The sequence below is a fragment of the Natrix helvetica genome (assembly GCF_964273705.1).
Source record: "Natrix helvetica genome assembly, chromosome: 3".
Classification (NCBI taxonomy): domain Eukaryota; kingdom Metazoa; phylum Chordata; class Lepidosauria; order Squamata; family Natricidae; genus Natrix; species Natrix helvetica.
Window position 1 is genome coordinate 61,541,709 of NC_138549.1, and position 144,179 is coordinate 61,685,887.

General features: G+C 40.6%; 1 protein-coding gene across 1 annotated transcript; it reads right to left on the reverse strand.

Annotated features, from left to right (window-relative positions):
• Positions 1-1,198: 1,198 nt before the first annotated feature.
• On the reverse strand, positions 1,199-86,789 carry KIFAP3 (kinesin associated protein 3). Its single transcript, XM_081947352.1, has 20 exons — positions 86,631-86,789; positions 85,296-85,427; positions 78,797-78,951; positions 76,058-76,113; positions 74,520-74,661; positions 73,859-73,958; positions 73,586-73,710; positions 72,541-72,639; positions 65,996-66,174; positions 64,594-64,756; positions 54,291-54,391; positions 43,537-43,645; positions 31,185-31,297; positions 28,745-28,910; positions 23,021-23,146; positions 21,334-21,432; positions 19,218-19,303; positions 17,585-17,774; positions 13,898-13,997; positions 1,199-1,695 (listed from the first exon to the last, which is right to left on the reverse strand). The coding sequence occupies exons 1-20, from the start codon at positions 86,660-86,662 to the stop codon at positions 1,584-1,586; spliced, it is 2,385 nt and encodes a 794-aa protein (XP_081803478.1). The 5' UTR covers positions 86,663-86,789; the 3' UTR covers positions 1,199-1,583.
• Positions 86,790-144,179: the final 57,390 nt, after the last annotated feature.

The window sequence follows — 144,179 nt, forward strand, 5'->3', positions numbered from 1 at the left end:
TAAATTTACCTGAGTCTGTCTCAACTGTGACCCCGTAACAAATAAACTTAGAAAAAATTATTTTGATGCCAATTTAATTATTTTTGTTAAGACTGAATCGCTTTTGGAATGTTCGAGCCTTATCACTATTCAACCTGCCAAGGAGCTGGGGGGAGGGAAAGGTGAGAAAGAATGCAAAAGCTCCAAGGAGAGACTCTGAGAGCCAAGAACCCAACAAGGCCACTGATGCAGGTGTCCAACAAAGAAGTTAACTGTTCTCCAAAGGACAATTCATAATTGGACAGTGTGAACATCCATGGGTGGGGGAAGGGGCGAAGAAAAAGAGAGCTGGCTTTGATTCTTCGGTGCCGAAATGGTGTATTCAATAAAGTCATACTTTTGCGATTACAAAATTTCTGAGAGTGCTTACTTCTTTTGGGTTCGCTAGTCCGAACATTGACCTTCTTCTGCAACAACAAATCCAAAGTGCTGTAACAGAAATTCCGTTTTTCTTCTTGTTCATGTTTATGAGATGTTAAATTGAGACTTTGCCCTGCACAAAAGATACATGAGTTTTCCTTTCACAATACATGACTATACTCTTCTAGAGAGAATGAATGCAAAACTGAACATCCGAGACACTTCTTCCCTAACCTCAGTGCCATGAATATTTTCAGACAGTGTGCCAAAACTGGCTAGGATTGTAGGAGTTGCAATTGCAACAAATGTGGAAGGTGTCAGTTTGAAAAACTGTGATCTAGACAGTCTGAAGTGTTTTTGTTAATAGGTGCAGGGACCCTACATATGTGCTTGCACAAAGTTGTTTGCTGTTATGTGACTCCAGGGAAATTAGATAATTTAAAAAAATTATAATGGAATATTGCTGGGAAAGTTGGTGAAAAAAGGAATTCTACATATTTTAAAATTACTGTATATTATATTATTTAGTCACTATTCCTGAAAAAAAGTTAAGGTTAACTGTAACCCTAGCTTCTTTTGGCTACTGTGCAGAACATTTCTGATATAGGATAAGTACCAAAGTTATAATTCATCCTACAATTTGCAAACAGCATTATACATTATGAAATTTCAATTGATTTTCAATTTAAAATGTATATCACATCTGTGCTATGAAATGACATCAGTACAACTTATCACATCCTGGGGGAAAATCTCACAGAAAGGAAAGGTACTAAGAATATTACTCATTTTTTTCAAAGACATTATAAAGCATAAACCAGTTATATCTTTTATACATCAATTAATTTTTTATTCAAAAACAAAAAAGTCATTTATTTAACTCATGGACCCTGGGCGTACAGTCTAACAATCACCCAGTCTATTTTAAGGTAATTAAATTAATTGCTCAATATACATAACATTAACTTTCCAGTTAGTAGATTCCAACATTTGGGGGGGGGGGGGGAACCAACAGAAATAATGCAAAGATGGAGAAGGGAGGGAACTGAATTACTAACGTTTTCCTGGGACAACAACAAACATGTATCACAGTCATGTAAACAGTAGCATCATGCATTGATAATAAAAATGCCCTAATTAAGACAGAATTCAACAGTACAGGAAGTTTAATATGGTAGATTGCTTTATCGGGATCCAAAGTTGTTATAATAGTAAGGTTCATCTGGTCGATACCCATAAGCAGTAGTTGGGCGGCTTGGAATACCTATGGGCTGGCCAAATCCATCCATTGCAACACTAGAAAGAAAAGACACAGTCAACATATACAGTTACAATACATTGTCTATGCAAAAAGGTTTGGGAAAAACAATAAACAATAGTAAATTATTTAATATCAATTGTACACAAGAGACCAAATAAACTATGTTTGATTTAGCTGAGTTATTCTCATCAAAGCCATTTTTTAAAGTTGTTATGCAATACATGACAATAATAACTCACGATAAAATGCTATAACATCTCTAACTGTATTACTGCACAGAAATACAACTTTTATAATACAAAAAGTAGAAAGAGAGGCATATAACTAAGGTAGAATATCTGTGAATAGCTGAACCTGCAAAGATGAAGTCAGGAAACCTAAAGCTGAAAATGAAATAAGGCTTGTGACAAAAGTAAAAAAATAATAAAAAAAACTTCTTTCAATATGTAAAAACAAGAAAAAAGTCAAGGAAACAATTGGTCCATTAATGGGAGAAAATACAGTAGCAAGAAGGTGATGAGCAACAGAGAGAAAGCAGAACAGCTTAATTCATTTTTTCAATCTGTTTTTACAGGAAAAAAAACCAGTTTAACCAAAAAAAATTGTAAAATGCAGATTAGGAATGCAAGTCAAAACAAGCAAGAAAATAGTAACGGAACACATATCTGCTCTAGACGAGTTCAAATCACCAGAACAAAATGGTTTATGCCCCAGGGTTCTGAAGAAATTGGCAGATGTGATCTCACAACCACTGATCTATATTTTTCAAAGATCCTGCAGCACTGATGAACTACCAGATGACTGAAAAAGGGCTGATGAAATTCCTATCTTCAAAAAAGGGGGGAAATGGATCCAGGAAACTACGGATCTATCAGCCTGACATAAATACTTGGGAAAATCCTGGAAAAGATAATCAAGCAAGGAATCTGTAAACACCTAGAGACAAAGTCATAACCAGAAGCCAACAGGTGTTTATCAAGAACAAATCATGCCAGACAAATCTTATTGCATTTTTTGACAAAGTGACAAAATTAGTGAATGAGCAAAATGCTGTTGATATAATATACTTGGACACATTTGATAAAATAGATCACAACCTGCTACTTGAAAAATGTGGGTTAGACTAATGATCCCCAACCTTTCCACCTTTACAGACTGTCAGGAAGGAGAGAGGGGATGGTTCCGTATGAACGGAAGGTGAGCATCCACAGCTCCCTTTGCACATGCTCATCCATCACTTTTTAGCCCAGTTCTGAACCTAGTAGTGGGCCACGACCTGGGGTTTGGGGACCCCTGAGTTGGACAGCATCACCACCAGATGGATTTGTAACTGGCTGACCAAACACACTCAAAGTATAGTCCTCTATGGAACTGCATCTACATGGAGGGAAGTTTACAGATTCTGTCTTAGGCCCAGTAATCTTGAATATCTTCATCAAAGATTTAGATGAGGAGATAGAAGGGAAACTCATCAAATTTGCAGACAACACCAAGCTGGCAGGAATAGCCAACCTTCAGAAGAGATGCTCAAGATACAGGAGGATCTTGACAGACCTGAACACTGAGTCCTATCTAACAAAATGAAAATCAACGGTGATAAAAATTTGAAGCACATTAAGGAAGAAAAACAAAATTCACAAATATAGAATCGGTGGTACCTGGCTCAACAGTAGTAACTGTGAGAGGAATCTATGAGTCCTAGTGGACAATCACTTAAATATGAGCCAGCAGTGTGCTGCAACTGCCAAAAAAGCCAACACAGTCCTAGGCTGCATAAACAGAGGGGTAGAATCAAGATCATATGAAGTGTTAATACTATTTTATAATGCCCTGGTAAGACCTTACATGGAATACTGTATCCAGTTTAGGTCGCCACAATATAAAAAAGTGGTTGAGACTCTAGAAAAAAGGCAGAGAAGATCAATTAGGGGACTGGAGGCTAAAACATACAAAGAATGGTTGCAGAAATTGGGTATGTTTAGTTTAATGAAAAGGACTAGAGGTGACATGATAGCAGTATTCCAATATCTAAGGGCTGCCACAAAGAAAAGAGGTCAACCTATTCTCCAAAGCACCTGAAGGCAGGACAAGAAGCAATGGATGGAAACTAATCAAGGAGAGAAGCAACCTAGAACTAAGGAGAAACTTCCTGATAATTAGAACAATTAATCAATGGAACGACTTGCCTCCAGAAGTTGTGAGTGTTCCAATATTGGAGGGTTTCCTGCTTCAGCAGGGGATTGGACCAGAAGACCGCCAAGGTCCCTTCTAACTCTGTTATTCTGTTATTTTCCTCTTTTATCTTCCAAGAGATTAAAAACTAGAAGCAATTATCCTATCTGCAATTATCTTATCTGATGAAAGGGCAATCATAAAGTTCTGATGTTCCTTAATGGTAGAACTTGTGTGCCTAACTTATTGCATTTCTCTGTTAGACAAGGAAAATGCTGTTTATTTAGAAGTTGTTCTTGAACCACTAGATGGCAAGCTGTTGTTTTAGTTACCACTAGTTCTTTCCAGACAATTTCAATCAATTTCAGCTTACACAAAACTACTCTTGAACATATTTTTAATTAGGCAGGAGAGAGAATCATGGTTTTAATTAAGTCATGATCAAATCAATCCTTTTAGTTCAAGAAACATGTAAATAATTAAGTGCAGTGTCTTAATGTTCAGAGCTTGTGATGTTTTGGTGATTTCCAAATGACTTACATATGCAGTAGCTCAGATATGTCATTCTGCAATGTTAAATCATACATGTATTAAAGCATTTATAGTAGATTACAAGAAATAATTCATATCCTAAGTTACATGCTGGTAAAGATTCAAATCTATAAAAAAGCGGTGTTTAACTTCTTGTCTAAAAACATAACTTGCATTAATTACAAAACCTTATTAAATATGCAGAGCAGTTTTTAGAAACGAACAACCTGAATGAAAAGTGAGATATATAACTAGCCAGTATGCAGTCATGAAAATAAAAAATGAAACTTGAAAATTATCTAAAGTTGTTTTTTCAAACTAGATAATTTCTAGAGATCTTTTCACAGTATGTATAAAAAATGAAATGGCAGATGGTTATAGCTTAGTATTCTATTTACACGCAAGGACTAAAAATTTTCATAATACCTTTTGAAAATACGTGCCTGTATTATGTTTAGTTGGCTGACACTGGTGAGACTTTTTACTGTCCCAAGTAATTTCTATTTCTTAAACAATGTTTCTCACATTTGAAATTAGTAGCTGAAACTACTTAGAGTGGGGCGTTGGTTTTTACCTGATATGCCTCTTCTCCGGGCAGGTGGAGACAGCGGTCATGCATGGGTTAACTCAGTCAGTAACCAATAGAACTGAGTCTACCAAAGTGATGTCATCGCCTCTGTGGAGCATGCTCCTGCTTTTCTTGACGAAGGAGATAAGTAGACTGCTGTGCTGTAAACAATCGCTTTCCTTTCGGTGACTAGACAACATGCTCCCAGATCCTCCCTGCGAGGTAGGCCAGGACCCTAAGGGTGGGGATGACCGCTGTCTCCACCTGCCCGGAGAAGGGGCGTATCAGGTAAGAACCAACGCCCCATTCTCCCAAGTTGGTGGAGACAGCGGTCATGCATGGGACGTACCTAAGCTGGTGTATCCCCGGGAGGGCATGAGATTGGCCTAGGAGCTGGAAGAAGGAAGAACCTGTTGGAGGACCCGCCTTCTGAAGGCTGCATCTGCTGATACATATCTGTCCACCTTGTAATGTTGTATAAATGAATTAGGGGTAGCCCAGGTAGCTGCCTTGCAGATTTCCTCCACCTAGGCCTGCGCACCCATGCCGCTGACGTAGCCGCGCTTTGCGTGGAGTGAGCCGTAATGTTAGGTGGAGGAGTGAGATGGTGCGTGCTGTAAGCTTGAGCAATGGCCGACCTGATCCATCGTCAAATCATGGATGGAGAAGCTTTCAGCCCCTTGTTGGTACGGTGGAAGGACACAAAGAGGGCTTCGCTACGTCTGAAGACCGCTGTCTTGGCGATGTAGATCTTTAGCACCCGCCTGACATCTAGTTTGTGCCATTTGTGCTCCAGCCTGTGAGGTCTAGCGAGCGATGGAATGCTGAGTTCACTTTCGGGACAAAGGTTGGATTGATGTGAAGTACCACCCTATCTGAGTGAAACACACACAAGTCCAATCGGATAGAAATCCTCCGTGCCGATGTTATGGCAACCAGAAAGCTGTCTTAAGTGTGAGGTGATGTACGGTTGCCGACCTGAGAGGTTCAAAGGGCGGGTCAATAAGGAAGTCCAGGACTTTGGTTAGATCCCAGGAGGGAAAACGGTGAATGACTGGAGGGCAGAGGTTGGATGCCCCTTTAATGAATCTGCACACATCAGGGTGCTGAGAGATGGGTTCATCATGATGAAGAGATAGAACAGAAGAGAGAGCAGACACCTGTCGCCGTAAAGTGTTCGGTGAAAGTCCCTATCAAGACCTTGTTGCAGAAAGTCCAGAAGTTGGGACACTGAAGCCTTCCACAGACAGATTGATCAGGTCTGTGTACCATGATCGACGTGGCCAATTGGGTGTGATCAGGATGAGCTCGGCCCCTTCCTCTATCACCTTCCGAATTACCCTCTGAATCAGGGGGAAAGGAGGGAATGCCTACAGGAGACCGCGAGGCCACCTGCACCTTAGGACGTCCATCCCTTCCGCGCCTGGTGTCGTGTATCGAGACAGGTACCTGGGCAGCTGGTGGTTGGATGCAGTTGCGAAGAGATCCAGGATTGGAGTCCCGTACCTGGACGACAGTGAAGGAATATGCGTCGATTTAGGATCCACTCCACCGGGTCGATCGCTGTGCGGCTCAGCCAATCTGCTGTGGTGTTGTCTGAACCCGAGATGTGCTTGGCGTGTAGAGAAAGAAGGTTGGCTTCCGCCCAAGTCCCTAGATGAAAGGCACACTCCATGAGAGACACCGCTCTTGTCCCCCTCTGGTAGTTGACATGCGCCTTGGCCGTCATGTTGTCCATCCGGATCAGCACATGGGAGTTGTGAAGGAGGTTCTGGAAGTGGAGGAGGGCCAGGTGGATGGCCTTTAACTCCAGCCAATTCATACTGTGGGATAAGTCGGAATTGGTCCAAAGACCCTGGGCCACTTGATTTTCCAGGTGAGCTCCCCACCTGTTAGACTCACGTTGGTCATTACCACGAGACGCAGAGGTTCCCTGAAAAGGAATCCCTGAGCTATGGCCGGCGAGATCCACTAGTCCAGAGAGCGCAGAACCTTTGGAATCAGGCTGACTTTCACTAGGGAACAGCTGCTGTTGGTCTTCTGGAATGGCAGAAGAAACCATTGGAGGCAGCAGCTGTGAAGCCGTGCCCAAGGGACGATAGAGAAGCAGGAGACCATCTTCCCCAGCAGTTGAGACAGCTGAAGAAGAGGGACCCGTTGCCTCCTTCGTACCTCCCTGGCTAACTCCCTGAGACTGCTCTGGCGGTCCTGAGAAAGGACGTGGGGACGAAGTGACTTTTCTCCCGATTGATGGAGAACCCCACGTCCTGAAACACCTGAAGGGTGTCCTGGAGATCCCTGAGGGCCTGGGTGCGAGACCTGGACAACAAGAGGATGTCGTCCAGGTAACAAAATATCCGGATGGGCATAGCCCGCAGATGGGCGGCTACCAGTGAAAGAACCTTCGTGAAAACCCTCGATGCTGAGGACAGCCCGAAGGGAAGGGCCCAATATTGAAAGTGGTGGCCTGCATAAACGAAGCAGAGAAAACGTCTGTGACGCCTGTGTATGGGTACGTGGAGGTAAATCTCCGTGAGATCCACGGATGTTAGGTCGTGTCTGCGAACACTCTCTAGAATTGACAGGAGAGAGTGCATTTTGAATTTCCTGTACCTGATGAATTGATTTAGAAATTTTAGATCAAGGATGGCCCTCCAGTCCCTCGAAGACTTCGGCACGATAAAGAGACGAGAGTAAAAACCCCGCCCCTCCTGGCCTGTAGGCACAGGTTGGATGGCTCGAATGTGGAGCAGATGGAGAACGGCCTGCTCTGCCAGGAGCCTTTTTTGAGGGTTCCTGGAGAGTGGGCATTTGACAAAGTGGTTCGGAGGGGTGGAGCGCAAATCCAGGAGAAGGCCAAATCTGATCGTGGACCTGACCCACGCGTCGTTGATGATGTCGTCCCAACGATCTGCGAAGGCAGCCAGACATCCCCCTATTGGGAGATTCTCCAGGCAGTCACTTCTGCCTCTTAAAGGAACGATTAGAATTGTCCCTAAGAGGCTTTCTGGGCTGGAATCTCTGGTTGTTCCTGCCTGATCTATTGGAGAAGGAGGGGATTTGTCTGGGAGGGGCCTGTTGTTGTGGACGGGAGGTGGAAGCACTCCCGTCCCGGCCACGAAAGGGCTGCCTCTGACCTTCCTGCTTTTTAGTGGTCGGTTGAAGGACCTTCCTTTTATCCTTGGACTCTACCAGAAGGGGCTCTAATGGAGGACCAAAGAGAAGTGAAGAAGAGGAAGGAGAGGAAGCAAGCCTCCACTTGGCACGCGCTTCTGCCTGCCACTGTTTTAGCCAGAGAAGCCGGCGGGTAGAGATGGAAGAAGCAATGGCTTTGGACGCAAACTGGGCCGTGTCCAGGGAGGCATCAGCTGTGTATTCTAGGGCCGCCTTAATTTTGTTAATGTCCCTGCGAGCTCTAGAATCCCTGGCTGGGAGGCGAGCTCTGAGTTGTTTCAGCCACAGGAGGGCGGAACAGCTGAAAAAGGAAGCGGAGGTGCCCGCTCTGACAGACCAAGCCGAGGCCTTATGGCCTTTGACCAGAGTTTGTTCTATTCTCTTGTCCTCAGGTCACAGCATTTCCTCAGGAGCTGCTGAGGCCACGTTGGGGGAGGAAAGAGCAATGATAGGTAAGTCAATAGAAGGTACCTCCAAAGCCTTGGCGAGGTCAGTAGAGACATTGTACAGGCGTTTACCCGAGGCATTGGGGAGGGGGGCGGTACCTGGAGATGCCCATTGATTCTGGACCACGTCTATGAAGAACCGTGGTGATGGGATCACCTCCTTCTCCACCGTAGGCTGGGTGAAGAGCGCATTGATGGTGTCAGCCTTGTCTGCTTCCGCAGTCTGAGTCGTCTTAGGAGAAGGAATGCCTGTGATCTTTCTGGCCTTAAAAAGGAGAAAGCGAAAAACAGCAGGTTTAAACAAACCGACAAAGGAAGGTGGATTGGGGGGGAAGACCCTCATCCTCCAATAGATCTGAGTCCCTTGCCGGGCGATCCTCTCCCCCGAAAACCGACTGTTGGTTGGAGGTGCCAGGTAGGTCTTTTGACGAAGAAGCCGAGAGATCACCATCCCTGTGCCTGGAGCTAGAGGAAGAAGCAGACCTGCGAGAAGCAGAGTGATTAGAAGACCTGTGTTTAAGGCCCGCTGAAATACCACGTTCAATGGCCTCACAGATCATATCAGCCATGCCTGGTGAATAGGAGCGGCGACGGTGGGGGTGGGGAGAAATATCTTCCAGGTAGAGGGGATCCTCATCAGGGGTAATGCTCCCACCACAATCCGAATCATCCCCACTGTTGCCCAAGGCCTCTGTGCCCCTAGCATCCTCGGGCTGCAGGATTGAGGCAGCAGGGGAAAGGTCCTCCTCCGAGTCAGCTGGGCTAGAATGAACAGGCCTCTGGGCTTGAAAAAGGCGAGGCTCAGTGTGCTTGGTCTTGGACCTGGCCTTCTTAGCCGGGGCCTGAGGGGCCCTGTCATCCTCCCGGGGGATGGGTCCTCTATGCCCCCTTGGTCAGGTCTTGGGTCACTGGGAGGGGGCTCGATGGTATCCCCTGGAGCAGGCCTGCGCCTGCGGCCCTTAGAAGCTGAGGGTTCGGTGGCAGGGACAGGAGCCACAGGAACTGGAGGCAGCTGAGACCCAGGATTAGGAGAAGAGGCCATAGTCAGTACTCACAGTTGGTGTCCAAAATGGCCGTCGACCACTTTCACGCCCAAACAAAATGGCCGCTGAGGCTGCAAAGCCTATGGGCCGGTGCCACGAGGTAGCGGAGGCCGCGCGGTGAACGTGGACAGGGTAGGCCCTGCCGCAATGTTGTGGGGCCAAGGGCGAAGCCGCGAAGGATAGTTGAGGCCAGAACGACAACGGAGAGAAGCGGCCGCAGAAACAGAGCCTTCTAGCGGCAAAGTGGCTTCACGCGACTTTTCGAGGCTCCCTGCAGCGTTTGGAGGCCTCTAACGGCGGCGGCAGTCAGCGCAGCAGGTGGTAGTCAGGCTGGAAAACCCTTGCTGAAGAGCCTCCCCCGGCTCTTTGCGAATAGCGCTGCTGCTCTGGGAAGCCTTAGGAGCCCGAAGGCAAGCAAGGCAGGCCTCGTCGAAGCGAGGCAATCCTCTCCAGCCTCAGAGCCTATTGAGAGTTCTGGAAGAACTTCAGCACGAGCCCAATATAGTAAAACGAATTTAGAAGAAGTAATTTTGTTTGTAGTTTAGAGAAATCCAATTAAATACAATGAAGCCGAATTAATATGACCAATTAATCAGAATTTGTTGAGGAGAAGCGATTAGCATAGCCAGTTCCAATCGAACTGAGTCTAAAAAAGCAGGAGCATGCTCCACAGAGACGATGACATCACTTTGGTAGACTCAGTTCTATTGGTTACTGACTGAGTTAACCCATGCATGACCGCTGTCTCCACCAACTTGGGAGAACAGGGGTGTCCAAACTTTTTGCAAGGAGGGCCAGATTTGGCGAGGTGAAAATGTGTGGGGCCGACTATTCAGCCTGACATTTTTTGAACCATTAATATTAATGTGCGGTGAAGGAAAAAATGCCGTGACAGGCTGAGTCGGTGGGGAGAAGAGGCTGAAGGCCACGCGAAATTTGAAAACAGGCCGCAATTGGCCTCCGGGCCGGACTTTGGACATGCCTGGCTTAGGGATTTTTGTATAGCCCTCCCATTTTATAAGAATGAAGTCTTTTTGTTTGCAAATGTTCAGCCAAGTGAGTAGATCAGCCCGTGACTGTTGAAAGTACACAGAACAGCAATCACAACCAAAAAAGTTCAGATTATTTGTTCAGTTTGGAATTGTCATCACAAGGCTAACAGTATCCCTAACAAGCCAATCATATTTTAGAACCTTATTAACAAGTATGCAGTTAAAATAGAACTGAATCAACTGGAAAAGTGTCCAAATTTCTCCACCAGTCACATTCATACTTTTCTGTAAAAATTACATACAAATATTGAAATTTGCAGGAAAATGTTGTGTTCAACTTTATAGCCTACAGAGTTTGTATCAGCATTTATTTACTTTGGAATTTATTGAAACGTAAAATTTGAACAAATGTAAAATTTCTTTCTGGGCTACTGTCAAAGCCATGTTGCACTAATTGAACAATCATACTCTAATTTTTAAAAATTGGAGCAAGAGGTATATACCGGTAACCCTCAAGAAATAAGTTATAAGGTTACTCCTGCTCATTAATTTGGAATTATTCAAAAATGCTCTGATATGCTTATTATCAATGAAAAGCTCTTTTGTTAAGAGTCTTGCTTTACAGATGCTAGTGAATTTTCAGATATACAGTTATAGTTTCCTTAAAAAGAAAAACACAATAAAAAATTTAAAAGACAAGATGATTAAATCAAATTTCCCTCTTGTTACCATATGGAGCTTTCCAAGGATTCTTCTGGCTATAACTTGGCATTTAACAACAAGTGATCACTAAGGAAGGAATTTTATTCCATTTAACTGTTGCTGATTTACTACAGTGAACAAAAAATGGCCATGTAACCTGAGAAGTGACTGAACAGAGAGATCAAAGCCACAGTCTGGAAATTAAAATAAACCTTCAGGCTACTTCCTGCAAGAAAAATCACTTTGGCAAACTAAAACAGAGTCCACCTAAAAACTGTTCTATTTAATGAGCTGTCACATTAATTCAAGTGGTTTCGACCAGTCAACTTCAGAACATCGTATTTCCTTGTTTCTGTCTCACATACTTCTGTAAGCAGTTTTGGGAAGAGGGGGAGGATAAAAATAAAATCAGAATTCTTTCCTTTGGATTGAAACTGAGAAGGCCATAGTTAAACTCATTAAAACAAACAGGTTTTCATTTGCAGATTCCATTCCCATTTATTATACTTTTTATTTTTTCAGATTTGTACATAAGCATACATTTCTTTAATAACACTTCTATATTGTGTTAAAATTTTGTTTAAATCAGCCCAGATGACTTACAACTCAAGAACTGGTTCATTCTTACCAGAACATCTGGAGGAAGTTCAGTGAGAAGTAAGACCATAGGAATTACTGCTAAGTTTCAAAAGCTAACAGTTTTTGACAGTTTTCTCCTGGGACATGCAGAAAATTAAAACTTTAATTCCTCAATTTTTATGGAACTAGACAGCCTTACAAATTTGGCAAATAAAATTACTATATCTAGATTATAAATACTGCTATAGTTTGCATTAATATAAATTAATACAAATGGAAAGTCATGTCCACTGAGAGAAACAATTATTATTGAATAATACCTTAATCCAATCAAAGATCATATTCTTTATCATAGTGTACAACTGAAAATTATCAATCAAATCTTAGAAGATTGTACTTAATATTTATAGAGAAACTCCTCACCATTTAACCCATACAATCACGAGTTATGATTCTACGATTAAACTATGATTAAAATGTTTCAAGTTATTAACAGTGTGAATGTTGTTAACAAATATAGTGGTTTTTAGGTTTATGAACTTATTTGAATTTTCAATATTTCTGCATAAATATGACCTAAAGTATGACCTGTTTTCCACAAACATACTAAAACTAAAGAGAATCAAATAAACAAATGAGTCAAAAACATTATACTTGTTCATTTGTTTATTGAAGAAAATCATCCAGAATCACATATTTGCATGTGGCAGAATGTTTTCTAAGAACTGCAGTGATGGCAGCAGCAGCTCCCAAATAGTCTTGGAAGGAAGGAATCTTAATCTTAGCAAAATTACCATGGGCTTCTGGATAGTCAAATGACTTCCTTAGGCAGAATGGAATAAAAATTGATCAGACATGGGCAGACAAGAAGTGGACACACTTGGAATACTGTTTCTACTTCTGGTCACCATGATAAAAAAAAGATGCTCAGACCCTAGAAAGAGTGCAGAGAAGAGCAACAAACATGATAAGCGGTTTGGAGGCAAAACTTCAGGAATGGCTAAGAGAAGTAGGTATGTCTAGCCCAATGAAGAGAAGGATTATGAGCTGTTTTCCAGTATTTGAGGGGTTGTCACAAAGAAAAGAGGATCAACTTTCTCCAAAGCACCCGAAGTGATGGGTGGAAGTTTGTTAAACAGAGATCCAACTTCGAACTAAGAAGAAATTTCCTGTCAGAACAATTAACCAATGGAATAGCATGCCTTCTAGAGTTATAGGTGTTCCATCCCTGGAAGTTTTCAGGAATAAACTGGAAAACCTTTCATGCAGGACGGCATAGGTTCTGCTGCCTTGAGCAGGGAGTTGGACTAGAGGGCCTCCAAAGTCCCTTCTAGCTTTATGATTCTAGTTTGTTCTGAGTTTTGCTACTCATTTTACCTTCACAAGTCCACAATGGGTAGCTGTGACACCACAAAGATTGAGAGCTCCTGGGATACATATATTAAAATTTTAATTAAAAATAAGTAGTACAATTATTTTTTTGCTCAACTCTAAGTCCCAATAAGATCAGGTCTTTTGTTTTTATAAGGGTAGAGGTGACAGAAATTGGTTTATTACTTTAGGGAGTCACAATATCTTAATTTTTTAAAAGATCCTTAGGCCTTTTCATTTCAATTTTTTTATTTGACATATGTGTTTATAAATAAAAGATGCTTCATAATTTCATCTGTTGCATTGAACTTTATGATCAGCTTTGTTTCTCTGTTTATTTGATAAAATGATTTTATTAAAGACAAGCAAAATATCCAATGGACCATTAGTGACTAGTGGTGAGTATGAAAAAAGCCTATGATACAGTATATGTGAATTTAGCTACGAAAGCTATTTCAAATATTGTTGGTTTTGGAGTTTTCAGTCAGAATGTCTTTGGTACCCTGCTACTAACCTTCTCTAGGGCATCATATTTTATGCTACATTACCATAACAGATCTTCTGCCAAGGCCCTGCTTCACATTCTAAAGGATTTGTTTGTAAATGTACACATTCTGATTTCACTAATATATACTTAGCTTTTTCTAGAAGTAATTTACCTGCCAGAGAAAGGATGCTGGTTCACAAGATCTCCATTCTGAAGATGGTAATCACTGAAGAAATCAGGACTTATTGCTCCATCATGTGTTATTAATCCATCTATGAAACAAGAAAAAATAGGGCATGAATATGGTATTTCTAAAGTAAAATGTTAAAAGTAGAGACTTAGGTCATTTTATTTTGGAACTACTAAGTTGCATTAGTTTCATGTACTACAATGAAAAACTACATTGTCAGTGCGTAGATTTGTCATTTCTACTAGCTATATAACTGTCTCAGGGGTGGGTTGCTGCCGGTCTTACTACTGGTTCGCTTCGCATGAGTTTTGCACATGCACAGAACAATTTACAGTGAACTGGGCACGCACGGTCACTACAAAACAACATGGTGGCGACATCAGTGGCAGTAAGGGAACCAGTTCAGGGGCATGGTAAGCCTGGGTCAATGCCAGTTCTGCAACCCAGGCCAAAGTGCCACTACCGGTTCGGCCGAACCGGGCCAAACTAGGAGCAATTCACCTCTGAACTGTCTGAATATTTTCAGTCAAACCTTTAGAAGACTTTTGGAAGTGGATTCGTGGGTTTTGAAGGGCTCAAAGTGAAAAATTAATTTGACTCTTGATGCATGGACAGTTGTGAAGCCGCTGGGTGAGATCATCCGTGGTTTTGGGGTTGAGTACCACCTGTATGCTGATGACACTCAGCTGTACATTTCAACCCCAAACCACCCCAACGAGGCTATCGAAGTGATGTCCCGGTGTTTGGAAGCCGTCGGGGTCTGGATGGGGGACAACAGACTCAAACTCAACCCCTCCAAGACCGAGTGGCTGTGGGTACCGGCGCCTCGGTTCAGCCAGCTGACACCATCGCTGGCCATAGGGGGCGAGCAACTGTCCCCTGTGGAGCGGGCGCGGAATTTGGGCGTCCTCCTTGACGCTCGGCTGTCAATGGAGGACCATGTGGCAGCCGTGGCAAGGGGGGCGTTCCACCAGGTTCGCCTGGTGCGCCAATTGCGCCCCCTACTGGACCGGAGTGCCCTGCGCACAGTCACTCATGCGCTGGTGACGTCTCGCCTGGACTACTGCAATGCCCTCTACATGGGGCTTCCCTTGGGACGCATCCGAAGACTGCAGCTAGTACAGAATGCAGCCGCGCGGGTTATCATGGGGAGTACACGTTACTCCCACGTAACACCGCTCCTGCGCGAGCTGCACTGGCTACCTGTGGCCTTTCGGGTGCGTTTCAAGGTATTGATTACCATCTTTAAAGCGCTCCATGGCATAGGACCTAGTTATCTGCAGGATCGCATCCTACCACACATGTCCCTGCGACCTATCCGCTCACACAGGGAGGGACTCCTCCTGGTGCCGTCCGCTAGGCAGTGTCAGCGGGCGACACCTAGGAGTAGGTCCTTCTCTGTGATGGGCCCAACCCTCTGGAATGACCTCCCCCCCGACATTCGAACCACCACCGACCTCCGTTCCTTCCGTCAAAAGTTAAAGACTCACCTGTTTCAATCAGCTGGCCTGGCACTCTCTTAGTTTTACCTCCCGGGGATTTATTTTAATTGGGTTTGGGTTTTAATTGGGGATGTTTTTAAGGTTTTAACTGCTTTACTTTAAGATACAGTCTTCTAACCTCCTCATTTAATTTAAGATTTGTGTATTTATATTTATTCCTATGTATTTGTGTTTTAATTTGACTGTACACCGCCCCGAGTCCCTTTCGGGAGAGGGGGCGGTCTAGAAATCTAAATAAAGTAAAGTAAAGTAAAGTAAGTTAAATGATCATGGGGATGCTGCAAAGATGGTAACTGTAAAAAGCAGACATAAGTCACTTTTTTCAGTGCCATTGTAACTTTGAACTGTCACTAAATGAACTGCTGTAAGTCAAGGATTACCTGCCGCTCTATTTATACATTACAACTATTCTAGTACAGCATACTGGCTTAAGTTAAAAATTTGCACTGTTTTTCTTGGCAACTTTAATATGTGTTGAAATATGTCCTTTGAAATACATAACATACATACATATTCATATACACATACACAATAAATATTATATACACACATAGACATATATACCCTCACACATATACATACATATATAAATTGCACACACTCCAGAGTTCATTATATGTTTCTATTCAAATGGGAATTTGAAACTGAAATATTACTTGATAAATTCAAGTAGCAATTGTTTTAGCATTTGTGACAACAAGACAATCAGATAAAACAGATGCAAACAAAAATCAGAATTATTTAAAGAAGACTTCTCCAATCCAAGCAAATATATGCAAGCATATTGTAACAACACTAAAAAAATTACAAAAGAAAACATGTAAATTTCTCTTTTTTATTATCTGTTTATTTTATAACCAGATGTAAATGGCATCATAAATTGAAGAAACATGTTTATTTATTTCTAAATCCCATTGGAGAGGCACATACTGCAAGAATGTAAGTTAAGCAGACCTCAAGAGTATATGACTATAAAATTTTAGATCAGAGCTAGGAATTGCAATTGCTACAGGGCATCAATCTTCTTCTACCCATTCACTCTTAATTTAATATCATTACTCTCTAAAATTGTTCTTTTAAAGTTCTTCTTTAAAATAGACTGGAATGGAGCAGGAAAATTCAAAATATGATACAATCTCACACATCTTGATTATTGATCCATTTGATTTTTATTTGCTGAATATATTTCTATGCTGCTGCAATCAAAAGCATCTCTGTGCCTTCTATTACAGTAATTAATTGTAGCTAATAATTTTAAAAAGCAATCAGCTTGAAGGGAAAGTATGAATGTTTAGGAGAAATTACAAATACTTCAAACCTAAGGAATGTTGCTATATCCTATTCCAAAAAAGTTTTAAATTCTCTGAATTTGAAGCTGCATCAAGTGGGGCTAGAGGAAGTAAGAGACCTGGCATTACCCAGGTATATGTGCATGCACGCATGTATTCCGTTACATGTAAGTATCTGTGGGCATTATGACCACAACTGAGCCCAAAATTTCCATTGCTAAGAGCAACATTTGTTAAGTGATTTTTGAGTTTTATGACCTTTCTTGCTACAATTGTTAAATTAATAATATTTATTTAACATTTAATAAGTTGTTAAATTAATAATATTTATTTAACATTTAATAAGTTGTTAAATTAATAACATGGTTAAGTGACTCTGGCTTCCCCATTGACTTTGCTTATCAGAAAGTCGCAAAAGGGAATTACATGATCCTGGCATACTGCAACCATCAGAAATACATGCCAGTTGCCAATGCTGCAATGGTCATTAAGTGTGAAAAATTGTTACAAGTCACTTTTTTCATTGACATTGTAACTTCAAACAATCACTAAGCAAATGGTTGTAAGTCAAGGACTACCTGTATTGCGTATAATAGGTTATTAATCTATTTCAACCCCTTCAAACCAGCAAACTTTAAAAAACTTCTTCCAATAAAGTATAGCCTCTGCCACCAGATTGACAAAATAGTCCTCAAAACCTATGAGAGCCTTACTTGTCAATATATACATTAAAAATATCTTGGCTTGATAACTTCAATATTGATATCAAACATGCATGTGAGAGGAATGTACTGTATTGCATATCTGTTCTGAGAAGCGATTTCAAGAAGCCTGGGATGGGAAGGAGAGCTGTATGCTGCTTTTTGTGTCAGCCTTACCAGCACTGTAATAAAGATCAGGTCTTTCTAGAATATCTCCTTCATGAATATAGGGCTCAATACGGTCATCCCCATACAGGTATTGCTCATTTTCATCCATTTGCCGGCTTTCCACCATTTCTAGCCACTGAGAATTGTGCCATCGGAATTTCTCACTTTGTATCTTCTTAGCCCACTCTTCATCATACTCCTGTTTGGACCATTTAGAAATTTAATGTTAAGATTTCAAAGGCATTCTATGTTATCCTTGCCTTCAAAACTATATGAAAAGTATTGCAAGAAGATGAGGAAGTGGAAAAGAAGATCAAGCTCAAAGAGCAAACAAAAAGCAAGCAGTAATTAATTTCTTATTTGAACATCTGGTGCCGGAGTTTTGGCTTTAAATGTAATTTATTTTGCCTGTAACACTAACTGTCAAAATGTTAAAACGTATTTATAAAAAAGAGTGACAATACAATGAAAAACAAGACCTTAGGAGTAGCACTGTTGGGTCTGAAAAGAGCCATCTTTAATCCAGGATTCTACCTCACATAGCCAATGAGATGGAATCAAGATGCAATCAAGAAGACAAATGGTATTCTGCAACTGGTCTTTAACTAACACTAAGATGAAGCACAACGTTTACAGTATACTTTTGTTTAATTCTAAATTTGGCCCAAGTTCAAATGAGTGCTACGTTGCCTTACAGTCAATAATAAATTTTAAATTATTTTGTGATGGTCATGCAAAAAAATATATTCAAAAGTATTCAAAAGAAATTCATTTTAAAATTTTTATAACATTACATTTATTAGAGGCTGCTAATATGAAAATATTGTAATTAATCATTTGCAATATTTGACTTATTCAAGAAAATAAGGTCCAGCAGTGAAAATAAACACTTAGCAGTGTTTCTGTGCATTTAAAAAAATAAATTGATATATTGTGCTCTAGATAACATTACAATTATTTTTATAAGTAAATATTATCCACATCACATATTAGATAAGTATTCCCTGAACAATTTAAAAAAAACTCTTCCATATTCATGTTAAAGCATCCATCAGTCCTATATCCAGTTTGCCTATAAATACGGTACCAGTAAGCTTAATGAATATATTGTATTGAAATATTCTTGTTACATAATGGGTGCAATTTGTAAATACATTTTCATTTATCATTGTTCTAGTTCTCGTCTTGCTCTTGAGAATAAGTGTTCATTCAGGTAGTCCTTAGCAACTGAGACTGGGAAATCTGTTGCTAAGCAATGTGATCGTAAAGCAAATTTGGGCAATTTCAGTTGCCATTGTAAGGCGAATCCTTCATGGTTATTATTAGGTGTGACATCATTTGATCTCCACTCATGACTTCCTGCAGGTTTCCCGCTTGACTTTGCTTGTCAGAATCCTGCAGTGAAGGTTGCAAATGCTAATCATGCAACCATAGGATACTGAACCACCATAATTGAAAACTGGTTGCCAAGCACCCAAATTCTGATCTTATGATAGCTGGGACATTGCAACGGCCATAACTTCAAGGACCAGCCATAGTCTCCTTGTTCAACACCATCATAACTTTGCATCGTCACTGAATAAATGTTTGTTAACTGACAACTACCGGTATTAGTTAAAGTTTGAATAAAATAATCACTTACTGCTATTATATCCAGTGTATTATCACAGACTTTACGGATTTCAGAATTTTTATCATGCATCAAGTCTATAAGATATGCAGGAGCCTCTAAGAAGATAGAGTAAAGGATCTAAAACAATTTTGGAAGCCAGAATCTGGTGATTAGTATGTTTTTGCTGTAAAAGATACATCAAAAGAAATAAAAGAAGGAAACCTATATACTAATCCTAAAATTCATTATAATTTATATAAGAAGGGAACAATCCCTTTTGAGCAGATATACTATATTTATTTTAAAAGAAATAATTTCTCCCCCCAAACAATTACCTTTGAAAAGGAATGTCATTTTATACTCACTAAAAGTATCCTAAAAGAGGAAGGAAGGGGGTCTGCTCTGCTTCATAAAAAATATAGACAGATTAGCTCTGCACTCCTGCTGTTACCTTCTACTGGCGACAGTAAGTCTATGCAATGGAATATAGTGTCTCCTCTATCCATGTGAAGTGTACAACTGGAATATCACGTTATCATTAAAAAGACCGTATGGAGAGGATAAGGAAGGGCCAAAATACAAATGAGGCTAGTATATTTATTTTAACAAATTCACAACCAAATCTATTTGAAGATAAACAGCCCCTAATTTCAACAGAACATATGGCTGAGTAAGCACTTGTAGGTTGCCTTGTGCTAAGCTACATATTCAACAGAACAGGAACCTATGCACTATTTACACTATACTACGCTACATCATACTATACTACTGGAAACTTTGTTTTCAATAATAATGTAGTTGAAAAGGGAAAAGGCAGTAGAAATAAAATCCATCCTTCAAAATTATGTCTTATTCCTGTCCTGATACTTCAGATAAAGTAGCAAATAGAAAGCAGGCTTAGGATAAAGACTTGGAAGTTTTCCAGAGGTTTAGCTTGTGGCAAGCATTCTCTCTCTCTAGCTGAATTCATGGAAGTTATATATTCCAGTCATATAGCCAATTCTGAAGCATTTTTACAAGTAGCTAAACTATAATATGTGTCATCTTATCACACAATTCTTCCTACATACGGGCTAAAGAAAACTGCATATGCTTGAAACAATATAATTTTATAACCTGATTAGTTAGTCTGCTCACCGATTCATCCTTCTGTTTCATCTGATACCTTCATATTCCAGAATGGTATGTCACTGCGTTAAAATGTTTGCTAGACTGAACTGACACTGAATAGTTAAACTGAGAAAGAGTTATTGCGCAGGTCATAAAATGTTCTTATCTGACAGTGATGTACTGCGCATGATTCACACATTCCAGAGAGAGAGCTACTTCTGATCTTTTGTCCGGCTGCCAGGAAAACTGGTAGACTGAAATTCTTTTATCAAAATGTAACAATTAGTTAGTTTTCTGTTTTATTTCCATTTATTATTTTTGTATTAAAGTTTGTTTATTAATTAGAATATGCTTCCCCAGAATCTTTATTTTCTTTTTCTTCGCACCTTAAAGTATATGCTGTTGGAAAACAGCCCGATCCTAGACCTCATTTTGTTCAGGGTGAAATCTTCCCCTGACATGGTATTTATTTAGTTCATCTCATCTACCTATATTTTCTCATCTGTTGTAATCCAATTGTTTAACTACCTCATGAAGATCAAGAAAAGGTTAGACGAATTATAAACTGATGGCCTATTACCTTGCATGCATAAATGAAAGATACCAAATTCAGGACTCTATGGATACAGCCTATTGCTCCTTTCCATTTATAAATGAAGCAAGCCAATTTCAACCTGACAATTAATAACAGCATAATCAAGGGAACTCACTCATCTGCTAATAAAAAACTCAGGTATTGATCTGTGTGGGCAGTAAATGAGTTTTGAAAACAACACTGAAATATATAGGCTTTCTCTGTTTCACAAGTTCTGTTGTGGGACAGAAAACAAACAATCCCATAGGTCACTACATGCGTTACAGTCCTTTGATTTTTCTCAATTGGGGGAAAATACAAAAGTCAAAAACAACTCCACATGAATTGGGGGGGGGGGGAGAGAAAAAATGCTTCATTGTCACTGCATGCATTCTCAATGCCAGTTTCAGCTGTCTTTCCATTAAAAGCACTAATAGCAAAGGAACACTTGATAAAGGATACGAGTCTCTTTGATGATGACATCTCTAGTGGCTTGATGGAAGACCATCTGGTAAAACACATAAATGATTTGGCACACAAACTCATCATCTTCCTGCTGAGCTATAAAAAGAGAGAACGTTATCCTGTGTCATATTTTAAATCACTGACTACAAGCAATCTAAGACACATGAATGTATAGTACCTATCTACACATCTTACTAAAACTAGGAATAATAATTTTTGAAAGCATATTTAATGAACACTGCACCTAATTACTTATAAAAGAATGAAGTTTTAAACTATGTTAAATTTATAGCAGTGGCAACTTTCTTCAGATGCAGGTGCCCTCTCTCTTTAGTTAAGTACCTGCTCTCCCTGCTTCCTTTACTCATACAAACACAGAGATCTTATATTATATCTCAGTGCAATCCCAACATACATTTTCTTCTCCTCGGGCAAGAAAACACACCACAAATTATCTAAAGAAGGAAATATATTTCTTGTTCCAGAATTTCATATGACTTCCACTGAGAAAAACAAAAACATCATCTGTCTTGGTCAATCCAGTTTACTTCAGTTTGGAATCAGTTATGAACTGAATACAGTCCATTCACTGGTTTTCTGTAGTCCAAAAAAATACCACTACCATGTCATTATTTAAAATTTAATTTTAAATCAATTTTGAATGAGGCAACTGCTTTACAGAAAAGATGGATATTTAGGACCGTATCATGATCCTACAAAAGAATTAGTAGTCCCACTTATGATTATTATTCCAAACCTCTTCCTGAGTAAGTGGGACTGTACTGGCCCATCTTAAGACTTCTGCTCAACTCAAAAACACCAGTGGACTCCTGAACAGATTATTAATCCCAAGAAAACATTCCCTGAAGCATCTTATTTCTGTGCCTTCCAGATCTGTAGTTCTAACTCCATCATCGTTCTTGTGGCTTTTACACAGATGAGTCTCACTTGGGACATGGGTATGCAGATATCTCAATAGCTTGGGACAGGTCTTCCCCAGTTGTCCTGCTGGGTCCTAGGCACTGATCCCCATCAGTCTTTAAAGCTTCCTTGGCTCTTCATTCTCTGCATATGACTGCATCATGGGTGCAGGAATCTTAAGAGTAAAACTATATTTTATAACTTAAAATTCTAGCCAACATTTTGTTGTGCAAAATAATACACAAAATGTACAAAGGAAAGTAAAAAAATAAACTAATGTCTTCCTTTGCCAACTCTTTTCACTGTTTTTTCTCCAAGATTATGCCAGTAATATGGATTTGGAACACAAATACTTTGGTTCTATGCCAGCAAGAGAATCATAAATAGTGGCAGTTAGTCCTCATCTATAAATCACACCATATAAAAACAGGGCTGAAATTCAAATCTCAAAATTTCAGATACAATTGATGCCTTCTTAAAACAAGATGGACCAAATTAAATTGCATTTTAAATTCTAGGCTGTGAGCACTCAACCAAGCCTTAATTTCTTCTAAAAATTGTTCACTGCACAAACTATTTTACTTGCTAAAACTCAATCTCATTATTGGTGTGAGATGGGATGAAACTTCCTAACGCTGTACTAAAACCTTGATTCCAGCACAGTATTGCCAAATATTGATAATAAAAATTGGGGAACATTAAGTAATTATTAATGCATAATGAGCAAACACTCAAAAAGTAGTGTGTAACACTTGCTACAAACCATTCAGTAGTTCAATAAGTGCTGGAATAATTCCTGATTTAGCTAGCAGCGCTGCACAGGAATCATCCATTGATACAGTCCCAATCATTATCACCACTTCCAAGACAAGATCATCTTCTGCTGAACCTGGTAAATTTAATAAAGCAGTTATATTACAGCACCCTACTGAAATGCAAATCTCTTTGCTCAAAGACTTTTACAGCATCTCTCAAAATATGAGCAAACTTTGTTAAATTATAGGGACACTATTATTGCTACCCTGACATGACATGCTGGCTCAGCTTTCAAGTATCACTCAACATGAACACTGAACATAAAATTATGTCATCACAACTGTTGCACCAATTCTTAAATAACCCATTTACAAATACAGTACTCTAGATTAATATAAAATTTAAATCATCCTGCTCTGTGTTCATTGTAGCTTTTTGAATGATTAAATCCATGAACACTTCAAAAATAATTATTTTTCTCCCCCAGTCTATCCATTTCTGCACCTCCTTAATTTGATGATTCAAACTCAGTCATTTGGAAACTAAAAGAAAGAAGCAGGGCTGGTCAGACTGCTCCAAGAACAGAACATTCCAGGGAACACTGGCACATTTTGTTTTACTCCTAGATCATGCCAATCCAGCAATTCTGTGTGTACATTTTTTTGGAATAGGAACAGATTGTCATGCTCCAGCTACAATCTGGCCAACAGCCTCTTGCAGGAAGCACAAAACAAAATGATAATGCATGGCGACATCATGATGGCAGACCTGCCCTTATATTTGCCTGACATCTAAATTATATGTTGCATTATTTGAATCATGATACATGTATCATCACTTGTCTCCTTTGTCCTCCCTGAGTCTGGCCCCAATTCAAATATGAACTATTTTTACTTCCAGAAGGTTTACTTCTGGAAAGTCTCTGGACCACCCCCAAGATGACTGGAAGCATAGCTGGAAGAAAAATAGAATGTTCCAGTGTTCCCCAGAACATTCCATTCTTGGAATGACATGTTTTGCATATAGGTAGAAGGAAGCTTGAATTATTTTATCATTCACGTGGCTCAGTAAAAAGTGATTCATGATTTATTTTAGTTAAACACATGAGACAGGATTAATATAGGAATCCCTCCTAATCCATCCAAATAGCTACTCTCCAAATAGCTTCCTCTGACAGCACAGGTTGTTTAGCTATAATTGTGGCTCTTCAAGTGGTCATCACTGAATTTACATATATTTACATTTACACCTGCACATGTTATCATTTGGAATATTTTAGGCAGAAATGTCATCTTCCTCTTAGCAAGCACTCCTTCAGATTAATCTAACCTCTTCAACCAATGCAAAAAAAAGTTTCTATATGGACATTTGGATGAATTGTATGAATGCTCAGATGACCACCCAATGCTGAGTGAACATTCAAAGTCTGGAACATTTTCAACTGGGAGGTTAGGAATGAAAACATGTATATTATTAAATTATATTCATCCAAAAGTAAATCAAAAATAATATAATCCTCAAGTCTCTTTGGATAATTTTTAACTACTCAGATTGCTAATTTCAATGTTTTTCCTTGTTGCACATATAGCCGAACAAGCATTTTAGCATTCTTTGATTTAATGTGGCCTTCCTTGATTTTAAGCAGGCCTTTGATTCAATATCCAGGATCACCCTCTGGGAGAAATTAAAATGCACCACTATCAATAAACTCCTCCTCTTCCTCATACAAAAATTGTATGCCAATTCCATCTTGAAAGTGAGGTGCAATCCCCAAGGGACTTTAACCGGCCCGGTAAGGGTACAAAAAGGGGTACGGCAGGATTGCATCCTGTCCCCCTCCCTCTTTAACTTCTATATTAATCCCCTGCTCTATATCAATCCCCTTCCAGAACCCTGATCTCCATCCTCCTAACATAGCACAATGCAAAATTCTGATTCGCCTATATTTTGATGATGATGCTATTATTTCACAAACACCTGTAGGACTGAAGAGAGCAATTAGGGCAACACTTGGCTATTGCAGGCAAAACAAGTTAGGCCTTAACTTTGATAAATCAAAAATTTTAGTTTTTGCTAAACGACCTAGCTAGCCAATACTCCTGGAAAATAGAAGGACATAGTTTGGAACAGGTTAGAACATTTAGATACCTTGGGGTGGTTTTCCACTCGCAAGGGACATGGAAGGCACACCTGGATCATACATTGCAAGCAGCCAACAGGTCCTCAAATGCAATTAAATACTTCTTTTACACGGGCAGAGGACAGTTAGTACCTGCTGCCTTAAAACTTTTTGAGGCCAAACCAGTGGCGCAAATTCTATATGGGGCACAAACAGGAATCCTTGCAAAGAAAGAGTTGCTAGAAACCATACAAACCAAATTCCTGCGAGCCATCTTAGTTGCACCCAAAGAAATTCCAAATGCCCAGTTAAGAATTGAGACAGGGATGCCTCAAATTCAGGTAAGAGCCTGGAAGATGATGATTATTCATTGGCTTAAAATGCATTTCTTTCCAGAGGGACTGGTCCCCACTAGTGTTGACTGACAACTTCCCCTCCCCCTGGAAACAGGCAATTGATCACAAGCTGGGCTCTTATGGGCTCTCACTGGTATTCTTAATGTCCTTAGGCTTTGACCAAGCAAAGCAAGTAGTAATCAAAAGAATAAAGGACATGGAGTTCCAAGAAGAACTAAATAGGTTGCCTCTCCACAGTAGGGACAAAATCAAACAGGGTGTGTGCGAATTGGCAAGATATCTTAATGACCTGATCCTCCCAAAACAAAGAGTAGCTTTCTTCAGAGCCAAATTTAACATTCTTCCTTCAGCATTCCTCCAGGGAAGGTATAAGAGAATACCAATAGCAGAACGGGTTTGTATATGTGGCAAAGAAGTTGAAGATATCTCACATGTTCTATTCTACGGTGAGCTATATAGAGTTTATAGGTCTGCATACATTCTCCCCTTATTAGAGATTGCCACTGCAGGGAGGGCAGCAGTGGTGGGTTTCTGCCGGTTCACACCAGTTCGGACGATCCGGTTCGTGACCAGACCCAGAAGTAACCGGACCCAGAAGTAACTTTGGGAACTGGCACCGGCTCTGTCGCTCGATCGCCCTTGCCGTCCCGTCGCAGCTTGCTTGCTCCTCCACCCATCTGCACTAAACTAGGCTAGCCCAGCCCGCCGCTCACTGATTGGCTGGAGTCCAGCCAATCAGTGAGCAGGCTGGAGGTGACCCGTTTAAAAGTATGACGCCAACGGCCAACATTCCTCCCGAGCATCATGCTTGCTGACCGGGTCTTCCATTTCAAAACTCCCTTCGCCTTCCAGGAGCTTGTTGCTTCCCTCAGGTAAGCAACTAAGCGTGAGGGGGGGCAGTGGGAGGCTAGCTTCCATGACGCGGGCAGCGGGGGCGGTGAGGGGCAAGCTTCCGCAAGGGAAGGTCTGAAGGCCTTCCCTCGCTGAAGCCACGGGCTGGCGGGGGTGGCGCAGGTGGCAGGAGGCAAGCTTCCGCGAGGGAAGGCCGAAAGCCCCCCGCCCCCCTCTCCAGCCTCGCCTGGCTGGCTAAGCCTGCCAGGCGACCTGCTTAGTGACAGTCTTACCTGTCCTGCTGCCTCTCTGCCTGCCTGCTTCCTGTTGCATCCATCCATTGCATCGGAGTGCTGCTGATTCTGCCTGCTGGTAAGTGACCTGGTTTTTTTTTATTTTATTTTTTAAATGTATTTTAAAATAATATTTTATTTATTGTGCATAGAATTTTTTAAAATAATTTTACTTAAAAGTATTGAGTATAGAATATTTTAAAATGGTTTACTTCAATTTATTGTGTGTGGATTCTTTTTTTAAATTGTCTTAGACTATTTTTAAAAAGATTCTATCCAAAATAAATTAAACCATTTTAAAATATTCTATACTCAATACTTTAAAATGTATTGTGCATAGCATTGTTTTAAATCGTTTTATTGTAATTTATTGTGCATGGAATATTTTTAATGGTTTCATTTTAAATTATTGTGTGTGGAATAGTTTGAAATGGTTACAGTATACTCTTCTTTGTGCAGCCCATTCATTGGAGTCCGTGATACTGAAAACTTGCAAGAATAGTCATCTTCCTTCTGTAAGTAGCTCTTTTATTGTTTTTGTATTTATTTTAATCTTATTGTAGTTCATCCATTAGGGCAAAGAATTCAGTGACATCGTCTTGGCCACTCCCACCCAGTCACATGGCCGGCAAACCACTCCCAGTCACATGGCCGGCAAACCACTCCCAGTCACATGGCTGGCAAGCCACTCCCACCCGGTCACATGGCCAGCAAGCCACTCCCACCAGGTCACATGTCCGGCAAGCCACTCCCACAAAGGAGGCCACACCCACAGAGTAGGTTCCAAAATTTTTTGAAACCCACCACTGGAGGGCAGACAATTTTTACGTAGGCTTTCTCCTCCAGGACACAAACCCAGCTACCATGTATGCAGTGGCAAAATTCCGTGTTGCTGTAATGTCCACAAGAAAAAAATTGGTTACAGAATTATAGTTGTTATCTTGTACCAATTATTTGGACATATCTCTAACAATTTCTGGACCATTGTATTTACTCCCATACCTATTGGCTTTTCACGTATGTAAACCAGGGAGTGACCCGAACAATTTGAGAACATGTATGTTATTATCCACTTTTAATGTCAATACTTTTAAAATATATTTTAATGTCAGTACTTTTTTAATATATTGTAAAAAGTAATGTGTATTGCTGGTATTTGACCGTAATAAAGATTTATATTATACGATTTAATATTGTATTTTTATCAAAATTCTTTGTTTATATGTATCTTTTCTAACTGTGCTCAAATTGGCAGTTTAGTTTTGAATATCTGAATACCAATTCGTTTGTGCTGGTGGATGACTGCAATAAAAGTATTACAAAAGTAGATTATGAGCTGCCTCTAGCAAATGAAAATGACAGATAAATAATGTGTGTATAATAAATAAACCAGAGTGTAAAAATGTAATTTCTTGAATAATATAATTTCTTGAATTAGGTAGATTGGGATGTATTCACTGTTGCATTGCAGTGTGCAATGTGGGAAACAAAAGACAGCACTGTGAAGCATGAGCTGATTACACACCACCAGATGAGGAAGAATTAGCTCCAAGATAGAAAAAACACAACTTCTGACAAAGGATGAAAGCCTATGTGTTTCTGTGTGTGCACGCATGCCTTCAAGTCAGTGTTGTGAAATCATTATAGGGTGTTTAATTTATTGAGTTTGCTCAGACTAAAATTGGACAAAATCCTCCATCTTCCTTTGGCATAGTAATATATCGGGTGTAAAGTCCTATCTGTTTTTCTGAGGTTGGGTTTGTCTGTCTGGAGAAGAAAGTATTTATCTTACTGAAGTCCTCCTCCAGTAAAAACTTTTCTTTTTCTTTTTTAACATAACCAATACAAAAGGTGTCCATGGAAACAGAAGATGTTTTCTGACAAATTAATACAATTTTGGAGAATTTCAGGATGTATCCAAAGCAAATAAAAGAAAATTTTAAAAAGTTTACAAACATTGTAAGGAAAAAACAAAATATTCTTAATAAAAACAATGTAAATACAGAAATGTTCCAGAAACGACTTCGCAACTAACAACAGAAGTTTGCAATGTTCAAAAAGGAATTAAAATGATATTCAATATGTGAAGTCAATAAAGTGGTATCTTCTGATAAAAAGCTAAAGATACAGACCTGGCTTTAATTTATCTTTCAGATATGGTACCATTTTGTACTCTTTTAACACAAGTTCCCAGTCCAAATCAGATAAGGTCAAATTAGCCAATGTTCCTAAGCATTCTATCACAAATTCCTCCTCTTCATCATTAGATATCTGAGCAGCCAGATCACCAACATAATCCTAAACAAAACAAATAAAGCAAGATTTGAGAGATGGAAAAGAAGAAACATTAGAAAATCAATGACAATTACTGCATTAACTCAACCATACTTTTTTTTCAAAATCATTGCTAGGTTGATGATTACAGTGATAAGAAATATTTAATAAACTGCTGTAATAAAACTGCTGTAAACTAATTAATTCTATTGTTATAAAACTGAATTGGCCAAAAATCAGTTTATAGTTTTGTACTTTTTTCAAACTCAATTTTCTCCATTCTGGTGTGACTTGGATAAAAAAAATGAAATACTATTTACTACTTTTAACTGCTGCTTTTTCTGGATGGATGGCTCAATTCTGGTGATATATTTATTATATGTAATTCAGTTTATATGCACTATTTTAGCAATTTTGTTAAGCAGGTCAGTTCTTATACTTACAAGGAATATACAGTGTGCTAATATTGAAATGACTGCACACCTGCAATGGTATTCTCTGAGTTATCACCTGTGTGTTCATTCATATGGGATTCCATACCTGTGCAGAGTTTATATCAGGGGATTTCTTTAGATGAGAAGATTTTAGGTGGGAAGTCTACCCCCTGAATATCTTGTAGGTGGGGCTCCAGATCTCCTCTATGTTTCTTAGGACAACTTAGCAGCATCAGAAATACAGAGTGCATGCTGGTGTAAGCAAAAAAATGGCTGGGTTGTGTAAATGCACTGATGGCTGTAGGAAGAACAAAGGCTACAGATAAGTGCCTGTTATCTTTCATAATAATCTTACCTAAAAGGCGAAAAATCAGATGCCAATTTTAGGCCAAGATGGAACAGCCTATGTAAAGGATAAGTATGATCTTAAGTATTCCGTCAATAATATTTCCACAATGAATAAAACTGGAAATCTCATTCTCAACAAATAGTTGAGATTGTCTTTGAAAATCTAACAAATCTAACAAATATGCAAACCAGTTTACATGAATGGAAATAGAATTGGAATGGTTGGAATAATACCCCCTTTGAAAGAAGAGAGATTTTGAGCACAAGACCACTTTGTTGGAACAGAATTAAAGATCACCCTAAAGAGTAAATAACATTTCATTATCACATACAGAAAGATTATCATTGCAGTTAAGTGGAGATCAACCAAAGATTTAAACTAATTTTGTATGTGGCTAGCTTGATACATTCCTATCAAAAGTCAAAGGGCAGACTGGAAGATAAAGATTAGGAACTAAACTTTTGGGAAATAAAAGATGAGAGAGAGGGGGAAAAATGATATATGCTGTAGTTTAGAGATTGCTACAAAGCACATAGGCAATGATAACAAGCAAGGATAACACAGCTATATTCTTCTGAGTAAAAATTAATTGGCTAACCAGATCCAGTGGGCATATAATAGGGGTTATCTAATTGAAAGATTCAAAAACTCTAAAATCAGATAAAATTTTGTATATACTGTAGAAATATATGGTGCAAAATCAATGTAGAGCTATCACAACCTCCAAGACGTGTTGAAATCATAGGTTAAATGAACCATGCTGCCTCTTGCAGTGTTTGTAGGTTTCAACAATGCAGTTTATCTGTATTCTGGGATAACATAACTTTGCCAGGGAAGATGAAAGTATGACATTCAGAGGCACCCTGAAGTCACAAAGATCCACACTAGAAATTGATGCAGAAAGAGAAGAAATTTGGTGGATCAATGAAATGTGAAAGAAAGCCAAAAGAAATTTGGCAGAGAAAGTCTGCCAAATTATTATCTAGCCTGTGACTAACAGTATGATTAACAATATGATTAATGAGAAAGTATGAAGGGTGGTGCAGTGGCCAAAGGTGAAAATGCTTGAAATGTTGAGAGTTTAGTCCTACACAGCAACAGATGTTTCTTTATCAGGGAGGAAAGAGAAAATATCTGCAGAAGGGTAATAATAAAATCACTATTACAGATTATTAAATGATGACACCCTAATTTTTCAAAGGGCACATGTACATAAAAACCAAAAATGTTAAATTAGTTTTATAATTGCTATAGTTAATAATTTAGTATCCATGCATGTTCAGTTAAGGACATCAAAAAATGTATTTTGTAAAATTATTGACAATTATGAATTGGAGTAAAGGTGCTACAATATAACAAGCCCTTAAATTCCACACGCTTGTGCAATTCCAGTAGAATTAAGACATATGCAATCATTTGAGAGGGATCATTTGTTATGTATAAAATAAGTTTGCTTCTTCCAATATCTCATTTCACAAATTTAGAACTTGAAAAGATGAAAGCCATTATACTTACAATAAATAAAGATTTAGTTGGTCCATCATGTTGAGATATGTTTCTAATCATCTTCATTAACAATGGGTCCTTGAATTTCAGTGCTCTTTTCATCAGCATCTTCAACCCATTTCCTGAAAATGTAAGAATATAAATGAAAAATGTACAAATCAATTAATTATGCTTCCAATTTCACAACTGCGACCATAAAACTGATCTTTTTATCAAAAATGATATTAAGGTAGGCTAACATCTTCTTATGAAACTTGTTTGAAAGTATTTTTTTGAAAATTATTTTTAAACAAACAAAAACAAACTAAAATATAAAACACATACAACCTTCTTCCATTTCATATAGCATGTCATTTGGTTACAAGATTTTGTGCATCCTTTCCATGGTTACCACTTACAATTATATATCTAATCACAAATTGTTCATTAGATAAACATAAGTACATTATTGTTGTATGTCAATTTTTCAACTGTAATTATTATTCCTTAATTTTAAACAAAACATTCTAAATATTGAATCCATATATAAAACATCATATTGCATCAATAGTTCAACTCCAATTATTATTCCTACATTTTAAACAAAATATTCTATATATTGAAATCATACATACATTCCATTACATCGTTCTAATCTGTTTAACAGTGCTAAACCCTTATAGTATTGCATATATAATTCTATTATTCTTAAAATATAAAAAGTTCTCCCACTTTTTCCATTACCATGATTTTTTACCTAACCATTGATAAAACAAATCCTAAAGCTTGTAAAACTGTTCATCTTCTTGTTCTCTAATTTCAAATGTCAATTTACTCATTTCCGCACACTCCATAATTTTTGAATAATTTCCTCCTGCGTTGGTATTTTCTCATTTTTCCAATTTTTTGCAAATACAATTCTAGCTGCTGTTAAAACTTTTACAATCAAATATTTCAAGTCTCTATTATATATTTCTGGTATAATTCCCAATTAAAAAGTCTCTGGTTTAAAGTCTGTATGTTTTTGTGTCATTTTCTCCAACCACGTGTGGATCTTAGTCCAATATCTTTTAGCTTCTGCGCAAGTCCACCACATATGGTAATATGAACCCGGTGTCTTATAACATTTCCAACACTTTTCTGATTTATTCTTGAACATTCTTGCTATTCTTGTCGGGGGTAGGTGCCACCTGTAAAACATCTTATACAAATTTTCTTTATATGCTGTTGACATTGTCATTTTGTAATTTTGAGACCACAATTTCTGCCACTTCTCTAATTCGATCCCATGCCCAAAATTTCCCCCCCAAGCTATCATAGTTCCTTTAACTTGTTCTTCTTATAACTTAACCTCTAGTAAGTGTCCATAAAATTTTTAAATTACTTTTTCATCAGTACCCATCAAAATTTTATCTAACTCAGTCATTTTATCATAAAAACCTTCCTCTTTACGGTCCTTGTCATATCTAGATTGGATTTGCACATGTGAAAACCAGTTCATCTTTATACCTTCCTTTTCCAGTTCTTGCATATATTTAAGTTCACCCTCTGCATTCAATATTTCACCATATCTAACTATTTGTTCCTTTTTGTATATTATTGCGTATTAAAAGGCTTCAATAGTTGATAGCCAGACTGAAATTTTAAAATAATATTGTCTTTTAATCTTCTCCCAATTTAGTAGCAAGGCCCTCCGTAGGTAATGTCTTCTAAAATATCCCTGTGTTTTAGTTCCCTTGTACCATAAAAAGGCATGCCATCCCAACAATAGATCATGTCCTTCAAGGGTCAATAATCTGGTATTCCTTAGTGTTATCCATTTTTTAACCCACATCAGACTTGCTGCCTGATGATATAATTCCCAATTGGGCAGGCCCAATCCTCCTCTTGTTCTTGCATCTTGTAACAATTTTAGTTTTATTCTTGCTGTTTTCCCCTGCCATATGTACTTCAACACTATTTTATTTAAGTCATCAAAATATTCCTTCCCTAGTCTAAGTGGAATCGTCTGGAACAGATATACAATTCTAGGTAGAATGTTCATTTTAATTGTAGATATTCTCCCTATCATTGAAAGTCGTAGATTTTCCCATTTCTTCAGATCCATCGTGATCTGTTGTTTGAGTTTATAGTAGTTGTTGTCTTTAAGAGCGCTGCATCTTGCTGTTAAATATAGCCCCAAATATTTAACCCTGTTCGTAACTTGCATCTCCAAGGTTTCCGCCAACTCTTCTTTTTGTCTTGTTGGCCTATTCTTTGTCAAGATCTTCGTTTTGTCTTTATTTATTTTTAATCCTGCTACTTTTCCATATTCTTCTATTCTTTCTATCGATTTAGGTGCTGTTTCTAATGAATCCTCTAGAATGAAGACCAAGTCATCTGCGAATGCTTGTAGTTTGTATTCTTCCTTTTTGATTTTCATTCCTTTTATTTCTTTTCCTTCTCTGACATTTCTATTTAAAACCTCTAACGTTAAGACAAAAAGTAATAGTGATAATGGGCAGGTGTCAGCCTCTGCTTTGCTACTTGCTTTCGGCTGCCATTGAAACGTGGAGGGGGGTGACGTGGTATTTGGGAGGGGAAGCTTTCAGTACAGGAGTGAGTGGAAAAGGGAGGTTTGTTCTCACCATCTACTGTGCATGCTGCAGATAGTGGATTTGCCGCCAAGGCCAACTGTCCGGCATACCAGCCTGATGATTATGTGCACTTTTGCCTCAAATCTTGCTTTGCTTAGCTGCTATCTACTCATAACTAGTAAAAGTACTCTTAATTTTGAAAAATGGAGTTGAGTGGTTTCTTTCTTGGTTACTGAGGGAGGCTGCCTTGACAGCAGCCTTGTTTCGTCCCTTTTTTTATTTCAATAGACTCCGTCAAATCTACATTTATCATTATCTTAGCTGTTTGTTTATAATATATAGTTTGTATGGCTTGAGTAAATTTCTCACCAAAGCCCATCTGTTCCACTTGTAACAGCATAAAGCGCCAATTCACATTGTCAAATGCCTTCAAAACCCATTTTGATCAGAGTGAATGAAACTACTTAAATATTTTTAAGTCGTTCTGCCAATATTGAAGTTATTACTTATAATCTTAATTTAACAGGGAGATTGGTCTGTAATTCTTAATTTGTAGTAAATCGGCCTTCTCCTTTGGTAAAAGTGTAATATATGCTTCTGACCACGATTTGGGTATTCTCTTCTCTGACATCACCTCATTCATAACTTCTAATAATGGAAGAGACAACATTTCCTGCAGGGTCTTATAAAATTCCCGTTCTTTTGTTTTTTAAGTGCTTCGCTTAGCTCCATCATAGTAATTTTGCCTTCTAGCATTGTTACAGTTTTTTTGTGTATCTGGGGTAAGTTGGCTTCCTGTAAGTATTGTTTCACTCTTCTGTATTCTCATGATCATATAGTTTACAGTAATGATCTTGTATAATTTTTTTCTTCTCTTCATTCCCATAACAGGTTTTCCCTTGATCGTCCATTAACTGCAGTATCTTCTTTGAGTCTCTCACTTTTCTCAGTTTGTATGCCAACCATCTGCCTGGTTTATTAGCATTTTCAAAGTAATTCTGTTTAGCACCCCTAATTTTTTGGGCTAATTCCTCTTTTTCCATTAACCCAATTTTGTGTTTAATTGTATCCATTCTTATTTTAATGTCCTTCTTTTGTGGGGAGTTCTGTAGCTCTTTTTCAAGACCCTTATATTCATTATCAAGTCCTTTAAATGTTTGTCTTTTCTTTATATTTCACTTTCTTGTATAATCAATTATCAGGCTCTGGTATAGGCCTTCATTGTGTCCCAGAGGTTCTGCATTGATGTCTCCTCTTTTCTATTTTCTTTAAAGAAAAAGGCCAATTCCTTTTCAATTTTCTGTACAAAGTCTTTCTCTTTTAATATAGTGTTGTTTAATGTCCACCTAGATCTTTTTCTTTGTCCTTTCCATTTAATTATCATTGGGTTGTGGTCTGCCCAAGTACTTGTTTCAATCTCAATTTTCTGTATGGTGTAGGCCGATTCAGTCGCTACCCATATCATATCGATTCTAGAATAAGATAAATGTCTGTTTGAATAAAAAAGTATATTGTTTTTAGCAGGATTTGTCTCTTTCCAAACATCCTTTAAACCTGTCTCATCGATCATTTAAAAAAAGGATTTAGGGAGTATCTTTCTATTTGACTTTGTTGTTTTTTGTGAGTTATAGTCCATATTCTTATCTACAATTCCATTAAAATCTCCCATCATATAAATATTTAAGTAATCCAAATCCATTATTTTCCTGTGTAGTTTTCTGTAAAATTCATCTTGCTTATCATTAGGCGCATAGATTGCTATTAGGAGCATTTTCTTATTATTGTCCATAATTTCCACCATCAAAATTCTTCCTTTGTCATCTGTATAAATTTGTTCCACTGGGATTGCATCTTTGATGTAAAGGATCACTCCTCTTTTCTTACAGGTTGCCAATGAAGTAAACATTTTCCCCAGCTTTGGTTGCCTTAATAAGTATTCATTTTGCTTTTGAATATGCACTTCTTATAGACAAATTATATCCAATTTTAGTTTCCCTAGTTTGTGAAATATTTTCTTTCTTTAATTTGCTGAATTAAGTCCATTTATGTTAATTGAGATCATTTTCTTCTCTTCCATATTTATGTTTTATACATAGGATTTATTGCTCTGGTGGCTCTAGGTCCGTGATGGCGAACCTTTGTCACGCGTGCCATAGGTGGCACGCGGAGCCATTTCTGAGGGCACACAAGGCATTGCCCTGTCAGCTCCAGTGCGCATGCGCCCGCTGGCCAACTGATTTTCGATAGGTTTTTTTTAATCTCTGGAGGATTCCCTGAAGCCTCCAAAGGGCGAAAAACAGCCCAATGCAAACCAGAAATGAGGAGAGAGCTGCCAGCACAGGGGAAAGACAAGCAGCAAGGAAAGAGGCTTCTTTCTCTCGTGCTGGCTGCTCTGTTCCCCCCTCCCCCCTGCTACTAAAAAGGATCCTGCCTGATTGCTGGAATCCAAAGGGAAATGAGGAGAGAGCTGCCAGAACGGGGGAAAGAGGCTTCTTTCATGCGTGCTGGCTGCTGTTGCCCTTTTCTCCATTTCAGTGCTACGCCATCGAGGTTGCCCCACCCACCATCGCCCAGGTCCTCGCTTCTCCCAAACATTTATTTGCCTACCTGATTTCTAGCTCCATCGCATTTCTTGCCATCATGTGCAGAGAAACAAAGTTTGTGGGACTAAAAAAAATACTTCAACCAATTAATTACAACTTTGGGGGGGGGGGAAGAGATCTCACAAAGTTGGAATTGATTGATTGAAGGGAGGTTTTTTTTAGTCCCACAAACTTTGTTTTCCTGTCCAAAACGGCAAGAAACACGATGGAAAAATGCTATAGAGTGGAAATTAAATAGGCAAAGAAATGCTTGGGAGAAGCGAGGACCTGGGCAATGGTGGGGGGGGGGGGGCAGGCTCCATGGAGTGGTGCTGAAATGGAGAAAAAGGCAACAGAGCAGCCACCTTGAGGGGGGAAAGCTTCTTTTTCTTATTTCCTTGCTGCTTATTATTTATTTATTTATTTATTTATTTATTTATTTATTTATTTATTTATTTATTTATTTATTTATTTATTTATTTATTTATTTATTTATTTATTTATTTATTTATTTATTTATTTATTTATTTATTTATTTTACCGTGCTTCTAGACCGCCCCCTCTCCCAAAAGGGACTCGGGGCGGTGTACAGTCCATATAAAGAATATACAAAATACAATAAATAGAATTGAATATGTACAGTTAGAATGGAGAAGGTTAAAATGGAATTAAAAGAACTGTACAGAGCCAGTATATAAATATAATTTTAAACCCTAAAACACATACAAATTAAATTAAAAACAATACCCCTATCTCTCATGCAGATAGCTCTATAGCTTGTCTATCTCTCATGCAGATAGCTCTCTTCCTCATTTCCCTTTGGATTGCAGCGACCAGGCAGGATCCTCTGTGCTAGCACGGGGGAGGGGGGGAAACAGAGCAGCCACCTTGAGGGAAAAAAGCTGCTTTTTCTTCTTTCCTTGCCGCTTGACTTTCCCCTGTGCCAGCAGCTCCCTTCCTCATTTGTCTATTGACTGTAGTGCCCAGGATCCTCTTTAATAGAAGGGGGGAATTTAGCAACTGGACTCACACCTGCCATAGTAAAAAGGGCCCAATCTTTACACAGCGATTGGGCAGGATGCTTTTTAGTAGCAGAGGGGGAGGGGGGAACAGAGCAGCCAGCACGTGTGAAAGAAGCCTCTTTCCTTGCCGCTTGTCTTTCCCCCATGCTTTTTGAGGTTTTTGACACAGGAGCACACTTGAGCATACCCCCACCCCCACCCCAATCTCTGCCCATTTGTGGCAGAGCAACTTCTCCCCTCACTGGGTGTTAGCCAAGGGAAAGCAGCCAGAGCAGGGAGTGGCGAGGAAGCCTTGCGCAAAAATGTGCGGTCCACACAGGTGGGGGGGCATTAAGTTATGCAGGTGGGCACTCGAGTTCATGTGTTAGCGCGCACGCATGTGCTTTTGGCACCCGAGGCGAAAAATGTTCGCCATCGCTTCTCTAGGTTCTCTAGGTTTGAAAGTATTACTGAAGACAAAAAATACAGCAGTAATGGGTCTTCATATGATTTCTTACATCCCCCAAAACAGCAAAAATAGCAGATACTCTTAGATACAACTACAGCCTAGCAGATTTTCTGAGTTCAGCTCAGTTATTCTTATCCTGTAGTCTTACAACTTAGGTTCCACTTTCATTGTATTACTGCAAGACAAAAACATTTCAGGATATTAACAAAGCCCATTTTAGTAGAACATTTAAAAGTTCATTCACATTAATTTTTTAAAATTGCTTTTCTACAAGCGTGTTTCTGAGACTATTTTTAAAAAAGAACGAAAAATCCATTATTTGATAGCTTAAACATTGTAAATGAATCCAAATGTAAATTAGCAGCTCTGACATCATAAACTATTTGAGTAAACACATATTTTATTGTTTCAAAGAAAAAAGTTCATAAACTAGTCATAGTTGGGCTCTATTACTGGGAAAACCATTGTGCTAAAAGTCAAACTCAACAGTGAAACTGCAAGCAGCACTTCACCAGCCTTTCCAGCTGACTCTAATGCAAGAATTGTATGAAAATAGAGATAGTAATCTTTCAATTACCTAGATCTCATGCCATTTAAGACTTCGTAAGATAGTAACAACATCATAAATTGGCCTTGACACTTCACAGGCAACCACTGCTTAAGGGCTGCTGTTATATGATTCCATTGAGAGTTATATGACATGGTCCAAACAGCATTGCATCTAATGCAGTGGTAGTCAACCTTTTTCTACCTACCGCCCACTGTGGATCTTTCTTGATGGAAAAAATTCCTTACCGCCCACCAGTTTTTGCGCAAGTGTGGAATATTTTTTAGAAAGGAGGGTGTTTTTTTAAAAAAAGAAAGAAATGTACATACATTTATCTTTTTATTTCTAAATAACCAAGAGCATATTTCTTTTTTTCAGACATGGGTTCTAAATTTGTTTCACAATTTAACAACTACTTTTAATCTCACGTTTTGATCCTCACTCCACACAGTGCTTTTCCTTTTTATCTCCTTTTTTTATCTTCCTTAGGGCTATGTACAAAAGTAAGGCTGAGCTAGTTAGCCCACTTATTATTATTAGCCAACAACAATTCTCTCCTGCCTTTTCTTTCTCCTATTTTGCAACTGCTCTGCTCCGCTTCTGCCTGTCCCTGCTAACAGTTTCTACTCCTCCCCTTCCTCTTCCCATGTGTTTGCTTGTGCACGCGCTTGCGCTCGCCTGCACAGTCGCACAAAAGGAGGTTTTAACCTCCGAAATCCCTAACGCATGCATTCTCGCGCGCGTTAGTTCAAAAGGAGGTTTTAACCTCCGAAATCCCCACCACCCACCTGGAATCCCAAAACGCCCACTAGTGGGCGGTAGGGACCAGGTTGACGACCCATGATCTAATGCATCAGCCAAAGCATAGCAAAGCTCCTTGACAATAAAACTTTGAACAGAGAAAATTTCCCAATCTATGTACCTGTTTTTCTAGAAGGAACATTACCTTGTCTAATATTCCTTCTAATTCTCAAGTCACCTAACCACAACAACAGATTTGTACAGATTCAGCTTCAGTTTATTAGATCCCATCCAGTCCCTCACAGCCTGAGACATCTATAAAAAATATTCCAATGGAGACAGAGCCTAATGATGCACACACATTGATGAACAAGGCATACTGAAGACTCTGACTATCCCCATTGGCTTCGTATAGATACAGAGCAATAGACCATAAAGAATAAAACCTATGGAGTCCCACAATTCAAAGATAATGGAATGGAATAAAATAGACATTATTCACTGTCGCTCTCTGGATAGCCAATTTCTTATAAATAGAATCGAATTACGCAATGCCTCCAATTCACAGATTACTAAGCCATTCCAATAGTAGTCTGTAATCAATGATGTCTATTCTAAGATCCTCAAGAATAAACATGAAAATATTTCCCTGGCCTTTCTCCCTCTAAAGATCATCAAGCCGCACAATCAAGTTTTTTTCTATGCCATATCTAGGTCTTAAGCCAAAAATGAAATACCATATTTTTCGAACTATAAGACGCACCTAGGTTTAGAGGAGAAAAACAAGAAAACAAAATTCTGAACCAAATGGTAGAGTAATATATTTAATAAAATATAGCAGAAAATTTCAACCATGTAAAGTCAACAGTGGTATTAAGAACAATCATCACTGTCATTAACAAATGAGGAGGGACTTTAAGGTTCAAGCACTCTTCTAATTTTCTGGAAACCCCAAAAACTCATCATCGCTAGTGTCAGGATTTAAGCTCAGTTGCTCACAATCACTGATATCACTTTCTTTGCTATCTTCATATATGATACTATCTTCAGTTCCCTAAGGCATTGCTAATGCCACATTTTTTGAATGACATTGCAACGATTTGTCCTTCACTGAGTGCCATGATGTTTTAACCCATTCACAAACTTGATAGTGGGTCTCTTCATTCATCCACGTGGTGTCAGATCATGATTACCAGCAGCCATCCATTTGTTTCACTCTTCTCGCAGACTTTAAATGGTTTGTTGATGGAAATGTGAAGAGGTTGCAACTGGCTGATAAGACCCCCCAGGAATTACAGCCAAGATGAGTCTTCACTTCTTTAAATCTTTTTGTGGTTTCGCTAATATGTGCTCGAAACTGGTCGAGCACTAATAAAGCAGTTTTTTTCAGAAGTCCTCCAGGATGTTTGGACATTTTTTCAACCCATACTCTCATTCCATTTTTGTCCATCCATCGTTTTCATGAACATGCACAACTCCTCATAGAATCACTTCTTTTGGAAAGGTTTTCATTTTGAAAATTAACATCGGTGGCAATTTGGCGCCATCTGCACAGCAGGACAACACAACCATGTAAAGTGTTTTCTCATGTCCTGAGACTTTCAAGGTTATGGTTTTGGCACCTTTCAGATCAACAGTCCTATTAGATGGCACATCAAAGGTTAGCGGGACTTCATCCATATTCCCAATCTGGCCAATTTCAAAATTATTTTTCTTCCTAGCATCTATTACAAATGTATGAAAAGACAGAATCTTAGATTCATATTCTTTTGGCATTTTTTGAGCAATTCTAGTTTTGGTGTGCATTGCAAGGCGCATAGCATATCACCTCATAAATCTGTAGTACCACGATGGTGATCCAGTAAAATCCTGAATGTCTTTCTCTACAGCAATGCATTTGGCTTCATATATTACCATTTTTGCAGAAACTGCCAAATGTGATGTGTGATCCATTCTTTCATGTCCACCTCTAATTGTGGCCACTTTGCAGCAAGCCCACAAAAATTGTGCTTACTTTTATCTTTTACTTTTTGTAGCCGATCTACCTGTTTCCTCCACTCTCTTATCATTTTTTCAGTTGGAGGTGCCCCAAAATGTCTCTCGGCTGCTCTGTTTGCATATTCCTCAGCATATTTTACAACTTCCAGTAAAAAAGAAATGTTATATGCTAGTCTTTTCTGGTTTGACATCCGTCTATGTAGCGTGAGGAGGTACCGTAGTATTTTTCTGCAAGAAGGAACTGTCAGCAATGTGTCCTTTATTGTTATGAGAGCACTGAAGCTGAGAACATCAAGGAATGACACACTATTATAGGGGATCTGCTGCAGACATACTGCTGGGGGACATGTTTAAGGTTTTACCTTTATAGGGAACAGTTTATAAAGAAGATGTTTTATTAGATGACACTTTCTTTGGCACTACTCATAGCACCATATTTTGTTTCCGCAATGCTCCCTTACATCCCCATGTACCTGTATGTGTGTTTGTGTAAAAGTAAAAACAAAGGAATGGCTGATTGAAATGGTAGTCAGATTTCAGATTTTAACTGCGCCACATGAGCAGACAAGACCTTCCCCGATGGATGCTCGCTTAAATGGACACTTGCTCCGATGATCCAGGCAGCTAGGATTGCCTCTCCCCGTCCCCCATGTCTCTGCCTTCTATTGCTGTCAGAGGTACCGCAAAAGCATCCAGCAAGGCTCCCGCAAGCCCACCATGAGCCAGGCAGCTGGGATCACCAACTCGCCTGCCTAGCCCGTACATTTTTGCAAAAATCTTCCCCAATGCACCCTGCTTCAACTGCTTGCCCTTGGCTAACAGATCCTGGGCGCTGTGCTGCAATGGAGAGGCTGGGACAAGGGAAAGACAAGGAGCAGGGAAAGAGGAGAAAGCGGCCTCGTTCCCACAAGCTGGCCTCTCCGTTGCCAATTTCTCCATTGCAGCGCAGCTCTTCTGTCCACAGAAGCCTCGTCTTTGATGGCTGGTGCCGAAAGGCAGAGAAAGAGCTGCTGGGAAGAAGCCAGTTGGCCCAGAAGTTTGGTATCCTTCCTCCCCCACATCACCCCACCACTCCCTACCTGCCACCCCCAAATTGCATCAATGGCTAAGTGAAGGGCAGGAAGCCATGCCATTCCCAGGATTGGGTTGGGGGGGTGGGGAGGAAGGATTGCAAAAGGAGCCCCATCTCGCTATGTGTGCCCCAATGAAAGGTGGCGGCAACCTGGCAACCCGGCCACTTCCCTTACCCGCCCTCTCTGACGCTGGAAGCCATGTGTTGTCCATTCATACCTCTCTCTCTCTCCCTGCCTCTGGGCTCACCTCGTGCCAGTCTACCAACACAGGCTGGGAAGGGCGCACTTGCGGCAGAGCATTCTCGACGAACCGCTCGACGAACTTGTGCAGGGCAGGCAGATATAGAGCGCACCCAGGCCAGTCAGTGGTGGGATCAGCCGGTTCTCCGAGCTGCACAAAACGTTAACAACCAGTTCAGCTGAACTGGCTGAATCCCACCTCTGCGTTGTTGCCTCAATCGGGGAACACTGGAGAATTCACAGCCAATTGGCAGTTGGATCAGCCTCCCAGAATACTGCCAATCGTTGTTCCAGGCAGCGGGAATCATTGTCTGCCACCGCACCAGCTCCCTCCCCCCTCCCCCAGGTATGGCAAACCCCCAGCTGATGCAATATTCACTGTATAAGATGCACAGCCATTTTCACCCGCTTTGAAGGGGGAGTGCATCTTATACGGTACAGCCAGATAATCTACTTTCAAGCCCCTTTCAGTGATCTCATGTACAAGGTTAAGCTAAAATTTTCTTTAGGTGAAATACCATCACATCCCCAAAGAACAATATTAACAGATTTTCTAATGTATTAGATTATTTTAATACAAAACCAGAAGAAATACTGATAATTATTCCTCAGAGTACAAAAATTCTGAAAATAAAGTTTTAAATATATAAACACATAATACTATAAGAAATAAACTAAATAATTCAATGGTAATTTAACGATGTATAAGCCAAAATGAAGCCAGTTTTGTGGTTAAGGCATCAGGCTACAGATCAGGTGGGTGACTTTGAGTCCTACTAAGGAGACCATGGCAAACCAATTTCAAAAAACCTTGCTAAGAAAACTGCAGAGACCAGTCCAGACAGTCCCTACAAATCAAAAACAAACAGAAAGCAGAAACATTTTTTTTAGTTTTTAAAAATATTATATTTAAATACTAATACTTCACTCCATTTCTTCCCTTCCTATAAATTACTCAGCTTGAACACAATATATTTTGGAAACCATGTAAAATAATGGGTAAATTACATATTATTCCAAAGCACACAAAGATTCTATTATTTTAGAAGACAAAAATGTAAGACAATGTTTTACACAATGAAATCTCTCTAAAGCCAGCTGTTGTTTATTTTTTGCTCATAGTCAGCAACCTTGAATATACTCGTCAATACTCACCTTCACAAATTAGTTGTACATTCCTCTTGTTAGCAGCTAAATTAATGCAGAAGGAAATGAGTTCCAGATCAACACGTTCATCGGGACACTCCAGCAGCATCTTCATTAGCTGGCAACACATTAATTTCAATCCGTTAAATTTTCAGAACATCTATTTGTAGCAGCATTAATTGAAGTAATTTTACTTTTAACAGAATAGGGAAATCTACAGAACAAAAATAATGAAGTTGCAGTTAGAGGCTACTGATGGATGGGGATGTTTTATAAGGTTTGGCACTTTGTTAACATGGCTTTGCCATCTGGCCTGGGGATCATCTAGTAGTAGTGGCGCGGAGCCTTTTCTGACAATGAGAACAATCAACCAATGGAACAGCTTGCCTTAGGAAGTTGTGGGAGCTTCGTCCCTGGAAGCTTTAAAGAAGAGACTGGACTGCCATTTGTCAGGAATGGTGTAGGGTCTCCTGCTTGGGTGGGGATTGGATAGATAACCTACACGGTCCTTTCCAACTCTGTTAATCATCTTCTCTTAACCTGAAGAAGTCTGAAGAATGGCTTTAGGGTTGGTGAGATCGATTGCACTCTCCTACAGATTATCTTTTTATGTTTCGTTTTAATAATTTTATTGTTTTAATGTTTGTTAATGATTCTTATTTTTTTCTATTTTTTTCTGCTTTAACTTTGCATGCCACTTTGCACTCATTCAGTGTCATGTATGTAACATGAGTGGGTATATAAATTTACCAAATAAATCAATTTAAAAAAAAGAGCTGGCTGGTTGACGTTGGGCCAATCACCCTCTCAGCCCAACTCACCTCAAAGGGTGGTGGTGGTTATGTGGAAAAGAGGAGGAGGAAGGAATATTAAACATCTTTGCCACCTTGAGTTACTTATAAAAATAATAAAGGCGGGATTAAAAAATGTAAAAAACATATTTCTTTCTGTAATCCATCTCCTGTAAAACAATCTCTCATAAACACGAAGTAGGAAAAAGAGCAAGAAACATACTGAACACTATCGACAATAAAAAAACAAACGCCACTAGTGTTATAGATGAACCTTTGTACCAAATATTTTTCTGAATAATATGATTATTATATACAAGCAAATATATAAAACAGCAAAATAAATAACTTAAATTACGATAGGCCACTACTCAAAGTGCAAAAATGACAGCTGCCAAAAATTATTTAGATCTAGCCATTTATTATGCCTTGATGCTAACTAACTCACTCACTCACTCATGGTTGTTTGGGGATGGGATTACAAGATAAGAAGTTTTTGCCATTTTAAAAAACTGGAGGAATAATTGGTTTCATTAAATCTTTATGATATTCGTTTAATATCTTTATTATCTATAACCAGTTTCAGTATTTATACATACTCTGGAAATCAGAAGCTGAATTATTTATTCCCATAGATACTGGGTTTCTATCACAGCAGCACTACATTCACCTCTCCTTAGTATTTAAAAACCATTGGCTCTTACAATATTGCTTACTTTAAGCTACAAATCTACTTCTTCTTCTATTGGCTCTTTCTGCCCATTAACAGGAAATGCCAGCAGGTACTCTGGATCTTGTATTTCTTAGAAAAGCATGCTAAAGTGAAAGATATATTTCTATCTCTTAAACTATTTCCTGTAAAACTGCACTCTTGCTCTTTGTGAGTAGGATCTTGATTTATAACTCACTGTTCAGAAAGCTGCTTGAATATAGACAAATTTCCCATAAACTATGTAATCATTAGATTAATCTTCATTGGGAGAGGGGGCGGTTTAGAAATGTGAATAAATAAGTAAATAAATAAATTATAAATTGGATAGTTTGCTGGGGAAAATAGCTGTATCCAATTCAATGCACCTTTGATTTCTATACAAAATTCAGTACAAAGTTTCTAAAGAGGCTTGCTGAAATTCAAAGTAATTGTACATGTGGCTTTTGGTATCATATTCAAACAACTAGAAATGGTACACAAATGAGTTTATAGAATGGTAATCCTTAAAAATCTTGCTTAATCACTAATCAAGACCAAGATGTATTTCTTTCATTCTGAAAAGGAAAATGTAGAGGCAGAAAGGCTGCAAAGTTAATTAAAATAGCAGCAACAAAGAAGATATATCTCATTCTCTGTTAGCTTTTTTTGGTGATCAAATCTATCATTTACAGAATTTTCCCTATTGTTCCATAAGAGGATAGAGAACAATAAAAAAAGTTTTGATTACAAAAATGGGCCTCAGGGAAAGTTATCAAATTTTTCGCACTATAAGATGCACTCCCCACCACTACCCAAAAGTGGGTTGAAATATCTGTGTGTCTTATAGAGCGAATGTTGATGATGCCCTGCCCACCCACTGGCCCCAACCTTTGGCTGTTTTTGGCCTCCTTGTGCCCCATTTTTGGCCTCCTTGTGTCCTGTTTTCAGCCTCCACAGGCCCCATTTTTGGTCCATTCCAGGCCACAGCCAATCACTGCTGCCATTCGCTGCTAGTGACAGGTGGTGGCAGCGATTCGGAATGGGCTGAAAACAGGACGCACAGAGGCTGAAAACGGGAGCATGGAGGTAGCAATAGGCGGCAGCAGCAATGAGCAGTGCCGATCCCCGCAGCTTGGAACAGCTGATCAGTGGTATTCCGGGAGACCGATCCAACCGCCAATCAATTGCTTGTGCTAAATCAGGCTGCGATAATGTGCTGAAGCTGACCAGGCTGTTTGCTGCAAGGATGCTAGCCAGATGAATACCGATGGATGGTGGGAGGCAGATTTTTTTTCGTTTTCCTCCCCCAAAGCTAGGTGCATCTTATGGTCCGGATCGTCTTATAGTGCAAAAAAATACAATATATAGCATAGACCTTTCCAGGAAATTGGACTTCTGGTGAAGAAATGACAAACTGAAGACAACTCTGCTAAAAACATAGTCAATAATCGCAGCAGAAGAGATGGTGAGTACATCAGCTCTTCATAATTCATCACCAGACAAGGAAAGGATTTGAGATCACCCACAAGTGTTTCAGACAGTTCCCCATTGAAAGGAAATGGTATAATAGAGATCTGCAACAGATTAGAATTCTGGAAGACAATGGAATAGCCACTTTGTTCAAATTGCAGTCAATGCCTTCAAAAAGACACTGGATTTTCAAACTCCCTTCTTAATCATATTTAGAATTTATTTTTCACCTGTTAGAAACATTTAGATCAACATGTCAAAAAGCATCAGGTGAGTTCCTTAGCAAAGGATATAAGTTTAAGATGTGTGTATATGCATCCATAATGTCTGGGTACTGTACATGTCTGTGTGTGTATAAAGATTACAAATTAAAGAAGATCTATTACTTGATCTATTAGTACAGAATGAAGCAAAATATTTTAAAACCGGACACACTGAAGAATATCTCTGAAAAATAGACCTAGAAGTTAAATGTAATTGTCTGCCTCTATGGGTAGTTTGTGTTTAAAAGTTATTATGAGAGAAGAACAAGTTTTACCAGACAAATCTGAGACTGATCTGAAAGTGGGTTTAAAAATGACAGGTTACAAGAATGGTATGGAAAAAGATGCTATACTACACATAAAAATGAAATCGGCTTAATGATTATACAGATTTACAAGTAACAAAACAAGAGAATGCCCTGGATAATTTTCCTAAATTGGATTTACAAAAAAGCCTTTTGAATGCTTTGAAGAATTTTGTGAGAAGGGACAAGTAAAATGAAATAAAGTCCTACAGATTTATTGGAAGAGTTTAAGGATCAAAAATATTAGAAGTGAAAGGAAGGTATATAAAGTTTGTTTTATTTGATCAAGGTTAAAATAGGCATGTTATGAGACTTTTGCTGATCGGGATTGAAACGACATTGTTTTAAGGATTTGTTTATAGGCAAAACGAGAGGTACATAAAGGTCATTTGTTTAATTTTAAGAGAATGTGGTAGCTTACTAAAATTATTTACACAATTTTTATATACTTGTTTACAAAAGTATGAGGAGACACAATAAATGTCTGCTCTTTGAAACACAGTTTGGGTCCATAAATAAGATCTTCAGCCAATAGTCAAATATTTAAATTGCTAGGTGACTTTATATATGGGATACACCCAACTCTGCCTTTACTGCTGAAGTTGGCATAGATTTGTCCACCTCCAAGATGCATTTCAGGAAATCAGATTTATGCATAGTTCTACACTGTATGTAATAATTGAATTATTTCACCTTGATTATTAGAACTAGGAACCAAGAGACCTATGATCGGTGAGCTGCATTATGACAACAGTAAGTAGTTACCTGGAGGATAATTTAGGGTAGAATATGCTTCCCTTCAGATTTTCACTATTGGGAAAGAGGCAATTAAAGCTGGAAGACTGTAGTCCTTAAAAAACTCCTATTGAAATGTGGGAACCAGAAATTCTTTTCTATGAAAACAATTCCTAAGTACACATAGGATTTAACCTGGTCTCTATAGCCAAGTTCAGGCTCCAGTTACACTTAGTCCTTCTATTCCTGAAGACAACCAGCTTGGCCTTGGACTTATTAATGTTAAGATATTTAAAACACAGTATGAACTGAACCTGTGCAGTAATCTTATCTCTACCTAGGAGTGCAACATTAATATTATATCATTTCCATAAAATGGGATGATTACAGATTTATTTTTAACTTTGGACATCTGGGTCTGCCAGATATATAGCTTGAACTATACATTTTGCAACTGGCTTTCTTCAGATTAACAGCTTTTCTAGTATCTGTAATAAAACTTAAAAATCTTATGAACAGCAAGACTCTGACTTTGAGTTCTTTAGTTCTAATATAGGTCTGAGTAAAGGCTGACATTTGAGACACCTCTGGGAAAAGTTAAGTATAGATGTTTGTTTTACCCTGTCTGTGCCAGAACAAACATCCAGCATTGATTGCCTCTTTCACAATAGTGAAATTCTGAAAGGAAGTACATTCTGACCTAAATCATCCTTCAGGCTGCTAGTTACTATAGGTTTGTTCAGGCTGGGGCTAAATGCTGCATGTGCATGTGTAGAGTACTGTACATATGTCCTATTATTTATTAGAACCTGCTGTAAGAATAATGAAACCTGAAACTTAATTATAGCCAGAGACCAGCATACAGTAATATAATATAAAGGTATTTTTTTTAAAAAAATATCCCATGATGAAAAAGGGGGCAGCCTACAAAACCAATCAGGGTAGAGTTAAACTTGCTACAGTAGGTAACTAATACTGTAATCAAAATAGTAAAACATTATGTTGAAAGAATATTTAATACATTATCAAGAAGCCATTATACCCAGAAACTTAAAACATTTTTAAAAAGTGCCATAAACCTATTTCTGCATATTTACAACTGAAAATGAATCTTTTTATTACAAAAATACTTAGAATATGCCATCGGTACTAAACTGAGTTCCTATACAAAAAAATGGAAGATGGAGAAGTCATGTAATTTTATCTAGAGTAATTCAAAGTTTTTAGAAAGTTTTTAGAATAATCCTTTAGTATGAGTTCCATGTTTCCCATTATGTCTTCCATTTAATTTGATTGCTACTCGTGCCGCTTCAAAGGAAAGTATAATTGCTGCCAAATAGGAAATATCAAAATTAAATTTGTTCTGCTTTTACTGCAACCATTGTCATCTTTTCTTCATTTAGAAGGAGAGCAATAAAAGGGTTACAACGGGTACAACGAACAGAGAGTAGTTTTCAATCAGACAAGTCCCACATTGAGTATCAGATGCCACAGCGGAGGACTAGAATCACTGTGTCTAGACTCTCTGGCACCTGACTTCACTTATTTACCAGTGACCAGAGGCCAACCCCCAACTGCTTTCTTTTCATACACCTCAGTCCAGTTCTCTCTATCCCCAGCTCACACATCTTTGAATGATTATGCCAGACCTGCATGCCTCTGACTGGCTATTCCCTAACTCTAATGTTTGAAGTAAAGCTCTGGTTTCTTCAGCAGATAATCGAGGACAAAAGCTAAAGGAGCTGTCAACTGAGGACATTTACCAGCATTAAGCTAAAATAAAGTAGATCAAAGAGGGACCAAACAGAAAAGCACAGTGGAAAACATGTGAATAAGCCAGCTGCAGCTTGCCTACTATTCTGTGGAAAAATATTAAATATTGCTATGACATCACTGTACAACCATGCTCTTTGATTGGCAGGACTATTACCTATGTGCTATTACAAACATATGGTTTATATTTGCACTTATTTAAAAAATGCTTGTGATAGTGGGATCTAAACTACAATTTTATCCATCAATCTACATAAGGCTTGAAAAAGTTTTCTAGTGATATTGTATTCTCATCAACTATTAAAGTGATGCAACACAATCCAATGAGCCTGGAAGTTCTATAACTGAAACAAACAGAACTTTGGAAACAGAATTAAACAACAAAAGTTTATTTGATACTTCTGTACAGTCTGCAAAGCTATGATAAACTGGAAGCTTATAGTTTACATTTCTGAAATGGAAGAATCTAAGTCTCAGTCTCGCTTTTATGATAGTTATGCAAAAATATGGAAGGAAAAGGAAAAAGTAAGCACATATTTTGGACTATTTCTAAACACTATATAAGAATTATCAATAAACTGTGCCTCCAGGGAGCAATGGTACAAACAAGTGTAAGTAACAACCACAACTAGGAGGAGCAACTCATTTGTTACGCAAATGAGTAAAACCATGGGTGGCCTTATGATCTTATTTCAGCTTTCCTTTGGTTTACTGGCCTACTAAGGTCATAAATGCTAGGAATGATTGTAAAGATATTTCTTCATCATTATTATAACAGCAACTGTATAAGGAAGTCACTAAATGAGGACTATAGATGTATGTCTGTACATGTGAACAAAGTAAATGGCAAGTGATGTAAATATAGACTATACTGAACAGACAATTCTGACCAATTTAACTGCAAATCATATGCTTTTATTTCTTCATTTATTAAGGCATAGATGCCATATGGATCTCTGTTCAGACCAATTTGCTTAACAAATTAGAGATAACTTGCCATAAATTAAATAAATGAGAAGTTTAATTATAAGGGGAAAAACAGCTACAGATAGTTTGAAAAATGGGTTCAATTTACTAAATAACCATTTACTAAAAAAACTTAGATATCAAACTTTATTGTCACAACAAAGAACAAATTTGAATATTTATTATTTTAGACTAAAGTCTGTAATAAAAATCAGTTCTGTTCATATTGTGAACAGTTCAAAGGCTTGTTAGACGCTCCTTCCCTACCTACCCCCCTCAGTGAAGGCAGAAAACTATAAGACAAGATCTTCTCACATGTAGCCCTAGGCTTATGGAATAACCTTCCAAAAAAGCTCCCTGTTGTTTATCAGGTACCTAAAAGAAAACCCTCTTCTGCTAAATAGTTTAGATTTTGAGCATCACTTCCATTTATTACTTTATTGTTATATTAAACCAGATATTGTTAACATTTGAAGCGACAATCTGAACAGATACTTCACCAGATTTTAACTATCCAATTGTGAACATTTTAACAACTGATTGTAAGGATGACCATTTGAGAGATTAGATTATAATATATATATAGTATATTAAATATATATACATATATACACAAACAGACATATATTGTTAATATTATTATTATTATTATTATTATTATTATTATTATTATTATTATTATTATTATTATTTATTTATTTATTTTTATTTATTTCTTAGATTTTTAGACCGCCCCTCTCCCAAAAAGGGACTCGGGGCGGTGTACAGTCAATACAAATAAAACCAGTCATAATAATAAAATACATTTAAGATACATTTGGAGGGGGAGATAGGCTGTACTAAGAAATAAATATATTCTAATCCTAAAAACATCACTATTAAAACCCAAACCCAATTAAAATGAATTAATAATAATAATAATAATAATAATAATAATAATAATAATAATAATAATAATAATAATAATAATAATAATAATAATAATAATAATAATAATAATAATAATAATAATGTCTGTATATGTCCCTGGGGCTATGGAACGCAGGCAGTGCTCACATGGCTTGCCCAGTAGATGAGTTTCCAGTAGCTAGCCTAGAGCCATTCCTGTGCCCAACTCAACATTCTGAGCAGAAATAGCTATTATTTAATTATTTTCTATCACATGATTAATACCTACTTTTAACAATAAACTTAATTATTTATTTTTTTACTGGGATAGAGCTGCTCCATACAGGATTGCTGCACAATTTCTGGGTCTTCCAGGACTTATAACTCCTGCTCAAAGTACAGGTAACAGCTATGAAATGATTTTCCTCAGATTAATCTGGTGCACCAACTGTGCCCTTTCTTAGATTGAGGTTGTTTTCTCTTATATTTTAGTCGCTTAGCCTGTGAATTACTGCAATGCATTCTTCATGGATCTGCTTTTGAATACTACTCAGAAGCTGCAGCTGGTCCCAAATGCAGTGTCATAAGAAATTATGGACCCACTTCTGCTGTATGAACTGCACTGGTTACCAGTAACAATCAGTGAAATTCAATGTCCTAGTTGTAACCTATGCACTCCTTAATGGTATAGTGCCTAATTGCCTTTCTCTCATTGTTTATCCCTATTTGAAAAAAATCAGACAGAGTAGCCATACTCCCAGGTCCTATCTTCATAACAATATGTTCTAATGAGACCTAGATAGCACCTGTGCTTTGGAATAGTATCCCAGCAAAGATTCAAGTTGCCTCAAACTTTCTGTCCTTTAAATAGGCCTTGAAACCTAGCTGTTCCTCTAAGACAGGACAATCAAATTCCTGGCCCTTGGGCCGGATGCGTCACGCACTGGCCATACCCACCCTTGCTTTAGCAAAGGGGAAAAAAGCCACGATACATCATGTGATGCTGCTGTGACAATGTGAATTTGACTCCCCTCCTCTAGGTGTTCGGTCAGGAAGGGTATGCCTTGGTGGCAATTGTATTCTGTAAAGTATTCTGTAAAGTCCCCGTGCTTTTGCTTTCATTTTATATTTATTATACTGGTGTGTTTTTAACTTGTATGCTGCCCAAAAACATTATAAATTGGATGGGTTATAAATGAAGGGACAATTCCATCCAGTTAATACAAAATTTTATTAGATTAAGTTCAAAGCTGCACATTTGTTGACATTTGGGAAGAAATATTGAATGAACTGTGAAATACAACACTATAGTAATGTAGTTGACTCTATGAATTACTAAAATGTTCATGTCTGTAACCTTTAACTGGGTGAAACAGTGCATCATAGGGCAATATTTTCAAGCATGGTACCTCAAATGGACTAATTTACAGAATGCCAGGACACATCACTTCCATGAGAATGAAATTTTGGAAAGGTTTTGCCATTTCAACACCACAGTGCTGATACAGTGATGTGATCCTCATTTATAACAGTCCCTAATGCCTTCCCACAAGTCAATGGGGAGGCCTGTAGGAAGAAAGCCAAAGGGGAAGACATGATTGCGGCTGACAGTAGGAGCACAGCACTGAGTTTAGACTTGCAATTTCCTTCTGGGAACCTTGCAGGGAAGGTTCTAAGTTGCTGGGGTAAGTCTCCCATATCCATACAATCTTTGCTAGTCTCCTCTGCACATACAAATATATATGAAAGGATGACCCAATGGGTCACAGGGTGTCTAGTATTAATTATATTATTTTCAGGGCTGAATCAAAACAGATGCTAGGAATATGAGATTACTATTTTATGAACACTTTACAGGAAAGTATGCTTCATTAAACTCAGCAGAACTTTTTTTTCTAAATCAACATTTATGATGCTGCAATCTCTCTTTCTCTGTGTATGGATGTGTGTGAGGGAGGTAAGTGACTGAGTGTGTGTGTGTGTGTATAAAAATATATTTTATTGCTGAAATGTTGAATTATAGGTTCTTGAAAAAGCAAACATCCATTAACATCTCTTGAAAGTTTCAGAATGCCTTCACAGTGAGAAATCTGAATGCTAAGAACTTTATAACAAGCAATATAACCCAATAATAATATCATAAATTAATAACAATATTGTATTAAAGATATATTTCACAGTCAAAATTTATGGTGGGAGATTTCCACATTTATGTATCAAAATTTCATTACAGAATATGAAGTAAATACTGTGGATGTGATCCAATCTAAATAGCACTGTTTAAAATAAAGTTAAATTTCTAAATGATTGGACTCCAAAAATACTAAACAAAGGTTAATTTGTGCAATAATTAGATTCATGTTGTTCATATGTGTACTAAACATTGACATATAACTAGAACAGAAAACTATCAACTAAGCAGAATTACCAACAAAAGAAATGTTTTGAATGAATCAGATTAAGAATATTAAGTTACTGAATATATCAATACAATCTAGTGTCGTTATTGAAAAATGAATGGAAATATAAAATTACAAGAACCTGAGTGTTATTTAAAAATCTCAACAGTAAAGTAGGATAAATATATCCCCAAAAGTTGCCCTGTCTGAGATATTTATAAAATTCTTTTTTTTAAAAGATGTGTTTAAATACTATCATTATAATTTAAATAGTGTAACCATAATATTAAAAAAAATAGTTCAGCATTTGCATGTAGAATTAAAGAATATTCAACAAAACTGAAAGGACAAAACCAGCTACAGAATTAATATCATATTACCCTGCCCTTAAACTCTACTTGGAGACCCACCGGTTATTGACCCTTGCTTGAATTTAAGGACGTTTAAGATAGAAATAGTATGAAGAAGCAAAATATACCTACCTGAGGTATACAGTCAGTATAAGCAAACATTGATTTAAAACGATCATCCATGCTTATATGATAGAGAATACACATAGCAACTTGTTTATAATTTTCATTTCCTGGGGGAGAAGGAAAGAAAAACATTTAACAATGAGCATTTATATGAATTACTGAGTGGTGCAATGGCCTAGAGGTGCAGCTCTTGCCTTATAATTAGAGAGTGAGTTCAAATCTAGATAGCAGCAGATATTTCTCTCTGTGGGCACCATGAGAAAATATCAGTTGCAAATTCTTCACTGGCGACAGGAAGGGCATCCGGCCAGTAAACACTCCATCCAGTTGCCCTGATTCCACCTTGATACAAGAGATTACAGCAGGGGTGTCAAACTCAAGGCCCGGGGTCAGATGCGATTCGCAGTGGGTTTAGATCTGGCCCGAAGGGCTGTCCTGGAAACAGCAATGAACCAGCCCATGTTGCCTCTGCCAGTTCCATTTTCACTGGCAGAGTGTAGCAGGAGACCATAGCAGACAAAAATGGAGCTCGGGAACCCGTTTTCACTGGCAGAGCACTCGGGCCACCCCAGGCACCCCCCACACGAGTGACATCGAGCTGGCCACACATCCCCTGGCCATGCCCACCCCAACCCCCTGAGGTCAAACATAACCCTGATGCAGCCCTCAATGAAATCAAGTATGACACCCCTGGATTACAGGGTCATTAAAATTATACACACACACACAGACATAGACACAGACACAGACACACACATATGCAGGTCTTGGCGTATTCAGGTCTTTTCCTGTGTAAGATTGAGAGTATCTTGGCGACATTTCGACAAGGTCCTACTCGCCATCTTCAGGCTGGTGCCTTCAGCTTCATGCTTCTGCGAGCAAAGCGTGATCGGAGCTGCCGTCTTTCTATAAATATTGGTGGGGGGTGTGGAGTGCTGGCTTTGTTGCTGTAAGAGGGTTGGTTGGCTGTGTTGTTACATCTTGATTAGTTGATGGAGTTGATGTATGCAGATTAGTCGGCTGTTTCGTAACATCCTGTGTGGCTGAGGTACTAGCTGTGTGCCCATTAGTCTTTTGTGTTGTAACAACCTGGGTAATGGGCTGTGTGATGACATCCTGAGCTCTAGCATAGTGATATCCTGAGTCCTGTGCTGCAACATCCTGGGAGGTTGGCTGCATTGTAATATTTTAAGAAACCCCAAAGAAAAGATCCAGCTAGAAAATCCAGCAAGGAGTCTATGAAATATCATGCAAAATCTGCCCAGCAACATACATTGGACAAACTAATAGGAGAATAAATGCACGCATCGCAGAACACAAGAACGCAGTCAGAAAAGAAGAAAAAACTTCCTCCCTTTTTCAGCACCTTAAAGCAACAGGACATGAAATTGATTTTGAAGGAACCAAATTAATCTCCAAAACTGAACACTTCAATAAGAGAATAATTATGGAAGCCATCAAAATAGAAAAACACCTCCACAACATGAATAAACATGACGATACCTCCTGCCTACCAGACATCTGGAAACCAGCCCTACTTAACAAACAAGTCCCAGCCATGAAAACCGACACCGGACCCAAACAACTCAGGACGCCACCACCAATCACCCTCATCAGACTCAAACCCAAACCCATCCCATAGACGAAATGCAATCACCATCCAGAAGCCAAACCACGGCGGCATCACCAACTGCTACACCCCCCTCTGACTCCCACACAAACCAAACTTGACACACGCCATGAACTCATGGCCAGACTGCAAACTCGGAGCCAAACCAAAGCCCAGGATGTTACATCACAGAACTCAGGAGGTTACAACGCAAAGGCTCAGGATGTTACAACGCAGCCAACCTCCCAGGATGTTGCAGCACAGGACTCGGGATATCACTACACTAGAACTCAGGATGTCCATTATCCAGGTCGTTACAGTGTGTGTGTGTGTGTGTGTGTGTGTGTGTGTATTTGTGTGTATTTGTGTGTGTGTGTGTGTTTTCGTAGATTTTCACAGGTATAGGTATGCTGGTCTTGTTGTATTCGGGTCTTTTCCTGTGTAAGATTGAGATTGTCTTGGCAACGTTTCGGCGAGGTCTCACTCGCCATCTTCAGGCTGGTGTTTTCGGCTTAAAGCGTAGTTGGAGCTGCCGTCTTTCTATCAATCTTGGTGGGTGGGTGTGGAGTGCTGGCTTTGTTTCAGTATGTGGATTGATTGGCTGTATGGTTGTATCATGATTGGTAGATTGGTGCTGATTGGTGCTGGCTATGTGTCCATTGTTTTGTGTTGTAATGGGCTGGGTGGTGGGTGGGGCTCGTTTGTTGACTAGGGCTGGTTTCCAGATGTCTGGTAGGCGGGAGGTATTGTCACGTTTATTCATTTTGTGGGGGTGTTTCTCTATTTCGATGGTTTCCATAATTATTCTCTTGTTGAAGTGTTCTGTTTTGGAGATTAATTTGGTTCCTTCAAAATCAATTTCATGTCCTGTTGCTTTAAGGTGCTGGAAAAGGGAGGACGTTTTTTTCTTTTTTTCTGACTGCGTTCTTGTGTTCTGCGTTGTGTGCATGTATTCTCCTCCTCTTGAAAGAACCAAATTAATCTCCAAAACAGAACACTTCAACAAGAGAGTAATTATGGAAGCCATCGAAATAGAGAAACACCCCCACAAAATGAATAAACGTGATACCTCCTCCCTACCAGACATCTGGAAACCAGCCCTAGTCAACAAATGAACTCCACTGACCACCCAGGTCGTTACAACACAAAACAACAACGGACACACAGCCAGCACCAATCAGCACCAATCTACCAATCATGATACAACTACACAGCCAATCAAGCCACCTAATGAAACAAAGCCAGTACTCCACACACCCCCATCAAGATTTATAGAAAGACGGCAGTTCCGACCACACTTTAAGTCCAAAACCCAGCCTGAAGATGGGGAGTGAGACCTTGCCAAAATGTTGCCAAGACAATCTCAATCTTACATGGGAAAAGACCTGAATACAACAAGACCAGCATACCTACACCCGTGAAAATCTACGAAAACAAATATCTTACCCCTACGGGGAGGAAACCTTCCTGCTCACCAGGACCTAGAAGAAACTTGAAGTCCGAAGAGCCACCATCTTATGTGACCTCACATTCCTACGCAACTGCCGAGATAAAAGCCTGATCCCCACATGCTTCCAACTAAAATTCCATTCTAAAACCTCAGCCACTGAAAGGATCCTGAAAAAAACCAAATTAGCCCTAATCAGAACCAACTCCACAGGAAAAGATTCCTACTAGACCAAACCAACCGGGACTTACTCACTCTTCACCTCAAACTCAGCAACAAAATCCATTCAGCACTCTTGGACAAATCCACATAACTAGCCCTCTGGAGAGCCGAAACAGAAACCTCCTACAAGTCAGACATACACACCAACAAACTCCACAGACTAGAAAAACAACAGAAGCCCAACCCCCCTTCACAGCAACTCATGAAACAAACAGTACACAACATATCAGACAGAACCCTCACCACAACTGAAACCAATGTCCTTTCCAGAGGATTCAACTTTGCAGTCCTCCTAAATGCATCCCCACTGAAGACATCATATGCAGAGTTGAAGCTACACTCACCAAAATCAACCCAGATGAAGCCAATAAAGTCAGACTTGCAGTCACCAACGTCTTTTGCTCCAGCAATCCACCCAGAAGCAACTTACAGCAAGAAGAACAAAAAGCACTCACCAACCTGAGGAAAGGCAACAACATAATCATTCTCCCAGCAGACAAAGGTAATGCCACAGTGGTGATGAACACATCTGACTACCAAGCCAAATTATCCAACCTACTCTAAGATCCCACTTACAAACCTCTAAACACAGATCCTACCACCTACCTGGAAAAAACCACCAAATCTAAAATAAAAGCCTCTCCCATCAGTGAAGAGATCCAGCAAAGAATCATCCCGAGAGAGAAATCTTCCAGATGCCCCAAACTCTATGGCCTCCCCAAGATACACAAAGAAGGAACACCACTCAGACCCATAGTCAGCTCCATAGGCTCACCTGTACAGAATCTTGCCAAATTCCTCACCAAACAACTCCAACCCTACGCAGAATCCATCACCTCACACGTACAAAACTCACTCCACTTTATAGAAACAATAAAGAAACAAAACCTATAACCCAGCGACCTACTCGTGAGCTCCAATGTCATATCCCTCTTCACCCAAGTGCCTATAAAAGAAGCCTTGACAGCTATCCAGAACAAACACAACCCCCCTAAACACATCCTGGACCTGATCAACCACTGCCTAACCAACACATACTTCATTCATAATGGACAAAGAAACAAACAGATAGAAGAATCACCCCTCTCACCCGTCATCGCAAACGTATACATGGAACATTTTGAAACTAACACCTTAGATAAATCTGAACATAAACCCAAACTCTGGCTTAGATATGTTGATGACACTTTTGTGATTTGGCCACATGGGAAAGAAAAACTGGACAACTTTCTCACACATCTCAACAGCCTACACCCCAAAATACAATTCACTATGGAAATAGAAGCAAACAACCAACTTCCCTTTCTGGACGTCCTAATCTACAAAAAACCCAATGGCTCCCTAGGACACACCATCTACCGGAAAAAAACACACACCAACCGCTACTTAAGCGCATAATCCCATCACCACCCTACACAAATCAACTCTGTAGCCAAGACCCTCATCGCCAGAACCAAACGCCTAGCTGACAAAGACCACCTGAAAACTGAATTACACACTCTCACAAATGTATTAATCTCCAACGGATTCCAAAGAAAAACAATTACCAATCTAATCCAAAGGGAGACTCCCCCCAAGAACCAAGACACAGAATAGGACAACAACATCACCCTCCTCCCTTACATCAAAGGCACCACAGATAAAATCAGCAAAATTCTCCACAAACACAATATCAAGACAGCCTTCAACACTGACCAAAAAATAGCCAACATCTTAAGAAACCCCAAAGACAAAATCCAGCTAGAAAACCAAGGAGTCTATGAAATACCATGCAAAATCTGCCCTGCAACATACATAGGACAAACGAACAGGAGAATAAATGCAGGCATCGCAGAACACAAGAACGTAGTAAGAAAAAAAGAAAAAACTTCCTCCCTTTTCCAGCACCTTAAAGCTACAGGACATGAAATTAATTTTGAAGGAACCAAATTAATCTCCAAAACTGAACATTTCAACAAGAGAATAATTATGGAAGCTATCGAAATAGAGAAACACCACCACAACATGAATAAACGTGACGATACCTCCCGGCTACCAGACATCTGGAAACCAGCCCTAGTCAACAAACGAACCCCACCCACCACCCAGGCCGTTACAACACAAACAACAACGGACACACAGCCAGCACCAATCAGCACCAATCTACCAATCATAATACAAACACACAACCAATCATTCCACTTATTGAAACAAAGCCAGCACTCTGTCAGGCCTGTAATTCTGTTCCTTTTAGGATCTTTGGCCTGCCACATAATTAAAACATATATATTATGCTGTTTCATTGGTATAGTAGTTGGGAGGAGGGAATAGAAAGGAGTAGGATTGTGGAATGTATTGTTATGGATTTCTTAGAAGCTCAAGGTCGTCTTTTGTCTCCGCACCTCGACACCTGGCCGGAAGAAGAAGGGTGTACATGCCAGCGTGGAAGATGAAGATTGGACCATGTGATGAATTATGGGGTGTGGGGATAGATGATGAACTTTTAACTTGGGAAATTCACCGGATGTACCTTAGAGTTGAAATTTCAACAGCATAATGCCAACATGCCTGTCTTATTAAATTGGAGTTTTAAGGACTACTTTGCCTTGGACAATGATTTAATTCTGCATGATATTTGGAACGCTGACACACTCCACACACACACACCAAGATTTATAGAAAGACGGCAGCTCCGATCACACTTTAAGCCAAAAACCCAGCCTGAAGATGGCGAGTGAGACCTCGCTGAAACGTTGCCAAGACAATCTCAATCTTACACGGGAAAAGACCCGAATACAACAAGACCAGCATATATATCAATTATTATCAATTATTTCCCATTTGGTTAGGATTTCCTGCTTCCCCAACCCATCAATTTAAGTGTATTAGTTCTATGAATAAGATTTGAAAGGATTGATAAAGAGTTGTATACAGAGTGACGTAGAAAAATAAAATTATTTGTGCAGATCACATAGAAATACTTTAGGCACAATTCAGTTAAATATTTTGGACAATGTGAATGAAAAGTACTTTACAAAATCTTATTACATTATGGAAAAATTCTATAAAATTATACCTTTCTAAGCAAAGTATATAGAACATAAACATTCTTTCCAATAAATGTGCAATTTTGGATGAAAATAATTTTTCATATGATCCTACAATATACTGTACTTATTCAGAAACATTTGTCCTTAATCTTCAGATAATGAAAATACTTTTGAAAATCAAGCAAGGAAAGTTTCTGGAATACTCACCTTACCTTCATGAGATTCTAAATATTTTAACAAAAAATGTTTCTTGAGCTGTTATTCCTATATTGTTTAGCCTTATTGAACTACCTGATTCTCGTGTTTCATAAATGATTTTATTTCTTTTCTAGATATAAAAATGTACTTCAAAAAGGAAAAAAACCTAAAAATTTACCATATCCTATTTAACAGCTTAGCACAAAAGCTTTGGGCTTAATTGTGGTCATAAGTTGAAGACTATCTGTATAGCAATAAATCGGAATAATAATGAGCTCATTAATAAATATTGTGTGAATTTCATTCAATTGTCTTTGCATTCATAATACAATTCTGAAATATTTGTTCATTCCCAGATGAGGTCAATTAATCCTCAAAACATCAGTCATTAGCAGTCATAACTAACTATTCTATATAAGATATTGCCATTATAAAATATACTCAGTAATTTATAGAAATAATACTGTTTCAATTTGCAGCTGTGGTTCATCTGGAAGAGTTCATCTGGAGTGGAAAAATGTTGTCCCTTGGGCTATTTTCACATATTTTCAACAAATTTAAAGTTCCAGCTATACATATCTTGGATCTCAAGTTTAAAATTATTCTAAGCTTTTGAACAATAAGCCACAAAATATCAGTTGTGGTGCAGAACTATTTTATTCTGCTCATTAGAACACCATTCCCATAATTTTAAGGCTAGATTTTCTAACTTGGGACTTGCCAACCTTCAAAGGCAATTCGAAACATCTGACCTAGAGAATGCATTGCAGAGACTGAAAACTCATACATAGATGCAAGAAATGTATGCTTCTGAAGAGTCAAAATGTGTTAAGAGAGAAATTTAGGAGTTGTTTCTTGGTATATGAAATGCTTTCTCTTGCCGACTTCAACCATTCCAAATAAACTATAACTGGATTGACACATGTGCACACACATTATATTAAGCCAGAATAGTTTGGTTTTCACTTGGTGTTATGTGTGACTCCAAGTACTATGATTTCTAAACACAATGGTTTAAATCAGCCTTCCCCAAACTCAGTGTCAATTCCCTACAAATTCCTCTTAGGGAATTGGGGGTTAACTATGCTAGTTAAGCAATTCTGGAAGTTGCCCTACTTCTAAAGTACCTAAGTTGGACAATTTGGTTTAAGTCTCCTGCTGATTGGTTTAATAGTTTTTAGTGGGTTTCTTATGCTTTTAATTATTTTTATTGCTTTTGTATTTTTCATTTCATTATGTGAGTTGGGTGGCTACATGAATGGAACAAATTACTGTCATATGTGAAATGCCTACTGAATATTGTCAACTACTTTTTACTTTCACCTAAAGTTGGCATTAAAAATCCAAACGCCATGCATGGCACAGGAAAAAGCATTCACCTCTGACGGAGCCTGCTCCCAAATGACAAACTATGGTAAATGTGAAGAGGAAATCAACTACAATAAAATAAAAATAAAAATTGGAGAGTCCAAACTAATCTGTTCAGAGACTTCTGGAGATTCTTTGGATAGGTCCTTACTGGGCTAGACTGAGTTGAAAAACGAGACTCAGCAGAGAGCAGAAGGCGTGGCCAAAGAACTCAGTCTCTGGACAGATAGACAGAAGTTAACCCATGCTTGGACTCTTCAAGCACCATACAGGAGAAAAATAAAATTCGCAGATTCCACCAAAAGTTTAATGCACCTACAATTCTGCATCACTTTGGTTGCTTAAAGGAAAAGAAACCCCACACCACTGTCATTAATTAATTAAGATACTGAATTCAGAAATATAATTTCCTTAGAAACATACTGTATTTTTCGGAGTATAAGACGCATCTTTTTCCCTCAAAAAAGAGGCTGAAAATCTGGGTGCGTCTTATACACTGAATACAGCAATTTTCGCCTCCCGAAACCCCGCCACTTCACCAAAATGGCTGTGCATAGCTTTTAAGAGGCTTTCAGAGTGCACCTGGGGGCTGGGGAGGGCAGAAATTAACAAAAAACAGGCCATTTTTTGCTCAATTTTGCCCCCCAAACCTCAAGGAGCACTCTACGTATAAGCCTCCTAAAGGCTATCCATGCCCTTTTTTTGGACAAAAAAATGGGCCCGTTTTCACGAAAAACAGGCTATTTTTTGCTCATTTTTGGCCCTGGGAACACAACTGGGAAGTATATACGTTACTTCCATTAGGTTGCTCTGCAATACCAGAATACCCATTACTTACACTGTTCCTGCTACATAGAAGGGGTCTAATTGTTAATTCGTTTTGTTTAAAATTCTATTTTATTTTGCTTGGTTCTGCAGGGTGGTGGGCGAGATCAGATTTTATAGTAATAACCTGCTTATTTTCACCTCATTATTTTCTGAATTTGTAATGCTGGAAATTGGAAACTGGAAATACTTGAATTTGTAATATGGGAAATTGGGCACCAAGATTCTTTGTAAAGTTTGTGTTATTCTTCTTAGAACATCTTTCTGAAATTATGTCAAATTAGTCCAGTCTGGAGAATCCAATTTGAATGTATTAGAAACCTGCTAGATGAGATAAAGAGATCATCTTATTAGTTCAGTTATAATTTAGGTCTGGGAAAATGAAATCAGAAGTTATTGCTGGATAGATTGATTGATATAATCTATTGTTAAGTCAACCATACTGAGTCCAGCAACTTTCTAGATAAGGTGTTTATTTCCTTTAGCCTTATTAAATGAGACACAGATACTGTATAATGTCAGTGTCATTCAGAAATACTTAATACTACTTACATTCAGAGAGAAGAATTTTTTTAGCTAATACTTTTGTAATTTTGAGAATAGGTTACAAGTGCTGTAACAAAATGACTGTCATGGAAAAGACTGCTTCCTATTGGCTTCATTGGTGAAAAATCACTAATAACTTTGATGTGTATATAAAATTATACAATAATTATTCTGAAAGATAAAGCAATTTCCAGCACCCTTCTAGCTCTCAGGATGCTCTACCACTCTAACATCTTTCCTTTCCATTCTCTAAGCAGGCATGAATGCTCCCAAACAAAACAATGGATTGTAATGACCTAATTTTATTTCCAACATCTTTGATACTTGTAGGGGCCAGATGCATTTCGGCAAAGAAAGGGGGTGGTAAAGGCTGTTGCTTTATGGCATGCCAGTTTCTCACTCAGTTGGTTCAAAAAATTCAACTGAGATGCAAAGCAGACTGGGATCAATCACAGCATCTGTATTTATATTGATGCCTAATAAATAAATGTAGGGCTTGATCTACTATCTGTTTTTCTCAATGACTTGTGTAAGATGATGATGGCTTGCAGAAAATGTATTTTTTATTAGATTTTTCTTCCATCTTCATTATTTTATAAGTAACTCAAGGCAGCAAACATATTTAATATTCCTTCCTCTCCCCCTTTTTCTCCACAGCAACAACCCTGTGAGGTGGGTTGGGCTAGGAGAGAATGACAAACGAAGTCATTTGGAGAGCTTTAATGCCTAAGGTGGCACTAGAACAGTCTCCTGGTTTCCAGGCCAGCACCTTAACCACTACGCCAAACTGGCTCTAAAATAAATCATAATAAAATAATAAAATGAACAGATTTTACAGATAAAAATATTATTGAATTTACTGAAATATTCTGATACTTGTAGAATACTTATGAGAATATGTCAGGAATTTTACGACAACATAACCAAAGATATTCAGACATTTAGAGCTAACATGTTATTATGCTAATCAATAGAAAAATATAATTCATAAAATTCTAATAAACAATGGAGCATGATTATTAGGACCAATGATAAGTTTCATAGTGAGAAGAGAATTAAATCTACCTAACAATGCAGTGAGTTTTGGAAGAAGTCCAACTTGCACCATCTTATTTCTCAAGCCTGTATCAAAGGAAAGGTTCAGTAAAAGTCTAAGAGTAATATTCAGAAGATCTTCGTGTTCACATGGTATCATTTTCACTAGTTTGTCAATTATATCCATTTCAACCTATGGGAGAAGTATGGAAAAACACAAAGACTTTTTGAAATATTGCTAACATTTAACACAAACTGAAGAAAAAATGGATTGATAGACAAATATCTCTCCATTATGTACCAATAATTATATTAAAAAGGCTTGTTGGAATTTTTCATGAATTATTTATAGATTTTCTTCATTCATCAAGTACAGATAATTTAACTAGCCTCAATACATTTTAGTATATTAAGGTGAAATAGTTACATTTTCAATTTGTTTACATTTTCAATTTTTTCCATTTTCCATTCAATTTCCATTCTGAGATACTGTTTATCTGCTTTAGGGAACAAGGTATTATTAGTAATATGTTGCTTCAATTTAAGTATATCATGTTCAAAAATGTATCATTTGAAATTACGTTAAAATTTGCATTTTGTTTTAAAAGAGGTGTTTCCAAATACCTATAACCACTATCAATTCAGAAGATACATTTAATCAATAAATTTACTCAAAATAACTTGTTAGACATAATTCCACAGACTTACTACAATAACTAATCTACAATAATTTAATATACTATATTTTTCAGAGTATAAGACACACCTTTTCCCCCCCTAAAATTGAGTGAAAATTTAGGTGTGTCTTATAGACCGAATATGGGCATTTTGGGCCTCCTAAACCCTCCATGTGTCTCATGTTTGCCCTCCCCGGCCCCCAGAAGCACTCTGCAGTGCTCTGCATGTTCTGTTTTTGCCCAAAACAGGACCGTTTTTGAGCTCCCAAGCCCTTCACGTGTGGCGTTTTCACACTTCCAGGCCCCCAGAAGCACTCTGCAGGCCAAAAAAGGGACGTGTGGAGCACTGCAGAGTGCTGAGGGCCGGGGAGAGCAAAAATGCAACACACGGAGGCCAAACCTTTTTCTTTCTTGTTTTCCTCCTGTAAACTTAGGTGAGTCTTATAGTCCAGTGTGTCTTATAGTCTGAAAAATATGGTATACAGGATTTTATTGTCTGAATATCTGAGACCAACTTATACCAGTTGAACAATCTATTCCAACACATTATGATATAATTTACTACAAGTCATTGTGTCTTTTTAAGAAAGAAACCTGAAATTTCAATTCACTTGCTCCACTTAATGAATTTGAGATTCTTCTGCATGGTAAGAATGTTCCGTTTTTTAAACAACTATGTGACTTTTCCCCTCGGAAACAAATAAAGCAACAAAATGTCTGATTTCTATTTTCAATAGAAAACTATAAAATTATACCATATCATTTTTGTTTTCCATAAAGATGCTGAGTTTCTTCAGAAATGACACAACCAGTATTAACAGTTCAAAGTTATCTCGGTCAAGAGCTTTCACCAACATATGGACAATATTCTTGTTCCTCATCTTTAATTCAGTCCGAGTGTCCTCAGCAAGATTTAGCAGCAAATAAAGAGCAACTGATTCATCAGCAGGCAAAAATAAAACACACAATTGAGAGAGTATGAGTATTCTCTGGTCACTTTTTAATTCATGAATTATTTAAGCATTTGGGCCAACACAAATATCTCCTGTACAAAGTTAAACAGAAAATAATTACTAAAAAAGAATATTCTGGTTTTATTAACTAGCCTGTTTCAGCAAAATATAAGTTTATTGGAGAACATGTATACTCTTCCTAAAATAAACTCTAATTATCATAATATAAATTAATATGGATTATCCCATATTATTTTAATATGAGCTCTTCCTCTTATTATATCCATTAATACCAACTCTTTTGTACATGTACTATATACTGTGTATAACATACTGAACTTAATTAAACTCAAAAGATAAATCAACACATCTGCATTGTCTATCTCAAATGTGTGCTTTTTCTTTCTTCAAAGCTTTTCAAAAACCAATTTTATGCATGTAGGCCCTATTAAGTAGACCAGACCAAGAAACAGATCCAGTGAAGAACTAAACTATTTCTTAATTAGAACAGCTATAATAAAATGTTGAAAGTCTGAATGTGCTACATTTCCCCCCCCCCCTTTTATCTTCACTAAAATTGGGGAGGGGAGGGGACAGAGGGCTCCCTGAGACATTTTCACAATTTTTTCTTGGTCATGTTTCCTTTATCTGATTGTTCCCTTGGTAGCATACCTTCCTTCTGACCAAGGCTATCCTCTTTATCCACTACAATGCAATGCCTTTTGGTTGTACTAAACGTAATCATAATTGTTAGCGATTAAACCAATAAAAGATTTAAGTGACTTTACTTCTGTTAAACATATTTTCTTCATTAAAATAATAGAAATTAATACATATTAATATTTCCAACATATTATTTCATTTGTATTTTGAGCAGAAGTCAAATTAATTAGCTGCACTTTCAAATTACAATCAGATTACATACTTATAAATTATACTTTAATTAATAAATACTGGGGATCATTCCCATTCCAGAGTTACCGCAATACTTCCTGACTTTCAAAATACAAAAATTTGTAAGACTTATAAGAAGAAACATCAGGATACATATAGAGGATGAGTATATGAACTTTCCTGAGGCTGGTGATTGGAGCTGGCTACAAGGTGGGAGTCAGAGAGACAAAGAGGACTAGATAGTAGCCCGCGTGCCTCACGGCGCACAAATCATATATCTATAAACCAAAATAGCAATAATACATTCTGGATTAGAGCACTTGAGATTGTGATTTTATTTTATTTCAAAATGACTGGCTTAGTTTAATGTAATAGCTGTTTTGCACCTGTCTTTCGCAGTACTCTTTTCAAATTTGGATACTGTCCCCTTTGTAAACAAATTACTAGTCTACATGGACAGATTACCTAGCTAGAATCTCTAATCTGTGCTCTCCAAGCAGAAATTAGGTGCCCAATTTGGCCATTCCACACTATGGAGATGCCACGCTATCAGCCCCCTCTACCGCAAAGATCCTGCAGGAGAAGAGCAGTCTGGACAACCCTGGGATCTGGCAGGGTGAGAGCTGTGAAGCATAAACACAAAGCTTTTGCTGTGACCCAGCATAACAGATATAGTGCCCTTGCTGACCTTAATGGGGACACTAAAGAGACGGGTCAAGGTAGTTATGCTAATGATGACTCAAATAAGCAGGGGATCGTGGTCCAAAATGAAGAACTTTCTTTGGAAAGGCGAAATGGGGAGCCAGGTATCACACATCAGTCACACAAGAACATCAAGGTATGTAAAAAGAGAAGTCACCTTCTGGTTGGTGATTCAGTCATAAGGGATGTAAATTTAGTAAAAGATATGGAGGTTTTAAAAGAGGTCAGGTGTCTGCCAGGTGCTACTGCCAGCAGAGACAAGAGGCGTATTCTTAAGATAATCAAGAATGCAAGTTAAGGACTGTGATGTTGATGCTATTATACAACTTGGCACAAATGATCTGTCCCCAAAAGATGTACTTTCTGTGAAGAATTATTTCCAGAGCTTGGGGTATGAACTGAGTAGTGTAGGTTGTAGGCTTATCTTTTCAGAGATTTTACTAGTATACAAAAAACAAAAAGTGAAGGGCCAGCATGTAGCAAAGTTTAATGTGTGGCTAAAGGAGTGGTGTAAAAGGGAAGGCTTTGGTTTTATTAGTCATGATGCCTGCAGCTGGTCCAATGAAAAACTGCACAGAAGAGATGGTTTGCACGCATCCAAGAAAGGGACTGAGTTACTTGGCATTAAATTCACAGATTTTCTGGATAAACATTTAAACTGAACAGCGGGGACAGAGAATTAATTGATACAGAACATTTCTGTTCCCAGCAATCTAAAACTCATAGGATTATCAGTGCATGTAACATAGATTATCACTCCTGCTGTCAAGCAAAAGCAAGCATTTAATAGTGAGTGCCATACCATTGTATGAATCATACAAGTGGCAAGAAAATAGGGGCAGTCAGGCATAACCCAGGTTATGTAGACAGTATACACAGGGTCAATCAAAATGGACTCAAATTTTTATACACCAATGCACAGAGTATGAGGAATAAACAGGGTGAATTAGAAATTCAAGTAAATGAGGGCAGATATGATATTGTTGCCATTACAGAAACTTGGTGGGATGAAACCCACAAATGGAACATACAGCTAGAAGGATTTAAATTATTTAAAAAAATAGACCAAATAAAATCGGAGGTGGAGTTGCACTATATATAAGAAATAACTACATCTCTACAGAAATAGAGCACAACAATGATGAGAACTATCTTGAATGCATTTGAGTCAATATTAAAGGTTGTGGGGGAAATGACATTGCCATAGGTTATACTACAGGCCACCCAACCAAGCAGAGAAAATAGATGAACTTTTTGCTAGTCAGCTAACTAGGGTATGTAGGAAACACACCACAATAGTAATGGGGTTTTTAACTACCCTGACATCAACTGGGAAACAAACTCTGCACCAAGTGGAAGATCCAATAGGTTCCTAACAAACCTAGCAGACAACTTTGTTTCCCAAAAAGTAGAGAAGGGAGCAAGGGGATCGGCCATATTAGACTTAATTCTCACTAACAGAGAGGAAATGATAGAAGGTGTTGAAGCCATAGGAACCCTGGGGGCAAATAACCATGCAATATTGGAATTCAACGTTATGCAAACACAAGTAGTAGAACAAAGTCAAACTAGAGTCTTGGATTTTAAGAGAGCTAATTTCAATAAACTTACAGAGAGCTTGGGAAGAATTCCATGGATGAGAATCCTCAAGGGGAAAAAAACTCAAGAAGCTTGGGAAATTTTGAAAAATGAGATTACAAAAACTCAGTCTAGCACAATACCACTGAAGAAGAAAAATAACAGCTCCCAAAAGAAACCAGCATGGCTGCATAAAGAACTCTCTGACGAATTGAAAGACAAAAAAGTTAAGTATAAAAAGTGGAAAGAAGAGGACATAACTAAGGCAGAATATCAGCAAATAGCCCGAGCCTGTAAAGTTGAAGTAAGGAAACCTAAGGCTCACAATGAAGAAAGGCTTGCCACAAAAGTAAAAAATAACAAAAAAAGCTTCTTCCAACATGTTAAAAACAAGAAAAAGGTTAAGGAAACAATTGGTCCATTGCTGGGAGAAAGTGGCGAGAAGGTGACAAGCAACAGGGAGAAAGCAGAACTATTTAACTCATTTTTTGCATCTGTCTTTACACAAAGGGATAAAACAGTCCAACCTATCAAAAACAGCACCACAAAAATCAGATTAGGAACACAAAATTGAAATAGGGAAGAAAATGGTAAGTGAGCACCTGTCTACCCTAGACGAGTTCAAATCACCAGGACCGGACGGATTACACCCCAGGGTTCTGAAGGAACTGGCAGATGAGATCTCAGAACCACTAAACTATATCTTTCAGAGATCCTGGAGCACAGGGAAACTGCCAGAGGACTGGAAAAGAGCTGATGTGGCTCCCATCTTCAAAAAAGGAAAAAAAATAGATCAAGGAAACTATAGACCTATCAGCCTGACCTCAATACCAGGAAAGATTCTGGAAAAGATAATAAAGCAACGAATTAGCGAACACCTAGAAGTAACTAAAGTAATAGCCAAAAGCCAACATGGGTTTGTCAAAAACAGATCATGCCAGACTAATCTTATTGCAATCTTTGACAAAGTTAAAAATTAGTGGACCAGAGGAATGCCGTCAATATAGTTTACTTGGACTTCAGTAAGGCATTTGATAATCATAATCTACCACTAAATAAAGTAGAAGAATGTGAGTTGGACAGCATCACCACCAGATGGATTTGTAACTGGCTGACCAACCGCACTCAACGTGTAGTCCTCAATGGAACTGCATCTACATGGAGGGAAGTATGCCGTGGAGTACCCCAAGGCTCTGTTTTAGGCCCAGTACTCTTCAACATCTTCATCAATGATTTGGATGAGGGAATAAATGGGGAACCCATCAAATTTGCAGTTGACACCAACCTGGCAGGAATAGCCAACACTCCAGAAGACAGGCTTAAGATACAGAAGAATCTTGACAAACTTGAACGTTGGGCACTATCTAATAAAATGAAATTCAATGGTGAAAAGAGTAAGGTTCTACATTTAGGCAAAATGCACAGGTACAGTATAAGTGGTACCTTCCTCAATAGTAGTAACTGTGAGAGGGATCTTGGAGTCCTACTGGACAACCATTTAAATATGAGCCAGCAGTGTGCAGCAGCTGCCCAAAAAGCCAACACAGTTCTAGGCTGCATAAATAGAGGGATAGAATCAAGATCACGTGAAGTGTTAATACCACTTTATAATGCCTTGGTAAGGCCACATTTGGAATACTGCATTCAGTTTTGGTCGCCACGATGTAAAAAAGATGTGGAGACTCTAGAAAGAGTGCAGAGAAGAGCAACAAAGATGATTAGGGGACTGGAAACTAAAACATACGAAGAACGGTTGCAGGAACTGGGTATGTCTAGTTTAATGAAAAGAAGGACTAGGGGAGACATGATAGCAGTGTTCCAATATCTCAGGGGTTGCCACAAAGAAGAGGGAGTCAAACTATTCTCCAAGGCACCTGAGGATAGAACAAGAAGCAATGGGTGGAAACTAATCAGAGAGAAGCAACTTAGAACTGAGGAGAAATTTCCTGACAGTTAGAACAATTAATCAGTGGAACAGCTTGCCTCCAGAAGTTGTGAATGCCTCAACACTGGAAGTCTTTAAGAAGATGTTGGATAGCCTATTGTATTGTATTGTATTGTATTGTATTGTATTGTATTGTATTGTATTGTATTGTATTGTTGTATTGTATTGTATTGTATTGTATTGTATTGTATTGCAGAGGAAAGGAAAGAATAGTGTCTGAGGTTATCTCTGTCTGTCTACTTTTCTCTCTTGGAATTTTTCTGGCAAGCTATTTAATGGCACTGACTTTCAGAAAGAATTAAAGTACTTACTAGTGGGGTGTTTTCATCTAATGAGCATTCAAATCTAACATTAAATTCTCAGAAACTCTTTTTCTGCTCAATATATTTTTATTTACAATACTACATATCAGTTTTTAAACAGCTTCTAGAACAGGGATGTCAATCTCGCAGTGTCACGTTGTCATCATGTGACATATCATGACTTTTTCCCCCTTCACTAAACAGAGGATGGGCGTGGCCAGCGCATGACGCATCCAGGCTCCGGATGAAAGTTTGACACCCCTGTTATAGAATTTGCTTCTCCATTATTAGTATACACACAACAATGTGAAATTATTAATTCCATCATGTTATACCATATATAACCCAAGGCAGTGAACATGCCTTATATAAACATACTTCGATAGTCATTAGCTGATGCCAGAGGTGGATTGCTGCTGGTTCGGCCCAGTTTGGCCAAACCAGTAGTGGAATACAAGCCTGGGTCGCAGAACTGGCAGCAACCCAGGCATGACATGCCCCCGAACCGGTTCCCTCGCTGCCACTGATGTCGCCGCCATGTTGGATTTTAGTGATTGTGCGTGTGCAATTCACTGTAAATTGTTCTGCGCATGCATGCAGAACAATTTCCATTGAACAGCGCACATGCGCACAGGTTGCGAACTGATAGTAAAACTGGCAGCAACCCACCCCTGGGTGATGTGTCATCGGTTTAACCTATATACAGTATTCTTAAATCTTTGTGCTAAATTTAAAGGGAATAGACAGCTAGTAAAGTTTTGGTAAACAAAGATATACACCACTAAAATGAGTTCTAAGTCACTCAAATAGCTACAATTTTAACAAATAGAATAAGCTATGCAATCATTCAGACTTTCCCATAATTTCTGCTAAATGCTGAGAAAGTATCTATAACATATTGAATAACTGGGAATCAAAATTTGTACCTCGTAGTAGTTGTTCTTGCTTAACCACCAGACCTTGGTACTTTTTAAAGGTTTTTTCATATTCTTTTTTTAGTGTTTGATTTTCAAGATCTTCATCAAGTGGATATTTAGAGATAAGGATATGGTCAACACTTAAGAAATGCAAAACATATAAAGAGCTTTTTGATATGGGGAGATGCATGTGTCCCACTGTAATTACAAGAAGCTATATGCATATAGCATAAGACACCTTATTCAGAAAGCCTACTGGCACATGTAATATACTATCACTCCCATTGGCTTCTCCTGATTGTAAGAACAATTAACCAGTCACCAATGTTCTAGTAATATGTTATAAGCAGGAACTCTGGATTACTTTCCTATTAATCAAAAATAACACCTTATCAAAAACAATCCTGGAATTCCAGTTCATACACAATACAAACCAAACACTAAATGGGTTTCCATGACTTGCTTAGCTATTTCTGCGAGCAAGAAGGAAACAAGTATGAATAAGCAATGAATATCAGTGTATTGTTTGTAATAAGCTAGAACTATTTGGATGTTTTGGTTTTCTGTGACATTTGAGCAGCCTCAGTAATTGCCAGCCAATATAAATATAGCTATTCAAAAAAGCAGACTTGCTGCTACTTTGTTGATTTATACTAGTAAATTGAACCAATATCTTAGTTCTCTGCACTAACCTGAAATAAGGGACTGTGACAGACCACAACTAATTTCTTGTAGCAATTGCCAAACTAAAATGATCACTAAAATAAAACATTTTTCTACCTATACAGAAAAAATACTAAAATTCTATTCATTCTTTGATAATATTCTATATATCCAAAAGGGTACCATTCTCATAAATCATATATTCAATCTTGAAGCATTGCTATAATATTTTATTTAAAAATTAAAGGATAGGAGAATCTGAAAAACAACCAAATGAGAATGCAGAATGAATACAACAACTGAGTAAAATGAAGTAGACTGCTCTAAGTTGTAAGAATAAGTTGGCTTCATGCCTGTCCATTAGTCTACTAACAACAATACCCAAGGATATCAGCTTTCTTCTTCTTGGTAAGTTCCTCTTGCCATAGTTCATGCCTCTTTAGCTCATGATCAATGATATTCATGCAAAGAGCTCCAATTTTGTAGTGTGTAATCAGTCCATGAAACTGAGAAAAGCTACATTAAAAAGAATTAAAATCAGAGTACTGGCACCAGAGTAAATCCTATATTAATCCACAAGCATGACTTAATAACCACTGCTATTTTAAAATATTAAGATTTCAGAACCTATTGACTTACATATATTACATGTTACTATACATACCTGGAAAAGCAGAAGAATATATATATTATATTAGTAGCAAGTTCTACACTTTGTTTCCAGTCCTCTCGCAGAACCCTGGCCAAAGCACCCAATGCAGTTTCTAAAATGTAAGAAGTAAAGTACTGTCTCAACAATAGCATGAAGTTCATATTTATAATGCATTATAGTATGTCTTCTGCCAAATGACTGCATCAAACAAATGGTAGCATCAATCAGGGTTGAAGAATTAAGGGTATGAAGAACCTCTGTTCATTTCAGTATAAGCCTAGTAATAAAAAAATATATTCTGCAAGACTGGCCAGCATACGGATCTTTCAATCCTCAAGCTAGTCTCACCATTTCTCTCAAGGAAGTTGACTACTACCCCTTTGAACTGCAAGCTCCTGATAACAAGCTTACCATTTTCTTTTTTCCTAACCCTTCTGCTATTTAACAATGTGGCTATCCTCATTCCAAAAAACTAATTGTTCCAACCTCCTTCACACTAAGGATTTAACTAATCTCCCAGCCTTGGAGAACAAAGTAGTAAATCTTTTGCTCTCTCTAGCCATATTATTGTTCTATCAACTGGCTTCTCCCATGCATTCTGAAGAGCAGGAAATATCCAAAATTATTGAGCCAAAAGCCAGCCCAATCGTAATAGCATTAATCTGATAATTACCATTAAGGAGAAGTTCTTCTAAGTTATCAGGATTTCTGGCCAGCTGCAGAATAAGTGCAGAGCCACGAACTTTATCAGGAATATCTTCATATAGCAATTCAATGTACTCATCCATGTCATTAATATTAGCTACTTCATCAATCTGAAAGGCAGGCAAGGAAAATTAGGCAAGGAAAATTAGAATACAGAGGAATGTACGACGTCAATAAGTAATAGTTATAAGGAAACAGTTATAAGGAAAGTTAAATATGAAAACAGTCCAAATGCATTGAAGAGACAATAAGTCATGTAAAAAGTGGAGGTTTTGTATAAACAGAGCTGAGGGAAATATAAAACCAGATTAATTTGAAGGAAAATAATTCAATAATTAATTAATATTGAATAATATGAATCTGAATGCATTATACTATATTACAGTTGTAGAGAATATATTGAATTCAGATTTGAACTGCTTGGTTCTTGTTGTTCACTGAGCTTGGCTGTTTTCCTGCAGTGAACTGATGTTATCTAGCCTAAAGGAAAACAATCAAGTTCAAAGAACTTGAACCCAATGGGTTTTATTTTTGGAATGGAATGCTTCTTTGTCAGTTAACATACAAGAAACAGAAAATGATAACACATTGCTATGCTCCAGAATCATAGTAAAAAGATGATTTGAAGGGCATGCAGATGTGCACGCAGCACCTGCCAGCAAATCTGAAACCAAACATGCCTTTTCCAGGATTGCATTGTGATTGCAGAATGCAGTCATGTGAATATGGGAAATGTAGCTGCTTTAAGGAGTTGCCGGTAAGCTCCACATTAGAAGTCTAGGTATGCTCCATATCACCTTCTTCACTTTAAATCTGAAGCACTGCATAGTCCTATAAGGTATAGCTAATACTAGATAATCCATGATCCTTTGACTCATTCTTTCAGAAATATATCCTTATCCCAAAGAGGTAAACAGTTGGGCAAAGAAAGAGTGGGAATGGGAGTGATTTCTGACTTCTGCCAACTTTCTCATTGATTTTGCTCATGGAAAGCTGGCACCAAGTGTCAAAAATCTTGATCATGTGATGGCATGTAGTGGCATTGAAGTGGCCACAACTTTGCCTATACAACTTATCTGAAGATCATTAAAATATCAATCCCACAGGAATAATGATTCCTGTTGTCCTATGATGCAATGTTTCGCCCAACTGAAGGTTAAAAATAGACAGTTTAGTAGTATATAAATTCAAATACAGCCTAAGCCCTGATATTACAATAAAATAGAGGACTATAATAACTTTAATAATTATTTTGCTCCATAATTATTAGAAACAAAGAACAGAGGAAAACCAAAAAATAATGTTGCAAGTTCTAAATTAAATGTTACAAGTTCTTTTAAAATGTAATAATTTGTCATATTTTAAATAATACACAACTGAACAATAAAGACATATAAGATGCAAGTCTATTTAAAATATATTCATTTTTAATAGTTTCAGTATTTTTGTATAAAATATAAATTTTAGCAAAAACACTAAAGTTTAATTGGATTCAATTGTACCTACCTCCATTCCTTCAAACGGTGGTGGATCTTTAGGTTTACTGGATTTTTCTTTCTTTTCTGTGGAAAGGCAATACAGAGTAATGGCTTAAATAATGTTTAAAGGTCTTTCTTTTTGTCATGTTTAGGAAAAAAAGTGTAAAGTGGGCGGAATTGATTAAATGTGATATCAGCATTTCTACAGGCATATATATATATATATATATACATACATACATACATACATACACACACACACACACACACATACCCTAAATGTTTAAGCATAATTTTCATCAATCAATCAAAACAATAGTGATAAATTTCATTTCAATACGTAAGTGATAATTGTTTTTCCATAAACCTACCAATTATTCCAATGGTTGCCAACAATACTGCTCTTTTCCTCTCAATATTCTCAAGGGAAAAAGTGCTCATACCTCATACAATTTGTTTCCCTGCCCTTTTCCTCTCAATATTACTAATAGAGAAAAAGCGATAGAGGGAGTTGAAGTTGCCGGGACCTTGGGTAAAAGCGACTACATCATACAATTCAATATAATTCAAACACAAGCAACAGAAAATAATCCAACCAGTATCTTAAACTTTAAAAGACCTAGTTTTAACAAACTCAGAGAGAGCCTAGGAAAGATGGATGAAAATTCTAAAAGGGAAAACAATTCAAGAAGTGTGGGAAACTCAGAAAAATGTGGTAATAAAAGTCCAGCCCAGCACAATACCACTGTAAACGAAAAACAAGAAATCCAAGAAGAAACCAGCATGGCTGCACAAAGATTCTCTAACTGAAAGACAAAAAGGACAAGTACAAAAAATGAAAAAGAGGAACACTTAAGGTTGATTATCAGCAGATAGCCACAATCTGCAAAGATGAAGTCTGCAAGAAAAAAGTCAAGGAAACAGTAGGTCCACTAAAGAGAAGATGGCAAGGAAGTAATATGTAGTAGGAAGAAAGCAGAGCTGCTTAACTTATTCTTCGCATCAGTCTGCATCAATCTTCACACAAAAAGAAATTATAGCCCAACCTACCAAACCTACTGCTGTAAAAGTTAAACTAGAAATAAAAAATAAAATAAGCAAGAAAATGGTAAGAGAACACCTATCTGACCTTGATGAATATAAATCACTGGGACCTTTCCCACTGGGACATTCAGAGTTCTAAAGGAGCTAATAGATATTATCTTAGAACCATTGTACCATATCTTTCAAAAATCCTGGAGCACCGGGGAACTATCAGAGGACTGGAAAATAGCTGATGTGATTCCCATTTTCAAAAAAGAAAAGAAAAGAAAAAAACAGACTGAAGCAACTGCAGACCAATCAACCTAACATCAATCCCCGGGAAGATACTGGAAAAGATAATCAAAAAACAGATCTGCCAACATCAAGAAATAAGTAAAGTAATAACTAGAAGTCAGCATGGGTTTGTTAAAAACAGATCATGCCAAACCAATCTTATTTCATCCTTTGACAAAGTGACTAAATTAGTAGACCAGCAAAATGCTGTGGACACAGTATACTTAGACATCAGCAAGCATTCGACAAGGTGGACCACAACCTACTTCTTGGTAAGCTAAAAAAAAGTGGGATAGATAGCATCACCCATCAGATGGATTTCTAACTGGCTGACAAACCATACTCAATGAGTAGTCCTTAATGGTACTACATCCACATGGAGAGAAATTAAGTAGTGGGGTACTACAAAGTTCTGTCTTAGGTCCAACACTCTTCAATATCTTCATAAATTACTTAGATGAGGGAATAGAAGGGGAACTCATCAAATTTGCAGATGACACTAAACTGGCAGGAATAGCCAACACCCCAGAAGACAAGCTCAAGATCCAAAAAGATCTTGACAAACTTGAACAATAGGCCCTATCCAACAAAATGAATTTCAATGTGGAGAAAAGCAAAGTTTTACATTTAGGCAGGAAAAATCAAAGGTACATATTAGGTGAAACCTGTCTCAAAAACAGTAACTGTGAGAGGGACCTTGGAGTCCTAGTGGATGATCAGTTGAATATGAACCAGCAGTATGCAGCAGAAGCCAAAAAAGCTAATACAATCCTGGTTTGTATAAACAGAGGCATAGAATCAAGATCACATGAAGATCACTTGACAAAATCAAGTACCACTTTATAAAACCCTAGTAAGACCACACCTGAAATACTGAAACCAATTTTGGTCACCATACTACAAAAAAGATGTTGAAACTTTGGAAAAAGTTCAGAGAAGAGCAACTAAGATGATCAAAATCCTGGAGACTAAAACATATGAAGAATGGCTGCAGGATTTGGGTTTGGCTAGTCTAAAGAAAAGAAGAATTAGGAGTGACATGTTACCAGTATTCCAGTATTTGAGGCGCTGCCACAAAGAAGAATGGTTCGAATTATTTTCCAAAGCACAAGAGGGCAGGACAAGAAACAATGGTTGGAAACTAATCAAAGAGAGAAGCTGGAATTAAGAAGAAATTTCCTAACAGTGAGGAAAATTAACAAGTGGAACAGTTTGCCTCCAGAAATCATGGGTGCTCCATCACTGGATGATTTTAAAAAGAGTCTAGACTCTAGACAGTCAATTATCTGAAATGGTACAGGTTCTCCTGCTTGAGAAGGGGGCTGGACTGGAAGACCTCCAAGATCCATTCCATTCCCCTTCCCTTTTTCATTCCAATCCAATATTCTCAAAGGAAAAAAGTGATTATACCACGTACAATTTATTTCCCATCTGAACTTGTTTTGCTCACCTTTGGCAGATGAGGTGTCTCTGCGATTTTGCAGGTAATAGAGTAATTGTTCCACCTCAGCCAGTTTGGAGGGGTGAATAAGTTTGCATTCCTCTACCACCTTCCGAGCCAAGGAAGAAATGTCTGTATTTGCATTGAGACTTTTCAACCGAATGCTGTAAAATAAAACACAGAAGCCTTTATTTTCAGCTTGCACACAAATTCTGTCTTCAACATTTAGTTTTAAATTTCAACTTTATCAAGAGCCGTGGTGGTGCAGTGGTTAGAATGCAGTATTGCAGGCAAAATCTGTGCACAGTCTGGGGTTTGATCCTGACAGGCACAAGGTTGATTCAGCATTCCATCCTTCCAAGGTCAGGGAAATGAGGGTCCAGATTGTTGGAAGTAATATGCTGACTCTGTAAACTGCTGTAAAATACTGTGAATCGCTATATAAGTGTAAGTGCTATTGCTATTTTGGTATACCTAATAGAGCCATTTGGTTTTCTTGTTTTATTTATAACAAAACCCTTCACTCAAAAGCCCCAAACTGGGCGTGGGCTAGCAGCATGGCCAGCTTGACGTCACTCACGTGGGTGCTGCATATAGGGACGGGGCGGAGTTGGAAGGGAATCCAGGAGTCTCCAGTGAGTAGGGTGGGAGCGGGAGGCTCATTCTGCGGGATAAGGTGAAATGAGGCAGGGGGTAGGGCAGCTACAGCCAGAAAGTCGACTGTAGCTGCCCTGCCCCGCCGTGATCTCGCCGCCCTTTGTGTGTGGGGAGGATGGTTTCCAGCTGTAGCCATAACCTGCTGGCCCTTTAGCTAGCACACACTGTACCTCTGGAGCCCGCTGCCAACACCGGGCTGGCTGTCTATGCGGACCACTGGACATGCTTACTCTGTCCCATTGTCTTTTGGCTTGCGGTTGAAAGCAGGTCACTGCTAGTCATCTTCTCCTCAGCCTGCTCGTAGGTCTTGTCCATGGCTTATGAATGGAGCGCATTCACTTCGTGCATCCAATACACCTTGTCCCCTCTGCAGACTGCCGCCACTGCCGCTCAGCAGACCCGCCAGCCCGAAAGAGGTGAAGCAGCCAGCTAGAAAGGCCAAGTAGAGGTGGTAGAGCATGGCCAAGCCCAGCAGCCAAAAGACAGCCACATCGAGCAGGAAAGCCAGATCCCATTGGTGCCATGGCTGCCCAGGCCCAGCAAAGATGGGTGAAGGCACACAATCCCAGCTGGACCTGGGTGGCCATGGCACCGATGAGGATCTGGCTTTCCCCACTTGCCGTGGCCATCTTTTGCCTGCAAGGCCTGGGCGTGCTCTACCACATCCACTTGGCCTTTCTAGCTGGCTGCTTTGCCTCCTTTGGGCTGGGAGGACCCAGTGTTCCGGGTGGCAATGGCAGCAACCTAATGGACCTGCACGAATTGCTGGCAGCCTCGGTGGTGGCAGCAGCCAACAGCAGTGCCAAGGTGCGTCAGGTGTGCGAGGGGAACGCTCTCCATGTGTCGCCCAAGAGCAAGACCCACGAGGGGGCTGAGATGACCAGTGGCGACCTGCTCTCCAATCGTAAGCAAAAACAAATAAGACAGAGTAGGCAGCAGCTGCCCACACGCTTCTCACCTTGTCTTGGCCAGCAGCGGCAGCAGTAGCTGGAGGCAGAAGCGCAGGGAAGAGGCATGAGGTCTAGCCTGCTGGATCCACCAGATAAGCTACCTGCCCTGTCCCGGCCACGTGGGATGGAGCAGGCACGTCCAGTGGTGCGCATCACATGCCTCCCTGACTCTGCCTGTTGCTGCCGCCACCCTTGTTGCTTGGAGGGCCAGCTGCGGAGTCCCTCCCGCTTCCGGACACCTCCCCCCTGCAAACACACACCTGAAAGGCCAGTAAGTTCGGCTGTCCTGGAAACGATAAGGGGCCAGACAACATTGCTTTGGCCCAACCCATCCCATCCCGGCAGACATGCATGTGCTCAGGAGGCAGCGGGTACACATGTTGCTTTAGCCCGGCCCTTGCCACTCTGGCAGGCATGTCTGTGCACAGGAGGCAGCCGACGCACACGCACACTGGTCCAGCCCACCCCATCCCAGCATGCGCACATGTGCCGACCTCCTCCTGTGCGCATGCACTCCTGCAGGATGGCATGGGGTAGGACTGTGCATTCATGTGCCCGTAGCTTCCGGTGTACATGCGTCCCTGCCGGGATAGTCCAAGCTGAAGCGACATGGGGGGGGGGGGAATTACTGTTTCCAGGACAGCTGCGTAGGCCTTGAGTTTGACACCCCTGCACTAAGGCATCAAAGGCCAGCTGAAAAAAGAAACCCTTTCAGAGCTTTCTAACTATCAGAAGTAAAAAAGCCAAACATATTTCAAGATGCAATGTGGCCCATGGAGCTGGGCCACAACCAAGAAGCCATCTTATGACCACCTTCCCATTTTAAATGGAGGCTACACCTTAACCTAACTATAGCAGTACAGGCACACTTACTTTGGATAAGATAACTCAGTGCCATGCCATGCATTCTAAATTGATCCAGACCCAAAGGTCTACTGGCAACCAATGCAGTAACTTCATTTACACAATGATTTATACAATGTTTTCTGTAACAGCCATTAGCAGTCTGGTTACCACATTCTGTACAAGTTGTAACTTCCCAGCAATTTTTAAGGCAGCCTCCATATCCACAAACCATAACCTGTTCCTCCCCTGGGAGATAAGATTTCAGGAAAGTTAAGATGACAAACAACATTTCTATCTTACTAAAGGAAGTCTATTAGGACAGCAAAAGGAACTGCGATTGCTGTCATAAAATGTAATGACCACATTGCTTAGTGACAGCAATCCCAGGAGTTCGAGTTGCCATTGTAATCCCAGGAGCATGCAAATCTTTAAGCAGGAACAGGCAAATGTCATAGGCAAGGAGTGTGGGGGTAGTATGCAGGTGCTTGGTTGGGGGGCGAGGGGAAGGGTACCAGGGGTGAGTAATTTTGGATGGTCACTAAATGAATGTTCATTAAGTACTACCTATAGCTTGTTTCTCTCCCTCTAGTTTGATCTAGTAATTAAGACACCTGGCTATAAGCCAGGAACTATGTGTTCTAGTCTCAACTTAAACACGAAAGCTAGCTGGGTGATTTTGGGCCACCTATTTTCTCTCAACCCAATTCGCTTCATAGGATTGTTGTTTGAGGAAAATAGGAGGAAGGAATATTGGATATGTTTGCTGCCTTGAGTCATGTATAAAAATAATATAGGCAGAATAATAAATGAAAATATAAATAAACAAATATAAATAAATAATAAAATAAATAAATAAAAAGTAAGTATATAGTTCCGACAATACGCGCAGACACTAGTTCAAGACCTAAGTAGTGAAACAGTGTATAATTTAGAATCATCAAGATAACTTACTCTGAGAATGTATGATCTAACTGTTTCATAGAGTGTAACAGAAATAGAAAGAGCACAATCCTGCCCTCCAGATTCAACTAAGGTCATCTGTTTCAGCAATAAATGCTGTTTGCATTTCAATTAAATTGGACTTTAATCTTGAATGAAAGGGATGCAGGCAATATACTTCTTCTAGAGTTCCCCATAGTTGATTCCTCACCAACCTCTTAATGACCTTCCCCCAAATATCAAACTGTTCTGACCCCCCTCTTCATACACCAAAGCACGCCGAGACAAAGATACTGCAATGGATTTATTAACACACAGACTAGACCTTGGCAGCAATCCAGCACAGACTAGACCTTGGCAGCAATCCAGCACAGACTAGACCTTGGCAGCAATCCAGCCTGCTAAGACAGCTCCCGATAGCTTCTCCAGCTCTAGTAAATGCGTTGATTCCTGCAAACAGCTTGCGCAATACAGTCTTGAGAGGAGCCTAATTACAACCACCTGAGTTCAATTATCTCCTGTAACTGTGTAGCTGTTCTGTACGTCTATTAGCCCTCCGTTGCCGGGCATCCAGAACCACCTCCCTTGTCTCCTCCCCACTGATCCAATGCATGATGTCAGGAGCACACTCCCTTTGGCTTTCACCACTGCTCCATGCCTCAGGCGCCTCCTGGTGACCAACCAGCCTCTCTGATCCCTGCTCGGAGTCGGAACCCTGTCCAGGGTCCTCCACATCTTCCAGAGCCGACTCATCAGACCCCTCGTCGTCGGAGTCTGGTTGCAGCTCCAACGGCTCCTGCTGGGTCACAACATCAAACCATAGCCTCTACAACAACTGCTTATTTCAAGACATTGTGTACTACACAACCTGGCCGTCTAAAGGAACCTGCATAGGTACAACTCTAAGTGACAGAAGAGTCTATCTATATATTCAGGTACAAAAATTCAACAGAACCTCAGCGGATAAATAGGCACAGATTAGAAAAGGTGTTTGAGTTTACTGCCCTTTTTTTCCTTTTAACAACCCTGTAATCCTTTAATTCAGGGTGGAGTCAGGGTGACTGAATGGAGCTGAGCGTTTACTGGTCACATGTCCTTCCTGACACCTATGCGGAGTTCGCAGCGGGTATTTTCTCTTTGCACTCTGAGAAACATCTCCCATTGCCTAGGACTGAACTCTCAACCTTCCAAATGGGAGGCAAGCATCTTCACCACTAGGCTGCCGTGTTGCTCTGTTTGAGTCAACTGCATGCAGACACCCAAAAAAGACTACTCACATCAATTCACTGCAATCCTGAAAAATATTTGTTCTCTGTTTTTCAGAGGAAAATCCTGATTCTGACTTCAGGCTGATTCAATCTGAATGGCTTTGGTCTTGTTGGTACGGTGATGTTTGCCTGGCTCAAGGACTGTGGCTGGCATCTTTAGAGGCAGAGTGAAATGCTTTGTAGTATACATCTCTTGGCAGCTCACAGGCAAGTGAACAAGGACTGGCTTCTTATATCTAAACCTGGGGAGCTGATATTTGATTAATCCATGTCATGGGAGTCCAAGAAGGGGGGTTCCTGACTGGCTGCTTATCTAGATTTCTGATTGATGTATTTGAAAAAAACATCCAAAGAAAACTGGTTACAGTTTGGCCTGTCCTTGAGCCAGTACAAAATATCAGAATTAATAGAGTTGGAAGAGACCTTGGAGATCTTCTAGTCCAACACTCTGGTCAAACAGGAAAAACCTATTCCATTCTGGACAAATGGCTGTCCAATCTCTTCTTAAAAACTTCCAGTGATGAAGCACCCAGAACTTCTGAAGGTGACCTATTCTACTGGTTATTTGTTCTCACTGTCAGGAAATTTCTCCTTAGTTCTAGGTTGCTTCTCTCTTTGATCAATTTCCATCCATTGCTTCTTGCCTTCCTTCTGGTTCTTTGGAAAATAGGTTGATCCTGTCTTCTTTATGGCCCCTCAAATATTGGAACGCTATTATCATGTCACCCCTAGTCCTTCTAGACTAGACATACCCAATTCCTGCAACCATTCTTCATTTGCTCTAGCCCCCTAATGATCTTTTTTGTTCTTCTCTACATTCTTTCTATAGTCTTGTTCTGACCCGGCCTTTGCAAAAAACAAAGAAACAAAAAACAGACTCCCCCTGAGCATCCATCAGAGCCTTCCCCAGGCTTCAAAACTGGCCCAAATTCTTCCCTAACCTCCTCATTGTCTGAGTCTGCCACCAGCAAATCTGATGAGTTCCCCTTCTAATCTCATCTAAATCATTTATGAAGATATTGAAGAGTATTGGGTCTAAGACAGAAACTTGGGATACCCCACTATATATTTCCCTTCATGTAGATATAGTTCTATTAAGGACTACATGCTGAGTGCGTTTTGTCAGCCAGTTATAAATCCATCTGGTGGTGATGCTGACTATCCCACATTTTTCTAATTTACTAACAAGTAGGTTGTGGTCTACTTTGTCAAATGCCTTACTAGCAATTAGAAAAATCTAGCAGACTATAAACCACAATTTAGTTAGCCATGCTAAAACCATGGCAAAATATGGTGTACAATATGCAAAGGAAAAATAAACACAATCAGTTTGTGTAAAAAGAACTTGCCATCATAAAAAAATAAGATTTTTATTTCACTAAAATAAAGCAAACTATTTCTCCTAGAAGAATGGTGGTTAAGTCAAATATACTAAAAACTCTGTCTTTTTTCATAAGGATAAATCAATCATCTAAGTAATAAATTCATTTTCTTCCTTTGATACTATGAATCTTGGTTGCATTTGGACAAGTGTTTTATATATATATATATATATATATATATATATATATATATATATATATATATATATATAATCAGATCTCTTAATAAAATATTTGAGGGCACAGTAAGAACTTTTGATGTATTTTAAATTATTTAAAATAAAGATAATGTGCTTAACATCTTTTCTTACTAAACGTATAAAAAATATGAAATTGAATTAAGGCTTCAGATTTTATTTTTGTAATGCAATCTTTAAAAAAAGACTTTAAAGACAACACATTAGCTATCCAAAGTATTTTATCAAAGGCTTTTGAACAAAGGTTTGCTTGAATACTGTAAACTTACATTTTTTGACATTCCTTACGCTCTCCCAACATAGGATCTCCCATTTCCCCAAGAATTGTAGCTTCCACTTCATAATGAACTATAAGTGCTTTTTCTGATGGATGTACATCAATATTTCCTCCTTTTACCTTTCTGTTAAGTAAAAATTAAATAGTGAATAAAAAACCTACAATTTTTATATCAGTTAAGCATAGAAATAAAAACAGTTTTGAGTATTTTTGCAGTACCTCACAAGCTTGAACTGATCAAGATAATCTATATTATATTTTATAAAGCAGCTGTTACATATGCTTCCTTTATATTACTTCCAGCTTGTCAGCTATGCAAGTTTTTTAAAAAATGAAATAATATCCCACCAAAAAGCAATAGAGAACATCCCTAACATCAGTAGAGAGAATGGCCATTGCAATGGATGTAAATCGGTACAATATATTATTTTGCCATTGTGAGCAAATTATACCATTTTACCTTGAGATATTATCCCCAGTTTGACAGAAGAGATCATTCTTACCATTAGTAAACAAAAAGCTGCCTCCAAGTTTCCTTCAATCCGAGACTAAAACCATATTCAAAATTTGGACTTGCAATTCCGAGACCTCATAGATCAGTCAACATCATGAGAAAATAAAGTATTGTGCAATTACATCAGGCCAAAAACTCCCCTTTCATTCAACAATGACCTGTCAGGCAGCTCAATCCAGTTTTTCTGATCATCATTCCCCATCCTAGATCTCATTCCCTGACCTCTTCATGCTTCCCCTTCTCAGCGGTCATTTTACAGATTCAACTTCTTTTCTTTATTAAAAATAATAATACAGAGTCCAAAGAGGCAGCTGTATTGGTTTATTGGGAAGGCACGAACAGCCTTGGAATAGCTTCAAGGCCGGCACCTGCATTATGTCATTACTTCAGTGGACTAGGCACCAGCATCTCTGCTTCGGATGAAGCGGTCTGTTACCCACTAAAGCTCATCCTCCAAGTCTGGAGAAGGCTCTCAGTTTCGGCTCTCCCTCTTGGGTCGGGGCTCCAAGGGGCCTAGCAAATGCCACCGCAGGGGCAATACGCCCGAAAGGGGTAGGCTGGTGTCGCCCCACACCGGCCCCGCTTTTCCACTAGGGTCCTTTCCCTTGATATCGCCCAGCTACTGGGCACTAATCCGAACCTGGTGCAGCTCAACACCTTCTGAAAAGCCAGCCGCCTTCCCGGCCGAGGCATCCTTCTCCTCCTGCCATTTTCTCCCGCAGAAGAACCGCGCCCCTGCTCGGCCTTCTGCTCTTACTCTCGGTTCAATGCGTTTCTCGCTCTCCCGCTCCACTTCGGCGGGAAAACCTTTACCTTTTGAGGTACCGAGCATCCTCCCCCTGCATAGCGGCGACGGTCAACCGGAAAGAAGGCAGGGAAGGAGAGGGCGACGGCCAGAGAAGGCGAGAGCCAGGGACTGGCTGGGTTGGGTTCCGTTACCAAGGGAGAAAAAGCGACCCGTGCTGCGCAGGCGCAAGCCGCAACACGATGCGCAGACGCAGAGGGTTTCTAGAGAGAACACTGCTTGGAGGCGGTGCTGAAAAGTAGAACCTGTAAAATTCGCTGCTGTTTGTATAAGTGGAGCTTTCGTAAATGAACTTCAACTTGAAAGCTTTTAGTTTTTGATCCTGGCTAGGCTCATTAAAGATGCTGACTATTAAAGATACAGTACAGATTTTTGACTTTTCTGGGAGAAAAGTCTAGCATCCTTTGCTTTTCATCATTTAGCGGCAATAGTGAATTGGATTTTCATTATATTACATGCTTAAATGTGTTATGTCTTCTACACTTCTACACTTAAAGATTTAAGTTTTGTCTTAAATTCAGTGTTTGACATTTTCCACATCCAAACTCTAAAAGACAGTTGGTTTTAGGTAGAACAGCATTTCCTGAGATAGATGAATTACCTGCTTTTTAACTCATTTATACTGTATTGTGAAATGTAAACACAGGGCTTAGAGAAAGAGTATATTAGAGAAATAACAGAAGGACTACAGAGACGTGATAGCCTTGTTCAAATATTTGAGGGACCCCTACAAAAACAAGGGGATCAAACTATTTTCCAAAGTACCAAAAGGCAAGACGAGATATGATGCAAGCTAACCAAGTAGAGAAGCAACCCAGAACTAAAGAGGGAATTCCTAATGGTGAGCAATCAACCAATGGAATATTTGCATTCAGAAATTGGGGAACTCCATCACTGGATGCTTCCAAAAAGAGACTGAACAACCATTTGTCTGAAATTGTATAGCCGTGATGGCAAACCTATGGCACACATGCCAGAGGTGGCGCTCTGAGCCCTCTGCTGGCACTGGCGCCGTCGCCCAGGTCAGATCTCCATGGCATTTCTTTCGTGAGCTTCTGTTTTCCTGAAAACTATAAAACAGAAGCTCATGAAAGAAAAAAGATTTTACCTCTTGCCGCGCTGCCAGTTTTGGGATGCCCCGCCTCCTGCCTGCCAGTTGGTCTTCGGGTCTCTGCTGCACGTGTGTATATATGTATGTATATCTGTGCATGGTGTCCGTGCATGCATGCGTTCACGTGCACACATGTGCACCTTTCAGTTTGGGCATGCATGCACGCAATTTGACCACTCAGTATCTAAAAGGTTCACCATCACTGTTGTATAGGGTCTCCTCCTTGAGTAGAGGTTTGGACTAGAAAACCTCCAAAGTCTCTTCCAACCATATTATTCTATGCTCTATGTTCTCTGCCCCACAAGTACACCACTTAATTGTTGCTTCAGAAGGGGGGCATTAACAGGCCATTTATGAAGAGATCAAGTGATCAGGTTCTCCACAATAAAAACATTGGCCTTGTGTGCATCATCAGTGGATATTGGAATTCTGCTACCTTCTATCTCCATAGATTCAACAATAATGTCTTAGATATGCAAGACAAAAATAAACGGAGTGAAAGGGAATAATGCCAGGTCCCCTTCATGCTCATATTCTGTAGTAATTTCTTTAGCTTTTCATCATTACCAAAACAGGCCTGGATTAATGCTGATAAGGCATATGAAGTGTCTTGATTACTGAATTTTTCCTATATTTCTTCTGACAGTCTCTCTCTCAACTGGTCTATTAAATCTTTTCATTCCAGGCCATATCCTGGAACGAAGAGATTCGATGCGAGTGCCCAGTGATTCCAGAGATTCCCTATTATATAGGGAAATTCAGTCTCATACTCATTGGTAGATGGAAAACATTTGACTACAGGCAACAGTGGTACAAAACAGAATTCTGAAGGAGAAGAGAGAGAAAAATCACTGGATTAGTGAATAACAAGCAGAATCTGAGAAAAGTTGAGGACCACTGTTGGTTAGAATCCAGAAGACAACTGATGTCATGCTGCAGATTGACTTGGAGGATTCACAAATATTTATGGAAAGAAACTTGGGATAGCAGAAGATCAAGTGAGGACAGAGCATGGGGATAATAAATAAATCCAGCATATCTGGAGGTGACTACAAGCTGATGGTGGCTGCAAGAGTTTAGAACTGCAGAGGAAAAGATTGACTTGTTGAGATGACAGCCCTCTGGTGTACTGTAGGTATCAAGCTGATTACAACAGAAAACAAGATGTTCTCTGATTTTCCTTTGCTGATATTTATTGAAAAGGAATAAACTAAAATTTCAGCAATTTCATTTGAATACAATTTATTTTTCAGTTTATTTTTGAGACTAAATATTTTTCAGTTTGTTATTAAGGAACTTTCTGCAAACAGATCACAGGCAGCTGATCATTTGTCTGATACCTAAGCAATGTGCAGATGATTAGGATATGAATTTTTCTCAATCTCTGAACATAACCATGGTAGGTACTTTGGTTTTCGCTACAGGAAGCAGGCATCTCAAGATTTGGAAACTGTTATTTTTGCAGGAGAAAGTGTTGCAAAGTACTGACTGAAATGGTATTTGCAGCTATCATATTAGGCGATGGTTTTGAAACTGTAAAAACTGCACATTAATAGTAAACATACAATGAAAGATAACAGGTTTAACTTTGGATCAGGTAGAGGTTTGTCAGCTTCTGTTCCCTTCTGTTTTCCTTGAAACATACAATTTGTCCAGAGGTGCCTAAAAATGTCTACAACTGTACATGTAGTTATTGACTTACGACTGGTCTCTTAGCAACTAATTGAAGTTACAAGACAACCCTGAAAAGGTACATACAATCCGGTTTCAAAGTTATGGCCACTTCAATTCCCCCATTGTTCACCCTTATGACCCACTGCAGGGATGCAGCAGCGCCCTCACCAAACTATCTCCCCCATCTCATTGGGTCCCCCTGTTCAATCAGGCAAAGGAGCCTAAAGAAGCTACCTGTGCAGGGGGCAGGTATGCTTTGTAGTCTTGGTCAATTGCCCATCCTGTTATGCACTGTCGGGCCCAGCCAGCAGAGGGCGTCGGGAGAAATGCCTCTGATTGGCCCAGGCGCACCTGCCGGCCGGCGGGAAAAATACTCAACTCCCATTGGTTCACCGTCTGACAGCTGCATGTATAAATAGCTGTCAGACGGCTACTGTTGTGCTTGTTCCTGTCAGTTCTGTTCTGGTTAATAAAACGTGTTAGTTGGATTCAGCTGTCTCCGTCTCCTCAGTTCAAGCTACAACACGGGCAACGAGGACGGGCGACACGGATCCCCACGTTGTGCCTCCCATGGCTACTGCTACTGTTTTCTCGCCTTTTCGACATGAGGCTGAGGCATGGGACGCGTTTTTAGAACGTTTTGAATGTTTCCTCATCGCCCATGACCTCACCAGCCTCTCCCTTGATCGCAAACAAGGTATTTTTTAAAATTACTGCGGCCCTGAAATGTTTGCCACAGCAAGGGCGCTTTCCTCTCCTGTTCCTGTACATACGATGCCCTGGGACCAACTACTTCTGAAGCTTAAGCACCACTATGAGCCTGCTCCTTCCCGCTTCGCCCGGCATCAATACTTCCGCCGTTGCGTCCAGAAAGACGCAGGGCGGCAGCTATTAATTGCGAGTTCCATGACCTCGATGAGGCATTGCTCGAACAATTTATCTATGGCCTCCGAGATGTCAAACTCCATCGGCGCATTCTCTCGCGTTCCGAATTGACGCTGAAAATTGCCGTGGACAATTTTTAAGGATCGATTAGGACTCGCCAAAATGCTGCGGTCGGTTCTTCCGAGCTTCCGCGCTGCCGGCCTCCACCTCAAATCCTCCAAATGCCAGCTAGGTGTCCCTGCTGTCACCTTCCTGGGGTACCTTATTGACAAATATGGCATCCACCCTGACCCATCCAAAGTCGAGGCCATTCTCTCCGCCCCCACCCCTTCTAACAAAGTCGAGCTCCAGGCCTTCTTGGGGCTCCTCAACTTTTATTCTTCATCCATTCCCCATAAAGCTACTCTCGCTGAGCCTCTCCACCGCCTCCTAGACACCTCCTCCCCTTGGAATTGGACAAGCCGCGAGGTGCATGCACTCCCATCCTCACTCAATATGACGACCGATTTCCCCTTGTCCTGGCCTGCGACGCCTCCCCCTTTGGCGTTGGTGCTGTCCTCAGCCACGCCTACCCCGACGGCTTGGAGTCACCCATCGCCTTTTACTCCCGCACCTTATCCAAGGCTGAGCGGAATTATAGCCAGCTGGATAAGGAGGCGCTGGCCGCCGTTACGGGAGTCAAAAGATTTCATCACTACCTCTACGGCCGCCCCTTCTCTCTTGTCACCGATCATAAGCCCCTCCTCGCCATCATTGCCAGGGACCGCCCTACTCCCCTTATTCTCTACCCCCGCATGTCGCGCTGGGCGGAATTCCTCGCTTCCTACTCCTACACGCTTTCCTATAAGTCAGGTGGCCACATTGCCCACGCTGATGCTCTGAGCCGCTGCCCTCTGCCTCTACCTGTCTCCGACCCTGCTCCTAATTCAATTCAATTCAATTTATTTGATTTCTAGACCGCCCCCTCTCCCCAAAGTGACTCGCTGTGCCTCATTGACGATCTCCACCTGCCGATATCCGCTTCGGACATCGCCCAGGCCTCTCTCACTGACCTGGTCCTCTCCCGTGCCATGGCCGCTGTCCACCGTGGCTGGCCTGCCTCGTCTTCTGACCCAAAACTCCTTCCTTTTTTTCGCCGCCGCACAGAGCTGTCAGTCCTCCAGGACTGCCTCCTCTGGGGCAATCGCGTCATGGTTCCTGCTTCCCTGCGCTGCGCTGTCTTGACCCGCCTCCATGACGGCCACCCTGGCATCGTCCGCATGAAAAGCCTCGGCCACAGATATGTCTGGTGGCCGTCCATGGATGCGGACATCGCCTCCTGGGTCCAGCACTGCGGCCCTTGTCAGGTCGTGCGACCAGCGCCTCGAGCCGCTCCGGCCTGAGATTGGGAATGGCCCATGGCCCCATGGAGTCGACTTCACATTGACTTCATGGGCCCCATGGATGGCCGCACTTTTTTTCTTGTTGTGGACGCGTGGTCTAAGTGGGTCGAGCTGTTCCCCATGACGAGCACGACCTCGGGCGCCACCATCCAAATCCTAGACTTCCTGTTCACCACCCACGGCCTCCCGGACATTATCATGTCCGATAACGGACCCCAATTCACCTCGGAGGAGTTTCAGGACTACCTCTCTTCATTGGGCATTCGCCATGCCCCTGTCTCTCCCTACCATCCTGCTGGCAATGGCCGTCCGTTCTGCCAAGGAAGCTTTCGCCGCATGTCTGCCCAGCCCTGGCCTTCCCGGATTACTACCTACCTCTGCTCACAACACTCTACCCCTTGCCCTTCCACCGGCAAGAGCCCTTCCGAACTTTTAATGGGGAGGCGTCTCCGATCTACTCTCGACCGCCTTCACCCTCTCTACACCCCTTCTTCTTTCCTTCCTTCTCCCTCCCTTAGGTCTTTTCTGGTGGGGGAGGTGGTCTTCGCATGCAATTTCACGGGCGACCCAAAATGGGTACCAGGGCAAGTCACTGAAATAACAGGGCCCTGTTCCTACAGGGTCCTCCTCTGCGATGGGAGACATTGGCAGCAGCACGTAGACCAGCTGCGACGGCGACCACCCAAGAGGCCTGTGGACAGACCAACATTGCCAAAACAACCAGGCCCTAACAACGCTGCCTGCCGGCCCGACAACCACAAACCCTCTGTCTCCAAGTCCGTGCTACCCATACCCAGTGCCCTAGCAGCCTTACCTTTGCATGCTGGTGCCTTGCCGGGGGTTGGGCCTGTCGGGGACTCCGCGCTGCCGACTTGTCACCAGGGCGGAGCCGACACTCCTCCTTCCTTGGGGGCGACGCCATCTTTACCAAGAAGATCGCAGCGCATGCGCAGGCGACCTACATACCTCGAGGAATACGCCTGCGCAATCCAGGGGAAAGGGGTGTTATGTACTGTCGGGCCCGGCCAGCAGAGGGCGTCGGGAGAAATGTCTCTGATTGGCTCAGGCGCGCCGGCCGGCCGGCGGGAAAAATACTCAACTCCCATTGGTTCACCGTCTGGCAGCTGCATGTATAAATAGCTGTCAGACGGCTACTGTTGTGCTTGTTCCTGTCAGTTCTGTTCTGGTTAATAAAACGTGTTAGTTGGATTCAGCTGTCTCCGTCTCCTCAGTTCAAGCTACAACACATCCAGCCAACCCCTTCTGCCCCCTGGGATTCCCCCAGGTTTGAGGCCTGCTTGTAAGCTGGTCTTTCAGCCAAGCAAGGGAGTCTAAAGAAGATGCAGACAAAGGGAGGACAATTACAGCTTATGGGCCTCAACCCACTGTTGATCCAGTCATCTGAGGGATTTGCAGACTCGGCCTGCTACTCACCCACTTCCAGGGCCCAGCAACACCCAACTTACCTTTGTATTTTGCGGAGGAGCCCAGGTAAGGTGAGGCCTTCTTGTAGTGGTTGCCTTGGCAACCTTGTTCAAGTCTTCTAGTATGTGGTACTTATGGGGAGACAGTAGGCTCTGTTTGTAGTTTGCAAAAAAAAAAAGAGCCTCCTAGTCTCATAGAACAGGGGTCCACAACCCCCAGCCATGAGCCATTTTGAACCAAACTCCAGAAGTGGGGGGCTAGTATGTGCACACATGCATCCTCAGTGGCGTGAGCAGCGGACAAGCACGTGTGGAAACACTCCATTTGCACGAGTGGTGGGCAGGTGTGCCCACGGCCCCCTAACTGGAGCTGTGCACATATGCGCTTGCTGGCCACTCACAGGGAACCAGCCCCTTTTGCCCCCCAGTTGATCTGCAAAGCTGGAAAGGTTGGGGAACTCTGACATAGAACATCAGTTTAGGCCTGGAAAGTAAATTGGTCTTCCTCTGAAGAACAATCAACCAACAGAGGGCAACATGCCCATATGGAATTGTTTTACTACTTTTCCCTTGGAAAATTTAACAACTATTCTAAGAACTCTTTTAGTTTGGGACTGAACATCAAAAGTCATAGTGAGAATATGCATTTAAAAATACTTATCAGTTCAGAAACACATTTTTGTTTTAGATTATTCCCAGTAAGGGTATGGCTAGCTGATGAGAGCTAAATAGCTTGAAATAGATCTATACTAGTCTCCCATTATTTATTTATCAGCACAAATGCAACACAAATGTAACAAGGCAACATTAAAAAATGGCTTTCTGCCTGGATGGCTCCTAGAGCGAGCCAAAAGACAGAAAAGGGAAGCAGTATGCTCCCCCCCCCCCCATATTTGGGCATACTTGCCATCTTCAGGCTGGGTTTTGGGCTTAAAGTGTGATCGGAGCTGCCGTCTTTCTATAAATCTTGGGGGTGTGTGGAATGCTGGCTTTGTTTAAGTAAGTGGAATGATTGGTTGTGCGGTTGCATCATGATTGGTAGATTGATGCTGATTGATGCTGGCTATCTGTCTATTGTTGTTTCGTGTTGTAACGGCCTGGGTGGTGGGTGGGGCTTGTTTGTTGACTAGGGCTGGTTTCCAGATGTCTGGTAGGCGGGAGGTATCATCACGTTTATTCATGTTGTGGGGGTGTTTCTCTATTTCGATAGCTTCCATAATTATTCTCTTGTTGAAGTGTTCTGTTTTGGAGATTAACCTGGAAATAAAAACTGGACAACTTCCTCACACATCTCAATGACCTACACCCCAAAATACAATTCACCATGGAAATAGAAGCAAACAACCAACTTCCCTTTCTGGATGTCCTAATCTACAAAAACCCAATGGCTCCCTAGGACACACCATCTACTGAAAAAAAACACAACCAACTACTACTTAAACGTACAATCCCATCACAACCCTGCACAGATGAATTCTGTAGCCAAGACCCTCATCTCCAGAAACAAATGCCTAGCCGACAAAGACCACCTGAAAACTGAAATACACACTCTCACAAATGTATTAATCTCCAACGGATTCCAAAGAAAAACAATTACCAACCTAATCCAAAGGGAGACTCCCCCCAAAAACCCAGACACAGAACAGGACAACGGCATCACCATCCTCCCTTACATCAAAGGCACCACAGATAAAATCAGCAAAATTCTCCACAAACACAATATCAAGACGTGCGCGCCCGCACACACACACACACACACACACACAAATACTACAATGTACTAAATGCTTTCCGAAAGAGAGGCCTTTTCTTGAAAGTTAAGGCTTATGGGATATTATCAGCAATACAATTGGAAAGCAAATGTAAACATGGATGTACCTTGGGTATGTAGTTCATAAGCTATATGCTAGTCTATATAAAGGAAAATTGCAACTTATTATATTGTATCCGACAACTACCTTGACTTATTTATAAAAATCAGTCACTGGGGGTGACTGAACAGCCTGCTCTTGGAAATGGAAGCTGTGGCCGATGGGCTTAGCCCTGGGCTCTTGCTCCGCCTGCCCGCAGAGACGGAGCCCAGCGAGGAATATAACGGCCATTTTGGAAGGAATGGACCCAGCACCTTCCACTTACATTCACAGCAGCCATGCCTGCCACACCCCGCCGCCTTTGGAGGCAACAGAGGAAAGCGCTTTTCTTGGTGGGGTGGCCGAGCTTTCTGGCACTGGGCCCCAAGTCTCGCGATCACCCCACCCAGTGCACAGACTTTGTCTCTATTGCGGCCTGCGAAGGCCCACGCTTTGGCCAGCCGATGCCCTGGGAGACCCATTTCCTGGCTCCATGATTCCGACCTGGTTTATGGGGCAACCCCTGGGCATTATCCTCCACCCCCTACAATGCTGTTGCCACCGCTGCGTCTGCCGGGCGTGTTGCCTACGTCCATGCCACCGCCGCCTCATGTCCCAGTAGTCATTCCGCCTGTTCCATCAGATGCACCAGAAGCATTTGCAATCAGTGTCTGCCCTGCCCACCTCCACCACGGTGGCTTCTCCTTCTTCTGGCTGCTCCAGCATCCCAGCCAGAAGCAGCACTGTGACAGCTGCCAAGGGCGAGGGGGCGGCGGTGGCAAGGATGGGCAAGGGCTTCCTTCCCTCCCCACCCGAGCGGGCTACTTGCACGGCTCCAGCATGAGGCTCAGATGAGGATCTGCAGTCTGGAGTGCTGCTGCTTCAGCCGGGATATATTGTGCCAGGCCCTCGGCGGCATCTTTATGCAGGTAGCTCACCTCCCAGCCAGCAGCTCCTCCAGCGTCGCGGCTGGAAGCAGCAGCGCAACAGTTACACTTACCAGGGGTGAAGGGATGGCAGTGGCGAGAACAGGCCCCTTCGTTCGTTCCCCAACAGCGGCTGTTGCGCTTCTGCTTCCAGCCGGGATGCTGGCAGAGGAGCTGCTGGTGGGGAGGCGAGCTACCCACATAAAGATGCCGCCGAGGGCCTGGCAGAATATATCCTGACTGGAAGCGGCAGCAATCTGGACCGCGGATCCTCATCAGAGCTGCGGGCTGGACTGTTTAAGAAGCCTGCTCGAGAGGGGGGAGGGAGGGAAGCCTGGGACCACCCATCCTCGCCATCGCCACCCCTTCACCCCTGGTACCGGGACACCACCAAGGGCCTGGCAGAATATATCCCGGCTGGAAGCAGCAACGCAACAGCCACAGCTACCAGGGATGAAGGGGTGGTGATGGTGAGGACGGGCAGTCCCAGGCTTCCCTCTCTCCCCTCCTGCCCGAGCAGGCTGCTTGCACAGCTCCAGCCTGCGACTCTGATGAGGATCCATGGTCCAGAGCGCTACCACTCCCAGCTGGGATATATTCTGCCAGGCCCTTGGTGGCATCTTTATGCGGATAGCTCGCCTCCCCGCCAGCAGCTCCTCTGCCGGCATCCTGGCTGGAAGCTGAAGTGCAACAGCTGCTGTTGGGGAAGGGACGAAGGGGTGGCGGTCACCTGTTCTAGCCACCGCTACCCCTTCACCCCTTGTAATGGCGACTGTTGCGCTGCTGCTTCCAGCCGGGACAGTGGAGGAACTGCTGGCAGGGAGGTGAGCTACTCTCATAAAGATGCTACTGAGGGTCTGGCTCACTGACTTGGGAGCAGCTGCGGTGGCTGCCCAGTTGCTCCTGCCCTTGCCCCTGTGGCTGCAGTTGCTGCTGTTCTGGGGCACCCGAGCCAGCCAGGCACTCCAGACCGTAGATCCTCATCAGAGCGTGGGCTGGAGCTGTGCAAGTAGCTCGCTCCGGTGGGGAGGGAGGAAAGCCCATCCTTGCTGCTGCTGCCCCCTCGCCCCCGGCAGCTGTCACAGTGCCACTTCTGGCTGGTGTGGGAGTGGCTGCAAGGGCCGGCCGGCTGCTCCTGCCCTTTCCCTTGTTGCTGCCACTGCCACTGCTTTTCTGGGGCGCCCGAGCCAGCCAGGCACTTCAGACCGCAGATGAGCCAGGGGCTGGAGGACTGTGGCCATGCAAGAAGCCTGCTCAGGTGAGGAGGGAGGGAAGCCCCAACCACAGCTCTACTCTGCTAAGAAGCGATGGCCGGGAACCCCTCTCCGTATCTTTTGGCATGCGTGGCCATTGCTCTTCCTGTTGCTGGTCTTTGCGTGTGCATGCGCGCCAGGAACCAGATCACCAAATGGCCGATGGGTATGTGCACCCTGGAAACCAAAAGATCATTTTCCTGGCATGCGCATGTGTATCAGGCAGCTCCACTTCTGCTTTCTGGCATGTCAATGTGCATTAAGACCAGCTGGCTGCTGCGCCCAAACCCGGAAGAGCAACTGGTGATGGCTCCACATGCCAGGAGAAGTGCCATAAGTTCGCCATCATGGGTATAGAACTATAAAGACTGAGCTCTGGTCTGACCAGCTCATAATGCAAAATGACAACCAACAAGAATGACCACTAGGGAGCATACTCTCATCAGCCTGAAATGCCCCCAAAGTGCCATTCTGATTCCACAGGTAGTCTTTGCCTTACAACTATTTCTTTAACAACAGTTTGAAGTTGATGCTTTTCAGACGATGATGCTGGAAAAAGCCCATCCTCAAAGTTACAATCATCGCACCAATTGTTTTAGCTTTTTTACATGTCAACCAACATGGCAAAGGGTTCACATTTCCAACATCCATTTGAAATGCCTTTATATATTCTAAATAGCAATAGCACTTAAACTTACATACTGCTTTACAGTGCTGTACACCCTCTCTAAGCCGTTTTACAGAGTCAGCATATTGCCCCAACAATTTGGGTCTTCATTTTACCCACTTCGGAAGGATGGAAGGCTGAGTCAACCTTGAGCCTTGTGGGATTTGAACTGCCAAATTGCAGACAGCCAGCAGTTAGCAGAAGTAGCGTGCAGTACTGCACTCTAACCACTGTGCCACCGAGACTCTAAATAATTTATTTGGTGCCATAATACATCATTTTATAAAAATATCCAATTCATGTGTATTTTATCTTGCTTTTTCTTTTAAAATTCACTACTACAACATATAAAATATCCTCTTAGAAAAGCTTTATTTGCATCCAAACTATTCTTACTACTGTACCTTTAAGATTATTGAAAAAAACTCTTAACTTCTTTTTGCAATTCTCCACTACCATATCCTTTTGTAATGACATCTCATTCAATCTCCACTAAAAGAGACACTTTTCTTTTCAAAATATGTCACTGGAATGTGATCTGAGAAACTGTTATAATATCTACACTTTATGAATATCAATAGTTAGATATTCAGATCATATCTATTCTTGGAAAAGAGCTATGTTTCTTGGAAAAATAAGAAATCACTATTTTTAAATCTCTATACATCAACAAGCTCCAAATTATTTATTAAATCAAAAAGAATATTTGCTACTTTGCCTTGTATATTTTTAATATTTTTCTCAGAAGTTCTATCTATTTGTGAGGAAACCATCCCACTCCACTGTCCCGAGATGCTAATTTTCATACTGAAAGTCCAATAATCTATCCATGGGTCCTTTATAAAATCGTCATTTGGAGCATATTTTTTCAATAACAAAGTCTTAACCCCCTATAGATTCCACCCCAACAAACCTGCCATGATTTTTTTGAATACAGTGGAGGATTTATACTGAAAACAACTCATTTTTTTTATTCTTGTTGAATAAATGTAAATGAATTTAAATAAATAAATAATTGTTTATAAAAAATAAACAAAAAGTCATTTTTGTGACTCAAAAATTTTAGATCTTTTTCTAATATATGTTTCTTGTAAACAAATCACATCTTATTTTAACTTTTTCTCATAATGATTTCAATAGCCTTAATCCTGCTTTTTTGTTTTTTATTTTATTTATTTTACGTTTTGAATCATCCATCTCCATCAAAGATAGACCAGGATTCTTCTTTTTTATCTGCTCTCCTTACGTTCAATTTCTACACACTTTTTTGACATTAACCATTTCATAGAGAATTTGCTCTTTCTCTGTCTACAGTCACTCCATTTTATTTCTTTCACTTCCTTTCTTTTCTTGCATGTCCATTTTCCCCAAGACCTACTTGATATTACTAAAAATTAGTTTGCCTCACATTGAAAATTTCTTTCCAACCTTGGTTTTTCCATTCTAAACAATCATGCCAACTGTGCTTCTTTATTTTTATTAATTTCTTGGATATTAATTACCCTTCATATATTTGCTGTTATCAGATGTATCACCCTAATTTACATCTTATTTGACTTACAAAAAAGCATCATGTGAAAACCTTGATTGAACAAAGCTGTAACGGACAGCTTCAATGGACCCATCTGGAGAAAAGCAGAAAACATGAAAGAGTATGACATGGAGTGGAAGAGAATAAATGATAATGAATACGAATTAACAAATAAAATATGTTTGTTAAATTAATGTGCAGGAAAGTGAACATGTAAGATTAATTATGAAAATAACTGACATGTACACCAACTATTATTAATTGGGCTCAGCTAAATTGCTCTGGTTGCATGAAAATAGGAACCCCTTGGCTATTTCTGCATACATGGCAATATTTTCTAATTCTAGTGTAATTTCAGAGTATACTTAAATTAATATGTTGGATTAAATAGAGGCTGTTCCTATTTTTCAGACTGGAAGTCTGAGTCACCCAACTTCTGGAGCTCACAAGCAGGTCAAGAATAAAGACTGACATTTTGAGAAGCATATTGCCTCTGATAGTAAATACAACCTTATCCTTTATTACATTGCCCACTTAAGTTGTCCAGGTTGGTAGCAATCACTGAAACATTGAACTCAACGCTTTATCTATGTGCTATGTTAAGAAACATTTCAATATCTACCCTGAATTTTCAGCCATTCAGTTTCACGGGCTCCATTATAAAAGGAGAACAATGTCTGAATATTTATTTGCTCCATATCATGCATAATTTTATGCATCTTAGTCTCCATAATCTTTTTGTTTTTGAAGCTATGAAAGCTTTGAAAATATCATTGTTGCTCCTATGGTAATTGGTCCAGTCCCTGATGTTTCTAGGAGTTAATGGAAGGAATCCTGTCCAAAAGACTGAGAAATTGCTGCCATTTAGTATCACACACTGGCCTACTGGAGCTATGGTCTGACTCAGGAGACAGGCACAACTTTTGCTTTACGTGCTTAATATTTTTTTTAAAAGGGGGGCAGTTTGTTTCATTTCAGGAGGCCTTGTGCTAGAGCTTATCCCAATCAGTTGGTTGGAGCTGTTTGGTGATTGAAGCAGGAAGTTTCTGTTTGGCTCATATAAGCGTTATCTGAAGTAGATGACATGACAAATTTCATCCTTCTGTCAAAACTAATTAAATGTTTTATTATTATAAATTTAAAATGTGCAGAGTTACCATAGGAATAATTGACAGAACATTCTGGGCATACAAACTTGATGCAATCTTTACACAATTAATGTAATAAAGTTACCTGTCACATAGGGATCTTTGCTATCATTACTATCATTTATACTTTCTTTTATAAAGTGCTTCCTTTTAGAACATCAGTCTTCCGATATTCAATCTAGTGAAATCCAATCTCCTGTTCACCAAGCCTGGGGCTGCTCTAATGAGTCCAGATAGGGGTCCTGAGCAGAGTTATCCAGACAAATTGAGACTGACCCAAGTCCTCTGCTAGGATCTCTGGCTGACTCACACAGAGGGTCTCTATAGAATATTCTGGTATTCTTCCTCTCAAGAATTATCCTCAAATATGGCCATGATAGTCTCTGCATGGAATTTATTAGCATTGAGTAATAAAGCAAATTCAAGGAGGGATGAAATTTCCAAGATTGGGAAATGTTTATTCTGTTGTGTTGATGTCATGAAAAAGAAAAGGGCTTGCAACAGCAAAGTCTGCAGTGTCCATCTATATTAGTTAGTTCAGCATTAGTTCCAATGAGCAATGAGCATGCTGTAACTGGCTCCATATCTTGCCAGATATTTTGACACTTTCAGGGCACTGCTTTGGCTGGTTTATGTTGCACACTGGCAAGACTTAAGCTTCAAAAGAAAAGTCTCAGACCCCACCCCTGGCACCCCTCAAACCAAGGAAAAACCTTCCCTCTTTTCAATCTGAAGTTTGATACGAAGAACTTCTACTGAGATTTCTCTGCAGAGACTTTGGGTTTTCCTGGCAAACAGGGTTGAAAGATCTTCAGCAGAATGTCTGCACTTTGCATGTCAAGAGGAGCCAGCAGGCTGGGTGTGCCAGCCAAGGGAAACACAGCCTCAGTCCCAAGAACGCTTTTACGAGACACAGACCCACAGCGGACTTCGAGGAGATGACTGAGCTGGGGGCCTCTTGTCTGTCTTTTTTTATTTCTTTCTTTCTTTCTCTCTCTTTCTCTTTCCCAGCAAAGACTTTTTAGGATCCTAATGTGTAGATGATGATATTATATTAGATCTTAGGTCTCTTATCTTCCTTTGTATTCTGAGCCCCTTAGATGCAACCTCTCTCCCACCTTCTCTTAAAACACTCTCATGCAGAACAGTTTGGCAAACAAGTACCGCATTTTTTGGAGTATAAGATGCACCCTTTTCCCTCAAAAAAGAGGGTGAAAATCTGGGTGTGTCTTATACACTGAATACTGCAATTTTTGCCTCCCTGCCCCTTCACCAAAATGGCCATGCATAGCTTTTAGGAGGCTTCCAGAGAGCTTCTGGGGGCTGAGGAGGGTAGAAATGAGCAAAAAAAATGGACCATTTTTTGCTCAGTTTTGCCCCTCCAGCACCCAGGAGCACTTTATAAGCCTCATAAAGGCTATTCATGCCCTTTTAAAAAAACAAAACCCCAAAAAATCATTTTTTTGCAGGTTTGCAGAGTGCAAAAACTTTTTTAAAAAAATTTGCCTCTTCAAAAGCTTGGTAATCTTATACTCTGGTGCATCTTATACTTCCAAAAATACAGTATTTCCATGGCCAAATCCCAAGAAAAGGGAGTTCCCCTCTAATCAGGAGAGGGGGAAAAAACAGTAAGGAAAAGGCAGGAATCACACATATTTTAGTGAATTTGTGCCTTCGGCTGTTTTTATACAAATAAACTCTGGAAGACATGAGTCTGCTGATTAAGGAGACAGACACTGCAGGAGAAAGGAAGAGAATTAAACCACAACTGAAGCATTAAAATGGGCCCTACCCAAACCATTTTTGCCTGACACTTCATAAATTATGTGCATAAGCTTAAGCAAAGCTTCAAATGGGTAAAATGGGATGCTGAGTTCAGCATTCAATTTTCCATCTTTACGAAACTAGCAGAGAAGGAAAAAGTAGTAGCAGGAGATGTCCTTCTTCTCCTACACTATATAATCACATTTAAGTCTCAAGTAGAACAGTCCAGATGATACCTTCTCCTCCCTCCATTCCTATATAGATTGATTGGCCCCTGCTGTTGAGTAATTCTTTTTCATTTCAATGCAGCTTTTGTAAAGACATAAAGTCCTGTAACATTACAGGCAGGTCTGTGCTAGTTTAGCATCTTGATAATAGAATCTATTGGATTCATTGTTGGAAGTGAAACAAGGGCTGACAGTATGGTTATTCACTTTGATTATAGCAACCAACCAGCTGGCAAGGAGCCATGGAATTAGGGGGGGAAAAGATCTCCAGCAATTGAACTGTTACACTGAATCTGTGCTGGGGTTATAGTATAGCACAGGGAGCGATCAAATTTTCATATTACATCCAACGTTGCTCAGTAAATCTTGTTAGATCAGCCAATATTCAAAAGCTGCCATGGGCACCTTGATCACTCTTGCAGACATGCATAATAAAGTTCCTGGACAGGTCACAAGTAGTTCACTCCTTGGTTCACTGACTACATAGCTTAAGTGGAGGCACTCAAGATGCTTCCAAATTATAGTACTGAAAGGGACCAATATTGCTATCAAATCAAATGCTCTGCTAGTGCAGGAATCCAAATTAAAGCATCCCCAACAAATAACTGTCTAGCCTCTCTGTGTATATGGAATGGGATAACTCGCCGCAGCCAACACACCATGGCCAACTTACTAAGGGACAACTCACTGTGGGACAATTCAACAATTCAATTTAATTATTTAAAATAATTTAAAACGTTTTTTTATTTTTTGTCATTCACATTTCATTCTGTCCTTCCTTTGGCATCTTTTCTTTAATGATTATTTCCCTCTATTTCTTTGATATTAGTGTAACTCTTATTCCATGGTGAGTTGGCCATGGTGAGTTGGCCACAGCAAGTTGGCCATGGTGAATTGGCCATGGTGAGTTGTTGTAGATCCACCTGAACACATCCAGTGATGAAGAACCCATAATCTCTATGGGATATTGACTTCAATCTAACATGATTTTACAATTTGGAATTTTAAATGCTGTAATATTCAGTTAGACTCTACCTTCCTGTAACTTACATCCATTATCCTGCATTTTGAAGCAATAGAGAAGAGGTCTTGGCCTTTTTAATGTGGCTTCTTGGGAGTAGCAATAGCAACAGCACTTCGACTTATATACAGCTTTACAGTGCTTTACAGCTCTCTCTAAGTGGTTTACAGAGTCAGCATATTGCCCCCAACAATCTGGGTCCTCATTTTACCTTCAACCTTGAGCCTGGTGAGATTTGAACTGCCAAATTTCAGGCAGCCAGCAGTTAGCAGAAGTAGCCTGCAATACTGCACTCTAACCACTGTGCCACTGAGGCTCAGTGAGAACCTTTCAGCTAATTCCAGAGTGCTATTTTATTCCCCTTCTTTTCTTTTCAAAGTTAAAAAGTCCAAATTATTGATTCTTTCTTCAAAAAACTTAGCTTTAAAATCCTCTTATCATTAGTGTCTGTGTTGTCTTTCTCCGAAACAATTTAAATGTTTAGATCTTTCCTAGTAGCTTTTCCTGCAGTGGAATCCTGCTTATCACCACTCTGAGTTTATTAAAATCCACTCTCTTGAAGTCCAAGATACACATTCAAGTTTACTCCACTTTAGTTTTCCTTAATACCAAAAATGCAGCATTACACTATCACTTTCCCTTACTACTCCACCTACTTTTACTTCCTTGTCTATGTTGTCTTTGTTGGTTATTATCAGGATCAGAATAATAGATTCTCCTGTGCTTTCTTCCTTTGTGTAAAAGAAAAAGCTATCAGCAAGAAAAGTCAGGAATTTCTGGAAAGATCAAGCTTGGCAGTCTGTCTTCCAATAGATGTCAGAGTGATTTAAACCCTCCTTTAATACTAAGTCTAGTATTGCTAATCAAAAAGCTTAGATAGCTTTTCTGTCATTCATTTTCTAGTGGGTTTATTTTTAAAGGGCAAAGGAAAAAAACAGGGGGTACTAAAAACAGGGAGTAATAAAAAGTGTGTGTGTGTGTGTGTGTTTCCAAAAATGAAGCAGTGTGATTTCAGAGCATTTCCATTACAAACCAGCTGAACTTTCCATACTTTCCTGGCTTTATTACTGAAGCTGTAAAGGTCTCCTGTTCCTATTTGTGATGATTGCAGAGTTTGTAAGGGTGGTTTTAATAAGCAATTAATTATTTGGAGAAAGTCAAATCTTGCTCATCTGAATCATAAATGAAGCTGACCACCCCTTGGAATAACAACCAGCCCAGCATTAACAGCCTTGTTTACCCTGGTCTTACATAAGTATCATTTATACCTATGAGTAGATGCTACATTTGTGTAGAAATATGTACAAAAGGTTCTTTGTAAAGGTTGAGGAAACAAAAGGGTGAAATTTTATTTTAGTATATGTAACATTATAATCATGTTAGGAGGCAGGTAGAGGGAGGATCAGTAAATTGGGATCCTTATGATAGTTGTTAAAATGTTCTGGAATCAACTCAAATACTAATCAGAAACCTCATTGTTTGGTTAAATCACTTTCAGATGCCATTTCAGATACTGAATACAATTGCTCCCATTTTTTAATGTAAAGTTTCCTTCCTTCCTTCCTTCTTCCCTCTCTCCCTCCCTCCCTTCCTTCTTTTTTTCCTTCCTTTCTTACGTTTTTTATTTTTATTCAAGTTGGCAGATGTTTAGGATGTAGATCTATTAATGGGCTTGCAGCAGCAGAGAGATTGCTGAATAGACTCTGGTGTTCTAGTAAATGCCACAAAATGGACACTAGGGATTTCTCCTTTCCTTTTATTTATATTTGAAGGGACTGAAAGAGGCTGAGATAGACATCAAGCTCCTATTCAACAATGAGTATTTGTTTAATTAAAAGGCCAAAAAGGAAACTGTGATGGGAGTTGCCAGGTGATGTCTGTAAATACCTGAGGACCAGGACAGAAAAAAACAGTGCCTGCTTACCACTAGATAAAGTAGCAGATGAAACTTGAAGTTTAGATGCACTGTTTGTTCTCATCAACCCAAGCATAATTTCTCCTTTCTCTCTCCTATCATGAAGCTTTACTGTGTCTCAAGGAGATCTTAAACAAACAAATAAATAACTGCCATATTGCCATTTAGATCAGTCAGGGAGTGTCACCAATTCCCCTGAAATCAAAATTAAAATAAAAAGAACTTTTAAATATTTATTTTATAATACCAAAAGTGAGCTAGCATCATGGTTCAATTTTATTTTCAAATATCTCTGCGGCTTAACTCCTTAGCCATATCAGTGATAAGAGAGAGCCAGTTTGATCTAGAAGTTAAGGCACCAGGCTAGAAAGTGGGAGATCGTGAGTTCTAGCCCTGCCTTAGCCATGAAAGCCAACTGGGTGACTTTGGGACAGTTACTCTCTCTGAGCTGAACCGACCTTATAGGGTTCTTGTGGGAAAAATAGGAGGGTGAAGATCAGAGGTGGTATTCAGCAGGTTCTGACCAGTTCTGGAGTAGAAATTTTGAGTAGTTCGGAGAACTGGTAAATACCACCTCTGACTGGCCCCACCACCATCTATTCTCTGTCTCCCAAGTCCCAGCTGATCAGAGGAAATGAGGATTTTGCAGTAACCTTCTCCTGGAGTGGAGAGGGAATGGAGATTTTACAGTATCCTTCCCCTGCCACGCCCACCAAGCCACGTCCACAGAACCAGTAGTAAAAAAAATGAATCCCACCACTGGTGAAGATGTATTGGTTATGTTCACAGCCTTGAGTTACTTATAAAAATAATAAAGGTGGGATGCAAATAAATAAATAAACTCAGACAAACAAGCTAAAAGTAAACAACAGAATAATAAAATAACAGAATTGAAAGGGACCTTGGAGGTCTTCTAGTCCAAGCCCCTGCTCAAGCAGGAGACGGTAGACCATTTCACACAAATGGCTGTCCAGTCTCTTCATAATGAGCACCCACAACTTCTGAAGGCAAGCCATTCCACTGGTTAATTGTTCCCATTGTTAGGAAATTTCTCCTTAGTTCTAGGTTGCTTCTTTCCTCGATTAGTTTCTATCATTTCTTGACTTGCCTTTTGGCACTTTGGAGAATAGGTTGACCTCTCTTCTTTCTGGCAGCCCTTCAAATATTGGAATACTGTTATCACGTTATCCCTAGTCCTTCTTTAACTAGACTAGACATGCCCAATTCTTGCATCCATTCTTCATATGTTTTAGCCGCCAGTCCCCTAATCATTGTTCCTTTTTTCTGCAATTTTTCCAGAGTCTCAACATCTTTTTATAATATGATGACCAAAACTGGATTCAATATTCTAAGTGTGGTCTTACTAAGGCTTCACATGATCTTGATTCTATTTCACATGATCTTGATTCTATTCAAGTTTAATTAACAGTTTAAACAGGGAACAACCTACACTGACAAGGAAAACTACTAATAAATAACATCAAATACCATTCCCTACTAGCACTGATGATGTTACAGTATCTAGTTTGATAATGAAACTTCTGCAAGAAAGGACCAAGCTCAGAAAGCACCAAGGACCCTGCAAAAAATACAGTTTAATGCAGTTTATTTATTAATGTATATTTCATGCCCCATCTGTATAATCTGTGATGGTAGATTAGTCTCATTCTAAATGCCTGAATGTTTTACCACTGAAAAAATTAATTAAAACTATTTTAATTTTAATTTAATAAAATGACTATTATTTTGTTTCAAAAGTTGGGCAATTCCATGCATCTTAACATTTGTTTTATTTTGTGCCAGTCTGAACTCTGGTGTTGAGAGAATAAGAGGGAGAGAGACACAGATTCAGAATAACAGAGTTGGAAGGAACCTTGTAGGTCATTAAGTTCAACCCTCCGCTCGAGCAGGAGACCCTTCACCACTTTTGACTGATGGCTGTCCAGTCTCTTCTTGAAAGCATCCAGTGATGAAGCTCCCACAACTTCTGAAGGCAACTTCTGTTCCATTTGTTGATTGTTCTCACTGTCAGAAAAAATTCTCCTTATTTCTAGGTTGAATCTCTCCTTGATCAGTTTCTATCCATTATTCCTTGTCTGGCCTTCAGGTGCTTTGGAAAATAGGTTGACCCCCTCTTCTCTGTGATAGCCCCTTAAATATTGGAACACAGCTATTATGTCTCCCCCTAATCCTTCTTTTTACATGACTAGCCATCCCAATTCCTGTAACCGGTTTTTATATGTTTTAGCCATTGGTGGGATTCAGGTTTTTTTTACTACTGGATCTGGACTTGGTGGCTGTGGCTTGGCTTAGCGGGTGTGGCTGGGTGGGCATGGCCAACGTGACATCACTCACTTCAAGGGGCACTTCGCCTCGCTTGCCTGGCCTCCCAAGCTCTTCTGGTCTTTGTCTATTGATTTATCTATTACTACAGTGTCTGCTTGATTATCTAATGCCTGCCTCTCCTTCTGGATCCGGAACTCCCACAGATTCTTAGCTCTCTTATACTCCACAATCTTCTGTGGAAACTCCTGAAGGGCTAGCTGGAGAATTGAGTCAAAAGTTTTTTGTTTTTTATGATACATATAATATAATCCACATCTTAACAAGCATTTTTAGAGTATTCAATAATATATCAATTCCTTTTGCCATTAAGCCTCTTCAATTTTTATTTGCTCTTCTGCTTTCCATATACCATATTATAGTCTATTTCATCTTCAGCTCTCCTCCTCTCCTTCTCTTCTCCTCCCTACTTTCTTTCTTCCCTCTCCCCTCTCTCTCATCTCTACTTCCCCTTGCTCTCTCCCTCTCCTCTCCTCTCTTTCCACACCTTCCCTCTCTCCTGCTCTTACCCTCCCTTCTATTTCCCTCTCTCCTGTCTCCTTTCTCCCTCTTTCCCTCTCTTTATCGTCCTTCCATTCTCTATTTTACATGGTGTATTTCTGCCTTTTAGCAAACCCCATTTAGTATCAATGGCATTAATAATTGTATTCTCAAAGAAAAAAAATTTTTTCCCCATATTGCTAGTTTTTCTTTTAGAGGTATACCTTTATACGAATTCCATTTGTCCCCCCCCCCCCCCCGTAACAACCTCTTTTTTGGACGCAGTGCAAGACGGATTCAAATTTCCTGCTATCCTCATAATGCTGTTAGATACTTTTACAACATTAAGCGCCCCTATTTTATCTCATCTTATGATTTTAACTATGTATTATTAGGCGCATTTCCACCTCTTCCCTCCATTTTTCCCTCCTCCAATAACCTTCCCAACTAATGTTTTTCTTGTTTGTAACCCGGCATAATCATTTTACCTTCCATTATTAATACATATCAGCTAACCTACTATCTTTATTCATCTTAATTAGTTTACCTTTGATTCTTTTTTGCTTGCAATCGTTTCTATACCATGCAAACATATTACATTTCAGTGTTACAGTTAATTAAAGTTCACAATAGCATATGCTTTACAAACATTCTCCACCTCTCCCCCCTCTCATCTACCAATTTTTATTTCCCCTTCCATTTATTTTTAAAAAATCTTAAATCCCAATCTCTGAACTTCTCCTTTCTCTCTCTGCTATTTATATATCTTTTCTTCCCAATATTTTTATAGCTTTTTGCTGTACCATTCGTCGTGCCCTTTTCAGGATTTCCTTTTGTCTCCTCAGTCTAGTTTCCCTTTTTCTTTTCTTATTATATTTCCCCCCTGTAATAAACTCTTTTCTTTCTTTTATCGTGCTGCCTGTCTGCTCCATTCTTTTCTTTTCTTTTCCTTTCTTTTCTTTTTTTTATTGAGACATATTTTTTATTTTTATTTTTATTTTTTATTTTTTTTATTAAAAGTTTTAATAAATTTTACAAATGTTTCCACTTCCCCTTCCCTCCCTCCACCCCCAACACTAGCCCCCCTCCAACCCTCCCTCCCCCCAACCTCCCAGAGCAAAATACAGGTTATAAACATTTAACAATCATACGCTAACATAAGCTAACTGACTTTAACATCCTACCTCCTCTTGTGCTTTAATTCCTCTTTTGTTAAACTAACTTTAGATAAATTGTTACATTCCTTGTGCCTTCACTCATAAGCTAATTGAAATTTTTTAGTCCGATATTTATTTTGAATATAGTCAATCCATCTTCTCCATTCCAATTTATATTTCTCATCTGAATGGTCCTTCAAATATGCTGTGATTTTTGCCATCTCTGCTCGATTTACTACTTTTAGTGTCCATTCTTGAATAGTAGGCAATTCTTCCCTCTTCCAGTACTGTGCCACCAACAATCTTGCTGCCGTCGTTAAGTTCAAAATCAAATTAGTCTCTATAACTGTACAGTCTGTAATTATATCTAACAAAAACAACTGGGGAGTGAACTTTATCCTCTTTTTAAGTATATTTTGAATAACCCACCATATTTTTATCCAAAATGCTTTGACTTTTTTGCAAGTCCACCATATATGGTAATACATAGTGTCAGCACAATCACATCTCCAACATTTAGGTTGTAAATTCGGATACATACAAGCTAGCTTTTTAGGTTCTAAATGCCATCTATAAAACATCTTATTAAACATCCTCTTTCAATTATCTGGCCTGGCTCAATCGCAATCGTAATTTTCTCATTCCTCCTAACTGTTTTTTAAATTGTCCTTAAATATTAATTTTTAACTGCATATTGGGTTTTTACAATTGGGGTATTTTAAAGCTGATTTTTAACTGTCTAATGATGTAATTTGTTTCCTCCTCCGTGTATGTATGTGTGTTGTGTATGTATGTACGTTCTTGTGCTGTTATATATCTTTTATGTTTTATGCTCCATTGTACGCCGCCCCGAGTCCTACTTGGAAAGGGAGCGGCTAATAAATCCAAATTTATTATTATTATTATTATTATTATTATTATTATTATTATTATTATTATTATTATTATATAAATTCTCTCTCAAATTCTGAGCTTGCGTAAATTTTACATTTCTTACCCAAATCTTTTCCCATGTTTCCATCATTATTGGTTCTTCTAAATTTTGTGCCCATTTTATCATACAATCTTTAACTAACTCTGTTTCAGAATCTGTTTCTATCAGTATATTATACAACCTTTTTATATGCATTTGACTCTGGTCTCTAATTTGTTTTACCAAACTATCCTCATTTTGCGTGATACCAATTATCTGGTCTTTTTTCCATCTAGCTTGTAACTGTCCATACTGGAACCAGGTTTGAATTACCCTTTCCTCTCTTAATACATTCAAAGGCTTTAACTGTAGTACACCTCTCTCTATATTAAGAAGTTCTCTATATGTAATTACATCCTGTTTTTGTTCTATACTTATATTCTCTATCGCGTGTCTGGGTACTACCCACATAGGTATCTTATCGTTTAGCCTATATTGGTATTTTTCCAGACACACAATAGGGCATTCCTTAATATATGGCTTTTAAAAATCTTATCCGCCTTCTTATCATATATTAAATAAGCGTGCCAACCATATACCAAATTATATCCCTCAATATTCAGTATTCTATCCTCTGTTAGATTAATCTAATCACTAATTGTTGATAAAACTACTGCTTCATAGTATAATTTTAAATTGGGCATTTTCAAACCTCCTCTTTCCCGTATGTCTTGCATTATTTTAAGTTTTATTCTTGGTTTCTTCCCCACCCAGACAAAGTTATTAATACCTTTCTGCCATTCTTCCAAATTTGCATCTTTTTAAAGTATTGGTATCATTTGAAAGAGAAATAGAAACTTAGGCAAAACATTCATTTTTACTGCTGCTATCCTTCCCAACAAGGACAATTGTAGTTTTTTCCATTTATTCATCTCTAACTGTATTTTATGCCATAATGGTTTGTAATTATACTTATATAATTTCCCATTTGAGGTTGTAATGTAAACTCCTAAATATCTAACCTTTTCTACTATCTCGCATCCTGTTACTCTTTCTAATTCTTCGTTTTGATTTGTAGTCATATTTTTAACTATCATCTTTGTTTTCCCTAGATTTATTTTGAATCCAGAAACTTGACCATATTGATTAATTATGTTCATTAAACTCATAACTGATTTCCCCAGTTGGGTTAAAAGTTAAAGCCAAGTCATCCGCAAATGCTCGTACTCTATATTCATAATGCCTAATCTTAATTCCCTGTAGGTCATCTAACCCACGTATTCTATTCAACAATAAGTCCAAGGTTAAGATAAACAATAAAGGAGACAGGGGACACCCCTGTCTTGTTCCTTTTTCAATTTTAAAGGATTCTGTTAAACTACCATTAACTATAATTTGTGCTGTCTGTTTCTGGTATATTGCCTTGATAGGTTGTGTGAAATACTCTCCAAACTGCATCTTTTATATTATTTTTATTAGAAATTGCCAATTCATTCGATCAAATGCTTTCTCCGCGTCTAAGAATAAAAGTGCTGCGGGGACTTGGTTGTTCTTCCCCAAGTATTCCAATATATTAACAATTTGTCTTACATTACTTTTCATTTGTCTCCCCTGTATAAAACCAGATTGATCATTATGAATCGTTTGTTGTATAATTGACATCAACCTATTTGCTAATATTTTAGCAAAAATGTTATAATCTGTATTAAGTAATGAAATAGGCCTATAGTTTTTTGGCTGAGTGTGATCCTGATCTTCTTTTGGAATCAGGGAAATAAAGGCTGTTCTCCAAGATGGCGGTACCCTTCCTTCCATTTGAATTTTATTAAATAGTTCTTTAAGAAGTTCTACCATTTCTAATTGTAACTTTTTATAATAAACCGCTGTCAATCCATCTGTACCTGGGGCTTTCCCAATTTTTAACTGCTTAATTGCCAGGAGAATTTCCTCCGTGGTTACAGGTTGATTCAGTCTTTCCCTTTGTTTATCTGTAACTATAGGGGTTTTCTCTTTTTCCAAATATCTATCTATATCTAGACCTTGTATTTTATCACCAGTGTACTGCCTAGTATAAAACTCTGAGAAAGCCTTTTTAATCATGTCCTGTTGATAGACTTCTTTACCTTTGTATTCTACTTTCTCTATAGTACGAGACTTTTGTTTTTTCCTTAACATGTATGCTAACCATCTACCTGGTTTATCTGCATTACAAAAAGTATTATGTTTAGCATATAATAGATTAGTTTCTATTTGAACTGACATCAACATATTAAACTGCCTCGCAGTAAAGTAATTACTTCTTTTGTCTTCTTATCATCTGGGTTAGATATTAACGCCTGCTCTTTCTTTTTTATCTCTTCTTCTAATTCCCTTCATTTTTCCCCTGTCTATGCCTATATAGATTGTTCAAATTTATTAAGACACCTCTTATGTATGCTTTGCTTGCATCCCAAACCATTTCCATCAATGTCCCCTATGCATGTTAAAAGGAAAATATTCTTTCAATAGTTTTTTACATTCCATAACATTTCTCTCATATCTAAATAGATTTTCATTTAACCTCCAAGACCTCCTAGATCCCTCTCTAAATTCCAATTCCATCCAAACTGGACTATGATCTGTTAGAGTTCTCGGGCATATCTTCGTCTTCTTCACCCTAGAAAGGAAATCATTTGTAATTAGTATGAAGTCAATTCTGGAAACGTATTGATGCCTATCGGGAAAAAAATGTAAAGTCTCATTCTTTAACATTCCGTTCTCTTCAGATATCTCTCAGTTCCATATCATCCATCAGATCAAAAAAGGATTTAGCCAATCTTGTTCGTGTTTGAGTATTTTGCAGAAGTCTCTTCTTGTCTTTGATGGTGTCCAGTACTCTGTTCCAGTCACCCAATAGTATACACGATCTATAATCCCATTGTGTTAATTTAGCATGAAGCAACTTGTAAAAATTTTCTTGTTGTTGATTGGGAGCATATACTCCTGTTAAAAGTGTTTTCTTTCCTTCTATTAGTAGTTCAATTGCAATATATCTTCCTTGAGGATCTGTTTCAATTAATTCAGCCTTTAAGTCTTTTCTTAAGTATATAACTATACAGCCTTTAAGTCTTTTCTTAAGTATATAAGTATATAACTATACTTAAGTATATAACTATATACTTCTCTGGAGCAGATGCCACAAAATGTGATCACAATCTTGCGTTCATCAAATATTTCTGATCCTGTGTTCTAATATGTGTTTCTTGCAGACAAATTACATCATTTTTAAATTGTTTCAGATAATGAAATATTTTTTTCCTTTTTTGTGGTGAATTTAAACCATTAACGTTCCAGGTTAGAAATTTAATTGTCATCTTCAGCTCCCTGAAGCTTTCTAAGAGACACCTGGAAATCTTGCTGGGATTTCACCTTCGGTCTCCCCCCCCACACACAGCTTCTGTGTTTGTATTTGTAATTTCTTGGATTATTGTCTGGGCTTGCTGCATTTTTAATTCTTGCTCTTTGCGTTTAGTGGCCGCTCGAGTTTGTCTTTGTTCCATAATTTCTTCTGTCTCCTCAAATAAGTCCAGAGCTTGAGCAGCTCCCGCTTATGGCTGAATATCTTGCTGTTTGGTCTCCCCTGCTTCTTTTCTTCCTCTAGATCCTGAAGATGGAGGGTATCCAGTCTTTAATACCTTGCTATAAAAATCTTTTGCCTTCCAAACTGAATTAAGACGATATCTTTCTCCTAGGTAGTTCATCACCAATCCGGCTGGGGACTCCTATCTATACTGTATCTGGCGATTTCTAAGTTCGTCCACTAGAAATGCGTAATCCTTTCTGGATCTCAACATTTTGGGGGGAATTTCCTTCGATACTATCACATCTTGACCTGCCACTTGTAACTTATTGTTGTAAGTTGTTTGCAATATTCCATTCCTAGTTTTTCTGATGACAAAATAAATTACAATATCTCTTAGTAGTTGTCTCTGTCTAGCAATCCATGAATTAACACGGTAAATTTTGTCAATCTGCCGGGCACATTCTACCTTTGGTTCACCAGTTATTTGAGCAAAAGCTTCTGCAACAATATCTCTCAGATCTTCTTGGTTATGTTCTTTCAGACCTCTTATTCTTAGAGCAAATTCCATTGTTCTAGATTGTATCATTGTAACCTCTGCCTCTGACTTATCAATATTATTTTCTGCCTCCTTAACTTTATTCTCCAACTTGATATTAGATTGATTGATTTCTTCCACCTTCTCATCCAGAGATGTTACATAACCAAGTAAGCCCTTAAATGCATCTACTATGTCCTCTCTTATCTGCTGATTACGGGTTTGGATTAAATCCTTAATTCCAGACATTTCATCAGACACGTCTTTAAAAGCATTTGAAAATTTTCCTTCCAAAACAACAGCTTGGTCCTTTAATGCATTTTGAAGAGCCTCAAGTGTCAGAGTTTGTGTTTCTACTGGGGGTAATAAAGATTGTAATTTCTGGGCTGGGGAGCTTCCAGCGCTCTTAGAAACACTTAGTTTTGTTTGTTTTGAAGCCATTTCCAAATATTCAATCAAACTTTTCAACAGCCAGTTTATTAAGTCCAAAAAGTCCACCTATTCCCCCAGATTTGTTAACTAATACTGTTTTCTTTAATCTTAAGGTCTTGAGTCTTTTAACAATGTTAGCAGGCACTTAACAAGTGCTGTCCTTTTTAACTTTCACTTTCATCACACCCTTTGTTATTCAGGCGCCATCTTCCTTTTAGGTCCTTTTGTCTTCACAGAAGGAAGTATATTACATCGGAATTAAGGTTTGTACTTGTGGTTATATTCACTCCTGTTTTTCTCTGCCTGCATATCATTCAAATGTAGATTGAAACATTGATGGCAGGGGGACTTCCGGTGGCACCGCCTTGGAGAAAGCTCCCTCGGGAACACCAGCCCCGTGTTTGAGTAACAAGCTGCTAGGACAGCATAAATCAGCTGTCCAGCGGTTTGAAACCCCCCCTCGGGAAAAGAGGGGGAGGTGAGTTGTCTGGCATAGGGTAGACGTCCCCAGCGGCCCCAGAAGTAATTCTGTGGCATGAAGGGTGTGAACTCCCCATGAAGCCCGACAATCTCCTCATCTCGGGACGCTTCTGCTTTTGCAGAAACAAAAGGCAGCGACCCTCCTGCTGTTCTAACGTTTATTCTACATTTGAACAAGACGTTGAACAACAATAAAGGGTGTGGTGAAAATGAAAGTGAAGCGGAAAGCAGAATAGCACTTGTTAAGTGCTTGTTAGTGTTGTTGGAAGACTTGAGAGAATAGGTGGATTTTCTGGACTGAACAAATTGGTTGTTAAAAAGCTTGATTTGAATACTTTGAAATGGCTTCAAAGCAAACAAAATTAAGTGCCTCAAAAAGCGCTGGCAGTTCCCCAGCGCAATCCCAAAAGCTGCAATCTTTACTACCTCTGGTGGAAACACAAACACAAACCTTGACACTGGAGGCACTGGATAACTTACAAAATGCATTAAAAGAACAGGCAGTTGTCTTGGAGGGGAAAATCGCAAGTGCCTTTAAAGATGTCTCTGATGAAATATCTGGAATTAAGGCTTTAATCCAAACGCGTAACCAAGAGATAAGGGAGGATATAGTTGATGCATAATTGTAAAATTTATTTAAAGATTTTAATAAAAAAAAGAAACATTGATGGCAGGGGTGGTCATGATGTTTCATTTCTGTGAAAGCAGAAGCGTCCCGGACGAGGAGCTCTGTCGGGCTTCTGGGGAGCTCTCACCCTTTGCGCCCCAGAATTGCGCCTGGGGATCCTGGGGAGCTCTACCCAAATTGCCCGGCTGCTCACCTCCCCCTCTTTTCCCGAGGGGGGAGTTTTCAAGCCGCTTGACAGCTGATTTACGCTGTTCTAGCAGCTTATACTCAGTCACGGGGCTGGCGTTCAGCAAGTTCAGACACTGAAACCATACTAACAGACAGATATCAAACTGGATTCTTACACTGCCCACCAAAGCATACAATGCATTTTTCAGATCAGATTTTTACAGATTGACATACCCCTAGGACTATGAGTTGCTCAATGATAAAAGGGAAAGGAAAGGATGAGAGGATGAGGGAAAAGATGTTGAGGGGAAGAATAGAATATGGGATAGTATAAAATGAGAGATAGAACAGAGTGTTTGTCCACTCTGATATCGATTCCACATACTTTGAACTTAAACGTCAATATTGCTAGTATATGGATGCTGTTTACATTCTCATGAAGAAATACTGCCTTTGACTTATGCAGTTCTGGTACAGAATGAAACTGGACCATATCTTTTCAAGCTTGCAGAGAAAAAATACTGAATAAAGTTGTCATAAAGACAAGAAGGTGCTGGCCTGTTTGTAAGGGACCAGAGAACAATACTAAAAATCATAATGAAATCCACAGACTAACACAATCCTATTTACAAAGGCCAGAATCCAAGCTAGATGGTGATGATGATAATATTTTTAGCATTGTGGGATCTGGCCCTTCTTAACAGAGCTGACCTTTACAGTCAAAATGTTATTATTTTCTAAGTAGGCTGATGAATCATAGCAAATTCTGAGTTCAGTACAAGCTTGCTGCCAAAAGTCAGCCCCTTGAGAGTACCTCCCCCTCAGTAGTGAAGCCAGCAGAAAGTGGCTGTTTGATCAAGGCTTTTGAGAGAAACGTAAATTCGTCCATAAAGGTGAATCATGAAAGCAGAAAATCAGATTGTAAGTGTGAGTCATATTCTCTGCTTGCTGTTGGAGCAACTAGAAAAGAAAAAGAATCCCACCCACAAAAGTTTTGGCAAGTTGGCCAAGAAAGAAAACCCCATCCAGAAAATGTCCAAGATGTTTTCCAACTCAAAATGTGGAGTTATTATTCTTTAAGACAAAAGGCAAATTCAGGAATCTAAGGAATTATTGGCAAAAGATTTGAAAAGGTTTAGATTCAATCTAGTTTCAATTTCATTGGCAATTTTGGATTGTGTAATCCTTTTGGGGATGTGATGGCTCAGCTAAGCTTGTCATCTGCAAGTTGATAGTCTGGGTTGTCCGACCTGAATGCCATGCAATGGGTTGAGCTCCCATTACTTGTCCCATCTTCTGCCCACCTAGCAGTTCAAAAGCATGCAAATAAATAGGTACCACTTTGGTGGGAAGGTAAGAACATTCCGTGAACCTTGGTATATAGTCAGGTTGGCCATATAACCATAGAAATGTCTTCAGACAACACTCCTTTGGCTAAGAAACTGAAATGAACACCACCCTCTAGAGTCGGATTAAACCTTTACTTTTACCTTTACCTTTAATCCTTGTTTTAGTACAAAATACAATTCATATTTAATTATATACATCTAATAATCACAAACTAGGTTACCTAGTTGGCCTCCATACCAAAGGGAGATCTAGAACCTGGTTCTCCTGATTAATGTAGCATCTTATCCACTGTACCATACAGGCTTTGAATATTTATTCCTAAGGCTCAACCATGTATATTTCCCAATACATTTTAAGCATGGAAGTAGAATATTTTACATGCCATGAAGCAGTACAGTACCATGGAGAATAGGTCTCTGTTCCATCTCCATCCTTCCCCATGAAATAGTTCACCTCTGCAGCAGGATAGAGTTCCCATTGATAATGGGATAATGTCTGGTTTCAGATGAGGGTGATGCTAAACATTTATCACTGAGTTAAATCCTGTCTCCCATCTGCTACAGCCTTGGGTCTTTTGAGTAAATGCAAACTATATTTCAATATGTTGTGTTATACAAGATGGTCCCTGCAGCCACTGGAGGAGATACACAGTTTTCTCTACCTCCTAGCTCCCTTTATCCCATCATCATCCAATCATGGCTAGGTGGGAGGATTGATTACAAAGATCCAAAGTCAGCAACAGATGTAGTTTGGTAGTTGCAGGTGTACAGAGCTTTTTAAAAGAGGAGGCCATTGTTCTGCATTCCACGCATGAATATGACTCCATTTGAAATGGTCAAATGGATAAATCCTTTTCATTAAAGAAAGACAACAAAGGAAATCATTAAAATATAATGCTGACTTTTTAAAAAAATATTTCAATGTTCTGCACATGTCTGGCAATTGGTTTCTAACTTCAGTGGACAAAAACAGTGGAGATATTCCTAAGTGCCAATACTGAGAGACATGCTTGGAGTGAAACAGACTGAGAGCTAGACACCCAGCCATCTCTACTGCTAAAGCACTTGTAAAGGATGATTTCAACACCCCTAAGAAGGCGAAATAACACTGGATAAAAATTGCCCCCCACAATATCAAAGCTTTCCCTGCATCTTGGAACAACCATCTGGATTTTACTAGCCCCATGCAATATGAACAACATTGAACGAAATTCGGATTGCTCATGGTAAAGTGCTTATAGAGTGCAGGGGCCCTTTATAAGTGGGGCAAAATATCATCATCGAATTGTGACTTAGGGTCCGAAAAACAAACTATCCAACACATAGTGACAGAGTGTCAAAACAGAGCCTATAATGGATATTTCACTGATTTCCTGGCTGCAACAAGTGAAGTATAAAATTATATTTGCAATTTAGTTATACATTTGAAATCTTCCTTTTAAGGTTTCAGATTTTATATTCTATGTTTTGTATTTTACCTTTGTTCCTTTTTACTGAAATATGATGTGAATTGCCACATGATAAACAATGAACAAGCAGTGGAAATATTTCCAAATGAACTACTTTAGCATGGCAGAGGCTGAGAAATTATCTTTTGCACAGGTTTGTAATTCACTATGAGGATTAGACGGCTACATGCCTTAGGGCTCTGGGAGTTAGGGTTACAGTTAAAATTTCATTGTATGACTTTTACCTAACTTAAACAAGTTTTATTGCTTTCTACAACATCCAAAATTTCCAGTCAGCAGGGTAGCACCCTTTACCTAATCCCATGGGGGGAATATTGAATTACAAAAGCCATGTTGGATGAAAATTCTGGGAACTCAACATATCCAGAAAGGAAAGCTGTGTGTTTCCTCTTCCCTATCAAAACCATTTAGGTATATTTGTCCTGGCATTTTGCTGCCACAACTATTTCTATATGTACTTAAGTGTTATGCAGGACCTTTATTTCCCTTTGCAGAAATTCCATAACAGAAACGATAATGCCTGCTGGAAAATCCATTAGTAATTATAAGCATCCAAAGGGAAACTACATTAAAAAGGATTACCTGCATATGCAAGATAGCAGAATTTCAAATAAAGCACAGCAGAAAAGAAAAAACGCACATACATTCAGATGGCCTCAAACCTGCTGACCTTTTGGAAGGTCTTAAAACCTGGCTCCTCCCTCAGGCTTTAAGGCCAGGATATTAGTGGAGTCCAGTTTATGTTTTTGCCCAGTACTGATTGAAGAGTTGAATATTTTTAGCTTTTATTGTTTTTTCATATGTATGTTTTGTTTTTATGTCTTGTTAACTGCCCTGAGTTATTTGACTAAGTTGAACAGCCATGTAAGTTTGCAGAACAAATAAATAAAATGAGGGGCCTACCTTTCTGGAGAACTTTCATGCTGAGAAAAGTGGAAGAAAAGAGACAATGAGGATGGACAGAAGTAAATTGGAGGGACTCAGTTACAGTGGTGATGGGGAACTCTGGGAAGACTAGGTTAGAGACAGATTGTCATAGAGAAAATCTATCTATATGGTTACTAAGTGTTGACACCAACACTTGGTGGTACCTAATCAATCAATCAATCAATCAATCAATCAATCAATCAGAAAGTAGATCAGAAGCATATGCTGAGATTCCATATTATACTACTATTGCTGCTCTTTGAAACCTGCGGGTTATTATTACATTTTTGTATGTATAATAATAGTAGTAATGGGTAAGGGTGGTGGAGTGGCGGTAGTTATACGGGAAGGTCTAGAGCCGAGGGAGTTCACTGTTCCTCAGATATCCGGGTGTGAGTCCCTTGGTGTGAAATGGGGCCCAGGGAGGCAGTTGGGTTTGCTGATTGTATACTTGGCTCCTCGCTATACATCAGCAGCCCTGCCCGAGCTCCTCGAGCTGATCTCGGAGACGGCGGTTGAGATCCCCAGGCTTGTGGTTATGGGGGATTTCAACCTGCCGTCGACGGGAGCAGCGTCTGAGGTAGCTCGGGAGTTCATGGCTTCCATGACAGCCATGGGCCTGACCCAGTTAATTCAGGGCCCCACACATGAAGGAGGCCACACATTGGACCTTGTTTTTGTATCTGAGCAGTGGACGAGTGATCTGGGTAGAGGGGATTTTACTGTTACACCCCTGTCATGGTCAGATCACTCATGTCTCCGGCTTGACTTCCCTGGCGCTACCCCCCACCGCGAGGAGGCGGGACCAGACGGTCCATGCTGGTACCGCCCCAAGCACCTGATGGAGCCGGATAGGTTCCAGACGGAGCTTGGGCCATTACCTGTAGCCCTGACCCGCGCTCGGTCGGAGGACCTAGCGGCCGCCTGGAATAGGGCGGCGGCTGGGGCCTTGGACCGGGTTGCGCCTTTGCGACCTCTCCTGCGGCAGCGACCCACCCGGGCTCCTTGGTATACCGAGGAGCTGAGGGTGATGAAGCGCCACAGGAGACGTCTAGAGAGCAGGTGGAGGTCCTCACGCTCCGAATCTGATCGAACACAGGTAAGATCCTACTTGCGGACCTACCTTGTGGCATTAAGGGTGGCCAAATGTAGATATTGCGCCACCCTTATTGCGTCCACGGATAACCGCCCTGCTGCCCTGTTTAGGGTGACCCGCTCCCTCTTGTCACAGAGGACACAGGGGGCACCCTTACAGGGCAGAGCAGAGGAATTTGGGGAATATCTGCAGGACAAAGTCGCTCAGATCCGGAGCGGATGGGCCCCACTCAGTGGACCAGACGGGCCGCCAACAGCGAGTCTTGTGAGACCATCCTGGGAGGAGTTTGATTCTGTTGCCCCCGAGGATTTAGATAGGTTGCGTGGACGGCTGCGACCCACCACATATTTAATGGACCCGTGTCCCTCCTGGTTGGTACTGGCATCTTGGGAGGTGACCCGAGGCTGGCTTCTGGGCCTGGTGAATGCCTCATTGGGTGAGGGATCCTTACCAACCGCCTTGAAAGAGGCGGTGGTGAGGCCCTTGCTTAAGAGGCCTTCACTCGACCCAATGGAGCTAGCTAATTATCGTCCAGTCTCCAACCTTCCGTTTCTAGCGAAGGTTGTAGAGAATGTGGTGGCGCAGCAGTTTCCACGACACCTTGACGAATCCGAGTATCTAGACTCACGCCAGTCCGGCTTCCGACCCGGGCACAGCACAGAGACAGCCTTGGTCGCGTTGGTTGATGATCTCTGGAGGGCCAGAGATAGAGGTTGTTCCTCTATCCTGGTCCTATTAGACCTCTCGGCGGTTTTTGATACCATCGACCATGGTATCCTATTGCGCCGGTTGGAGGGGATAGGAGTCGGAGGTACCGTTTTGCGGTGGTTTGGCTCCTACCTCTCCGACCGGAGGCAATGTGTGTTGACAGGGGGACAGAGGTCGACCCCGAGGCCACTCACTTGTGGAGTGCCACAGGGTTCGGTCCTCTCGCCTCTCCTGTTCAACACATATGTGAAGCCGCTGGGTGAGATCATCCGTGGTTTTGGGGTTGAGTATCACCTCTACGCTGATGATACTCAGCTGTATATTTCAACTCCAAACCACCCCAACGAGGCTGTCGAAGTGATGTCCCGGTGTTTGGAGGCCGTCGGGGTCTGGATGGGGGACAACAGACTTAAACTCAACCCCTCCAAGACTGAGTGGCTGTGGCTACCGGCACCTCGGTTCAGCCAGCTAATCCCATCGCTGGCCATAGGGGGCGAACAATTGCCCCCTGTGGAACGGGCGCGCAATTTGGGCGTCCTCCTTGATGCCCGGCTGTCAATGGATGACCATGTGGCAGCCGTGGCAAGGGGGGCGTTCCACCAGGTTCGCCTGGTGCGACAATTGCGCCCCCTACTGGACCGGGATGCCCTACGCACGGTCACTCATGCGCTGGTGACGTCCCGCCTGGATTACTGCAACGCTCTCTACATGGGGCTGCCCTTGGGACGCGCCCGGAGACTGCAGTTAGTTCAGAACGCAGCCGCGCGGGCTGTGATGGGGAGTACGAGGTACTCCCACGTAACACCTCTCCTGCGCGAGCTGCACTGGCTGCCTGTGGTTTTCCGGGTGCGTTTCAAGGTGCTGATTATCATCTTTAAAGCGCTCCATGGCACGGGACCTAGTTACTTGCGGGATCGCATCCTCCCACATACATCCCTGCGGCCAATACGCTCACACAGGGAGGGACTTCTCCTGGTGCCATCCACTAGGCAATGCCAGCGGGCGACACCGAGGAGTAGGGCCTTCTCTGTGATGGGCCCAACCCTCTGGAATGACCTCCCCCCCGACATTAGAACCACTTCTGACCTCCGCTCCTTCCGGCAAAAACTGAAGACCCACCTGTTCCGATTAGCAGGCCTGGCATAATTCAACTGTCCCTCCTGGCAAATGTATTATATCTGGTTATTTTAGGGGCTTTTTAATTTACTGTATTTGTTTTTAGGGGTTTGAATTTATTTTATATCTGCTTTGTACAGTTCTTTTAACTACATTTTAACCTCCTCCATGTCAATTGTCAACTGTACATATTTAATTTAATTTTATTGTATCCTGTTATATTTTGTATGAACTGTACACCGCCCCGAGTCCCTTGCGGGAGAGGGGGCGGTCTAGAAGCATTAAATATTATTATTATTAATAATAATAATAATAATTTGAACACCATTGGCACTGACAAATTGACCATCAGTCAATTGCAAAAGATAGTTTAACTTGGAACAACTTACACCACGTGATGATACCTCTAACACAATAAAACATCAACAGTTGCCTAACCCAGGTCTTTGAGAAGGACTCAATAGGTGGATAAAAATATGAAATCCAGTCTGAACATCTGGCTGACTGTGTGATGAACCATAACAATAATCCATAGGCATCCTCAGGGAGCAAATGATGAAATCTTACAATGCAAAAAATGTGTCAAAAGTGATTCGGACCTGCACCTAGTTGCTTCTTTACTCTCAGCTTGACAACAATTGAGAGAGGGATGTATTTTAATCTGAGCACTGAAGAGACCAGAGCAGTTTGAAGCAACGGACTTTATTAACAGACACAGTAACTAGCAAAGCAAGAGGTCCCTCTGACAGCTTTTTATACCCGAGCTGTCAAGGGAATATCCAATCAGAGCTCCGCAATTCTCCCACCGGCCGGGTGTTGTGTGAGAATCAATAGGATTGCTCCTATCTTTGACTGACACCCGGTGGTCGTAAAAGTGAGGACTTAACACACCTTCCTCCCAGAGCATGCAAGTGTAATCTTTTAAGTAGGTGGGCCAACGGTGGCTCCACCTCGAATGCCTCAGTTCTAGTGTGGGCGTCGGAGAAGGAACCTGCCAAGACCGTCTTCGGCTGCAGGCCTCGTCGTGACATCATTGGCTGGACCCCTCCCATTTGTAGGCCGTCCGGACTCCGCAGGTAGGTCTTTCGCCTAGAATGTTTCGGGAGGTTGATGCGGTGGTTCCTGTAACACAGTTTGTTGCTGCTGGCAGGTGGTGGTAGGATTTTGAACTTGGCTCGACAATGGGGTTGGTTGAGAGACTTCCTCACTAGTTGGAACTTGAACTGGGTAAGGCAATGGAAATAGCCTGGTGGGTGCATTGGTTTTCGGCTGGTCACGATGCCGCAGCTGATCTATAGGGAGAGGCGTCACAGGCCAAAACTAAGGGCAGGTCCTCCCTATACTGCATGAGAATGGCTGAAGAAGTTAACAGGGATTTAACAGCCGCAAATGCCTTTGCTTCGTGGCTGCCCATTTCCAAGCAGCTGAACTATCTAGCAGCCTGTGCAAAGGCTCAGCAACCAAAGCCGTATGCAGCAAGAGCATGGCATAAAAGTTAAGCAACCCTAAAAAAGCTTGCAGCTCTAACTTGTTTGTAGGAATAGGGGCCAATTTAATGGCCCCCACTTTGGCAGGGGCTGGATGGATTCCCTTAGCGTCAATCAAATATCTAAGAAAGTCTACCGCAGGAACCCCCGTGTGGCATTTTTGTCTTTTTAATTTAAGGCCAGCAGTTCTAAACCGGGTCAAGACACTCTTAAGTTTGTGTTTAGTTCTGTTGTACTGTTGCTGAAATTAAAACATCATCAAAATAGAGAGTCATCCCAGGAATTCCATGGAGCAGTCGCTCCATGATACTTTGGAATATTCCTGGGGCGACACAGACTCCAAACTGGAGCTGGCGGCATCGAAAAGCCCCCCTATCTTTGACTGACACCTGGTGGTCGCAAAAGTGAGGACTTAACAGGGTGGATAGAATGTCAGGGTGGGAATTGAATGCCAAGACTCTGTCTGCAGATAATGAGACCACCCCCAAGGTCACTCCATGCAGGTGTTTGAACAATCCAGACTGTTCCCATAAGAAACAAATGTAATTGGACAACTCAATGAACTGAGGGGGATATTCAAAAGGAAAAAGCAAGTTTAACTATGTGGGCTTGCGTATGGGAAACCCAGAACTGGTTTCACTTCTCCGTGCCAATGTAGTGTATTCAATAAAGTTTTACTTTTGGGAAGCACAATGCCCCAGGTGTTCTTTTTTTGGATTCTCTAGCTATACAGCTGACATTAAACCAGCTCTCTGTCTATTGCAACATACTTGGACTCTTCCAGGAGAGCTGCGATATTGAGATGTCAGTAGCCAACAAGAAGACAGATGGGGCAAAGTTGGGAGGAGCCCCCCTCTAAATGTGCCAATGGTCCATGCAGGATCTTGGGGTCAGCTGATTGGCACACGTCCTAAGCAGGAAGCCAAGAAGTTGGAGTAGCCACCCATACATGGAGGAGAGGTAGTGTCAGAAGCCCCTTTCCCTAGGAAAAAGAAGCAGTGGGTAGGTAGTGTGGAGAAGGCAGCAACGGTAAAATACCCACTGGTTCCTCCTGAAGTTACTGTGATCCAAGGAAACAAGTGGAAAGCTAGGAGAGCAACTGAGTGGGAAGAGCTGATTGAATAGAGGTTTCTGATCGCGACCTGTAGCCCCTCGATGGAACATCTAAAAGAGAAGTTTGGTGGGATGGAAGTCTGGGGCTCTACCTCATCAAGGTCAACAGTGATCAGAGCTGGAATGGGGACTGCCAAACTACTGGCTACCATGCCCCCCTCTACTGCAGCCAACTGAAGCATTGGGACCATGCAGCAAGGGGCAGCAGTTATCCCCATCCAGCAGGTCTGGGGCAAGCTCCGCCACTCCCCGCAGTGGCGGGAGCCCCTGCATAGGTGCCGGGCTGCCACCAGGTTATGTGCTGATATGGCAGGACTGAGAGCCTCCCCCCTGAAGGCAAAATTTGATGCCCAGCCCCCAAAGCTAGTTTATTTCCTGACACAGGTTGCAATTATTTGGAGCAGTACAGAGCGATGCACCCTGACAAGCCCTCCCATGTGAACGCTGTTACCTCAATCCTGAAAGGGGATGCTGTGGAGTCACTTTATGATGAGGAGGAGCCAGAGCTAATGAACATGAGCATCTTCATGCAAGAGTAGTACAGATTTGAGGATCCCATGGAGACCCAGTGAGCAGAGGCCAGGATCTGCTCCATTCAGCAAGGGAAGTGACCGGTCATGGAATGCATCTGAGAATTTTGCAGCTTGGTGGCCTGCAAAATTGAGAGGATGGCCTGAGCACCTAATGATCTACCAGTTTCTGGATGCCTGAACTGGGAACTGTACCACAACTGCTTACCCCAAGGGGTGCCTAATGACCTTTGGGCATGGTACCAGCTGGCCATTAACATGGAGCAAGACTTGATAGAGTTCTGACAGCATGCTGCACATGAGGGTCGCCCCTGCCAAGCATCCGAGAGACACCCCACAACCTTGTGGAGATGGGAGGTGCTCCACTGGTCCCTAATGAGAAGCCCCATTGAATTCTGGGAGAATGTTTCCAATGCAGGAAGGAAGGCCATCAAGCAGCCAACTATCCTGCCCTGCATCCAGCATCTGCGTCATGAGCCCTGGCCCAGCCAAAGGCAAAAGGTCACCAGCAAAGCCTATAGAGAAGACACGGATTGCACAGCAGGTCTTGGAGGTCTTTCCCCAATCCAGTGAAAAGGAGGGAACTCTGACCTCCTTCAACCTCCAACAAGCCTGGAATGGTCTTCTATGTGAGCCACAGTAAGGGGGAAGATGACCTGATGGTAAGTGGCACCATCATCTCAATGATTTCCAGGCTGGAGATCCTGATTCCTTACTGGGAAGAATTAGTTAGAAGAATTGTTGGTCTATATTTCAGATGTAGATCATTGGGTCTTATGGGGGGGAGTATATAATGCGATCTGCTGTCTGGGTTACCTTTTCACACTTGGTTCTAAGACATTGACAATAAGAGTCACACAGATAAGATACTAAAAGCCTGAGGTTTGTCCTTATTTATACTTGCAGTGACTATCACACCAGTATCATCTTAAATACAATGCCAACATTTTGTGCAGCATTCTTAAAACTACTTCAGTAGAGTTAATTCATTCATTTGTTCGTTCGTTCGTTCATTCATTCATTCATTCATTCATTCATTCAACTTATATGCCACCCATCTCGCCTGAAGGTGACTTGTTTTAACTCCCATCATCCTTTGTAAAAGCATCATCATAGGCATCCTGGCTGGAAATGACATGACTGTAATCCAACACACCCAGAGAACACCAATTTGGGTGGGGAAAACTACTTTAATTGAACGTATATAATATGTCTATAATCTCTTAGAGCAAAACTTGGGAAAACCCTTCTGATTTGGCTAGCAAAATTGAGGGTTTTTAAAGATTTGTTCTGGCTTTAGAAGTGTCATAACAGCAGCATAAGAAAACTTGGCGACTTCTGAAGTCACTTCCAACTTATTCTATGATTTTAGGGATCCTACTTTGGTCCCCTTAACATCAATTGCCTTCACTTTTTCAAAGGAAGACTTTGAGAATGCTGAAGGGTTAAGCAGTATTGATCCTTGTCACATGACTCTGGGAATGTGAGCTGACTAAGAACCTCAGGAGCCAACAGCCGCTGCTGGAGAGGCACATCTTGCCTGCACATGTGGTTCAGACCACAAACACTTCAAAGTGCTTCTCTCAGACTGACAGAACATTCTGACGCCGACTGTAAAGCCCCCTGACTCTCTGAGGGGAAAATATCAAACACTGAAGCAGCCCCCCAAATGTATCCTGCTTTTCCTGGGGAAAAAAAAACCTTTAATGAACCTGTGGTGGGGAGAAGGGAAGAGGTGAAGTGCAGGTCCTGATTAGTCCTTTTGTGTTAACCAGACTGGCAAAGGCCTTTCACCAGCATTTCAGTGCCACTGGAGTTTCTCAAAATCGTAGAATAGTTGGGAAATGGGATTCCAAATATTGTCATGTTGAGATTGAGTAGCAAACTCTTTCGATTACCTTTTCTGTTTTCTTCCATCTGTTTGTGTATTTAGTGAATATATTTTTTCCTCCTCAGGATGGGTCTTAGTGTTTAAAACTTCCCACTTTAAAAAATTATCAGGACTTCAAATGAATTTTTATTTATACAGGTTTTATTTATCAGTATTTACCATATTAAGCGCTGGTTTGATGTAGTAATGAAGGTGCTGGCCTAGAAACCAGGAAATTGTGAGTTCAAGTCCTGCCTTAGGCATGAAAGCCAGCTGGATGACTTTAGGCCCATGCCCAACCCACATCATAGGGTGGTTATTTCTGGGAAAATAGGAGGAGGAAGGAGTATTAGCTATTTTACTGGCTTGAATTACTTATAAAGTAATAAAGGTGAGATAGAAATCTAACAGAATAAATAAGTAAATATTTTAAAAATTAAAATGGACACATTTGCTACTGCTACCACTTTTATTATTTTTCATATAGGTTAGCAAATAATTTTGATTTTACAGACCCTTAGTTCTAGAGGAATCCCTTGAGTCCAAGGATTACATTTAAAATACATTGGAATAGAGGAATGCCAAATTTGGTAATGAAGGAAAAGTAGCCAGAAAATAGGTAGGCCATTGTGATTATTCTTTTACAATTTAATTGTAAGAGCATCTACATCTGTGAAACGAAACATAGCTTCTCTGTGGAAGGTGGGAAGTAAATCAGTAATTATTAAAGATATGAGATATGAGAAAGAATCAGCAGTGTCAGAGCTTCATACTTTGCATTGATAAACTGTAACAGAAACTTATTTTTTAATGGTCCTTATATCTACTTTCCTCAGCACATTTTTCTGTCTGGGTTGCAGCACTTTTGCTATCCTCTCCTGCAATGTCTTTGATACCAAGAAAGGCTTATACTTGTAAAAAGCAGTGGGCCTTTTCTAGTTTGTGCAAATCTGCTCCAGTTCAATCTGGATTCCACACTTGAAGAATGCCCAATTAAATTCAGGTTTGTGACTCAAGATCTACTTGAAGGATTTGAGCCACTTCAAGGTTCGATTTGAAAAAAGATTTGCCCATGAGATAGGAGAATTTTGCTTATGTTTAAAATAGCCAGAAACCAATAGCAGAATACTGGTTTGGAGGTATTTTGTTGAAGCTGTGAACTCAACCTTTAGGAGAAGACAAATATTGTAAGCCAGGAGTGTCAAGCTTGTGGGCCACAGGATGGATGCATCATGTGCAGGCCACATCCATCACAGTTCTGTGAATGGGGAAAATATCATGAAACATCAGGTGATGGCAATGTGACAAGGTGAGTTTGACACCAGTGTTGTAAGCAAACAAGTACTTTTATTAACTTGGTTACAAACATCATCTTTCTATGCACCTTATTAGGAATAAATAATGGATCTCAGATGGGAATTGGTTGATTTGTGAAATGAAGGCAAGAACTAACCTCACCATTGGCAATGTATAATTATCACAGATTTGCTCCTTTCTCTAGGAATTGTCAACTTGTTTCCATTCCTGTAGAATTACATTTTTCGTTATTTTCTCCCTGAATTACATATTTCATTTTTCTGCTTTCAAAATGACTTCTTGGCAAATTATTTCTATTGAATTTTATTTATTTCTAAATGGCTTCTAGCTTGTTCTATATGTGCTTCTAATTTGGCTCCAGTTGTGTCTGCTAATATTTTCTGATTTGGAATTTCTGCAGGTATAATCAAAATCTTTAAAACATCTGAAGCTGCTTCATTTGTTAGCAAATTAGAATGAAAATAGCCGCAAAGATGGAGTGCCTGAAAATCAGGGGTGGGTTCCTGCCAGTTCTAACCTCTTCTATAGAAAAGGTTCCACAAATCTACAGTGCCATTTAGAACGGGTTCCAGCTCACTCCCCCCGCCCGTCCGCACATCATTAAGATGAAGAGCAAGAGGAGGAATTCTGGGAGTTGAAGTCCATAAGTCTTAAAGCTGTCAGGTTTGAACACCCCTGGGTTTTTTTTCTAAAGGGCAAGGGTCTTGTAACTTGACAGCTTTAAGACTTGCATGCTTCAGTGCCAGAGTTCCTGAGCCAACATGACTGGAGGAGGAATTCTGAGAGTTGAAGTCCACAAGTCTTAAAGCTGTTTGAACACCCCTGAGGTTTTTTTTTCTAAAGGGTTAGGGGTGCAAGGGTCTTGTAACTTGACAGCTTTAAGACTTGGGTGCTTCAAATGCCAGTTTCTGAGCCAACATTTTGGTTGCTAACCAAGAGTGTTGTTAAGGGAGTTTCACCACATTTTACAAGTTGGCCATGCCCACCCAGTCACATGACTGCCAAGCCACTCCCACCCAGTCACAGGGCCAGCAACCCACTCCCACCCGGTCACATGGCTGGCAAGCCACTCCCACAAAGCAGGCCACACCTACAGAAGAGGTTCTAAAAAAAATTGAAACCCACCACTGCTGAAAATGTTAGCCTGGTACATTCATTCACTGCCAAAATAATGTAAGATGTATAATTCAAAACTAAAGCTATCCTTGAGTCCATAATTAAAATGCTGAAAGCTGGGTTGAGTTCTCTTCTACATTGGTAGGATTGAAGTGTAACAAGTAAGACCAGAGTTAGGGCTTTAGGGCTAAGAGCTGAAAGGATGAATGAATGCCACAATAATGGTATCTTGTTGTCTCTAAAAAAGCCTATGATAGGCAGATAGTTGACTGAAGTGATAAATCTTGTTGGCTGGCTACTTATGTCTACGTAGAAGGCCTGAGGTTTTGCATGAGCCAGTTTGGTCTAGTGCAGGGGTTGGCAACCTTAAACACTCAAATACTCACAAAGGTTTTAACCGGAAGTGTTAGATATTAACACTAGCTACTATGGTTTCCACTCCGGAAACTAATCTGATTGGTTAAGAGGTCTGACAGCTCCCTATAAAAGGAGAGCTGTCAGACCGAATAGTTGCTGTATTGTACATACTTGTCTGTTGAAATAAAGAGGTGTTGTTGCGTTAAGCCAGTGTCTGCCTTCTCATTGCCCTATCTAACACTGGCAACGAGGATGGGATCGAGAGGCAGATAGGCGAAGAAACGAACAACGAGACATCTAGCAAGTCAATCCAGCCTGGAGCTTCGGCGCGGCATCGAGCGACCACTTCAAGCGGCAAATTCGAATTGCCTCAGTCAAGAATGGCCATGCACATTCTGCCAACTCCGTATGATCCAGTGGCCGAACACTGGGAATCGTACATATTAAGGTTCGAATGCTTCCTCGAGGCAAACGACCTTATGGGGGTTCCCGACTCCCGCAAGAAAAATCTCTTCCTGGACTACTGCGGCCGAGAGGTCTTCGAAACAGCGAAGGACTTATCGGAGCCAACTCTGATCCAAGTGGTTCCATGGGCGGCATTGCAACAGACTTTAAAAACTCACTATGCGCCCAAACCTTCAAGGCACGTTCGCCGCCATGAATTCAATGTGCGGAACCAGAAAGAAGGAGAGTCCATAAACTAATATGTTGTGGCCCTGCGAAAAGCAGCAACATATTGTGACTTCCGTCACCTGGACGACCAAATTTTAGACCGCTTAATCTGTGGAGTGCGTGACATTAATCTGCAGAGACATCTGCTAGCCAGATCAAACATGTCCCTGCAGATCGCACTCGATGAAGCCAGGGCGTCCGAATCTGCTGACAAGTCCACGGAAGCCTTGCAGCGCCAGCACAACACGCCACAAACTGCGCAGAAGCAAACGCATGTACATCACGAGGCCGCTGAACAAGAACCCTCCGACAGCTAAGATGATGACAGCTACCGCATGCGCAGTAGCCGCACAAAACCGGCGTGAAGATTCAACTCGTGCCTGCCGCCCTGCACAAGCTGCGGAGGGGACCATGCCCAGTCTACCTGTCATTTCGGGACTCAACCTGTCAGCGTTGCAACAAGAAGGGGCACATTGCCAAAGTGTGCCGGAGCAAATTCCCTGCCACTGCTTGGCAGCCAAAACCAAAACCTAACCGCCAACAGAGGCCCGACCCAGGGGCCTGGCGGAAAACCCAAGGGCGCCCAGAGAGAGAACCCAAAGTGACCTATCAAACCTCAATAGGGCAAGTCCGCACCAGGCGGCCAAAAAAGCTGAAAGTCACAGTCCTCATTGAGGACTCTCCCTGCAAGCTTGAAGTCGACACTGGATCATCCCTAACGATCATCTCCTGGTCGACCCTGAAGCAAGCCATCCTGAGCCTGAAAAAACAGCACCGTCGCACTCCAGACATCAACTTGCATGACTACCAAGGGAACCGAGTCCCCATCATGGACCAAGGCACCTTCCGAGTGCAGTTTAAAGACATCTGCACCAAGCTTCCTGTGGCCATGGCCAGCGCACCGCTACAGAGCCTCCTGGGGCTCAACTGGTTCGAAGCTCTGGGGTGGGAAATCACTGGAATCAATGCCATAGAGGACGGCGGCACCGAGGTGATTTTTAAGGAGTTCGAGGACGTCTTCAGCTCTGGTCTCGGTAAGTATGTGGGGATGCCAATTTCTTTTAACTTGGACCCCAACATAGCGCCTATCAGGCTTAAACCCAGGAGAGTACCTTTTGCTCTCCGCCCTAAAATCGATAGGGAAATTGACAAACTGGTGAGCCAGGGGATCCTAGAGCGAGTCGACCATGCATGCTGGGAGACCCCTATAGTGACCCCGGTCAAGCTGGACGAGTCAGTCCGCATCTGCCCGGAGTATAAATGCACAATAAACAACGCGCTGCAACAAAGTGCCTACCTTGTGCCCATTGTACAGCACCTACTACATTCGCTAGGGCCAGGAATTTTTTTTGCTAAATTAGATATGGCGCAGGCATACCAACAGTTGCCTGTAGATGGCGCCACAGCGGAGGCTCAAACCATCAACAGGGGTGCATTCAAATGCCACCGCCTGCAATTCGGAGTTAGTATCGCCCCTGGACTGTTCCAAAGCATCATGGAACGGCTTTTGCAGGGGATACCAGGAGTCGTCCCCTATTTCGTCGACATATTGGTATCGGCTGCAAATGAGGCACAACTTTTAAAAAGGGTTAGGACTGTTTTGACCAGAATTCGCGAAAAAGGTCTCTGGCTCAAAAAAGAAAAGTGCAAAATTAATGTGCCCAGGGTAGAATTTCTGGGGTACATGATTGATGGCTCTGGGATCCACCCGACATCCCAAAAAGTAAAAGCTATCCAGGAAGCCCCTACACCTCGCAATCAGGCCGAGCTGCAGGCATTCCTTGGGCTCCTTAACTTCTACAGAGTCTTTCTCAAACCGAAAGCAACCGTCGCTGAGCCCTTGCATTGCCTCCTGGTCCTGGAACGCCAAATGGTCCTGGGGCCGAGCCAAGGCTGCCTCATTTGCTGCGGTAAAATGCCTGCTAACCGCTGACTCCCTGCTGGTCCAGTACAGCCAGACCTTGCCGCTGGTGTTAACGTGCGATGCATCCCCTTTTGGCCTCGGCGCTGTCCTCAGCCACCGCATGCCCAATGGCACGGAAGCCCCTATTGCTTTCTACTCGCGAACCTTGTCTCCCACTGAAAGGAACTACAGCCAAATGGACCGAGAGGCTTTGGCTGCTGTAGCGGGAGTCAAGAGGTTCCACGAGTACCTTTATGGCCGAGACTTCGAACTTGTGACGGACCACAAACCTTTGCTGGGGCTACTGGCTGGGGACCAACCTACCCCGGTTTCCTTGTCTCCGCACATGACCAGGTGGACTGTGTTCCTGGCTGCTTACTCCTACAAGCTGATTCACCACCCTGGTTCCACGTTGGGACATGCCGATGTTTTAAGCCGCTGTCCCCTATCTGAACTACTGGCCGACCCCACTTCCAAGACACTGGTTCTACTCATTGACTGCCTGGACTCTGGACCTGTCTTGTCCAATGACGTTGACTGTTTTTCTGCTAAAGACTCTACTATTAAGCAGATTCTGAACTGGGTGTGGAGGGGGTGGCCCAAGGGGCCTGTTGGGGCTGAATTTAAAATGTTTTTTACTAAACGCGATGAGTTGTTGGTAATCAAGGGCTGTTTACTGTGGGGGGACCGGGTGGTTGTTCCAAGCAAACTGCGAAAGGCAGTATTGGAGGCATTACATGTGGGGCATCGTGGCATCGTCAGGATGAAATCCTTGGCTAGGAGCTACGTCTAGTGGCCTAACATGGACAGGGAGATAGAAGAGTGGGTGGCTATCTGCACTCCATGCCAGGAATCCAGACCAGCTCCCCCAGAGGCGCCCGCTAAGGAATGGGAGCGCCCTCAGGCACCCTGGTCTAGGGTGCACATTGACTTTGCAGGCCCCGTTCATGGCCAAACGTTCCTCATAGTTATGGACGCATATTCGAAATGGTTAGAGGTAGCCCTGATGACCTCTACCATGGCAGAGGCGGTCATCAAGGTGCTACGGAGACTTTTCTCCACACACAACCTACCCAACGTCTTGGTCTCAGACAATGGGCCCCAATTCACGGCCATGTAATTCGAGACCTACTTAGCTAGCCAGGGAATTCGGCATGCCCTAGTCGCGCCATTCCACCAGGTCTCCAATGGTCAGGCGGAGCGAATGGTGCAATCGGCTAAAGAGGCCCTCACCAGAATGGGCCCGGGTGATTGGCAAACACGGGTTGATCACAATTTACTAATCCAATACATTTTGGCAAGCGCCACCACGGGGAGAAGCCCCTCCAAGTTTCTCATGGGTCGCCATCTAAGGTCCCACTTAGACCGGCTACATCCAAACTACTCTGCCACATTGCCCCCAGACTCCACAAGCAAGATTCGAAACTTTAGCATAGGGGATTCAGTATACGCCCACAACTATGCCGGGGGAACTCTGTGGATTCCTGCTATGGTGATAGGCATCACCGGGCCACGCTCTTATTTATTAGAGCTAAATGATGGTAGAAATTGGAGGAGGCATCTTGACCAACTCCGTGGTCGCCTCTCCCACTCCAATCTTAGGGCACCAGGTGAAATTCTGGAACGAAGCAGCCAAGGCCCTACCCAAAAGGAGCACTCCTTCCACAACCAGCTCAAACCCGCAAGGTCTGGAAAACTTATCGGTATTTGTTGCAGGCCCACAGCGAGCTCCAAGCTAACAAAACCAGGGAACTCCAGCCGCGGCCTGGGGTAAGTTCCAGCAGGTTGCACAGAGCGGAACTGGAGAGCAGACAGGTCCATCCGACCTGCCAAATGAACTGCGCAGGTCTGGTAGAGCGAAGCAAAGACCCGCCTACCTCAAAGACTATGTGACCAATAGGTCAATCCCAACCAAGAGGGGAGGGGTGTTAGATATTAACACTAGCTACTATGGTTTCCACTCCAGTCCTCTGTTCCGGAGGGAACAGAAGTTTAATCTGATTGGTTAAGAGGTCTGACAGCTCCCTATAAAAGGAGAGCTGTCAGATCGAACAGTTGCTGGATTGTACATACTTGTCTGTTGAAATAAAGAGCTGTTGTTGCGTTAAGCCAGTGTCTGCCTTCTCATTGCCCTATCTAACAGAAAGCTTCCCGTTCAATTCTGGAGCCGATCGGAAATCTGGTTCCCCCAACATAGTGTCTCCTTTTAGCATGGCGTTCTTTTTCCTCTACCTGTCCTAACCGAAAGCCCTATCAATTGTGGAGCTGACTGGGAAGGGAGTCGCAGCAGAGGAATGAAATAGCCACATGTGGCTCTAGAGCCATGGGTTGCTGACCCCTGGTCTAGTGGTTAAGGCACCACGCTAGAAACCAGGAGACTCTAGTTCTGCCTTAGCCATGAAAGCCAGCTGGATGACTTTGGGCCAGTCACTCTTTCTCGTCTCACATGACTTTTTGTGGGGAAAACAAGAGGAAAAATGAGTGTTAGATATTTACTCCCCTCAAGTTGTTTATAAAAATAATAAAGGATATCAATAAATAAGTAAATAATAACCAAAGTGAAATTAATTCTGTAAAACATTTAGGTAGAATTAGACCTATTGAATTGACAAATGGTGCCTTCTCAATTTTTTCCTTATATATCCATTTCCCAACCACATTCAAAATGTTTTCCTAATTTTCTTTCATCTAAGCTGTTTTCCTTTTCATAGACTCATGTATTTGAGAGCCAACAATTTGAAAATAAATTCTGAGTGTTTTTGCCAAGAAAACTATCACAATGTAAATTTTTAGGAATATTTTCACCCAAACTGACCTCTCCAAGATGGTGAAACCTTGCCATCTGGGTTATGGATGTCATAACCTTGAAATTCTTTCCAAGAGAAAGATGTCTGTTTCAAGAACACATAAGGAAAAATGTGGCTGGTTCCTTGTTCTGCCAATTGAAATCTGAAACACAAACCAGGGGGATGCACACTTCTGCCCTAACTTTGAGGGTTTTTTTAATGTCTGTACTATTTGTACAACAGTAAAAGTTATAAAGAGGGAGGGAGGGGGAGGGGGAGGGGGAGGGAGAGGATTTGGGTACACATATCAATGCTTCCATTCATCCGTACTCCTTTCTAAATATAAACCCAAAGAACAACCATAAAGTTGTCCTCCTCTTATACCTGAGGGCTGAATGTTAAGCATTTTAACTCTAGTTAGAACACCTTGCTAAAGATCATCACAAAGAAGAAACTGAACAGAACAAGAAGAAAGTCAGACAACTGTTTCAAAAGCAGAGAGTATTGAAGAGGTGTGGAGAACAAAACAAAACAGCAACAAAACTTAGGGGACAGCGCTTTTCTTACCTTTTTTTAGTGAAAATTTTCTACGCTTTTAACAGTTTTATGGCAAGCTGAAACTGTTCAAGCACAGTATCTCAGGATCTCCATACTAAGGAAAAAAGAAATGTATGTTGAATTTCTATCTGACATGCAGCTCTAAAGGACCACTGTTAGATACTTGCTCTAACTACAGTGGTTTCCACCAAGCTCCTGTGTTCCGGTGGGAACAGAGGTTTAATCCTATTGGTCAAAAGGTCTGACAGCTCCCTATAAAAGGGCTGCTGTTAGACTCAACCTTCGCTGGATTGTTCTCACTTGTTGTACCTAATAAAGAGCTGTTGTTACCGTTAAGCCTGTGTGTTCCTATCCATTACCCAATCTAACAACCACAATCTTTTCAAATAAAACTGCAGCAAGCAATCCTCTTTTTTAAGATTTCCAGGCACTTGCAAACAATTGATTGAACCTAGATCCAAGCTTGTAGCTTCTCTGCCTCATACAGATGTGAATCTGCAGCATAGACTGGTGATTCAGATGGCTTCAGGAATGTGTGTGTCTGAGCTGCTTCCCTTTAACCATCTGGGGAACATTCCCCCCCCCCCCCTCTAACTATAGCTGTGCTTTCTCAGAGCAAATAATTTTCATTCAGTGATAAAGAGGGAAGGGAGGAAGACCCATGAATATCACACATTTGAGATGAAAGTGGCCCTTTAGGGCGACTCTCTTCCTTAAAATTTTTGATTATATAGGTTGGAAGGCAGCAGAGAATAAACCAACAATCTCTTCTGTAAAACGTACTTACTATACCAGTAAGGCTATTTAAGCTTACACTTGTCCATAGAGAGGACAAGGATAGAGATAATGGGCTTCTTTTCTCCCCTCACCACAATTAATTTCCTTTTGTCTTTGCCAAGTATTTTAGTAAGCTTGAAAATTACTTTGGCAAATCTATTATTATAATGCTCCATCATTGGTAATTTAGACATCGCTAGAAGAAACCAGTCATGTGCCAAGCATTGCAGATAAGCTCTTACAAAGATATATGGTATCTTTGGGTTGCTAAGCTTCTGTTGACTGTAGGACATAGCCGGGGTGGGCTTCAAAAATTTCAGCAATGGGTTCTCTGCTTTTCATGGTGGCGTGTGGCCTAGTCGGCCTTGGTGGGCGTGGCCTAGTCGGCCTCCAACACCACTGAGAGGGGGACGTTTTCACCTTCTCCAGGCTCCGGAGGCTTTTCTTGAGTCTCTAGGAAGGCAAAAATGGCCTCCCCCGGGCTCTGGAAGCCTTCTGGGAGGCCCATAGTCTCCCCTCCCTGAGCCTCCACACAGGCCCTGCACTTACCTCGCATCCGAAATGGGCTGCATGGAGACTCCTGGGAAGGGCATGGTCATATGGCTGTGGCGGAGTGTGGTGGGCGGGGCTAACCAGGGGCGGGACTTGGAGGTTCTCCGAACTGGCCATAGCATTAGCTACGAACCCAGCTGAACCTGTAGTAGCCCACCCCTGGTCATAGCCACGTAATCTTCTTGGCAAAAATACAGAAGTGGTTTGCTTTCTTTAAGGATATTCTCCCCTGCTCTAATAATAATTGCAACCCAACTGATAGGTATTGTTAGATTGTCCCATTATCTGTCTGCAGTAAAGCAGAGAACCTGCTGTGTTAGGCTACCTGTGTTTTGTATCATCTGTACAGACTGAACTCTGAATCATGCAGGGAATTCATGCATATAGACTTTTTACTCAATGCAATATGGATAATGGGGTACAAGTAGTGATTATGGCCTTACTAGCCTCTTCATGTGGGGTTGAATGTCCAAACAGGAATGTACATCTGTTCTGATATGATACTGGTCAGTCACTACCAAGGGACAAACTATTCAGATTGCAGAAACTAGAAGTACTTCAAAAAATTGCATTCCTCTGCAAAATTACTGTAAATTAATCTTGAACAACTTTAACATGTGAAAATACAGAAGTTGGTTTTAATGATTACTCATGTGTATTTAATTTATAGGACATCTTTCTAGAAAATTCAATCTGCACATGTAGCATGAAACAGACAATAAATAAATAGTACCAATGAAAACATTTATTGACGATATTAATATTAATAAGATATTATTGAAGAAAATGTATTGCAACTTTGCTATTAACCGAGATCATTTCATTACCAATGTGTTAATTCTCTTCAATGCATTAGTAGAATATTGCTAAAATTATTTGGTATCTTTCAGTCCAAACGGTATTGCTACATATATACTTTGGGTCTGTAGATGAAATGTATTCTAGTCTGAAGCTGTTTACTGAGACATTACTAGTAGTGTTTTAGAAGGCAATGTATTAAATCCATTTCATATTTGTACACAAAACATATAGAATGTATTTTTTATTTTATTTTGGAGGTTTGTTAGTCCAGGTTACCACTCTCTCTCCAATGCTGTTTGCATGAAATTTATATAAAATCACATTAAATCAATTAAAGCACAGAATCATGTATGATTCTCCTTCTTTTGCCACAGTTGCAAAGCCTTCACATTGGGATTGATTTTATTTTTCCCTCTTTAAAAATGACAGTCAGGAACTGAACAAGAAGTATGAACTGTTCTTGATTAAAAATTCATTTGCCTTGTCTTTGCTGATGATTGATAAGGCAAAGGAGGGATCAAACAAGACAGAGTGTGATATGCTTTGCGGAAGGAAAGAACACACATTGTATCACTTGTTTCTTAGAGCAATATTAATGCTGGAAGAGATTGAGGTTTTGAGAAATAGGAATCTGAAGCTTAAGTATGCCAGATTTTGGGTGATGGGGCGGGTTGGTGTGGTTTTTGGTCTCTCTGTTATTGGATGCAAATGGGCAAAGAATGTAGGCAAGCCATTGGTTTTACTCAGTATTTGATGATGTGTTGAAAGAAATTGGATGTCTATTGAATAATATTGTGCTGTTTCGTGTTACAAACATTGTTATCTTGCCATTGGGAAAATGTTGACTATTTGGAACAAAGTACAGTATACTTATTAGAAGTGTGATTGATTTAGAGCAATAGAATAGTAAGCACTGTCCTGTACTATTCTTTTTGAAGCTAGAGGTTGCATGCAGATTGTCTGACAGGGAACAATGCTCTCTCATAATTATACATTTCTTAAACTTGGAAAAATATAAAGCATAATTTCATTACAATATGTGCTGAATAGATTTTACATATGAGGGAAAAAAGAGCAAAAGAATATTTTCAGGCATAAGACTGTTAGCCTGCAGTGATACCATTCAGAAAAACCCCTTGTATAGCTAAATTGCTCATGCCATACTTCTTTTTGACAAATATTTTTATTTAGGAAACTGTAGTTTTAGTGATTTGAGTAGATAGCTCCTACTTGCAACATGCTGAGAGTTCTCTCTCTGTGTGTGTGTCTTTCCCTCTCCCCCCCCTCTATTCCATGCATATGCAGCTCTGATGTTTCTGCTTCCAGGCTCTTCTCTATCAATGTTTTGCCTATGTCTCAGTGGTGAGTTTCAAAATCTTTTAGAACCTATTCGGTGGCCTATTTTGTGGGCATGGCTTGGATGTCATGTGACCGGGTGGGAGTGGCCAACCTGTAAAATGTGGTGAAACTCGTTTAACAACGCTCTTGCTTAGCAACCAAAATTTTGGGCTCAATTGTGAGCATAAATTCTCTTTCTTTCTTTCTTTTCTTTCTTTCTTCCTTCCTTCTTTCCTTCTTGTGTCTCTCTCTCCCCCTCTTTCTTTCTCTTTCCTTCCTTCCTTTCTCTTCCTCTTCTTTTTCCTTCCTTCCTTCTTTCTTTCTTGTGTCTCTCTCCCCCACTTCCTTCCTTCCTTCCTTCCTTCCTTCCTTCCTTCCTTCTTCCTTCCTTCCTTCTTTGTGTCTCTCTCTCTTTCTCCAACTTTCTTTCTTTCTCTTTCCTTTCTCTTTCTATCTTTGTCTCTCTCTTTTTTCTCTTTCTTCCTTCCTTCCTTCCGTTCTTTCTCTCTTACTCTTTCTCTTTCTTTCTCTCTCTCTGTCTCTCACACTCCCGCTCTCACCCACATACATACCTTCCAGTTGGTGAAAAATTCTATTTTGCCAGCTGGGAGGCTGACAAAGATGCCTCATTTCCCCTGCCGCCAGCAGCTCTCAGAGGAAGGAGGCAGGGAAGTGAGCCCCGGGCGTCATCTCTGCCTCCTTTCTTGAGAGCTGGCTTCGAGGACAGCCAGCCTCTCCCGCCTCTGCACCCTTCACTCGCCTTCTACCTGGAGGCTCTGCTGGTGGTCGCCTCCCAAGAGAAGCGCCGGATGGAAGGAGAGTGAAGGGTTCAGTGGTGGGAGAGGCTGGCCATCCCCGAAGCCAGCTCTCAAGGAAGGAGGCAGAGATGAGGCCCGTGACTCGCTTCCCTGCCTTCTTCCTCCGAGAGCTGCCAATGGCAGGTTGCCACCCACTGCAGGTGCCCAGGGCAGCCTCAACCCCTGCCTCCCTGCCAGCCCACCAACCTGGGGACACACCCAGTTCTGCTGCGAGACCACTCCTTTGTGTCCTGTTGCCGGTTGCAGTTGGGCTTTTGGCGGCCCCGCTTTCTCCTGGTGCCCCTTCCCAGCTGGGTGACACTACAGGACAGCCCCGCCACCCTGGCCAGGCGCTGGGTGGGTCAGCAGCCCACGCACCACTATGTGAACTTTAAAAATGGAAATTAACCAACTTCTTTTAAACTTTTTATTTTAATGATAACTTTTCTAAAACTTCTTAAATTCTCATTGAAATTTAAAGTTTAAAAGAAGATGGCTAATTTCTGTTTATAAATCGGTGGCTGGCTGGGAAAGCATCCCTGGGAGCTGAGTGGGCTGAATGCTGCTTCAGAGGCTGAAAGGGAAGCTGCGCCCCCCACCAAGCACTCCCTCCCCTTATTGCTGGACTTTTGGAGCTTCCCACCCACCCGCCTAGGCCGCCCAAGGTCAGCAGAATATGCCTGAGGGCGCTTCACCTCACTGTGATCCGAGGGATGCTGTTGCCTTGGTAGGACATCTTCCCCGTGCCTGCGATGCGGGAAGAAGAGCAGAGGAGGCAAAGCAACCTTTCTGGGCTTGTCTAAAGAAGTCCACCCCCCTCCCCCATTCCTTCTCTTTGAGAAGCGGTTTTGCAAAGTCTCGGTTTTGCAAGGTGCTTGTCAAAGAGAAGGAAGCGAGGGCTTCTTCCAACAGCTGAGTCTGGCAAAGGAAGTGGGTGGGTGGGGTAAGCATGGTGCAGACAGGCAGAGCGAGAGAGAAAGCAAGCAAGCGGTGGGTGGGTGGGAGTGAGGGGGGGGGTCAGGCCAGGAGAGGGACCGTTCTGGTACGGGGCCTCCAGAGGACCTGGTATACAAATGCATGCCGGATTTCTGGCACCGGTAGGTACCAGCAGAAACCCACCTCTGCTACGTTTGCAGTAGAGGTCCTGCACTCAGCCTTTTGTGATGCCAGCAACTCTTTGGTTTTCTTATACAGAACAGGCCATAGGCTATTTCTTATTGCCAGTTCTAAGAGGAGTTGACATTGACAGTTTTTCTTTAGACATAATGAAGGCAAAAATATAATGAGGATAAGGACCAATATTTTTGGAAAATGATCCCTCTGTTCACATCACACTGGGTCTTTGATGTGGCAATTCTCAAGTTGCTGTCATGGGCCACTGCTCTACAACAATATCATAAATGTCAGTGGAACAATGGAAAAAACTATGGAAGAAAATCAGTAAAACTTACATCCAGATACAATTTAAGAAAAGTTGGTACAGAATGTTCTGCAGATGGTATATAATTCTGCAATGATTGCCAAGATGGACAAATCATAACACAATAACTGCTGGAAATGCCACAACAAAGAAGAAACATTTTAGTATATATGTGGTTGTGCAAAAAAAAAATCAACCTCAATTTACTTGAAATATATGTTCCAAAGCATCTAGAAAATTGTGAAATAAAATTTAAGTTAAAACTACAAATATTTAATAGGCATGATCCCAGAGAATATAAATGAAAAGCATGACAATTTATTTGTTGACAGTAGAAAAATCATTCTGGTACAACTTTGGAAAAGGGAGGTCTGCTGACAATACAAGATTAGGAGACTAAAATTGGAGAATATGCAACAATGGAAAAATCTGACTATATATACAGTGGAGGTCTAACCCAAATTATGAAGGAATGGTCCCCTTATATCTAACATATAATACCAATATGGGCTAAAAATAATAATAATAGATAAGCCTTGTACACTCAATTCTGCTGTACTATACAACCAGGAGAATGTTTGCTGGTAGATTTTCTCAACAGTAGGTGACTCTGGTGAGAGGTTACAGCAAATATTCTACTACTGCTACTCTAAAACCATACATTAAAGCAACTGCCTGGCCTTGTGACTGAGATGTTGTAGAGGAAGTGAGATTTATATTGAAATATTTTTTACTTCTGACTCAAGAATGGGAGGAAAGAACATTAAAATTCCTGTGGGAAAAAGTCCGTTTTGAATTTGTGACAGAATTTCCAGTCTAAGTTTCAAGCAATTTTCCTTGACTAATATTATCCATTTAAGAAAATTCATTACTTTGGATTCGACCGGAAGTACCTCAGCAAGACAGACGGAAAATGTGGGCTCTGAAGAGCCTCACATAAATTCTGTATGACAAACCAATGCAGAGATCTTTTTTTGGATCAGATCTTCCCTGCCAGGGGGTGGGAGTGAAGAAGGGGCTGCATCTCATCAGACCCAGAGGCAATGTAATAGGTCCCTCGTAGGTCGGAGATTAGGCCTCTGAACCGGCGTTGGGGGAGGCAGTATGGCAGCATGGCTGCACAAGCTGCTGGCTTCTGGTCAAAGCATTTGAGCAGGAGTATGCAGGAGAAGGAATGTAAAGCCTGGTAAGAAGATTTAATTAACCAGCAGACATAAATCAGAATTTGGAAAGGCAAAGAACCTTGTGAGTATAAATAATATTGATGGACAGATTGGGTTTTTGGTAGAAAGAAAGAAAGGGGAAAAATGGTGGTTTAAATTATTAAGCCCAAAAAGAACTCTTTGTTTGAAACAACTTGGAGACAGAAAGGAGGAAACAGAGACGTGACTAACCCATTCAAACACAAACTTTGAATCTGGATTTGAAAAGATTGTGTCTTTAAAAGAGATTAATTGACAATTAGGAATTCTACAAAGGAATGGAAGAAGGAGGGGTGAAACGGAAGTTAAAAACATACTTAGGAGACTTGCTTTGTTTGCACTTCTTCTAACTAATATATCTTAAGCAATTCCAATTAATGAGAGGTGGAATGTAACAAGGGAAAAATCAAGAAAAAAGGACTATTTTCTCACTTATAATCCCATCATGTCTGAGCAATGAATGGAATGTGAAATCTTGGCAAGAAGAATTAATTAACCAATGGACATAAATCAGAATTTTTTTTGGGGGGGGGAAACAGGAGGCGAGGCGAAACAAAAGTTTAAAACATACCAAGGAGACTTGCTTTGTTCAAGTTCGTTCCAATGAATATATTTTAAGCAACTCTAACCATTGGGAGGTGGAAGGTAACAAGGGGGGGGGATCTAGAGCGGAAAAAAAGGTAATTATTTGCCGGAGGGAAGAACAAAGAAAGCGAAGTGATCAAGATGTCTCCCTCTTCTCTTCCTCTTCACTTTAGCTGAATCAGAATTTAAGCTGGACCAGAACTCTGAAATAAGAAAAACCTTGAAAAACTTGGGA

Excerpts from the sequence above, each read along its gene's own strand:
- KIFAP3 (XM_081947352.1), bottom strand. The coding sequence starts at position 86,662 with ATGCAGGGGGAGGATGCTCGGTACCTCAAAAG. Across the intron at positions 64,757-65,995 it reads TGGAAAACAAAAATGATATG|GTTGAAATGGATATAATTGA; the intron begins GTATAATTTTAT and ends CTTCTCCCATAG. Across the intron at positions 19,304-21,333 it reads TGTCATCATCAAAGAGACTC|AGGCTCCTGCATATCTTATA; the intron begins GTATCCTTTATC and ends CTATCTTCTTAG.